Here is a 144,179-nt window from a genome sequence, read left to right as displayed (position 1 = left end):
TGTCCTGCCTCCATTTATGCCGAGACATGGAACTGGCCCGGCTGACGTCCCACATTCATTCTCCACTAACAGGCGCCAATCCACTTTTGTTAACTTTCAAAAATGAACTTTATTTTTTCCTTTCATACTATGTATTAAATTAAAATTGGTTAGTGCCTAGATATGATGCTAAAACGATTTCCCTTTGGCAGTCGTAGATATTCTGATACAGACACTCAAACATAGACCAAAGATTCTGTCAGGTGACAGATACGTTACCTCTAGTATGCAACTTTGGGGTCAAGTTTTTACGTAATTACATTTTTCCTGCAACTTTGAATGTATTCATTTTAAAGCTTGAGTATCAAAGTACTTAGGAAAAGACACGTGCATTAATTGAATGTTGTTTTCAACCTTTAGTGTCACAAAATATTTTAGTTTCTTATTTCCTGATATTGCTCCAAATACATTTCCATCCACATGCATATGAGCTATTTTTAAGTGGTAAGGGTAGACTTGTTATTTGTTATTCTAGAGAAAGCTGATTTCTATATTCTCAAACTTTACACGGCGTTATTATAAAAGTATGCTGCCATTGACGCAAGAATTATGTTTCTTGATAGAGTTGCAGAAATTAATGTATCTGTCAAATTTTCAAAACAAGATAAAAACAATCTGCATTTTGAAGAAAACAAAGTTTTATTTTCCACGATGCGTCAAGAAATGGTCTCAGTTAAAATAGCAGTCAACGGTTCTTCACTTAACATAGCAGGCAATGTTTTCAGACAAATTGAGGACTTGAGGATATTTTCGCTGAAGAAATTCAGCTTCCAGTGTAATATATATGTTACTAGTTTGGTTCTTTATTGAAACACTAAATGGTGTTGTCAAGTAACTGAACAAATAATAGTTTTTATTATTACAAACCATTCATTATGTGTCTCATTGTACTCAGGAAATGTGCAGTAACGTATCTGTTCCAGGACAAATGTGCAGTAACGTATCTGTTCCAGGACAAATGTGCAGTAACGTATCTGTTCCAGGACAAATGTGCAGTAACGTATCTGTTCCAGGACAAATGTGCAGTAACGTATCTGTTCCAGGACAAATGTGCAGTAACGTATCTGTTCCAGGACAAATGTGCAGTAACGTATCTGTTCCAGGACAAATGTGCAGTAACGTATCTGTTCCAGGACAAATGTGCAGTAACGTATCTGTTCCAGGACAAATGTGCAGTAACGTATCTGTTCCAGGACAAATGTGCAGTAACGTATCTGTTCCAGGACAAATGTGCAGTAACGTATCTGTTCCAGGAGCTAGCATAACAAGTTTATAATTAACAATTTAAATTTAAATTTAAAAAGCATTATTTGTTCAGTTTAGTGTTTCAATGGTTGATTTGCTATTAAAGAACCAAACTAGTAACATATATATTACACTGGAAGCTGAATTTCTTCAGCGAACATATCCTCAAGTCCTCAGTTTGTAGCTTCATGTTTGTTACTTTGCACGTGGAAAGTACTATGCGAAGATATCCTGAACTTTCACTGGATGGATAACCTGTAGGACCTTCTGGAGCGACCTACTGGATCAGGTTCCACTAAACAGAGAATGTCCTCAACTGGAACCAAAATCTCACCAGGTTCACAGGGCCATTGGAATTGTTTCGGGCCTTTTGTGACCAAAATCTCATCAGGTTCACCAGGCCATTTGAATTGTTTCGGGGCTTTTGTTGTCGGACTGACAATGAAGGAATCAAACGCTTCTAAATCCACTTCATCCACTCCCAGAACTTGTCCAACGCACCACTAGTCATCATACACTGCAGTAATGAATGACTTTACATCTGGGACCTGTTCTTGGATTTAAAAATCTGTGAGCAGCCAGTGATTCTCATTTACAGATCCTTTTTCACCAAAGCTCCAGTCATGAGAACCTCATTTTGGTTTTGTGCGTTACCATTGCAGATGACATGTTTTGTCTAACAATCACAAAGCTGCGCAAGGAATATATTGATAAATCATTTGGATGTTGCTTTAAACATGCTTGTATGTTAATTACCTCAAAGATATACCATTCTCTTTTTATACTGACGCTCAGAAAAAAATGAGCTTAATAAACAGATACGTTACTTTGTAAATCAGATACGTTAGTAGCAGAATGATAAGAAAACATAGTTTTTCATCATTTCTATTTAATCTGCGAACCCTATGCTAAACTACAAGTCAAAGAGCACCCAGTAAGCCAGAAAAAGAACTGTGATGACCATGATGTGTTGTTAATTACCTATGTTCATCAGAGTGCCCCAACAAACTATCTTGGTAAGCTTTAACAATCTTCTTCCTGTGTACTTTTTTTAGCTGGTAACGTGTCAAATGACAGAACTCACACCGACTGTGCAAATAACGCACGATTTAAATGTAATTTCTGCGGGAAATTTGAAATTTGTACATATACAGATAACGAGTAACGCATCTGTTGGTGACGTGTTTGTTAGGCAAAAGCGTTTCTGGGTTTAGAATTAGGTGTAAACTGTAATCAGCAATTTCCAGGCTGTATGAACTAAGTAAGGTGAGGGTGTTGCATGTGTGTACGTTATACAGCAGTGAAGAAGTTACGTTTCGAGGAATTCTAGATTCCCTGGTAACGCATCTGTTCAAATTCTCGCGTACCTGTCAAAATCAAACTGAAAACACAGCATACAACTGAAATTATTGTCTTAAACCTAATATCAAAAACCTAGTCCAAAACATCCCGAGTGTCAAGTTTTAAGTTTTGCTTACTATACAATAACATGTGTTCAAAAGGGGCGTTGAAATGAGTCAAGTCTTATTGCTGTGATTACTGCTTGTATAAATCATGATTTGTTAGTTTTATAATAATAATAATGTTAAAATTTGTATAGCGCCTGAATCCAAGGTTTGCTCTTGGTCGAATGCTCTGTGGAAAAGAACTGTTTTTAGTTCTTTTTTGAATGGAATGATGTCTGACAAGTTTTTTCAAGTTTTCAGGTAGTTGGTTCCATAACAGAGGACCTGCTTTGGCGAAAGCTCTATCGCCATAACTCGCTCTGCGGGTAGAGGGCACTACTGCTTGTTTTAAAGAGGCTGATCTCAGGGTTCGCGATGGCTGATACCATGACACTAGTTCAGTCAGGTATTCTGGAGCTTGGTTGTGAAGGGCCTTGTGCACAAACACCAACACCTTGAAGACAATTCTTTGTCTGATTGGCAGCCAATGCAGTGTACGTAATGTTGGCGTGATGTGTTCATATTTGCCTGCACCAGTGATGAGTCTTGCTGCTGCATTTTGTACTCTGGTGAGTTTGTTGAGAGTTTGCTGCGATATGCCAAACATCAGGGAGTTGCAATAGTCCAATCGTGAGATAACCAGTGCTTGGACTAATGACTGGATAGCTGATCTGTCAATGAAGTGCTTGATTTGGCTGATGTTTCTCAGATGGAAAAAGGCGGATTTACAGACAGTGTCTGCATGCCGATCCATACTCAGGGAGGAGTCAAAGATAACTCCGAGGTTTCGAGCTTGATCACTTGGTGATATTGTGCTGTCTCCTATCTTTAAGGTTGGGAAATCCATTTTCCCTGATAGAGACCTTGGCCTCAGGATCAAAAGTTCTGTCTTGTCATTGTTCAACTTCAGATAGTTGGTAGACATCCAACATCTTATGTCGTCGATAGCTTTACTCGTTAATGCAAATGTCGACTCAGCAGATGTTTGTAGAGGCTTGAAGCCTAGGTACAACTGTGTGTCGTCTGCATAAAGGTGAAACGATAGGTTATGCCGTCTTGCAATGTTATGGAGGCATAAGGTTAAACATGAACGCGCAACAATGTGACAACCCAAATTTTCTAACATGTAGAACTTGTATAGCTAACTAAACACGTAAAGCTGAGGTGAAACAATAACAGCTTACAGTTACTTACTTTGTGTGGTATTGTCAAAACGAGAAAGATCCAAAGCAACAGATCCCGCCTGATGATATGTGTGGGGAATGAAAGCCTGCAACACGGGTGTGAATATCTTGGTACTGAAAGACACTGAAGTGCGTGTCAATACCGACAAGCTGTGACCTGATACATAAATAGCTAACGATCTGGCGAGGTGGGCACTGATATTGTTTATTTATTGCACAACATTGTAATACCTGGAAACAAGTTAAGCACCCCTAAATACGTTGGCTGCTATCAGAACTATGTTCCAGTTCAGCTCGTGTATGACGATACGTATTATAATAATGTGCATTTAAGAAACTGTTGCAAGTGTAATTATTGAAAGTGTCTCCCAAACATAGCATGTCCAGAAGCCAACCCACGAATGTTACTTGACTCATCTAGACGTGTCACGTTTAAGACTATTGGACTTATCTAGACGTGTCACGTTCAAGACTACTGGACTTATCCAAATAGCTAACGATCTGGCGAGGTTTGATTTAAACATATTTATTCAAGAGAATGGATTGGGTACAAGTTATGCCAACTTAGTGAAACCCTCTCCTATTTACAGTGCTTACATGCAAAAGTGAAACAAACTATATGTACAGGGATAGAAAGATATATACAAAATGATATATACAATACAATGAATACATGAATTATTTAGATCATACACATTATATCCAATCACTGAACCTTTTGGAATTTGATATATATTTTTGAACTTCTTTAAAAATGTGAATATTGTCACTATACGGAAGATCTGCACTGCCATTTAATAGTACGTCTAGGTTTGTTGGTGCTTTAATGTTACAAATTCTGCTACTATTTTGAAACATTTCCTGTCTGATAACAGAATACAAAGAACATTCCATAAAATAATGTTGAAATTTTTTTACAGGTAAATTTACAATTACATTCGGGGTTCTCTATGAGACCGATCCGATATAGATCACCATTTAATCTACTATTTGAATATCTTAGCTGGGTATGAATTACATTGAGTTTTCTATTACCAAATGAGAAATATCCTGGTGCTTTTGACTTACGCGAGCTTATATGCGATTTAAAACTTTTAAGGGAAACTGATTCTCTAACATATAAAAGGAGATTATTCCAAAGTTGTGCAGATGATGGGAAAAATGATTGACTGTAGAGATTTGTGCGGGAATAGTACAGGGAAAGATCACGAATGTTGCTAAGATTATAATTTGTCCTAGATTCAACAGTTTGCGGCATAAGATCACAAAGGTAGGATGGAGCATTTTTGTTGTATATATTATAGAATAAAGACAGTTTACGACATCTTCTTTCTTTTAACATTTGCCAACCTGTTTCATATATCAGAGTATCTCTGTAACGGGGATGGCTCTTTCACAATGACACAACTCCGTTGAGGCTGCAAGTTCCTTTTTATTACTGTAGTTTGTATATAATAATACAAGTATGAAACAATGTATATGAATATATAACATTCCATCAAAATACCTATTTTATCACATTCATTCATTTCATTGCACATTGTTCAGATAATTAACATTCACAGCACTACCACTGAACATATGAAAAGAACTCAAAATAAATTGACATCACAAAATCAATGGTTCAGTTTCATATTAAGATCCTTAGGAATTATGGAACACATTTGGCATCTTCAAACAATGAAACATCAGCATGTCTTACCATCTATGGGACAACTTGATTCAAACTGGCCACATGTTGTGAGGCCCCAACAAAACACCAAGGACCTAAAATATGTATGTTTTAATTAGCATGGAAATGCTAATTCTCACCAGTAAAGTAAACGTACAATCTGTTTGGACTCAAACATTAATCTGAATCATTTGTAAGTGAAATTATTGACACCAACAATTTCTAACCATAGGTCAAAATATACCTCCACCAAATGCATAAATTCAGTTACAATAAATACTGAATTAACCTTTCAACAATTAAACATATTTTTATAGTTTATTCCTTTTATATAAAACCAAATGTAACTAACCTGTAATTCACCAAAGTCACAATCCTCCATCCATGACTTTCAAACCACCTTGCCAGGTTGGGAGAAAGACAGCAAGTGAACAAACTTAACACTTTCCAAATGCAACGCAATTCAACATCCAATCAAGATGCTGCACATCTTCAGCCAATGAAAACCAAGGACAAGACAGCAGACCTGACCTCCTTAAGACTTGGCTAATTTGCATAGGAACTACTTTCAACCCATGACCCAGTGGTGACTATAAATAAATCATGGACTTGTGAAAATGTAAACCTTTTCACTGACAATTGTATTATTGTTTCAGGTGTTATTAATTGATTCCAAACAGGAACATAAGACAAGACATATTAAAATAGATTGCTTTTCCAGAACATTTTACTATTTGTATATTTTGTACTTGTTACACACTTGTATTTATTACACACTTGTTTTGTACTTGTTACACACTTCCTCCCCAGGGGAAAATGACGTCCTCGTCATTTCCATCAATCTTTTATTACAGACAAGATTGTTTGTTTGACCTCAGAAGGAACAGTTTGAAAGAAATCAGATTGTGCTAAATCACACAGAACAATTGCTTTTTCAAGCCATTGTTGCGTTGAAACACTTTGCGAAATAAACTGACCTGATGTTAACCAATCTGGTTGACGTCGTATTCTACCAGAACGACGAGGCAACTGCTCTGCCTGAACCTCCTGAGCAGAGGAATCATCTGTCATTGTGGACTCGGTTGTTGCTGATTCAGCATCACTGGTTCTAATATCTATGATATCCTCTAAAGTAGGTGATACAACACACGGTGGGTCCATTGTTACCACAACCTCATCATCAGAACCAACCTCATCTACCTCATCGACAACTCCATCAATTACATCCTCAACAGAAACCTCATGAACCTCTTCAGGAGCATGCTGTGGCAATGAAGTTCGTGTTCTTGGCTTTGGAACTGGTGCAACCTTTTCCTCTGAGCACGGAAGAAACCCTATAGGTAGCAGATGATTCCTGTGAAGACACCTTTGCCTACCAACTCCATCCTCCCGTTGCACCCGAAATACTGGAATTCCAACATTAGGTTGATCAAGCACCACATACACCTGTTGTTCCCACTTATCAGAGATCTTATGTTTACCCTCAAAGGCAAGAGCATGGACCAAAACCCTGTCTCCAACATGAAGAGTGGCTAAACGAGCTTTCTCGTCATAATTTCGCTTTTGACGCTCCTGAGCTTTCTTTGTTGAACTAGACGCTAACTCATAAGATTCCTTCAAACGACCTCTCAAAGTTTCAACATACTTTGACAACGAACACTGTTTATCACCAGTTTCTAACCCGAACGCTAAATCTATTGGCAAACGAGGATGGTGACCAAACATTAGAAAGTGTGGAGAATAACCTGTGGTTTCATGACGTGTGCAGTTGTATGCATGAACGAGTGGATTGACATGAGATTTCCAATCAGACTTTTGAGACGGTTGCAAGGTACCCAGCATATCCAACAAAGTGCGATTGAAACGTTCAGTGAGACCATTACCCATGGGGTGATACGGTGTGGTGTGGGATTTGTTCATACCTGTGAGATAACACAATTCCCGAATGATCTTGCTCTCAAAATTCGCTCCTTGGTCGCTATGGATACGGGCTTTAATTCCATAATGCACAATGAACTGATTAAAAAGAGCTTCAGCTGTTGTTTTTGCTGTCATATTTCGCGTCGGCACGGCCTGTGCATACTTCGTGAAATGGTCCGTAATGACCAAAATATGCTGAAAACCACCTTTTGATGATTCAAGATTCAAGATTCAAGAAAATCCAAACAAACCAACTCCAATGGCTGTGTTGTCTGTATACTAACCAGCGATGTTTTAGAACCAGTAGGAGTTTTTCGACGCAAACACCTGGGACAACCACCAATCCAATCCTGCACATCCCTTGCCATGCCTGGCCAGTAAAACCTGTCCTGTAAAAGAGATAAAGTGCGATTTCTACCAAGATGCCCCATGTCATTATGCAAATACTCCAAAGACTTCTCACGATACAAAGCTGGAAGAACAAGTTGGTTGATTGGTTTTCCATCTTTCTCACATTTCCTATACAACACTCCGTCAATCAAATGAAGGTGATCAAAAGTCTTACAGAAAGCAATCTCCTCAAAAGAACCAACAAACTTCTGTACCTTTGGTTTAGAACCAGACCGAACCTGTTTGATAACCCATTGGAGAACCCTATCCTCAGACTGTGCTTTCCGCCAGTCCCGCTTGGTCATATCACTTAAACTGGAACCAGAAACATCACACAATGTGTCAATGACAACATTTGAAGAGCTTAGACACTCGACATACGGCCGAGCATCCACAATCCCACTAATTGCCTGTACAGCTTCTGTCGAAATCCGTTCTGTGTGAACTTGTCCCAACTCTTCCACCTGTCCTGGAACCCTCGATAGCGCATCCGCATCCCCATTGGCCTTGCCAGGGCGATACCTAATGCTGAAATCATAAACTGCAAGTGTTGCAAGCCATCTATGACCAGTCGCATCAAGTTTAGCACTTGTTAAAACATAGATTAACGGGTTGTTATCTGTGAAAACCACAAAGTTGTTCCCATAAAGGTAATCACGAAACTTTTCACTTATTGACCATTTGAGACACAAAAACTCCAACTTATGAGCAGAATAATGTTGTTCTGATTTCTTGAGACCACGACTAGCGTAACTAATGACCCGTTTCTCTCCATCCTGAAACTGATAAAGAACAGCACCGAGACCTTTTGTAATAGCATCAATATGCAATTCAAACGGCAAAGAAAAATCACAGAAACCAAGGATTGGAGGCGATGTTAACCTGTGCTTCAATTCTTGAAATGCCTGCTCTTGTGCCGTGTCCCATTTCCATACCGTATTAGCAGAATTCTTTCGTCTCTTCTTTGGAATGGGATTTGGAAGAACATCACACAATGGTCTGGAAATCTGAGAGAAATTGCGAACAAACCGACGGTAGTAACCTGCGAAACCAAGGAAACGTCTTACCTCCTCAGGCGATGATGGTGTCGGCCAATTCCGAAAAGCCTCAACTTTCCCAGGATCAGGTTCTACTCCTCTCTCAGACACAATATGACCAACATAAGAGACTTTCCGTTTGAAAAAATGGCATTTCTTGGGAGCTAATTTCAAGTTGCTATCCTCGATTCTCTGGAAAACTTTACCCAGCCTGTCAAGATGCTCATCTAATGTCTTGGAAAACACAACAATGTCATCAATATACACCAGGCAAATACTCCCGATAACACTTAACACCCTGATCATCATCCTCAACAACATCACCCTGAACAGTAACAGTGCCTGTATTTTGTTGTGAAGAATAACTTCGACCCTGAGACCAACGACCTCGTGACCCAGAACTTAACCAAACCTGAAGAGGTTTTCAATTCTTCGAAGAGAGTCGTCCTTGGGGTACATATTATGCATTTTCCACGCTGAAAATGTCCTGTGACAGTTGTATCAATGTTTTTTGAATAAAAAGATTGTACAATACATAAACTTTTTTATTTATTATACGGCCCCCACCTCGCGGAGTTACCTCCCGTTGCGCATGCGCACCAACTGGGTAATCACCTAGGCCCGTATCATCATTCCTTCTGCTGAATAAATCAGTGAACAGAATTGCGGGGAGGCGGGAGGCCCTACCCCAAGGACGACTCTCTTCGAAGAATTGAAAACCTCTTCAGGTTTGGTTAATTCTTCTTCATAGAGGTCGTCCTTGGGGTACATACTATGCATAAACACAGATTCCCAAAGACCGGAGGCCAGGGAGGAGGGAATTCTGTCCAAGCACACACAATTAGCTATCGTTAATTGAATAATGTAACAGACGCCATAACACTCACCTGTCACATGTCCCAGTTTTCGCTTCCGCGAGAGGCATTATGGGAGGGGAACTGACAGGGAGGATTTGTACTCGAAGACGACCTCAAAGGTTTGCATAGTAATTCGCACATGGTGCGAAATGTAAACAAAGCCCCACCCACCTTGTGTCGATTAGTGAGCACCGTAGGGGGGGAATGTCAAAACGCTCACAATCGACCTAAATACTCCGTAGAGGATCGAAATGAGGTTATTTAGCTCCCATTAGCGGATATGTCAATAAAACTCAGTATTGAACAACAGCGTCAACAAAACCAAGTAACCAAGACTCACTCGGTCAGGGTGGCAGGACACTGTCCACTGGTGAGAACAGAACGGCCAAAGCTCGCACGATTACGGGAAAGTGTACCAAGCTGATAATGCCGAATAAACGTGCTAGGCCGGCTCCAAATAGCGGCAGAGCAGATCTCTTCAATGGGGAGTGTCGATGCAAAAGCTTTTGATGCGGTTACTGCCCTGACCGAGTGAGCCTTCAACCCCTCAGGGGGAGGCTTGCCCTTAGCCTGATAAGCAGCACAAATACACGAAACTAGCCAGCGAGACAAAGTCTGCTTGCTCGCCGGCACACCAGCCTTCCCGCCACCGTAACATCAGAACAGCTGGGTACCCGTCACAGTTCCCTGCGTTCGTTTAATATAGACTTTGAGGGTCTTACGGACATCAACGGGTGAGTGCTCATTGCAGAGGTCCCGATGTGGAAGGCTGGGTAAGAGTGGGAAGTTCAATAGGAGCTGTTACATGGAAAGCGTGATCGACCCGGCGGTGTGCATTATCCGGGAGGCGAATACTGACACGATCAGTGTGAAACACAGTCAGCGCCGGGTCGGACGACATAGCTTGTAAATCGCCGACCCTACGCCCAGATGTTACCGCCACCAGATAAACAGCCTTCCAAGTTAACAACTGAATGGAAATAGCCGATAGGTGTGAGAAAGTGGGACCGGACAGCCAATCGAGCACAATTGACAAATCCCAAGGTGGGCTGGTTCACCTGACAGCAGGTCGAACCCGATCCGCGCCAGCGAGAAAGCGCTGTACGAGAGGGTGCTGCCCCAGAAGAGCACCATCGACAGGGGTGTGAAAAGTGGAAATAGCGGTGGAGTAGCCACGAATGGTTGAAGCCGCCAGGCCTTCTTCCAAATGGGCTTGCAAAAACTCCAATACTCGGACTAAATCCGCAGAAAGGGATCTGCAATCCCCTATCTGAACACCAGCGCGCATAAGCGGGACCACCTATCCTCATACTGAGCGTTTGTCGAATCCATACTCGAAGCCAGAATTGTGTCTGCAACTGCTGCAGGAATTCCGCGTGCCTCGAGGCTAGACCTGACAGAGGCCAAGCCACCCACTGAATCCCCAGGAGATAAACAGGGTGTACCTGACAATCGCACTGGTCGCACCAGAGGAGAAAGTCCCATGTCTCCCAGAGGAGCGCTCGGGACACCGTGCCGCCTTGCTTCAGGATGTACGACATGGCCGTCTGGTTGTCCAACTGAAAACGAACCACCTGGCCCTGGACATGCTCTCGGAAGCGTTCGAAAACCAACCGCACAGCTCTCAGTTCCAACACGTTGATGTGAAGGTGGGCTCCGGCTTCGGACCAGAGTCCGGACACCAACAGACTGCCCAGAACACACCCCCCCAGCCCGTGAAGGACGCATCGGTCTGAACTGTAAGAGCTGGCGTCGGGATTTCCAAGGGGATCCCCCTGGTGAGATTCCCGACATTGGTCCACCACTGAAGGTGAGGTATCAACCACCCGGGGACTGAGACTCCGCTCCAGGTCCTCCGAGTGAGCCCACAGGCTCGCTAAAGCTTGCTGTATAGGGCGCATCCTCAACCGCGCCCGCCACACTACAGAGATCATCGCCGCCATATGGCCCAGTAGACGGAGCCAAGTCCGTGCTGGTGCCTGGGGCTGGGAGAGGAACGAAGACACCATCTCCCGTACTCTATGGACCCGGTCGGGCGACAAGGAAACGAGATCCTTGTGTGTTTGGAACCTCGCCCCGAGAAAAACCTAGTCCTGGGCGGGTACCAGGTCGGATTTCTTGAGGTTGATGATCCACCCCAGTCAAACTAGAATGTCTATCACTGTGTGAGTAGCATCTAGGCTCGCTGGCTGTGTTAGTGCGCCGAGCAACCAGTCGTCTAGGTAAGGGTAACAACGCCTTCCTTGCGAGCGAGCGAGGGTAGCCGGGACTAACATGAGCTTGTTGAACACCCTTGGGGCAGTGGATATGCCGAAGGGGAGCACCGTGAATTGGTAACACATCCCGTCGTAAGAGAACCGAAGGTACTGCTTGAACGATGGATGTATGGGCACATGCAGATACGCATCCTTGAGGTCGATTGACGTGAGCCAATCGCCGGGCTGAACAGAGGAGATCACCGAGCGCAGTGTCTCCATCTTGAAGGATGGTACTTCTAGCATGCGATTCAACCCCTTGAGGTTGAGAATGGGACGGAACCCGCCGTCTTTCTTCGAGACGAGGAAGTACGTGGAGTAAAATCCCGCCTGTTCCTCTCCCGGTGATATGCGTTCGATTGCGGACTTGTCCAGCAAAGCCTGGACTTCGTCGCGCAATATGTCCGCCCTTGCCTGACATGACGGCACCGGAGTGCGGCGTATGCCGGTGAAGTCGGGCGGACCTCACTTCCACAGTGGTAAATGGCCTACACTGATGGTGGACAGCACCCATGTGTTGTTTGTAGCCTTCTCCCACTCCGACAGGAATAGAGAGAGGCGGCCTCCCACTGGGATGTGGGGTAAGAAGCCGCGTGTGTGGTCCCGAGTAGCGGAGCTGACTGGGAGTGACACACGGCTGGGTCTACAGCCTGATGGGTTAACGGGAGGTCGGGGCAGACCTCCGCCAGCGCCAAAAGGCTGGGAGCTAGTCGAAGAGGACTGCTCTTTGCCCTTACCCTTGGCAGACCGGTTCCTCCGCCTACCCCTGCCAAACGGCCGAAGCCAGCCAGCGGACTCGGGTATAGGCTGCACCCCGGCGGAGGAAGGTGGAACGGGAGCGCGGGGGCGAGAAGCCCGCGGGTGCTCCAACAAGGCCTTAGAGTCCTTGAAGGAGGTAGCTGCAGCGGCAGCCTCCCGTATGACCTGCTGGGCCCCAGGAAACAGCGTCGCTCCCAGACGGTAGGGAAGGGCCAGCAAGGTCTGCTGTGTAGCTGCCGAGTACCGAGACGTCGACAGCCACAGCTTGCACATCCCCATGACTGCGCACATCACCGTCGACGCAGCGGACAGCAAGGAGTCGCGCGCGAGGTGTGCCTGGACTTCGGATAACTGACGGAGTAGCACGACAAGCGGAGATACATCTCCAGCATGCCACTCCGCCTCCAGGGCCGACCTCTGGATCGAGGAGAGGTAGGCCTCATGGACCACGACCCACACCTGCTGCATAGCGTTCCGGTAGACCTCCTCGTAGGTCCGGTACGCATGCCGCAGGGGGGCGCCCGCGAGCGCAAACGGTGGTGTTAAACGACCTTGCCGAGCAGCCAGAGCTGCTCCAGAGGAAGCCGAGCCTCCCCCCAAGGCGACCGAAGTAAACACGCACTCATCCACCATTGGAACCGCGAACAGGGAATCCTCCCCCAGCTGGTACCTCCGGACAAGCTCAGGCAAGTCGAAACGGAGGCGAGACCCAGACAGAAGGGGATCGACCACGTCCTGGACCAACGACGGTAGAATACGGAGCAGCGTCTGCGTAGGCTGCCTACGGGCAAACGCCTCGCCTGGCAGGCGGAACTCAGACGAGTCCGAGCGGCTGGCAGGCACCGCGGCCTGGGGTAGGTACTCGGCAATGCGTTGCCGGACCTCCCGCAGAGCCGACGAAAAACGGAAGGCACCCTCCTGCTCCTCAACCTCCCCAGTATCCATGGACTCGGCGCCCGAGCCCGAGTCCGAGGCTGGGTCTCCTTGCGAAGAGGACCCGAACCCTGACCCGGTGGGCGGACTAGCACCAGGCACAGAAGAGGGAGGAGCAGACAGAGCGCCCGGCGTCAGCGCCTGTCATCACGCAGGGACCCCGGTCCCGAGACGCTGGAGGCAGACCAGGCAGAACTGGTGCCTCCGCTCTCATGGGGCGGGACGGCGCCGGGATCGGAACCGCCAGTCCCGCTTGGTCATATCACTTAAACTGGAACCAGAAACATCACACAATGTGTCAATGACAACATTTGAAGAGCTTAGACACTCGACATACGGCCGAGCATCCACAATCCCACTAATTGCCTGTACAGCTTCTGTCGAAATCCGTTCTGTGTGAACTTGTCCCAACTCTTCCACCTGTCCTGGAACCCTCGATAGCGCATCCGCATCCCCATTGGCCTTGCCAGGGCGATACCTAATGCTGAAATCATAAACTGCAAGTGTTGCAAGCCATCTATGACCAGTCGCATCAAGTTTAGCACTTGTTAAAACATAGATTAACGGGTTAACCAAAAAGTTGTTCCCATAAAGGTAATCACGAAACTTTTCACTTATTGACCATTTGAGACACAAAAACTCCAACTTATGAGCAGAATAATGTTGTTCTGATTTCTTGAGACCACGACTAGCGTAACTAATGACCCGTTTCTCTCCATCCTGAAACTGATAAAGAACAGCACCGAGACCTTTTGTAATAGCATCAATATGCAATTCAAACGGCAAAGAAAAATCACAGAAACCAAGGATTGGAGGCGATGTTAACCTGTGCTTCAATTCTTGAAATGCCTGCTCTTGTGCCGTGTCCCATTTCCATACCGTATTAGCAGAATTCTTTCGTCTCTTCTTTGGAATGGGATTTGGAAGAACATCACACAATGGTCTGGAAATCTGAGAGAAATTGCGAACAAACCGACGGTAGTAACCTGCGAAACCAAGGAAACGTCTTACCTCCTCAGGCGATGATGGTGTCGGCCAATTCCGAAAAGCCTCAACTTTCCCAGGATCAGGTTCTACTCTCTCTCAGACACAATATGACCAACATAAGAGACTTTCCGTTTGAAAAATGGCATTTCTTGGGAGCTAATTTCAAGTTGCTATCCTCGATTCTCTGGAAAACTTTACCCAGCCTGTCAAGATGCTCATCTAATGTCTTGGAAAACACAACAATGTCATCAATATACACCAGGCAAATACTCCGATAACACTTAACACCCTGATCATCATCCTCAACAACATCACCCTGAACAGTAACAGTGCCTGTATTTTTGTTGTGAAGAATAACTTCGACCCTAGGACCAACGACCTCGTGACCCAGAACTTAACCAAACCTGAAGAGGTTTTCAATTCTTCGAAGAGAGTCGTCCTTGGGGTACATATTATGCATTTTCCACGCTGAAAATGTCCTGTGATAGTTGTATCAATGTTTTTTGAATAAAAAGATTGTACAATACATAAACTTTTTTATTTATTATACGGCCCCCACCTCGCGGAGTTACCTCCCGTTGCGCATGCGCACCAACTGGGTAATCACCTAGGCCCGTATCATCATTCCTTCTGCTGAATAAATCAGTGAACAGAATTGCGGGGAGGCGGGAGGCCCTACCCAAGGACGACTCTGAAGAAGGGTGAAAACCTCTTCAGGTTTGGTTAATTCTTCTTCATAGAGGTCGTCCTTGGGGGTACATACTATGCATAAACACAGATTCCCAAAGACCCGGAGGCCAGGGAGGAGGAATTCTGTCCAAGCACACACAATTAGCTATCGTTAATTGAATAATGTAACAGGCGCCATAACACTCACCTGTCACATGTCCCAGTTTTCGCTTCCGCGAGAGGCATTATGGGAGGGAACTGACAGGGAGGATTTGTACTCGAAGAGCGACCTCAAAGGTTTGCATAGTAATTCGCACATGGTGCGAAATGTAAACAAAGCCCCACCCACCTTGTGTCGATTAGTGAGCACCGTAGGGGGGAATGTCAAAACGCTCACAATCGACCTAAATACTCCGTAGAGGATCGAAATGAGGTTATTTAGCTCCCATTAGCGGATATGTCAATAAAACTCAGTATTGAACAACAGCGTCAACAAAACCAAGTAACCAAGACTCACTTTCGGTCAGGGTGGCAGGACACTGTCCACTGGTGAGAACAGAACGGCCAAAGCTCGCACGATTACGGGAAAGTGTACCAAGCTGATAATGCCGAATAAACGTGCTAGGCCGGCTCCAAATAGCGGCAGAGCAGATCTCTTCAATGGGGAGTGTCGATGCAAAAGCTTTTGATGCGGTTACTGCCCTGACCGAGTGAGCCTTCAACCCCTCAGGGGGAGGCTTGCCCTTAGCCTGATAAGCAGCACAAATACACGAAACTAGCCAGCGAGACAAAGTCTGCTTGCTCGCCGGCACACCAGCCTTCCCGCCACCGTAACATCAGAACAGCTGGGTACCCGTACGGATTCCCTGCGTTCGTTTAATATAGACTTTGAGGGTCTTACGGACATCCAACGGGTGAGTGCTCGTTGCAGAGGTCCCCGATGTGGAAGGCTGGGTAAGAGTGGGAAGTTCAATAGGAGCTGTTACATGGAAAGCGTGATCGACCTTCGGGCGGTACGTATCCGGGAGGCGAATACTGACACGATCAGTGTGAAACACAGTCAGCGCCGGGTCGGACGACATAGCTTGTAAATCGCCGACCCTACGCCCAGATGTTACCGCCACCAGATAAACAGCCTTCCAAGTTAACAACTGAATGGAAATAGCCGATAGGTGTGAGAAAGTGGGACCGGACAGCCAATCGAGCACAATTGACAAATCCCAAGGTGGGCTGGTTCACCTGACAGCAGGTCGAACCCGATCCGCGCCAGCGAGAAAGCGCTGTACGAGAGGGTGCTGCCCCAGAAGAGCACCATCGACAGGGGTGTGAAAAGTGGAAATAGCGGTGGAGTAGCCACGAATGGTTGAAGCCGCCAGGCCTTCTTCCAAATGGGCTTGCAAAAACTCCAATACTCGGACTAAATCCGCAGAAAAGGGATCTGCAATCCCCCTATCTGAACACCAGCGCGCATAGCGGGACCACCTATCCTCATACTGAACGTTTGTCGAATCCCGCCTCGAAGCCAGAATTGTGTCTGCAACTGCTGCAGGAATTCCGCGTGCCTCGAGGCTAGACCTGACAGAGGCCAAGCCACCCACTGAATCCCCAGGAGATAAACAGGGTGTACCTGACAATCGCACTGGTCGCACCAGAGGAGAAAGTCCCATGTCTCCCAGAGGAGCGCTCGGGACACCGTGCCGCCTTGCTTCAGGATGTACGACATGGCCGTCTGGTTGTCCAACTGAAGACGAACCACCTGGCCCTGGACATGCTCTCGGAAGCGTTCGAAAACCAACCGCACAGCTCTCAGTTCCAACACGTTGATGTGAAGGTGGGCTTCGGCTTCGGACCAGAGTCCGGACACCGACAGACTGCCCAGAACACACCCCCAGCTCGTGAGGGACGCATCGGTCTGAACTGTAAGAGCTGGCGTCGGGATTTCCAAGGGGATCCCCCTGGTGAGATTCCCGACATTGGTCCACCACTGAAGGTGAGGTATCAACCACCCGGGGACTGAGACTCCGCTCCAGGTCCTCCGAGTAAGCCCACAGGCTCGCTAAAGCTTGCTGTATAGGGCGCATCCTCAACCGCGCCCGCCACATTACAGAGATCGTCGCCGCCATATGGCCCAGTAGACGGAGCCAAGTCCGTGCTGGTGCCTGGGGCTGGGAGAGGAATGAAGACACCATCTCCCGTACTCTATGGAACTGACAGGGAGGATTTGTACTCGAAGACGACCTCAAAGGTTTGCATAGTAATTCGCACATGGTGCGAAATGTAAACAAAGCCCCACCCACCTTGTGTCGATTAGTGAGCACCGTAGGGGGGAATGTCAAAACGCTCACAATCGACCTAAATACTCCGTAGAGGATCGAAATGAGGTTATTTAGCTCCCATTAGCGGATATGTCAATAAAACTCAGTATTGAACAACAGCGTCAACAAAACCAAGTAACCAAGACTCACTCGGTCAGGGTGGCAGGACACTGTCCACTGGTGAGAACAGAACGGCCAAAGCTCGCACGATTACGGGAAAGTGTACCAAGCTGATAATGCCGAATAAACGTGCTAGGCCGGCTCCAAATAGCGGCAGAGCAGATCTCTTCAATGGGGAGTGTCGATGCAAAAGCTTTTGATGCGGTTACTGCCCTGACCGAGTGAGCCTTCAACCCCTCAGGGGGAGGCTTGCCCTTAGCCTGATAAGCAGCACAAATACACGAAACTAGCCAGCGAGACAAAGTCTGCTTGCTCGCCGGCACACCAGCCTTCCCGCCACCGTAACATCAGAACAGCTGGGTACCCGTACGGATTCCCTGCGTTCGTTTAATATAGACTTTGAGGGTCTTACGGACATCCAACGGGTGAGTGCTCGTTGCAGAGGTCCCCAATGTGGAAGGCTGGGTAAGAGTGGGAAGTTCAATAGGAGCTGTTACATGGAAAGCGTGATCGACCTTCGGGCGGTACGTATCCGGGAGGCGAATACTGACACGATCAGTGTGAAACACAGTCAGCCACAACCGCGCCCGCCACATACAGTAAATCGCCGACGCCATATGGCCCAGTAGGCGGAGCCAAGTCCGTGCTGGTGCCTGGGGCTTCCAGAGAGGAACGAAACACCAATCCCGTACTCTATGGACCCGGTCGGGCGACAAGGAAATGAGATCCTTGTGTGTTTGGAACCTCGCCCCGAGAAAAACCTAGTCCTGGGCGGGTACCAGGTCGGATTTCTTGAGGTTGATGATCCACCCCAGTCGAACTAGAATGTCTATCACTGTGTGAGTAGCATCTATGCTCGCTGGATGTGTTAGTGCGCCGAGCAACCAGTCGTCTAGGTAAGGGTAACAAGCGCCTTCCCTTGCGAAATAGCGCGGGACTAACACGAGCTTGGTGAACACCCTTGGGGCAGTGGATATGCGAAGGGGAGCACCGTGAATTGGTAACACATCCCGTCGTAAGAGAACCGAAGGTACTGCTTGAACGATGGATGTATGGGCACATGCAGATACGCATCCTTGAGGTCGATTGACGTGAGCCAATCGCCGGGCTGAACAGAGGAGATCACCGAGCGCAGTGTCTCCATCTTGAAGGATGGTACTTCTAGCATGCGATTCAACCCCTTGAGGTTGAGAATGGGACGGAACCCGCCGTCTTTCTTCGGGACGAGGGAGTACGTGGAAGTACGTGGAGTAAAATCCTGCCACCCACTGAATCCCCGGGAGATAAACAGGGAGTACCTGACAATCGCACTGGTCGCACCAGAGGAGAAAGTCCCATGTCTCCCAGAGGAGCGCTCGGGACACCGTGCCGCCTTGCTTCAGGATGTACGACATGGCCGTCTGGTTGTCCAACTGAAGACGAACCACCTGGCCCTGGACATGCTCTCGGAAGCGCTCGAAAACCAACCGCACAGCTCTCAGTTCCAACACGTTGATGTGAAGGTGGGCTTCGGCTTCGGACCAGAGTCCGGACACCGACAGACTGCCCAGAACACCACCCCAGCTCGTGAGGGATGCATCGGTCTGAACTGTAAGAGCTGGCGTCAGGATTTCCAAGGGGATCCCCCTGGTGAGATTCCCGACATTGGTCCACCACTGAAGGTGAGGTATCAACCACCCGGGGACTGAGACTCCGCTCCAGGTCCTCCGAGTGAGCCCACAGGCTCGCTAAAGCTTGCTGAATAGGGCGCATCCTCAACCGCGCCCGCCACACTACAGAGATCGTCGCCGCCATATGGCCCAGTAGACGGAGCCAAGTCCGTGCTGGTGCCTGGGGCTGGGAGAGGAACGAAGACACCATCTCCTGTACTCTATGGACCCGGTCGGGCGACAAGGAAACGAGATCCTTGTGTGTTTGGAACCTCGCCCCGAGAAAAACCTAGTCCTGGGCGGGTACCAGGTCGGATTTCTTGAGGTTGATGATCCACCCCAGTCGAACTAGAATGTCTATCACTGTGTGAGTAGCATCTAGGCTCGCTGGCTGTGTTAGTGCGCCGAGCAACCAGTCGTCTAGGTAAGGGTAACAATGCCTTCCTTGCGAGCGAGCGAGGGTAGCCGGGACTAACATGAGCTTGGTGAACACCCTTGGGGCAGTGGATATGCCGAAGGGGAGCACCGTGAATTGGTAACACATCCCGTCGTAAGGGAACCGAAGGTACTGCTTGAACGATGGATGTATGGGCACATGCAGATACGCATCCTTGAGGTCGATTGACGTGAGCCAATCGCCGGGCTGAACAGAGGAGATCACCGAGCGCAGTGTCTCCATCTTGAAGGATGGTACTTCTAGCATGCGATTCAACCCCTTGAGGTTGAGAATGGGACGGAACCCGCCGTCTTTCTTCGGGACGAGGAAGTACGTGGAGTAAAATCCCGCCTGTTCCTCTCCCGGTGATATGCGCTCGATTGCGGACTTGTCCAGCAAAGCCTGGACTTCGTCGCGCAATATGTCCGCCCTTGCCTGACATGACGGCACCGGAGTGCGGCGTATGCCGGTGAAGTCGGGCGGACCTCACTTCCACAGTGGTAAATGGCCTACACTGATGGTGGAAAGCACCCAAGTGTTGTTTGTAGCCTTCTCCCACTCCGACAGGAATAGAGAGAGGCGGCCTCCCACTGGGATGTGGGGTAAGGCGCGTGTGTGGTCCCGAGTAGTGGAGCTGACTGGGAGTGACACACGGCTGGGTCTACAGCCTGATGGGTTAACGGGAGGTCGGGGCAGACCTCCCGCGCCCGCGAAAAGGCTGGGAGCTAGTCGAAGAGGACTGCTCTTTGCCCTTACCCTTGGCAGACCGGTTCCTCCGCCTACCCCTGCCAAGCGGCCGAAGCCAGCCAGCGGACTCGGGTATAGGCTGCACCCCGGCGGAGGAAGGTGGAACGGGAGCGCGGGGGCGAGAAGCCCGCGGGTGCTCCAACAAGGCCTTAGAGTCCTTGAAGGAGGTAGCTGCAGCGGCAGCCTCCCGTATGACCTGCTGGGCCCCAGGAAACAGCGTCGCTCCCAGACGGTAGGGAAGGGCCAGCAAGGTCTGCTGTGTAGCTGCCGAGTACCGAGACGTCGACAGCCACAGCTTGCACATCCCCATGACTGCGCACATCACCGTCGACGCAGCGGACAGCAAGGAGTCGCGCGCGAGGTGTGCCTGGACTTCGGATAACTGACGGAGTAGCACGACAAGCGGAGATACATCTCCAGCATGCCACTCCGCCTCCAGGGCCGACCTCTGGATCGAGGAGAGGTAGGCCTCATGGACCACGACCCACACCTGCTGCATAGCGTTCCGGTAGACCTCCTCGTAGGTCCGGTACGCATGCCGCAGGGGGGCGCCCGCGAGCGCAAACGGTGGTGTTAAACGACCTTGCCGAGCAGCCAGAGCTGCTCCAGAGGAAGCCGAGCCTCCCCCCAAGGCGACCGAAGTAAACACGCACTCATCCACCATTGGAACCGCGAACAGGGAATCCTCCCCCAGCTGGTACCTCCGGACAAGCTCAGGCAAGTCGAAACGGAGGCGAGACCCAGACAGAAGGGGATCGACCACGTCCTGGACCAACGACGGTAGAATACGGAGCAGCGTCTGCGTAGGCTGCCTACGGGCAAACGCCTCGCCTGGCAGGCGGAACTCAGACGAGTCCGAGCGGCTGGCAGGCACCGCGGCCTGGGGTAGGTACTCGGCAATGCGTTGCCGGACCTCCCGCAGAGCCGACGAAAAACGGAAGGCACCCTCCTGCTCCTCAACCTCCCCAGTATCCATGGACTCGGCGCCCGAGCCCGAGTCCGAGGCTGGGTCTCCTTGCGAAGAGGACCCGAACCCTGACCCGGTGGGCGGACTAGCACCAGGCACAGAAGAGGGAGGAGCAGACAGAGCAGCCCGCGTCAGCGCCCCGCGTCAGCGCCTGTCATCACGCAGGGACCCCGGTCCCGAGACGCTGGAGGCAGACCAGGCAGAACTGGTGCCTCCGCTCTCATGGGGCGGGACGGCGCCGGGATCGGAACCCCAGGAATCATCAACGGTCCCTGCGCCAACTCCGAGAGGGGGACTGGGAGCGAAGCCTCCACCTCCAGGGCAGCCGAGGTGTCCGGACCCGAAGCCAGAGGCAACGGATCTACAGACGCCTCAAGGCCGAGGGATCGAGCCGGCTCGGCGATCCCACCCCCAGACTCTCCGCCCCCTGCCCAGAGTGGGCGAGGAACTCCTGCCGGAGCCCTCCAACCGACTCATGGACAAGGGACCTCACCGAGCCCACGTGCTGCTGAAACAACTGAGTTATTAACGACATATCAAAACCGCTACTAGGAGCGGGAGAAGGCGACTGGCTACGCGACTTTTTGCCCTTACTGCGAGGCTTTTTCACTTTGGACGGGGGGACCTATAAAAGAGAAAATCCGCCGCCCTTCTCTTCTGGGCCCGGGGGGAAAAGCCCATGCAAATCTCACAGGTTTCTGAGATATGATCCGTTTTCTCTAAACACACGATGCATTTATCGTGGCGGTCGGCCCTGGGGATGCTTTGCCCACAGACCGAACAGGAGGAAAACGCCCGAAAGCAAACACGCAAGCATGTAGCTAACAGCGGACCAGCAGCTAAGATACACGTAGAAAACATTGAAAAATGCGTGAAGGCTACCACGGGATGCAATAGTTGGTTCAATACGCAATATTACAACCACGTGGCACGCTAAACTTCCCGCCATGGCAGAGCAACATGTGCGTAAACCACGGGAAAGTGAGCGTAAAATAATTAATACAAAGTCACAATTATGAAACAACCGACCGCGAAGCTTTACTGTTCCTTTCAAGGACAAATAAAGACCATACATACAGGTGGTGTCTCAGACATAGCTCTTTTGAGTTCTCTTGGAGAGTACAGCGCTGCTCTACACATTAACACGTCTATACACGTGAGTGACAGCAGAAGGAATGATGATACGGGCCTAGGTGATTACCCAGTTGGTGCGCATGCGCAACGGGAGGTAACTCCACGAGGTGGGGGCCGTATAATAAATAAAAAAGTTTATGTATTGTACAATCTTTTTATTCAAAAAACATTGATACAACTGTCACAGGACATTTTCAGCGTGGAAAATGCATAATATGTACCCCAAAGACGACCTCTATGAAGAAGAATGGGTTTACCTGAAGTGGAAACATAATCACGCAGTGATTTAACCTCAGCAGCAAGTTGTTTTACAACACCAACAAGTTCGGAAGTGTCTGAAGATGTAGCAGCTTTAGCAGTTTGCTTTACTTTAGGAATGTCAGTGTTAACCATCATGGAGCAAAGTGCTTCGTCGATACGTCGCATCTCGGCTCTCAAATCATCAAAAGATTTAACTGAATCAAACTTATGACCAGAAGCATCTTTAAGAGGTTGCAACATACCTTCCCAAAATACAGAGCATAGTGCTTCTTGACTCTTATGCAATGCACCAGCCACGATGGCTCGAGCATACAGCTCTTCCACACGACAACCCCATTCCTGAACAGACTCTCCCTCCCTCTGTTTTGCACTATAAAAGGCACCAACCAAAGAGGTTTTCTCTTGTACAGTCCCATATATACTGTGAACCTTTGACAAAAGCTCATCCACACTGGAATCAGTACTCATACAAAGCATGATGTTACTCGCTTTCCCTTTTAGCGACCGAATGATAGCATTCTTAAGTACAGAAGGAGAATACTCCTTGTCATGTAATAACCGATCAACTTCATACCGCCAAACAGCATATGACACCTCACCCTTGCCTGTCTCACCCATAAATGTCGAGATCTTAGGAGGCTGGTTAACAGTGAGAGAAGGGGCTACTGATGCTGATGGAGCAGGAGACTCTCCCTGAGCTGCCAGATAATCTGTCATCCAACGTTTAAAAACATCAAGATTATCAGCCTTAGTCTTAACACCCATCTCCTCTATGGTTTTTACTAGAATTTTCACATCTTCCTCTTCCATTGAGGCCATGTTTCTAGACCACACACCAGACCCTAGCCAAAATATTGCAGCAAGGAAGACCAGAATACTAAACCCCATGAAGTTACCCAAAAACTTAAACAATACCTAAGTCTAATTTTTACTTTAAGTGATAACCTACATCTTGAGTGTCAACCTTGTCTACATACTAGAAGTACTAACAAGTGGCAGTGTCTAGAAAAATGTATGGTGCAAATCAGTCAATCATGTCAAAGAAGTGTCTTAGTCTGGATTTTTGTCTAAAATGAGTGACAGGTTTCACATGACAACTAAAATATAACAAAATCAAGGCAAAAACACATCAATACATACAGCCTCAAAATGCAATCACAATTTCAAGAAATCACATACAGCATATCACTAATACATGAATAAAATTTGGTACAAGGCTACATGCCTGAAACAGTCAGGAGCAATAAATAGCACTTTCAATGGTATGTGGCACACACCTATTTGGCTTATTCATGCCATCCGGAAATTAGGTTATTTTCTTGAATTGATGTTTTGTGTTTGTAGAATGATTGCGTACTTCAGGTGTATAGATTGACAACAACGTTCTGGTGCTAGGATACCATATAAAATCATGCTTGTAATGTCTCGGTTTGTTTGATATCGATATTTGATATTGACCGAGCCACATAATTATCTCAGTAAAAGGTACGCTAAGGTAATTTAATGTTGTTTTTTTTATTCAGCACACAATAGTTAAAATTACCTTTAGCCAAGTCCGCATTCTGGATTCAAGAACAATATTTGTCCCATTTCAGTGACTTGATCGATTTCTCTGTATCTCTGGTAACACGCTTTTATAGATTATCCATACCGCCACAGTGAGCACATTCACCATCAAGAAGTGTCATTGATAGTAGTCTCCTCCAAACAGACAGTGCTGTCACACAAGTCGGGTTTAGTGTATCATTATAACAAACAAACAGGGCTGTCACACAAGTCGGGTTTAGTGTATCATTATAACAAGCGAACAGTGCTGTCACACAAGTCGGGTTTAGTGTATCATTATAACAAACAAACAAGTCGGGTTTAGTGTATCATTATAACAAGCGAACAGTGCTGTCACACAAGTCGGGTTTAGTGTATCATTATAACAAACAAACAGTGCTGTCACACGAGTCGGGTTTAGTGTATCATTATAACAAACAAACAGGGCTGTCACACAAGTCGGGTTTAGTGTATCATTATAACAAGCAAACAGTGCTGTCACACAAGTCGGGTTTAGTGTATCATTATAACAAACGAACAGTGCTGTCACACAAGTCGGGTTTAGTGTATCATTATAACAAACAAACAGTGCTGTCACACAAGTCGGGTTTAGTGTATCATTATAACAAACAAACAGTGCTGTCACACAAGTCGGGTTTAGTGTATCATTATAACAAACAAACAGTGCTGTCACACAAGTCGGGTTTAGTGTATCATTATAACAAACAAACAGTGCTGTCACACAAGTCGGGTTTAGTGTATCATTATAACAAACAAACAGTGCTGTCACACAAGTCGGGTTTAGTGTATCATTATAACAAACAAACAGGGCTGTCACACAAGTCAGTGTATCATTATTATAACAAACAAACAGGGTTTAGTGTATCATTATAACAAACAAACAGTGCTGTCACACAAGTCGGGTTTAGTGTATCATTATAACAAACAAACAGTGGCTATCACACAAGTCGGGTTTAGTGTATCATTATAACAAACAAACAGTGCTGTCACACAAGTCGGGTTTAGTGTATCATTATAACAAACAAACAGTGCTGTCACACAAGTCGGGTTTAGTAACAAACAAACGCTGTCACACAAGTCGGGTTTAGTGTATCATTATAACAAACAAACAGGGCTGTCACACAAGTCGGGTTTAGTGTATCATTATAACAAACAAACAGTGCTGTCACACAAGTCGGGTTTAGTGTATCATTATAACAAACAAACAGTGCTGTCACACAAGTCGGGTTTAGTGTATCATTATAACAAACAAACAGTGCTGTCACACAAGTCGGGTTTAGTGTATCATTATAACAAACAAACAGTGCTGTCACACAAGTCGGGTTTAGTGTATCATTATAACAAACAAACAGTGCTGTCACACAAGTCGGGTTTAGTGTATCATTATAACAAGCAAACAGTGCTGTCACACAAGTCGGGTTTAGTGTATCATTATAACAAACAAACAGTGCTGTCACACAAGTCGGGTTTAGTGTATCATTATAACAAACAAACAGTGCTGTCACACAAGTCGGGTTTAGTGTATCATTATAACAAACAGTGCTGTCACACAAGTCGGGTTTAGTGTATCATTATAACAAACAAAAGTGTCGGGTTTAGTGTATCATTATAACAAACAAACAGTGCAAACAAGTCGGGTTTAGTGTATCATTATAACAAAGCAAACAGTGCTGTCACACAAGTCGGGTTTAGTGTATCATTATAACAAACAAACAGTGCTGTCACAACAAGTCGGGTTTAACAAGCAAACAGTGTATCATTATAACAAACAAACAGGGCTGTCACACAAGTCGGGTTTAGTGTATCATTATAACAAGCAAACAGGGCTGTCACACAAGTCGGGTTTAGTGTATCATTATAACAAGCAAACAGTGCTGTCACACAAGTCGGGTTTAGTGTATCATTATAACAAGCAAACAGTGCTATCACACACAAGTCGGGTTTAGTGTATCATTATAACAAGCAAACAGTGCTGTCACACAAGTCGGGTTTAGTGTATCATTATAACAAGCAAACAGTGCTATCACACAAGTCGGGTTTAGTGTATCATTATAACAAGCAAACAGTGCTATCACACAAGTCGGGTTTAGTGTATCATTATAACAAGCAAACAGTGCTATCACACAAGTCGGGTTTAGTGTATCATTATAACAAGCAAACAGTGCTGTCACACGAGTCGGGTTTAGTGTATCATTATAACAAGCAAACACATCAATTACCTGATATTTATCTTCTCATAGCGGTTCTGTGTCATCCCTCACACTCTCAATCTGCAACAGCTGTACCAACCTTGTCAGTGATCTCATTCTATTTGCACAATAGATGGAAGTATTTGAGATTCTCTCAGACTGATTGTATTCAAGCTTTAATTGATTGACGACAGAAGTTCCTCTCGTCTGACATTCATGATCCAGTCATTCGGGTTCTCTCGCTTAAAAACCCTGTCCTTTGTTAAAGTTAACGTTAGGTGAGGTGAGGTGAGGTGAGGTGAGGTGAGGTGAGGTGAGGTGAGGTGAGGTGAAATTGGGTTTAACGTCGTACTTGAGAATATTTCGCTCATATGACGACGTGCATGCGTGTGTATGTGTATGTGCGGCTGCTTGTACTAGCCCAGACTTAAGCTGGTTTTATAGTGCTAGCCCACCGAGATACCATGCCGCAGTGAAGCATGAATACCCCACTCAGACACATTATACTGACTCCGAGCCGACCAGTCCTTGTTGTACCCATAATGCCGAGCGCCAGGCAGGGACCAACAAGTACCATATTTTAACGTCTTTTGGTATGACGCGGTCGGGGATCGAACCCGCGACCTTCCGCTCTCCGGGTGGACGCTTACAGTTAACGTTAAGATGTTTTCCCATATGTTACCACATCTCCACTAACTCTTCAATGGCCGGTTTAACATTGATTCAAGAAATCAACTGACGATGTTACTCGATATTTCAGACATTTCAGCTTCACTTAACTGCCTTTAACACATCGTCACATATTTACACCGCCATCATTCACAACATTGATTTTACTTGAATCTAACCTGTCTTGTAAAATGCAAGATACTCTGGAGTGAACAACGGTATCAGTAACAGGCGAAAAGCCATCGACTACAACTTTTTAGTTGTCAAATTGACAACATTTTTTTACAGTGCGATTCATGCCGCTGGGTTGCCTTGTCAAGGTTTCAGTATTACGGACCGCATTATAAGGCTTTTCAAAATATTGTCCTTGTGGCGTAAACATGTTTACCCCCCTCGTTCATATACTATATACGGATAGGGAACAGCAGCAGTGGCAATTCAAGGTGTACTATACATATTCTAGCATATACGTGTGCTCCAATCCTGCTCTCAGAACTATCATTTAATTTTTTAAAATAATTTAGGATGTACGATTGTACTTTCGTCCCATTAATGTATCCAATTGAGAACTGGTGCTTAATTCATGGAACAAGCACTGACTCCGTACATTATCAAATGCACCATGTTATCAGCACTGAATCAAACCCATCAGAGTTTTGGGTAAAGAGTAGATATAAGAGGAATAAATATTCCTCTCAGTTTATCAACAAGTCCGGTATCTGATTCTTGACAGTGTTCTTTATAATATCTAATGCAGGGGGCGGATACAGCTTTTTGAGAAAGGGGAGGGTTTGCACACTCTTGAGAAGGGTGTGTGTGTGTGTGTGTGTGTGTGTGTGCGTGTGCGCGCACACTTCATTTTAACAGCCATTTGATAAACTTTCAGGACAAAAGGGTGTGTGTGCGCACGCCTGCACACGCACACACACACACCTCTGGATCCGCCTATGTAATGTTTTGCTTACATTAATTCTGGTTTGTATTACAAATTGTCCACAGTGACAAAGTCATGGTATTACAAGTAAACTCCGAAGCTGCAACCATCCACTGATGACACTGTATTCAACATCACTGAGGATTTCACCATGGGTGATACCTGTCATACCAGACAGAATTAGTCTGCTGCCCACATCATTTTTTCAATAAGCCCTAAATGAAGCAAGGCTAGATTTGCTAAGGTCCAGTGTCTGATATCATCAGTGATATGATGATTTGATGACAGTAACTCACATGACGGTAAATATTCACTTACTGGTCATTTTTGTCATAAATTGATAATCACGCTGTAGATACATGTGTACATTTAAATACTGTACTCAGTATATTTCTCTACTGCTTCAATATATTATTTCAGGCTTCAATGTTCACCAGGACTCACCCGCCTCCTGTTCCACCACGGGGAAAGGGAGGAAGGCGCCCTACAAGGCTTTGTACAGTGTGCTGGGGATAAGTATTATTATTTACATTATCGAGTAAATTTCTAATAAAATGTAAATAGTGTCATACAGAGTTAGCAGATAAAGAGAACCCATCCCTTACCTCGAGAGAGATCGAGATCTGAATACCCTACTTTCTCAAATAAGGGTGGGGTCTAAATTTAGCAAGCACAGTGTGAGGCAAGAAAATAGTGAGGTTAGGCCTTGTCTTGTGTATAAAGCCTTGCAAGCAGTCAACAATCTTCAATGGGCAAGTCTAGTATCTGTCTTTGAATCACTGTGTTGACAAACGCTCTTTATGAATTGTTTTTAGCAAATGTTAGTATTTCATTGTCTAATTCTTGGTCAGGCTGCATGGAGCCTAACATATTCAATCTCTCATGACACCAATATAAACCTCCATTTTGTCTGTCCCTACACTGATGCAGTTTTAACACTCAGGGTATGTATAGAAAAATTTGTTACATCTTCAAGTATGAAACAGTAGTAACCAGGGCGATAGAGTGTGTAACGTTTTTTATTCAAATAAACATTCATTATAAATCAACAAATTGTATTCAAACATCAACACATCAGTAAAATACGTAGAGTAACAAAATAATTAAAATTCATGCGTTTACACTCATAGAATAAAGGTAAAAAATATAGGTGGAAGTTCAAAACCCTTCAGGAACATGGGCACATCTGTATAAACTTTCTTCAATGACAGTACTCTTCTTCAGAACATGAATTAAGCCTTATTATTAATTTTATTTCTTGTTTTACAGATCCACCGGTCGTATTTTTTCAAGAATAAGAAAAAAATAACTAAATTTTCCCTGCTCAAAAAATACAATCCTAATGCTTTTATTGGCCAAAAATGTAAATAATTGTCCCTTATACACCTAAAAAATTGCAAAAGTAAAATACTTTTAGCATTTAAAAGGAATATTTGATTTTTTTTTCTGCATTCCCTCCTGCCGTTAGGTTTTCTGAGGAAAAAAATCCATAAAACAAGAAATAAAATTGGTCTGGCCTAAAATAGAATAGTAAAAGGAGCGATTTCAGAAAATAGAAAGCATATGACAGCCTGACACAAAAGCTGCTGCATATGAATGGCCACTGTGTGTCCTACACAGAGATCTGGATCCTGGGTCCAGAGATCATATGCAGTACAATCCTGAGAAGTTTAACAGCAAGTATCTCAATATTATAATTTGATGTGATGTTCACACAATATAGAACTTTTCCACTGAATGAGAGTTTTGACGTTCATAAGCAAATGAACGCATTTATTTTTTTTACAAACTCCTGGACTCATACAGCTTAGCCCTCACTCTATGAAGGGTCATTTTGCAATATGAATGAGTGCGTGAGTTCAGTTTTTCGACGCTTTTAGCAATATTCCAGCAATATCACGGTGGGGAACACCAGAAATGGGCTTCACACATTGTGCCCATGTGGGGAATTGGACCCGTGCGTGACAAGCAGACAGTATAACCACTAGGCTACCCCACAGCCCCTTTCTCAATATATGAGCAATGTTAAGATTATCACAAAACTGGAGCCAACTTATATCAGTTACAAGACACAATGAAACCATTCTAAGGCACATGTACATATTACAACTGGGGAGGTGTTGAGAGAAATACATATATACTACTGGTTGCCTGCGTACGTTTCAGATCACCTTGACAGAAAGCAGAAAAATGATGGACACTCTACCTCGTCTTTGTTCATCTCTGGCATAATTCAGAGATGATCAATATCAGCATTTATTATGCAAGCATATTTTTCCGGCTACCTGATTGGTCTAGAGGCCGAGCGAAAGCGAGGTCAGATAACATAGGAAGGTCACGAGTTTTTGAGATATTTGCTTACATGTCACAGTGAGATATTTGCTTACATGCCACAAATCATCAGGCAATTCAAAGGCATCTTCAGCAAGAATATTAATAAATTAAAGTGACAAAACTAAAAATGAGGAATGTAAGAGATTTGGACTGATTGTGTTGGCTTATCAGCAGGGTATGAAACTCCCAAAAATTTCAGCCAGACCACAGGGCTGGTTTGATGTAAAACTTGCCAGCCCTGACAAAAAGTTACCTGCTCACAAAATATCTTCATATACATGTCTAAATTTTAACCCTAACATTGGGCAGGTGAATTTAAGAATCTGGCAGTCCGTGTTGAAAATAACCCATCCGGGCAGTCAGGCAGGCAGGTATTTCGAACGCTGTTATCAGCACTAGTTTGTGTCAAATACAGCATTCAGGAACTTGAGCAATGTCCTAACTGGCATCCTAACGGTAACCTGCTGCTGAACCTGACATGAATAGCTCCAGAAGCTTGACAGTGCTCATATACAATGTCATATACTTATATAGGTTTGATTATGACATATCTATATCATCTTGTGGACTGAAAATACATATTTCTTTGTGCGCATTGAAAAATGACTTTGCGTCATTCATGAGTGGACCATCTGTAATGTCTATGATAATATATCAATTCTGTTGATCAATGTCTTTATACATCAAAACCTATCAGAATACCAAAGTCATAAATTGATGACATATTAATGACATCACTGATCTTAATGAATTTCATCTGAAATTCTATTTCTTTTGTTTATATTTTTTGTTGTTACATAATTATCTATTATATGTTAAATATAATCTCATAACAGAAAGAAATCATGTATGATTGTGTACCACACCTTTTTCATGCAATGTACTAACTTTACACATCTACAAAAAAGACAGAACTGATCACTTGTTCACAGAGCCTTGACTTGAAAAGAGCTGGATGTTCCTGAGAATGCTGTTATTGTTCCAAGGATGCTCTTGTGATCTCCAAAATGTCTGATGCGGTATGTTCCTGGCTCCTGATTGGCTGGAATATCCCAAGTTATCTCAGCCTCACTTTCACCCAGGATGTAACTTGTGTGATGCCAGTAAAACCTGAAGTCAGAGATACATCATGTTGTTACAGTGTCTCTAGCACAGATCAACACACCATTGGGATACCATTGTGAAATAATTGTACCACTATTGTAATAGCAGACAAGATCTGATTTTAAGCTGTGTACTGACACCAAGTGGTACAATCGAGACCCTGTGTAGAGCTGACACCAGGTGGTAGTCTAGACCCCGTGTAGCGGTGTGTTGACACCAGGTGATAGAGCCTAGATCCTGTGTAGTGCTGTGTGCTGACACCAGGTGGTACAGTCTAGACCCTGTGTAGTGCTGTGTTGACACGAGGTGGTACAGCCTAGACCCTGTGTAGTGTTGTGTGCTGACACTAGGTGGTACAGTCTAGATCCTGTGTAGTGCTGTATGCTGACACCACGTGGTAGTCTAGACCCTGTGTAGTGTTGTGTGCTGACACTAGGTGGTACAGTCTAGACCCTGTGTAGTGCTGTATGCTGACACCACGTGGTAGTCTAGACCCTGTGTAGTGTTGTGTGCTGACACTAGGTGGTACAGTCTAGATCCTGTGTAGTGCTGTATGCTGACACCACCCCCGCGTGGTAGTCTAGACCCTGTGTAGTGCTGTGTGCTGACACTAGGTGGTACAGTCTAGACCCTGTGTAGTGCTGTGTGCTGACACCACGTGGTAGTCTAGACCCTGTGTAGTGTTGTGTGCTGACACTAGGTGGTACAGTCTAGATCCTGTGTAGTGCTGTATGCTGACACCACGCGTGGTAGTCTAGACCCTGTGTAGTGGTGTGTGCTGACACTAGGTGGTACAGTCTAGACCCTGTGTAGTGCTGTGTGCTGACACCACGTGGTAGTCTAGACCCTGTGTAGTGTTGTGTGCTGACACTAGGTGGTACAGTCTAGATCCTGTGTAGTGCTGTATGCTGACACCACGTGGTAGTCTAGACCCTGTGTAGTGGTGTGTGCTGACACTAGGTGGTACAGTCTAGACCCTGTGTAGTGCTGTGTGCTGACACCACGTGGTAGTCTAGACCCTGTGTAGTGCTGTATGCTGACACCACGTGGTAGTCTAGACCCTGTGTAGTGGTGTGTGCTGACACCAGGTGGTACAGTCTAGACCCTGTGTAGTGCTGTGTGCTGACACTAGGTGGTACAGTCTAGACCCTGTGTAGTGTTGTGTGCTGACACCACGTGGTAGTCTAAACCCTGTGTAGTGCTGTGTGCTGACACCAGGTGGTACAGTCCAGACCCTGTGTAGTGCTGTATGCTGACACCACGTGGTAGTCTAGACCCTGTGTAGTGGTGTGTGCTGACACTAGGTGGTACAGTCTAGACCCTGTGTAGTGCTGTGTGCTGACACCACGTGGTAGTCTAGACCCTGTGTAGTGCTGTATGCTGACACCACGTGGTAGTCTAGACCCTGTGTAGTGCTGTGTGCTGACACCAGGTGGTACAGTCTAGACCCTGTGTAGTGCTGTGTGCTGACACTAGGTGGTACAGTCTAGACCCTGTGTAGTGTTGTGTGCTGACACCACGTGGTAGTCTAAACCCTGTGTAGTGCTGTGTGCTGACACCAGGTGGTACAGTCCAGACCCTGTGTAGTGCTGTGTGCTGACACGAGGTGGTACAGTCTAGACCCTGTGTAGTGTTGTGTGCTGACACCACGTGGTAGTCTAAACCCTGTGTAGTGCTGTGTGCTGACACCAGGTGGTACAGTCCAGACCCTGTGTAGTGTTGTGTGCTGACACAACGTGGTAGTCCAGACTCTGTGTAGTGCTGTATGCTGACACCACGTGGTAGTCTAAACCCTGTGTAGTGCTGTGTGCTGACACCAGGTGGTACAGTCCAGACCCTGTGTAGTGTTGTGTGCTGACACCACGTGGTAGTCTAAACCCTGTGTAGTGCTGTGTGCTGACACCAGGTGGTACAGTCTAGACCCTGTGTAGTGTTGTGTGCTGACACCACGTGGTAGTCTAAACCCTGTGTAGTGCTGTGTGCTGACACCAGGTGGTACAGTCCAGACCCTGTGTAGTGTTGTGTGCTGACACCAGGTGGTACAGTCCAGACCCTGTGTAGTGCTGTGTGCTGACACCAGGTGGTACAGTCCAGACCCTGTGTAGTGTTGTGTGCTGACACAACGTGGTAGTCCAGACTCTGTGTAGTGCTGTGTGCTGACACCACATGGTAGTCTAGATCCTGTGTAGTGTTGTGTGCTGACACCAGGTGGTACAGTCTAGACCCTGTGTAGTGTTGTGTGCTGACACCAGGTGGTAGTCTAGATCCTGTGTAGTGTTGTGTGCTGACACCACGTGGTACAGTCTAGACCCTGTGTAGTGTTGTGTGCTGACACCACATGGTAGTCTAGATCCTGTGTAGTGTTGTGTGCTGACACCAGGTGGTACAGTCTAGACCCTGTGTAGTGTTGTGTGCTGACACCACGTGGTACAGTCTAGACCCTGTGTAGTGTTGTGTGCTGACACCACATGGTAGTCTAGATCCTGTGTAGTGCTGTGTGCTGACACCAGGTGGTACAGTCCAGACCCTGTGTAGTGGTGTGTGCTGACACCACATGGTAGTCTAGATCCTGTGTAGTGCTGTATGCTGACACCACGTGGTACAGTCTAGACCCTGTGTAGTGTTGTGTGCTGACACCACATGGTAGTCTAGATCCTGTGTAGTGTTGTGTGCTGACACCACGTGGTAGTCTAGACCCTGTGTAGTAGTGTGTGCTGACACCACGTGGTACAGTCAGACCCTGTGTAGTGCTGTGTGCTGACACCACGTGGTAGTCTAGACCCTGTGTAGTGCTGTGTGCTGACACCACATAGTAGTCCAGACCCTGTGTAGTGTTGTGTGCTGACACCACATGGTAGTCTAGACCCTGTGTAGTAGTGTGTGCTGACACCACGTGGTACAGTCTAGACCCTGTGTAGTGCTGTATGCTGACACCACATGGTAGTCTAGACCCTGTGTAGTGCTGTGTTGACACCACGTGGTAGTCTAGACCCTGTGTAGTGCTGTGTGCTGACACCACGTGGTAGTCCAGACCCTGTGTAGTGGTGTGTGCTGACACCACATGGTAGTCTAGACCCTGTGTAGTGCTGTGTTGACACCAGGTGGTAGTCTAGACCCTGTGTAGTGCTGTGTTGACACCAGGTGGTAGTCTAGACCCTGTGTAGTGCTGTGTTGACACCAGGTGGTACAGTCTAGATCCTGTGGTGTCATGAACAGTTTGACCATCTGTAAAGTGAACTACGCTCTAAGCTCTTGAGACAGGTATAGACACTGTAATACCATGTGTGAAACTGGGATACTGTCTGTAGGTTTGTGGTAGAGAAAGACTATACTTCATAGTCCAAGGCACACTGTCAGTGCTGAGTGTCAAACTTAGATATTGTATTTATTATTGAATGCGTTTTAGGTAATTGTTAACTTGTAGTGGCAGAAAAAGTGAGTTTGAACTCAGTTTGCCAAGTTGCTGGAGTCTATTTCCACTTTAACAAGAACACTGATTTGCATCTGGGACCGTTCATAATTTATGACTTTGGGTGTGATGCATTCCCTTCCCACAGAGGTTACTTGTCATATCTTCCTACGAACCTCTGTTCTAATACGGCCCTTTCATGGTGCGAGTGTTCAGAATTCGTGATTGGTTGCAATCAGATTTAGTTGTGCAATCAGCGACGTTGTTTCAAAAGTGATCATTCGCAAGGACTCGGTAATTTCCGTATGCTTCGGAAAAACTGGAACCTCTTCCCCTGCGCGATACGCAAACGTTACTTCTAGACAGAACTCAGTCATGTAATGGCAAATCAATGGCTTCACCATCGCCCTTGTTGACAACTGACAAGCTTGCCATTAAATGTTTTGTGTGTCACATCAACACAAGTCCCCGGCAGAGAAGAGGGATATTTGAGGCCCCATTTTTACTTGCATCGATATAACACGTGTTCTGATTGGATAGAAAGAAGGAAGGTAATTCGTGCTGCGATTTTTTGCCGCTAAGGGATTTTACGAGAACCGGGAAATATGCCCGTATTAGAACAGAGGTTCGTAGGAAGATATGACAAGTAACCTCTGTGGGAAGAGAATGGGGGTGATGATGATTTTAAAAAAAATAAAATAAAAATAAAAATTATGTACAAAGTAAGTGACACCCCCCCCCTGCATGTCATGCACAAAATCAATGATAAGCCCCCTAGTACATGTGTACAAAATTGATGACCCCAGAACAAAATGGGTGACATCCCTACCCCTCTTAAAATCATCAAACATTGGGTGAAAAAGCTGAATGACTGGTATCAATATCACCAGGGCTGGCAACAGCCTGGTCTCATGTACCTGGTGTGTCGGCTGGAGTCGGTGAAAACAACGTCCCACTCTGTCACTGACAGCTGTTTCTCCACTGTCAGGAAAGTCTCATCTCTCTGAATACCAAACACATTGTTACACTCTCAACCTGGTGGAATCTTTTGTTTTAAGAGTACAATTGTTGTATAGATTATTATTTAGATGAGATATCAGCGTAGTATTTCCCTCTGTAGGTCAGTTATCTTAAACTTACGTTTATACTTGTCACTTTCAACACAATTGACACACTCCTTGTATTTTTTTGTTTGTAGTATTTGGGGATTATGAAATTTTCAACAAGTATGAATTAAGTAGAGGTGAAATAGAAAGTGTGAAATAAGTGCAAATTTTGAGAAAAAAATATATATTATTTTTATATAAATTCAAAATTCAATCACTGATAAGAAAAAGGTGACAATGTTTTACCTTCAAAGCATTTCTTGGATCACCACTAATGAAGGATACTTTCACTGTTGTGTTCTGTCAAAGAAATACATGTATTCAGTGCAGGTTGTACAAGCAAAAAATCTTCCACAAAACAATATTAGTAAAATCTAATAAAGTTGACTTTAAGATTTAACTATTACTATCATGTATTAATTCTATGAACTTACTACAAATTAATTCCAAAAGGCAAGGCCTAACTGTTTATGTTTTTCTACCAAACCCATAATTCATTGTCGTGATGATTTGCATTTTGAGTATGTGAGACTACTCTTAATTCAACATATTGTTGTAACTGATATGAAAGCTTCCTTGTCATTGGTTTGTTGTCTATCAACAGCCAATCAGATTGTGTATTTATTGATTCCAGTGCCAAAACAATAATGGCAGTAAACACTTTGAGGACTTTTAGAACCTTAAAAACCTAAAAAAAGACAATTCAGGCGGTCTGTAAATAATCGAATCTGGACCAGACAATCCAGTGATCAACAGCATGAGCATCGATCTGCGTAATTGGGAACCGATGACATGTGTCAACCAAGTCAACGAGCCTGACCACCCAATCCCGTTAGTCACCTCTTACGACAAGCATGGGTTACTGAAGATCAATATTCTAACCCGGACCTTCACGGGTCTCCAGACATGTTACAGTGTACAACACACATACCTGGTAACTCTGTAACATTGTGCTTTAGACAAAGAGAACACTGACAATGCAGACAGAGAAATAGCTTCTGCATCTTCCCAACATATGGACATGTGCTAGACAACGATTCCATGCATTACTGCTTTTACAAAATCCTAGACTCAGGGATGGTAACAGGAAAATCTATTTTCAGCGGAAAACTTAATATTGTGTCAGATTGTTCAATGACACAATTTATAACCAATTTAGAAATAAAATCAATGGAAATTGAAAATTGTCATACCTACAGACTGTTTGCCTTGAGTACTAAAACAAATTCCTTTTCTTTCCAACCTACATCTAGACATTTAAAAAATATTGCACATAAACCAAATTAGTTTGGCCTTGTGGACTTCAGGTGTAAACGCATGTTAGTCAAGTGATAGACAGTTGATGCCAGGTGACATAGTGAGTGAGAACACGCCGGCAGGTTCACCCACCTGACTGCACTCCGGCTGCACATCAACAACCACATCCCCATACGTCTTGCCAATCGGGGCAGCGTCAAAGATGACTGGCGGCAGGAATGACAGTTGCCGGTCGAGCAGATTTGGAGGGTCTGGGCCAGGTGGGGAGGGTGTGCCCTGAATAGAAGATTCACGCTATGAGTGAAACATTCATCATGATAAACACTACACTCTGACACTGTTTTGAGGCATTTGCTAACATACATTGCCATGTTGAGTGTTCCAGGTAGAGGCAGTGTATCCATGAATATACACAGTTTAAGTGCCTGCCACATTGTACTGCTGTAAATCAGTGAACACTGGCTGCATATAATACATACTATATAAGTGTACCCATTGTCTTCTTAGTTCATGATAATAGTAATTCATGATTATACATCAACTGTACCCATTCCATGTTCATGATACTATACTCTCCCCTTCTAATTGTAGTTCTTAGTCCTAGTTTATCAGGACTACACGACTCCAACTCTTCCTCCTAATCTTTGTTCGCTCGTCACACCGAGGACCCAGGTTCAATTCCCCACATGGGAACAATGTGTGAAGCCCGATTCTGGTGTCCCCAGCCATGATATTGCTGGAATATTGCTAAAAGCGGCGTAAAACCAAACTCATTTGCTCACCAGTTCATAGTTTTTCATGTTTATACATCAAGTCTACCCACCTAATATCATGGTTTATCATACAATTTATTCATGATCATACGAGAAGTATACCCTTCTCATCACAGTTTATATCAGTTATTCATGATTATACATTACCTACTTCAAGTGAACACCCGAGAAACCATCATTAAAGTGGCAGCTGTTTGATGCAGATACTTACTTCCAGTAACACAAACTGGCCCATGTCTCTTCACACTTGACCGCCTCCGTGGTGTAGTGGTTAGACGCTAAACCCAATTTCACCTCACCTCACCTCTCTAGACTTGCCAGGCAGGGATGGTAACACAAACAACTCTCAATATGCAACAACTAGACATCTTGTGTTGAAAACAGAAACTCACTTTGGCCATATCTTGTGCTAGTCCTACAAAGCTCTGTATGTATGCCTGTAGAGTGTTGGGTCCGTATGTAGTGGATGCTCCCTCGTAGCGTTGGATCTGCAGCACAGGATGTCAACAGAGTCACACTCACTGGTAGAAACATGTCCCTTTACTCTGATTAAGCAACAGTTGTCCTGACACAAGTAGCTCAGCACCTCAACATTTGCAGAAACCAATGGAGTCACTGCTTCCATCACCTCTTTCTTTCATTACCCAACAATCAGCCTGCCCTAATTGTTGAAACCCCTGGATACCATGATCCCCATCCACAAAGCATTCGTATCGCTACGACATTCGTACACCTATGGTAAACTACAGACTGATGACAGGTCGTAACATTACGAATGCTTTGTGGATTTGGACCCAGAGTTTTTCCAGACTCAATTTCTAACGTAAATATTGTTCTAACAAACAAAAAAGATCAAAGGACAAAAATAACGTTTAGGTTAGGTTTATCGGTGACATTTCAGAAGGACCATTGGTAATTTGATGAAAAACAGACATCAGTAATTATTGATATGCTATTTTTTAATTCAGTCCTCTGAGTAATTATCTGATTTTTACATTTCAAAACCAACCAACCCTGTGAATCGTGAATTTTGTAATATGGAAATATGTACAATGTACCCAATTTTGAAAGGTCTTTTTCAGAACTTGTTCTTTGTCTCAGATGATAGATGATAGCATCAAGAACAGGAAATTTCCCACAGAATTACAAACTGTGAATTGTATTTGTGTGCGGGATATATTTTGAATTTTATTCGACTTGAAAGTGAGGGTTGAAGAGGAGAGACATATATGTTCCTCTTGCATAAAGGGGATTGACTGCTCACGGTTTCATTCTGTTGTTTCAGTGCACACTCTAACGTAGCAACGCATGCCCTTTGTCATCAATAGTGGTTCTACTGCCTGATAGAATTCATTGCCTGTACATGTATGGTAATACAAGTTACCTCCCCTGATAGAATACATTGCCTGTACATGTATGGTAATACAAGTTACCTCCCCTGATAGAATACATTGCCTGTACATGTATGGTAATACAAGTTACCTCCCTTAAAATGAAATTTTTAGAGTAAAATTAATATTTTATACTTATCCTGACTCATGCTTATTGCTTGTCTTCTTCTTCTTGCGAACATAGTGGAACCGTGTATCTCCCAATTGAAGTTCCTTCAATTAAAAATCACTAATTAGTACTCACCACGAGGTTACCTCCTCCCTTCCACAAGATTGCGGGGAGCGAGAGCCACCTGAACCCATGTGCCTCACTCTCTCCTTTTGTTTTTGAGCCCGACACTTTATTTTTCGAAGAAATCCAAAGTGTTAAGTGAAGGGGGAGGGCGGGAGGAGCTTACCTCATGAGTCAGGATAAGTATAAAATATTAATTTTACTCTAAAAATTTCATATTTTTCCTTATCCTGACTCATGCTTATTGCTGTAGAATCCATTGACGGAAAAGGAGGTGGGAATATATATACTTTGGATTTTAATAATTAGTGATTTGAACTGTGATGATTGTAATAACCCTATGGGAACTTCATAAAGGCACTGAACTGATGAATTCCTGCTGCTTAACTTATCAGCTGCCATATAAAGGTTATTACAATTTAGTGAATATGATAAAAGTATATACAACATTAATGTAAGCTGAAGCTATTAATGTGATAGTATAAACTTCTGTGAGTTTATAGTGGATACTTTTATAAATGAACCAAAGTATTAAGCTTAAGATATGCATATATTTAAGCTATAATAGTATAGTACTGTGCTTAAGATATAATTATAACTTAAGCTGTATAATAGTAACCAACTCCTTAGAGTTTGTTAGCTAATACATTTATGCATATGACCATATGACTGAGCTTAAGGATTGATGAAACTTAAGCTGAACATATATATAATAGCAAAACTCCTAGGAGTTGTAAGCTTATATATAGTATGATATAAAAACCATAGTACTGAGCTTAAGATAATAAATTAAACTTAAGCAAAATATATAGATAGCATGTAGCTATTAGTACTGTTATCAGATAAGTATAAAATCTGTAAGATAGACTTATCTTCTCCGTGGAACTGTCAACTGTTGGCGAGGACCATGGGACCCGAAATGGTGGATACCTGAGGCGTCCTCGGTGGTGATATCTCTCAGATAGTGGTTGGCAAACACCATATCGGATCTCCAGAAACATCCCTCCATTATGGTATTCAACGAGCAATTCCCATGTAGAGCGAGAGTTGAGGCTAAGCTCTAATTTAAGTGAGGATTAGAAGCTCTTGGAGGGTCAGGAGTCCTGCAGCCTTGTAGGCACGTAGTATGACAGTTCTGATCCAGATAGAGATAGTAGTACGTGAGACTTCCGTCTGCGTAGCTGTAGATATAGGGATAAATAATCTCTTGAATTTCCCTCTGCTCTGTTTGGATCGTTGGAGATATATTTTCAGTGCTCTCACTGGGCATAGTGATAGATCCATCGTATCATGCGGTCCAAGTATGGATGAGAGAGCTGGGACGTGGAATAATCTGTCTGGTTGACCTGGCAGTTGGTTTTTAGCTATAAAATCCCAGCGAAGTCCCAGATGAGCGATGTTATGAATATCATCAAAGCGTGTTCTCTCGTAATCCAATGCGTGAATCTCTGACATCCTGGCGGCCGTAGCTAGTGCTAACAGGAATAAGGTTTTGTGGGTCAGTGATTCAAACGATGTAGATAGCAATGGTTCATAAGCCTCACTAGTGAGGTGTTGGAGCACTATATTTAGATCCCAGGCTGGGCGTGAAACTTCCGTTTCTGATCCTCCAATCGGAGCAGCTCGTAACAAAGCGAGTAACTCTGGTGTTTTTGTTAACTTGACGCCCGTTCTCATAGTTATGACAGAACTTATAGCTGCAAGATAAGTGGACAAGGTTGAGCCTTTTAGATTCTTAGTTTGCCGTAGATAACATAAGAAATCTGCCACTTGAGGATGTGTAGCATATCTGGCTGTAAATCCTTTCTTAGCAGCGTAATTGACAAAACTGTGCCATTTGTCATCATTATAAATTTACGAGTTGAGTTACGTAGTGCAAAGCGTGACCGCTTTAGCCGCTCTGGCAGAATAACCTCTCTTATTCAGACATGCCTTGATACAATCCATGCGTGAAGTTGGAATGCTTCTGGTGTTTCGTGCACTTGTTTGGTGTCGCGGATGTATCAATAGATTGGGCGTTGTGGGAGCTGAAGAATTGGTTTTCCCATTACTTGAATGAGATCTGGAAACCAAGTTCTTGCTGGCCAGTAGAGTAGCGACCAAAATCAGATGGAGGCTCTGCGTTTGACTGATTTTCTGTAAGACTTGTGGGATCAGCAGCTGGAGGCGGGAAAGCGTCTGCAGCGTTGAGTCTCTCCACGATATGCTTAGTGCGTCCGTTGCCCATGCTAGTGGGTCTGGCACTGGCGACACGAATGTTGTCAGTTGCTTGTTGAATCAGTGGCGAATAGGTCTATCAGTGGAGATCCTATTTCCATGATTATTTGATTGAATATCTCTGTGTGGAGCATCCATTCTGTCGCGGACGGTTGGTGTGGCGAGAGAGAGGCGTCTGCTAATACATTCTTTGCTCCTGGAATGTGGCAAGCTCTGGCGTGTATGTTTAGATTGTCGATTAAATCGAACAGTCTGAAACATCGAGTCAGTAGGTTCTGTGACCTTGTTGAACCTTGTTTGTTCACATAAAGCGCCACTGTTGAATTGTCTGTGTGAACCATCAACTGGCGTTCTGTAGTAGGTTGCTCCAGTGACTTATGGCGTTTATGACTGCTTGCATCTCTAGCAGATTTATGTGACATTTGCTCTCTTGATTGCTCCATAGGCCTGGCTGTCCTGCCAGCAAGGTGGGCTCCCCAACCTTGTAGTGGCCAGCGTCGTACGTAGAGATGTGTTTTCGATTCCGGCTCTACTAAGGAGACGCCTGCGCAAACATTCAATCTCTTGGTCCACCAGAGTAGATGTGGTTTGACATAATCTGGTAGACTGAATGGTAGAGGGTCCTCGAGATGAGCATTGATGAGGACTTGTAACGGGCGTAATTGAAGCCTGCCTCTGACTGTCAAGTCTTGAGCTGATGTGAGTAGTCCCAATAGGCTCTGCCACTGTCGTAGTGGTAACGGAGAGAGTAGGGCTTGAGGAATAAGTTGTTGGATCTTGATCCATCTGTCCTCCGGGACTACAATACGATTCTGAGCTGTTAGAAATCGTATACCTAGAAATTGCAGATCCTGCGTTGGTTCTAGGTCCGACTTGAGTAGATTTACTAACCATCCTAATTGTGTTAGTAGCTTGATTATAAAGTTCAGCTGTAGTCTGAGACGCTGTGGATCTGGATCCACTTGTATACCGTCGTCTAGGTAAAAGCTGCGAAGACCTTGGCGATGTAGGTATGAGACAATAGGCTTGGTCACTCTTGTGAATACCCAAGGGGCCGATGTGATTCGAAGGGAAGAACCTTCCATTGGTAATGTTTCCCGTCTAGGATAAATCTTAGATATTTCCTTGAGTTGGGATGAATCGGAATGTGTAGATATCGTCTTGCAAATCTATGCTGGCCATGTAATCTTTGGGACGAATTAAATGCGAAGTTGCGGTAAGTGTATCATCATGCGCGAAGCGTTGGTGGTTTGCATAGATATTCTCTGTTGAAGATGCTCTCATGTTGTATATGAGGCGAAACTTCTCCTTGGAATTTTTCTTGGCACTAGGAAAACTGGGGAGTAGAAACCTGGTACGATGTTTCGTTGATCCAGAACTTCTAAGGCCTGTTTGTTTAGCAGAGTAAGTACTGTTTCTCTTAACATAGGTAGTTGTGCCGGTTGAACGTTGAACCCTGTGGGGTTGACTGTTAACGGAGGCTTGGCCTTGAGTTGTATTAGATATCCGTGCTGTAGGATGTTGGATACATATGGATCTTGTAGTATTCCCCAGTTTTCCCAGTGTAGCTGAAGGCGTCCACCCACTTGAGACGGTTGTACTGGAACGGCTGGGGGTGGAAGACTCCAGTCGTTCCGAACCTGAATTTCATCGTCTAAATCCACGGGCACCTCTGGATGATCTGCCTCTAGCTGATCCTCCCCTAAATTTGTTGTATGGGCGACGAAAAGAATCCTTGGGATCTTTAGCTGCAGCTAATTTCTTGTCCCGTGCTTTCTGTAGCCCCGAAAACTTAGACTTGCCCGAGTATCTCTGTGTTGACTGTTTAATGACGTTCGCTAAGGTATCCATGGATCTGATCATAAGTACCTCTCTCGAGTCTTTAGATACTTCTTTGGAGACCTTGTCTATGTTGCCACCAAACAGTAAGGGCGATGACCATGGAGCTGTGTATAGAGATTCTGTAAATTGCTTATCCCAAGAGCAGGAGGCTAGTAAGCCTTGCCGACGAGCCATGGTAGTAGTTTCAGTAAGCGCTGACAGGTGCTCTGTAAGAAATTGGTGGTCTCTTTTCTGCATGAGTAGAGCTGAGTAGATCATTCTATCTTCCTCCTCTGTAGAATTCTTGAACTTGGTGATGAGAGTTTCATTAATCGTTCTAGATCTATTCAATCCAAAGAACATTCTCCTGGAGATGGTATCTAATTGAGCGAATTTGCGATCGTCTACTCTGTAACTTCTGGACTTGGCATCGCTGATTAATTTAAAGTTGTCATCAATATCCTGGGCCTTGAAAAAGGGGTCCATATTGTGTCCAGCAAATTTCTTGGCATTGAAGACCGGGAAATGTGTAGATTGGACTTTCGAAGATTTGGAACAGGCTGTATCCAGATTAGCTGGTACGCTGCAATCGGGTCAATAGGAGGTAAGGTGATATTGTCTACATCATCATCCTTCATCAGGTAAGTCTGAGTTGAATTCTCGTTCTTCGATGGGAAGCAAGTTGTAACTCATTCACCATCCAGTATCTAATCTCAGCATCTGAGAAAATGATACCTTCTTCCTCTGATGTAGGGTCACATGTCGGAGTCCTAGATCTGTAGGAAGATCTATGAGAGGACTGTGGTGAAGCGGACTGGCGAGTGGCTAGTGTAAGGAGACCTTGGAGGAGACATCCTCGTGAGCAGCTGGGGACTTAGTGAAGCTCTTCTAAATCTTCTGGGCGAGGTAGATATGGAGCCACTTAGCCAGCGACCTTGGCAGCGAATGTATCGAGTCAGTGTCGAATCGACATATGGCTTGCTTGCATGAGCGACCTCTGTGTTCTACAGGGTGTGGGCTCGTGGCGCTCCTTCTCAGCGATGTCCCTACGCGCAACTGGGAGGCTCTAGCTCCTTAGCGGAGGCTGACCTGGGACTTCCTTTGCGAAGTGATCGCTCACGGGCTGAGTTGCCCTTAGCGGGCGGAGGCGTTTGTGGGCTCTGGGGCCCTCTCAGCGAAGCCAAAGCGGGCTCTGGGGCCCTGTATGACTTATTATGGGTTGGGCTCTGGGGCCCGTGGCTCTGGGGCCTCTGTAAACCGTAACGGTCCTCCATCAGTCTCATGATTTGGTTAACCAGGTCGTCTGGGACGGTCTGCGCTGGCGTTGAGGGTGGCCTCTCTGTGAAAGTGACGGGACCCTCAATCATAAACTCAGGCGTCAGCGTAGGCATCTCTGGTTGCGTGTTGATCTGCGCTGTAGTGACGGTAGCAGATACTGGACGTTTCTTATGACGTACATCTGGAATGATAATCAGAATGTCATCATCATATAAACATAATTCTGAGACAGGTAGAATATCGGAGGCAAAATTATTTGTAGCTTTTCGTAGATTTCCCTTTTGTGAAGCTGTGGACCTGGGGGTTGAAGCGTCACGTTGAGATGATGTGGGCGCTTTCCTAGTCTTAGACTGTGAAGGCGGAATGTCTTGAGATGCAGGTAAGCTTCTTGGACATAGCGGACTGCGTCCACGCTTATCCCGAGGGAAACTCCGGCAGGCCACCAGCCGGTGGCGGGTCGAATCAGTCAACAGTTGACAGGGTATATTAGCTTCCGATCTATTAGCCATGACTGAAGATTGTTTTGCGAGATTTATCTGCCTTCCGTCTCAAAAGCGGAACATAAATATTTATCAAAGGCAGAAATTGGTAAATTAATACATAATTTACAGCGAGAAACAATAGAACATGGAGTAATGCAACTAGGGCATTTTAAATGTGGATCGGTGGCGGAATAGCGTAGTTTACAACCTGTGCAGATTCTCATTAGCGTAAACTGCTGAACAAACACGGCGAACCGTGAATAAAACAGCAGAAACACGACTAATAATCAATGCAAGTTGAATAAGGATACTAGTTACACCTCTATAACTGAATATAAGAGGTACTAAACTAAATATAAATAAAGGATATAGTGTGTTGGGAGACACAGGCTCTCACGTCCAGCTCACTGGGGAAGAAGGAGAGAGTGAGGCACATGGGTTCAGGTGGCCCTCGTTCAGCAGCTTGTGGAAGGGAGGTAACTTCGTGGTGAGTACTAATTAGTGATTTTTTAATTGAAGGGAACTTCAATTGGGAGATACGTGTTCCACTATGTTAGCAAGAAGAAGAAGAAGACAAGCAATAAGCATGAGTCAGGATAAGGAAAAATACCCCATATGTTTCATAGTATCAATATGGTATCATTAACTACAGTAAAGAAACTCAACCAAACCTGAATTCAACCTACTATCTGGATAAACTGACCCTCAAGGAATAATCAAATGGCAAATCTAAATGCAAAAACAATGAAACACTGCAGCTTATTCAGAGAAACAAACATGGCAAAAACTTGACTTATTTTGTAGTGGTGATAACTATGGTTGTATGATGTTAACGAGCATGGTCCTTTTCAAGATTCTATCATACAATCCGCAAGAAATTTCATAAGTACCAATAACCGAGAACAATGTTATCATAGGGTGTAGCCTCCACCAACTGCAATAACCTCCTTGACCACCCTCCCCGTCATCGTCTGTATCAGAAACCGAATATCATGTTGAGCTATTGCATTGCATTCTGGTTCAAGAGCTTGTTCCAATCAAACAAGCTGGAAGATTTTGGCGTATTCTGTGACCCATAATGTCGCAAACAAGCTCTGTGGAACTGGGTCAAGTTTTCAGTCATGTGAGAGGCACCCCCATCCTATCAATGAACCCCAACAAAAAGGTACTTGCTCCAGCATGATAATACTGGCCTATGTCAACATGTCAGTCTGAAGACTTACCTCTGTCACCGCATCTCTTGTCCTACGTCCTGACATTGTACTGAAAGACACAAGCAACACGTCACGTTTGTCAACATCTACCACACAGAGCAAACTTGTATTAATCATGCAAATTGAACAATGGAGATATATTGCTTTGCATTTAGCAGGATACATTGTTCTGCCATGTTACAGCAAAGATACAATATGACTTCTGGCACAGTAGCTGAAGAACACATGGTTGGTAGGTCGGCCAGTCGTTCGGTCGGGCGAGCGAGTTTTATGCCATAGTTTTTAGAAATATTCCAGCAATATCACAGTGGGGGACACCAGGATTGGGCTTCACACATTGTACCCATGTGGGGAAATGACTGTGGTCTTCGGTGTGACGAGCGAATGCTTTAACCACTACAATACCACACCGCTCACCAACACGTAAAGACATGAATTATAAGACATCATCGTGGAAGTATAATCTGCCATATAATTACTCTGACTCAAACGTCACAACCTTGAATAAACAAAATAACATACATTACACATCAGTAACTGAATCACATTTCACAAACCTCAGTCACTTGTTACAAATCTTATCTCCTGTGACAAACATGAATCACCCATCGCTAACTGAATCACCCATCACTAACTGAATCACTTGTCCCTAACTGAATCACTTGTCGCTTACTGAATCACCCATCACTAACTGAATCACTTGTCGCTAACTGAATCACTTGTCGCTAACTGAATCACCCATCACTAACTGAATCACTTGTTGCTAACTCTAACTGAATCACCCATCCCTAACTGAATCACTTGTCGCTTACTGAATCCCCCATCACGAACTGAATCATTTGTCCCTAACTGAATCACTTGTTGCTAACCGAATCACTTGTCGCTAACAGAATCACTTCTCGCTAACTGAGTCACCCATCACGAACTGAATCACTTGATGCTAACTGAATCACTTGTTGCTAACCGAATCACTTCTCGCTAACTGAATCACCCATCACTAACTGAATCACTTGTTGCTAACTGAATCACTTGTTGCTAACTGAATCACCCATCGCTAACTGAATCACCCATCACGAACTGAATCACTTGTCGCTAACTGAATCACTTGTCGCTAACTGAATCACCCATCACTAACTGAATCACCCATCACGAACTGAATCACTTGATGCTAACTGAATCACTTGTCGCTAACAGAATCACTTCTCGCTAACTGAATCACCCATCACGAACTGAATCATTTGATGCTAACTGAATCACTTGTCGCTAACCGAATCACTTGTCGCTAACTGAATCACCCATCACTAACTGAATCACCCATCACTAACTGAAACGAACTGAATCACTTGATGCTAACTGAATCACTTGTCGCTAACCGAATCACTTCTCGCTAACTGAATCACCCATCACTAACTGAATCACTTGTTGCTAACTGAATCACTTGTTGCTAACTCAATCACCCATCGCTAACTGAATCACCCATCACTAACTGAATCACTTGTCGCTAACTGAATCACTTGTCGCTAACTGAATCACCCATCACTAACTGAATCACTTGATGCTAACTGAATCACTTGTCGCTAACCGAATCACTTGTCGCTAACTGAATCACCCATCACTAACTGAATCACTTGATGCTAACTGAATCACTTGTCGCTAACTGAATCACTTGTAGCTAACCGAATCACTTGTCGCTAACTGAATCACCCATCACTAACTGAATCACCCATCACTAACTGAATCACCCATCGCTAACTGAATCACCCATCACTAACTGAATCTCTTGTCGCTAACCAAATCACTTGTCGCTAACTGACTCATCCATCACTAACTGAATCACCCATCGCTAACTGAATCACTTGATGCTAACTGAATCACTTAATTCTAACTGAATCACTTGTCACTAACTGACTCACCCATCACTTACTGAATCACATGTCGCTAACTAAATCACTTGTCGCTAACTGAATCACTTGTCGCTAACTGAATCCTCCATCACTAACTGAATCATATCGCTAACTAACTGAATCACTTAACTGAGTCATCACGAACTGAATCACCCATCACGAACTGAATCACTTGATGCTAACTGAATCACTTGTTGCTAACTGAATCACTTCTCGCTAACTGAATCACCCATCACTAACTGAATCACTTGTTGCTAACTGAATCACTTGTTGCTAACTCAATCACCCATCGCTAACTGAATCACCCATCACTAACTGAATCACTTGTTGCTAACTGAATCATTTCGCTAACTGAATGGCTAATCACTTGTCGCTAACTGAATCACCCATCACTAACTGAATCACTTTGTCCTAACTGAATCACTTGATGCTAACTGAATCACTTGTCGCTAACAGAATCACTTCTCGCTAACTGAATCACCCATCACGAACTGAATCACTTGATGCTAACTGAATCACTTGTCGCTAACCGAATCACTTGTCGCTAACTGAATCACCCATCACTAACTGAATCACCCATCACTAACTGAATCACCTGTAAGCTTCCATCGCTAACTGAATCACCCATCGCTAACTGAATCACCCATCACTAACTGAATCTCTTGTCGCTAACCAAATCACTTGTCGCTAACTGACTCATCCATCACTAACTGAATCACCCATCGCTAACTGAATCACTTGTCGCTAACTGAATCACTTAATGCTAACTGAATCACTTGTCACTAACTGACTCACCCATCACTAACTGAATCACATGTCGCTAACTAAATCACTTGTCGCTAACTGAATCACTTGTCGCTAACTGAATCACTCGTTACTGCTAACTGAATCTGAATCGCGTTGTCGCTAACTGAATCTTGATTGCTAACTGAATCACTTGTCGCTAACTGAATCACTTGATGCTAACTGAATCACCCATCATGCTAACTGAATCACTTGTCGCTAACTGAATCACTTGTCGCTAACTGAATCACGCTAACTAAATCACTAACTGAATCGCTGATGCTAACTGAATCACTTGTTGCTAACTGAATCACTTGTTGCTAACTGAATCTTCCGAATCACTTGTTGCTAACTGAATCACCCATCACTAACTGAATCAGCTAATCACTAACTGAATCACTTGTCACTAACTGAATCACTTGTTGCTAACTGAATCACTAACTGAATCACTAACTGAATCTGAACACCCATCACTAACTGAATCACTTGTTAACCGAATCACTTTAACGCTGCTAACTGAATCACTTGTCGCTAACTGAATCACCCATCACTAACTGAATCACCCATCACTAACTGAATCTATCACTTGTCGCTAACTCAATCACTCACTAACTGAATCACTTGATGCTAACTCAATCACTTGTGAATAACTAACTGAATCACCCATCACTAACTGAATCACTTGTATTGCTAACTGAATCACTTTGTCGCTAACTGAATCACTTGTCGCTAACTGAATCACTTGTCGCTAACTGAATCATTTGTCACTAACTGAATGAATTGATGCTAACTGAATCACTGAATCACCCATCACTAACTGAACTGAATCACCTGAATCACTAACTGAATCACCCATCACTAACTGAATCACTTATGCTAACTGAATCACTGTGGCTAACTGAATCACTCTGAGATCCCATCACTAACTGAATCACCCATCGCTAACTGAATCGCTAACTGAATGTAAGCTAACTGAATCACCCATGCTAACTGTCGTTAACTGAATCACTTGTCGCTAACTGAATCACTTTGCTAACTGAATCACTAACTGAATCACTTGATGCTAACTGAATCACTTGTCTAACTGAATCATGCTAACTAACTGAATCACTTGTCGCTAACTGAATCACTTGTCACTAACTGAATAACTGAATCACTTGTCACTAACTGAATCACTTGATGCTAACTGAATCACTTTGTTGCTAACTGAATCACTTGATGCTAACTGAATACATTCACTTGTCACTAACTGAATCACTTGTCGCTAACTGAATCACCCTTGACTAACTGAATCACTTGTCAATCACTAACTGAATCACTTGTTGCTAACTGCTAACTGAATCACTTGAACTAACACTTGTCGCTAACTAACACATTACCCATGAACTGAATCACTTGTTGCTAACTGAATCACTTTGCTAACTGCATCACTAACTGAATCTAACTGAATCACTTGTTGCTAACTGAATCACTTGTTGCTAACTGGATCATGCTAACTGAAACTGAATCACTTGTCGCTAACTGAATCACTTGTAAAGCTAACTGAATCACTTGTTGCTAACTGAATCACTTGTTGCCCGCTAACTAACTGAATCACTTGATCGCTAACTGAATCACTTTGATGCTAACTGAATCACTTGTTGCTAACTGAATCACATGCTTGAATATCGCTAACTGAATCACCCATCACTAACTGAATCACTTGATGCTAACTGAATCACTTGTTGCTAACTGAATCACTTGTTGCTAACTGAATCACCCATTGCTAACTGAATCACTTGATGCTAACTGAATCACTTGATGCTAACGCTTGCTAACTGAATCACTTTGTCGCTAACTGAATCACTTGTCACTAACTGAATCACTTGTTGCTAACTGAATCACTTGTCGCTAACTGAATCACTTGTCGCTAACTGAATGCTAACTGAATTGATGCTAACTGAATCACTTGATGCTAACTGAATCACTAACCAATCACTAACTGAATCACTGAATCACTTGATGCTAACTGAATCACTTGATGCTAACTAACTGAATGAATATGTTGCTAACTGAATCACTTTGCTAACTGAATCACTTGATGCTAACTGAATCACTAACTGATCAGTTGTCGCTAACTGAATCACTTGACACTAACTGAATCACTTGTCGCTAACTGAATCACTTGATGCTAACTGAATATACCCATCACTAACTGAATCACTTGTCGCTAACTGAATCACTTGTTGCTAACTGAATCACTTGTTGCTAACTGGATCAGTTGTCGCTAACTGAATCACTTGTCGCTTACACATTCACTTGTCGCTAACTGAATCACATGTTGCTAACTGAATCACTTGTCGCTAACTGAATCACATGTTGCTAACTGAATCATCACTTGTTGTCGCTTAACTGAATCACACTTGCGCTAACTGCTAACTGAATCACTTGATGCTAACTGAATATACTAACTGAATCACACTAACTGAATCATGCTAACTGAATCACATGCTAACTGAATCTAACTGAATCACTTGTCGCTAACTGAATCACTTGTTGCTAACTGAATCACTTGTTGCTAACTGGATCAGTTGTCGCTAACTGAATCACTTGACACTAACTGAATCACTTGTCGCTAACTGAATCACTTGATGCTAACTGAAACTGAAACTGAATCACCTAACATCACTAACTGAATCACTTGTCGCTAACTGAATCACTTGTTGCTAACTGAATCACTTGTTGCTAACTGCTAACTGAATCACTTGATCGCCGGAAGCTAACTGAATCACTTGATGCTAACTGAATATACCCATCACTAACTGAATCACTTGATGCTAACTGAATCAATTTGACTAACTAACTGAATAACTGAATAACTTGTTGCTAACTGAATCCATCGCTAACTAATCACCTAACTGAATCACTTGTCGCTAACTGAATCACTTGATGCTAACTGAATCACTTGATGCTAACTGAATATACCCATCACTAACTGAATCACTTGTCGCTAACTGAATCACTTGTTGCTAACTGAATCACTTGTTGCTAACTGGATCAGTTGTCGCTAACTGAATCACTTGACACTAACTGAATCACTTGTCGCTAACTGAATCACTTGATGCTAACTGAATATACCCATCACTAACTGAATCACTTGTCGCTAACTGAATCACTTGTTGCTAACTGAATCACTTGTTGCTAACTGGATGAGTTGTCGCTAACTGAATCAACCATCACTAACTGAATCACTTGACACCAACTGAATCACTTGTGTCGTTACCTGAATCACCTGTCACTGAGTGAAACACATGACCCAAACTTTATCAGGTGTCACATACCTGAATTCTGCTGGTACGCCAATGATCACAAGCTGGCCAATTTGGAGCATCTGAATGTCAACAATCGCTGGTTGCCATGGATATGGTCGATTGATCTGTTGTAGCATTTGACACATAAAAAGACATATGTCACATAAAATATTATGTTATATATAATATAAACTATATATTTGCAAGTCATCAACTGATGATACTGATAAGACCACTACAATAACTGTAACATTTCATACCTGTTGTTTACTTCAAATACATGGCGGAATTTCTTAATTATTGTACCAGTTGACAGAAAACATATTTGGACAAACGTTATATTTGCACCAATGGCAGCATAGTTTTGGGGAAGAAAAGATAACTGTTGAACTGTTCCTGGCATTAAGCCACTGCGGGAGCTCACCTCGCCTGTATCGAACAGGATTGGTTTCGGGGCATGGCAGGAAACTTGTTCAGGAGAAGGAGTTTTGATGAAACCTCGTACCCAGTTCCAGAAGGGGTTAGATGATGTTGAACCTGCAAAGATATTAAAACAGATGAACTGGTATTTAAGCATGTTCCTATTTACATTTTACAGAGCCAATATTTGAGCTACCTCTGTCTCGGATGTAGCAGTGACTGAGGAACATACATACAGCATCATTCTTGTGAACAGCATCAAGGAATGTAACAATCTTAATAAATACTGATTTGTAGTAATTTCTAAAACGCAAATACACGGATATATAAATCTAAAACAAAATGAAAGTACACTACAAAGAATAAACAAACTGTATATATGTGTCTTTGGAACTAATTGTGCCTACAAGAATACATTTCATCATCATCATCATCATCATCTTTTTCTTCTTCTTTGAAGGTTAACAGGAGCATGTATCCATCTTCAAACTCAGCAAATGTCGTTTCTCCATAAGCCAGGGAAGAAGTTGTTTCAGAAATGTTGCTTCATTCATGGAGACAGATAACATCCTATTCAATGTCTTATCTTCCATGTCTATTTATTGAAATATATTGTGCTCTAAGCATTTGGAAAGGTTCATTTAAAATGTTCATCCAGTTAATGTTTATGATAATGTTTACTTTAGCAAAAGAAAATATATTACTGACATTGTAGAAAAATATTATCATGAGGTATTTTTCAAATAAATATCAAATTTTTAAGAGTGTGATTCAGGTAGGCACCAGGAACATTTTTGCCAGTGGCAGGCTTATACAAAGAGTGATGAAGCATGCAGACAACAAACTCTTTGAAACTAACAGCCCATCTGCATCTCTTTAGCTTGATTATGCAAGTGATGCTCACCCTGTTTAAAGTCAAACATTCCAGGTCCATCGGTGGTTCCGGCTGCAAAACTGTACCCCATGGCTGGCTTGCAGGTCTTCACCTGGAGCAGCAGAGGTGAATAATGTCACAGATGTGAGTGTGTGAGTTGGCTTTATTGCCACTTTTAACAATATTCCATCAATATCATGACGGGGGGACACCAGAAATGGATTTCACACTTTGTACCCATGTGGAGAATCGAACCCGGGTCTTCGTCGCGACGAGCAAACATTTTAACCACTCGTCTATCTACCACCCCTCACATCTGGGATGAGACGGATAATGTCGGGTGATGCTCTATGACAGATACATATGTTTCTCAGATGAACACTTTCTTAACCTTTAACATTGTTTCTCAATCCTGAATTAATGTCACTCATAATTTATTATTTATAGTAACAGTGAGTGAGTTTAGTTTTATGTCGGAGTCAGCAATATTACAACTATATGGCGGTAAATAATTGAGTCTGGACCAGACAATCCAGTGATCAACAGCATGAGCATCGATCTACGCCATAGGGATATGATGACAAGTGTCTACCAAGTCAGCGAGCCTGATCACCCAAACCTGTTACTCGCCATTTACGATGAGCATGGGTTGCTGAAGATCAACAAGATGCAAAATATTGCATCCTATATGCAATGAAAGTAAATCACCAAAAATCACAAACTTCTTGGAAATCAAGTAATTCATGCCACAGGTAAACAGCTGGAGCCTGTCATCTTGAATTATCTTTGAACCATAACTTTTAAAATTTGGAAGACTTGACCCAGATAGTACCTGATATCAACTTGTGATACTCACAGTTGTACCATTGACTTCCACAGCTACATCTGTCATATCAACATATGAGTGACGGAAGTCTACTGGGCCCGACAGCCTGGTGGTGGCAGTGTGGTACAGCTCCTGGTCAAACACATCATCTATGTCACTTACCACTCATAGTCAGGTCATTAACACACTATTTCCTTTAGAAATCTACTTTTATAGAAAAAGATTCAACACAATTTTTAAGTTAGACAGAACATCAATAGCAAAACATAATACTATTGGATGAATCATCCATTTCTTGCTCTGTTTCATCTTGAATAGGACTGTAACATCTACATGTTTTGCAATACACTTATAGAATGACCAGAAATTATTGAGAATTTTAGGAATATGTTTAATTGGATTTCTAGCATAAACAACCTTGACCAGCTATCAAGTGCTTGGTTTCATTCAAGAGAGACAAATCCGTTAATCCTTTTTCATTAGTTTGTGAAGAGTTATCCCCATTTGTTTACTTGCTAGTAGACGACAGTTTCAGTGATCCTCAGTATGGATGATTTAGAGAAGAGAAGTTGATTTTAGAGTATTATAACAAGGACATCAGATCAGCTAAAGTGATTTCAAGTAGAACAGGCATCCCTTTGTCCACTGTTTATCGTGATTTGAAAAATATTGCAAATGGATATGGCATTGAGCACCAGGGAGGCACAGGTAAGCCCAGAAAATTGACTGTCGGTGACAGGAGGCGGCTTGGTATTCTTGTTTCTAAAAAACAAACAAAGGAGTTTAGAAAACTTAAGGCTGGATATGACTGATAGAGGAACTGTGGCAGTCTGTAAGGAGACAATTAGAACTGAGCTGCATGCAATGGGTGGGCAGAAAAGTCGAGGAATTCCATCACCGATCATTAAACCTGAACAAAAGGAGCGAAGGTTGAACTGGTGCTTACAGCATAGAAATGTTAACTGGGGCGATGTGATTTTCTCAGATGAAAGTTCTGTGTGGCTATTACACTGAAATTCTGGACCAAACAAGCTGAAAAACCTTTGTATCAGCGCCCAAAGTACAGTCCAAAAATTTATACAAACCTGTAGAGGTTATGAATTCTTTGAAGAAAGTCCTCCTTGGGGTACATATAAGCATTAAAATGTCCATTTTAAATCCTACGACAGTTGTAACTATATTTTTAATAAAATATTTACAAAACAAAAAACTCGTTTTGTCTTGTGAGACCACCCCTACAGGGCCCCACCGGACCAACACAGCCAAGAGCAGGTAACTCTCGCCGTCTACCTCGTACCTCACTTTTCATGCTGAATGTGTCAGACAGAATGAGGGGAGGCGGGTGGCCGTACCCCAAGGAGGACTTTCTTCAAAGAATTCATAACCTCTACAGGTTTGTATAATTCTTTTTCAGAAGAAGTCCTCCTTGGGGTACATATAAGCATATGACAGACTCCCAAAGATATTTGAGACGGGAGTGGCATTCTGTCTGGCAACAACTAAACCCGTGGTGGAGTGAAATCTACAACCGATATGGAAACAGAAAACACCGAGCCACCTGACCGCTGATGTCAATCAGATGGGGGCGTGAACTAGAGAGGCCAAGCTTATATGTCAATTGGCTCAAATCAATTATGACATAAAACCCTGCCCCCAACCATTTCAATGGAAGGAATGTATGGGGACATGCCGAACAACTCCCAACCCTAATATAGCCCCAGCCAGACAAGGGTGGCGAGAAGTATAAGGGTAGGGAAAGCGTAAAAAATTTAAACGCTAGAAAGCCAATAACCCAGGAGTCGAGCTAATAAGTACTGCAAACTAATGCTCGAATGCACCCCTCCTGTTTGGAAGAGGGCTTGCGGGGACCTCGATAAAACCCAGAGAAATTATTAGCCTCGCTAAAAACTTTCTGAGGAAATCGAACGAGTACAAACGCCATGCATTGTACGAGTGAAAAACACCCCCACCAAACACTCTCGGCGTGAGGAGGGTACGTGGAAAGTAATATTGCACTGAGAGTGGTAGGTATCCGGGAGGCGAATACGGACATGATCAGTATAAAATACTGTCAGTGTCGGGTCAGTGGGAATCGCATGGATGTACCCGACCCTTCTACCAGAGTTCACCAAGTAAAGTCGTCTTCCTTCCTCGTCAACAAGTGAAGTGAGAGAGACGATATACTTGAAAAATTAGGGCCAGACAGCCAATTGAGAATAAGTGGCAATTTTAAGGTGGGCTGAGTCGCCGCCGCGGCGGTCGAACCCTGGTCATGCCAGCTACGACGCGATGTACGAGAGGATGCTGCCTAGGCAGAGCACCATCGAACGAGGTGTGAAACGTGGAAATAGCCATGGAGTACCCGGCAATGGTGGAGGTCATAAGGCTCTCAACCAAAACGAGGTTATAGTAACTCCAATATCCGAACTAAATCCGCAGAATAGGGATTAAGAAATCCCCCCTATCTGCACACCCGCACGCCCCACCAATCAACACACTGAACGGGTGTCGAATCCCGCCTCGAAGCCAGAATTGTGTCTGCAACGATTCCAGGAATTCCATGTGTTATACCTGACAGAGGCCAAGCCACCCAGTGAATCCGAGGATTCGGGTGTGGCGCCCCGTTCAGAGTGAGAATGTCTGGCCGAAGAGGTAATTCGAATCCCGGCGTGCGGAATCGAACACCAACCTGACTGCTGTCAATTCCAGCACATTGATGTGCAGGTTGTGACTTCGTCGTCAAGAGGCTGCAGGTCACCCAGAACATCGCCCTAACCCGGTAGGGATGTATCTGGCTGGACTGAGAGCGACGGTGTCTCCAGGGGTGGGGACCCTCAGCGAGACGCCTGACGTCTGTCCATCTGACTGCGTGAGGTTGACAATTCCGCCCAGTTTCGTAAGAGTGACCAACACTGATCGTGAGGTCCCCAGACTCAAAGTGATTCTGAAACCACGATGAGCCAGTCGCCTAGGTACGGGTGACAACACCGGCACTGCGATCTGGCTATCTGAGCTGTAATAAACCTCAATTTGGTGAACACCCTTGGCACCGTAATGTAGCCTAAGGAGAGCACACGAAACTGGTAGCACGTCCCGTCAAACAAGAAACCGAAGGTAAATCTTGAAATCAGGGTGCAATGGAACAAGGAGGTACGCGACCTCGAGGTTGATTGGCGTGCGCCAATCCCCTGTCTCGGCAGATGAGATCACCCGGCCTTGTGTGTCTCCATCTTGAAGGACAGTACCTCTATTAACTTGTTCAGCTCTCAGATGAGAATGGGTCTGAACATTCCGTTCGTAATGGCAACGATGAAATAAATGGAGTCAAACCCCACATTTTCCTGACCATTGGAAACCACCACACTGGTTGCCTAGCCCAGCAGAGACTGGACTGGAGTATTGTCGCCGTCTCCCGGGAAGCCGACACTGGAGTGTGTCGCTCCGACCGGTGTTTGCGGCAGAATATAGTAAACCCCAGCAGTCGGCAACTTAACGTTTGCCGATGCCTGGGCACCTGAGGAATTAACGAGAAGCTCAACAGACTTCCGTATTCCTCGAAACGGTCCCGGGCGTATAGGCCCATAACCGCACTCATCATTTGGCTGGCACAGCTACAATGCAGTCCCTAGCCAGATGAGAGTTCACCCCCGTCAGATGCCGCCCAGAGTCGCCGACGAAAAAATACCGCCGGCGCTCTCTCCTCTTTCCACCAGCTCCCTCAGCAGAGCTGAGAGATGCGCCGAGTGGAGCATACAGCGTTGAGCTGTGAAGGGGAAAGAACGGCAGACTTACGGGAGAGTGTGAGGCCTTGTCCCGGATGCCTTGCCGGAAGCAGGCTTCCCTCCGGGAGGCGAACTCCAACGGTTCGAGTATTCGACGTGGACAACACCTGAGGCAACACAGCCGCGATTCTATCTCGCACTTGCCTCAGGGACGAACCTACTCAGTGGTAAGTTCAAAGTAGCGAAATGAGCCGAAGCTCAAATCGACTTGTCCACTGTACGAGCCTGAACCCCGATTCCGAGGCACATGTGAGAAGCCTGATAAATCAAGGTTTCACAAGCACTCAGACAGACCTCGGAGCGTCGAGGTGACCGTCACACCCGGCACACTCGATGGCATCTTGGTCAAGACGGCGATAGACATCAGGCCGAGACCTGAACTACCAGAGCCGGGAATCTGCGCCCTACCAGTGCTGAAGCCTGGGTCGGTGCTACCCACGGGGTTCAGAGAATCCGCGGAGCCGAAGCTCAGCGGTTCTAGACCGAACCCCGATCCCGAGACACGTAGGAGTAGCCTGATAAATCAGGTTTCCCCAAGTACTCTCCAAAAGCGCACTGAGCATATAGTCAAACATAGCCTATAGCGCTATATAATTACCCATACATACACATATATGTATATACATACACATATGTGTGTATATATATATATACAGATATAATACATAGATAAATAAAAACAGAATGCCTTTTTCTCCAACATGTTTCGTTCTCTACTCTTCAGGGAGATTGTAGCGGTTACAGTATGATGTCATTACATTGTCATTGTGACGTCATGATAGGGACAACATTCTAGAGCGACAAGGTCACAGTTCGAACCCCGATCCCAAAACACATGGGAGTAGCCTGACAATGCAGGGCTCCCCTGGTGTACCTGGGTAGACCTCGGCGTCAAGGTGATCGGCAGCTCGTCACACTCAACGGCCCCTTGGCCAGGGCATCGATAGACATCAGGCCGAGACCTGAGCTAACAGCGCCGGGGATCTGCTCCGTACCGGGGCCGAAGCCCAGGTTGGTGCTAGTCCGATCTGCAGTCCCGAGACACAAGGGAGTAGCCTGGCAATGCAGGTTTCCCCTGGTGGACCTAGGAGTGCCGAGGTGATCGGCAGCTCAGTGGAACCCAGACCGGGGCGCCGAGAGGAACCTGCCGATACAGGTTTCCCGGGCAACCCGACTGACCACTTGGCGCCGAGGTGTCCCCGAGCTGGTCGGCGCCTAGGCGACCGCCAGTCTGGGCACCAGGCGAAGACAGGTTGAAACCTGCATCGCCGGCGCCAGGCGCCTGTGACGAACCTGAGCCCGAAGCTAGGTCGCCACAAGGTGCTGAAGGCACACCATCACCTGAGCCGAAGCCAGGATCAAGCTGCCTGGGAGGAGGCGCGCTCTCGCTCGGACATCACGCTATCAATCATCGACTTGACATTATGTTGAAGAATATGTTGCTGCAATAGTGAAGCAATTGAGTCAATATTTAAGTCAGCAACATTGTTTGCGGGGGAACGATAAAGGGATTTCCTTAGAAACCTTTCATCAAATATTATCCCCCGCCTGAAGCAGATTAGTGAAAAACATAAAATCTGCGTGTCGGAAAGAATGCGCGTGAGGCGCAGAAACCCAGACAAAAAACACAACCTCAGCCTATGAGCCACGTTGTGTGTAAACGTATGAAATATGTATCATAACACAACATAATGTAACAGGAATATTGACGCAAGGGCGTTTATTATGAGCATCCTTGATCGTCGTGAGCGTCCTCGGCTAAACACCGGAGGCACACTTTATGACCATCCTGTGGCGGTAGTGTGCACGACACAACGCACAGGGCTTAAACTGCAACAAACAGAACCACGCCAGTGTTACTAGCAGGAACTGTGAAGCAGCAAACACATAAACACAAGTAAATAGCAAGAAAAACACGCACGGGCGATATTTAAATGCTACAAGCTACAGCCATTTAAATACTAAACATACAATGCAAAGCAGAAAAAAGGCTAGCCAAACCTGCGTGTACATACTAGTACATACTAGTGATAGAGTAAAGTTGAGTGATACGAAACGAACACTATCAAAATTACTCAACAACAACTTACAACAAATTCGCTGAAAAGAAAGAGAATGTAGGCAAGCCTATCCATATAATATGCAAACATAATATATGAACTCCCTACTACAAGCTACCAAGAACATATAGCAAGGAAACCACGATCGCGCGGTCCGCCATTTTGCCTGCTACATGGCTGGAAAACAGAGAACCCACGGCAAAGTTACAACAAAAGATGAATGAAAATATCAACATATGACGTCCATCTAACGCCCGTGCGTAGAGAAAGGAACCATACATACAGATTGAGCTCTTTTACACTCATCGTATCGGTAGGAAAGCAAACTCGAAACGAACACCACGCACGTCTATTCAACATAACGACAGCATGAAAAGTGAGGTACGAGGTAGACGGCGAGAGTTACCTGCTCTTGGCTTTGTTGGTCCGGTGGGGCCCTGTAGGGGTGGTCTCACAAGACAAAACGAGTTTTTTGTTTTGTAAATATTTTATTAAAAATATAGTTACAACTGTCGTAGGATTTAAAATGGACATTTTAATGCTTATATGTACCCCAAGGAGGACTTCTTCTGAAAAAGAATTAACGTGTGGGGTGGCATATCTGTGTTAGGGGCAACGCCCCTCTGGGTATTTGAAGGGAATATGAACAGTGAGCGGTACACAGATATTCTCGGGGAACATTTACTTCCATCTGCTCATGTGTTCTATGGAAAAATTTTGATTTTCCAGCAGGACAACGACCCAAAGCATCGTTCAAAGCATTCACAGGACTGGTTTCGGACCTAAAAAAATATGACATTATTAGATTGGCCAAGCCATAGCCCTGACCTAAATCCAATAGAAAATGTTTGGGGACTTATGAAGGAAAGTGTCAAGAAGAAAATTCTGACAAATATTGCTGAAATGAAAGAAGAGGTGGTCCGATATTGGGACAGCATGGACCAAGACTTTCTAACTTCTTTGATCAGTAGTATGCCCCGCTGCATTAAAGCCTGCATTGCTGCCCATGGTGACTTGACAAAATACTAACTGTTCACCTGTCTTTGAATCTGGATATATGTTCTGCTAATATCCACATTTAATACGTGAGTAATGAGTGAAAAAAATATAAAAAATTACAATCTTTAAATTCTCAATAATTTCTGGTTGTACTGTACATAATTTCTACCTGTATCTACCTGTTTCGCACTACACTAACAAACACTTCTACCTGTATAGCAATTCACTTACAGCACATCTACCTGTATAGCAATACACTTACATGACTGCTACCTGTATAGCAATACACCTACATCACTTCTACCTGTATAGCAATACACCTACATCACATCTACCTGCATAGCAATACACTTACATCACTTCTACCTGTATAGCAATACACCTACATCACATCTACCTGTATAGCAATACACCTACATCACTTCTACCTGTATAGCAATACACCTACATCACTTCTACCTGTATAGCAATACACCTACATCACTTCTACCTGTATAGCAATACACCTACATCACTTCTACCTGTATAGCAATACACCTACATCACTTCTACCCGCATAGCAATACACTTACACCATTTCTACCTGTATAGCAATACACCTACATCACATCCTACCTGTATAGCAATACACCTACATCACTTCTACCTGTATAGCAATACACCTACATCACTTCTACCTGTATAGCAATACACCTACATCACTTCTACCTGTATAGCAATACACCTACATCACATCTACCTGTATAGCAATACACCTACATCACTTCTACCTGTATAGCAATACACCTACATCACATCTACCTGTATAGCAATACACCTACATCACTTCTACCTGTATAGCAATACAATACACTTGTATAGCAATACATCACATTTCTACCTGTATAGCAATACACCTACATCACTTCTACCTGTATAGCAATACACTTACATCACTTCTACCTGTATAGCAATACACCTACATCACTTCTACCTGTATAGCAATACACCTACATCACATCTACCTGTATAGCAATACACCTACATCACATCTACCTGTATAGCAATACACCTACATCACTTCTACCTGTATAGCAATGTATAGCACACCTTACATCACTTCTACCTGTATAGCAATACACCTACATCACTTCTACCTGTATAGCAATACACCTACATCACATCTACCTGTATAGCAATACACCTACATCACTTCTACCCAGCAATACACCTACATACCTGTATAGCAATACACCTACATCACTTCTACCTGTATAGCAATACACCTACATCACTTCTACCTGTATAGCAATACACCTACATCACTTCTACCAGTATAGCAATACACCTACACTTCTACATCACTTCTACCTGTATAGCAATACACTTACATCACTTCTACCTGTATAGCAATACACTTTACACTTACATCACTTCTACCTGTATAGCAATACACCTACATCACATCTACCTGTATAGCAATACACCTACATCACATCTACCTGTATAGCAATACACCTACATCACATCTACCTGTATAGCAATACACCTACACCACATCTACCTGTATAGCAATACACTTACATCACATCTACCTGTATAGCAATACACTTACATCACTTCTACCTGTATAGCAATACACCTACATCACATCTACCTGTATAGAAATACACCTACATCACTTCTACCTGTATAGCAATTCACTTACATCACATCTACCTGTATAGCAATACACCTACATCACATCTACCTGTATAGCAATTCACTTACATCACTTCTAACTGTATAGCAATACACTTACAACACATCTGGGTATTATACCTCTGTCTGAACAGTGTTTGCAACATTGACATTAAACCATTCCCCCTCATGTACACAATCATATCACATTCCTGAAACTGTCAGGAACCCACCATGGCCTTGTTGTACTGATTCTCCCCGATGATCTTGGTGCTCTCGAACATATCCCGGCCAGGGCCCGCAGCAACACACAGCTCGTTCTGAAGGGGGAGATAATGAGAATGATAACTGAATTGACACTATCCAGGAATATCCATATTTGATGGCTTGTAAATGGCAGTTACTGGTTCAGCCTGGATTTACACTGCTTTGGGCAATATGTCAGCAATATCACTAGGGTAAATGGACATCACCAATTGTACCCATTTTGGAATTTGGAATAGGAGTCTTTGGCATAACAAGTTTAACCACAAGACTATACTAGCGTCCTACAAATGACTGACTTTACAAGTAATTGCTGAATAGGTGAGATGAACGGGGGGTTTATACGTTGAACTTGAGAATATTTTGCTTATATGACGACGTGCATGTTTGTACTAGCTCAGACTTACGCTGGTTTTATAGTGCTAGCTCACAGAGATACCATGCCGCAGTTAAGCATGAATACCCCACTCAGACACATTATACAGTCTCTGAGCCGATCAGTCCTTGTTGTACCCATTAATGCCGAGCGCCAGGCTGGGACCAACAAGTACTATATTCTATCGTCTTTTGGTATGACGTTTGGATTGAACCCACGACCTTCCGCTCTCTGCCACGGAGGCAGTAATTGCTGAAGAAGTATGTGTACCTTGCCATGGCAGGTGCTTGTCAGTATATCACATGGAAGACCACTGTCCATACAGTGGGGGCCTTTAGTGTTAGGGGACACATCTCCTTCATTGCTCTGAGCAAACGCAGCGACAAACGCTCCCTGGAATAAAAAAATATTTTGGAAAAGGCTCAAAATAGAATTGAAACAAAGTGTATCTCTTTTATCATTCTCATAAAAATGATTTCATGTATCATTTCTTAACAGAGAGACATCAGAAAGTTATTGGATGCTGTGTTAAAGGGCCATAACTCTGTCCTGACCTTCCCTGGTAGTGCCCCTTGGTTCATTATTTCCTCTGCCAGCTGAGCGGCGTAGCCTTTGTTGTCCCCACTGATCAGGCCATTCGTGTTGTTCATACTTGTACCGTGCACAGCAAACCAGCTAAACAGAACCAATATTTCAAGGCAAACAAACAACTATCATATTCATAGGTCTCCAACTATTATCCTTGAATTGCGTGAATGGACACTGGAGTTAGATTTGAAGGTGAGATTGAGTAACAGACCTGATCATTCCAATGTCCTTGCCATCAGCATCCAGCATCTTCAGGACAGTCATGTTCTTGTCAACATTGTAGTTGTACCTGCAGTGGTGGGGTGGAAAGCAGTTTAATCCACACACACACACCTCATTTCTAACTTCTGTGTAAGGACCTGTGAAGATGTGGGTTAGAATTGGTCTTCAGTAACCCATGCTTGCCGTAAGAGGCGACTAACATGATTGGGTGGTCAGACTCGCTGACTTGGTTGACACATGTCATCGTATCCCAATTGTGTCGATCGATGCTCATGCTGTTGGTCACTGGTTTGTCTGATCCAGACTCCATTATTTACAGATCGCCGCCATAAAGCTGGAATATTGCTGAGTCGACGGAAAACTAAACTTACTCATTCACTCTGTGCAATGTTGTCTTGGGATACCAGATATCACCTGTCATGGTACTAGCTGACTGACTGGCTTGTAGCAATGTCTGACCCTGTACATGGCAGTTAATGTCAACAGACTTCTTGTACTGAATTGTACATGGTAGTTAATTCAAAAAGAGTGATTGCATATTTGACAAAAGGCAAATGCCTGGAGTCTGCACCGAGAGAGTATTTGTCTCACCTCTTTCTTTCTGCTTCTGGGTTGTTGGCATACGCAGAGGGGCTGCGGTTGATGTTGGACTCCAGTAGTTCCCCGCTGTTGATGAAGATGTTGCCGGGACGAACTGTGTTGTGGGCCATGTGAATACTCTGCAACATTAAGTCATGCATGCTGCACCTATCGGTGGTATGATGACATGTAATCAACCAGGTCACCGAGTCAACCCATGCTGCATCTATCTGGGGTATGATGACATGTAATCAACCAGGTCACTGAGTCAACCCATGCTGCATCTATCTGGGGTATGATGACATGTAATCAACCAGGTCACTGAGTCAACCCATGCTGCATCTATCTGGGGTATGATGACATGTAATCAACCAGGTCACCGAGTCAACCCATGCTGCATCTATCTGGGGTATGATGACATGCAATCAACCAGGCCACCGAGTCAACCCATGCTGCATCTATCTGGGGTATGATGACATGTAATCAACCAGGTCACCGAGTCAACCCATGCTGCATCTATCTGGGGTATGATGACATGTAATCAACCAGGTCACTGAGTCAACCCATGCTGCACCTATCTGGGGTATGATGACATGTAATCAACCAGGTCACCGAGTCAACCCATGCTGCACCTATCTGGGGTATGATGACATGTAATCAACTAGGTCACCGAGTCAACCCATGCTGCACCTATCTGGGGTATGATGACATGTAATCAACTAGGTCACCGAGTCAACCCATGCTGCACCTATCTGGGGTATGATGACATGTAATCAACTAGGTCACCGAGTCAACCCATGCTGCATCTATCTGGGGTATGATGACATGTAATCAACCAGGTCACCGAGTCAACCCATGCTGCACCTATCTGGGGTATGATGACACGTAATCAACTAGGTCACTGAGTCAACCCATGCTGCACCTATCTGGGGTATGATGACACGTAATCAACCAGGTCACCGAGTCAACCCATGCTGCATCTATCTGGGGTATGATGACACGTAATCAACCAGGTCACTGAGTCAACCCATGCTGCACCTATCTGGGGTATGATGACATGTAATCAACTAGGTCACTGAGTCAACCCATGCTGCACCTATCTGGGGTATGATGACATGTAATCAACTAGGTCACCGAGTCAACCCATGCCGCATCTATCTGGGGTATGATGACATGTAATCAACCAGGTCACTGAGTCAACCCATGCTGCATCTATCTGGGGTATGATGACATGTAATCAACTAGGTCACTGAGTCAACCCATGCTGCATCTATCTGGGGTATGATGACATGTAATCAACCAGGTCACTGAGTCAACCCATGCTGCACCTATCTGGGGTATGATGACATGTAATCAACTAGGTCACCGAGTCAACCCATGCCGCATCTATCTGGGGTATGATGACATGTAATCAACTAGGTCACCGAGTCAACCCATGCTGCACCTATCTGGGGTATGATGACATGTAATCAACCAGGTCACTGAGTCAACCCATGCTGCATCTATCTGGGGTATGATGACATGTAATCAACCAGGTCACTGAGTCAACCCATGCTGCATCTATCTGGGGTATGATGACATGTAATCAACCAGGTCACTGAGTCAACCCATGCTGCATCTATCTGGGGTATGATGACATGTAATCAACCAGGTCACCGAGTCAACCCATGCTGCATCTATCAGGGGTATGATGACATGTAATCAACCAGGACCCGGTTGTATCAAACTTTAATGAAGCATTAACGTGCCATTAAACGTTCATTTACTAATGTATCATTAAATTCTGTTGTACTAATGTTTTAATGATGCTCTGTTGTCATTAGTGCGTCATTAACTTAATGAAGGTCCTGGGGTATCATTAGAGCGTCATTAAACTTCCTGGAAAAGTTAACATTGCGCCTAATTTCGTTTGCGCCGCACTGGATCCACCTACAGCTATAAAATTACACAGAAATGTAGAGTATTAAATGTCGTATCTCATGGTATAAATTCAGTTTGAAAAGTAGACACTGCTGAATGTTACTCCTAATTTTGCTATCGCTAAAAACAGTAAATTTCTCTGCTTTTTATCCTGCACTGATAAAAGTACTGTGCTACTATATTTTCAATTTGGCATCTTTACGGAAAGTGTTCAGCTTAACAAAATTCTACCTGATACCTGAATGACATAGGTATGTATTAAATTAGTTTGTGTGCTTTATGTATAACGCTATACACTCAATCTTAAAAGTGACTCGCAATATGTGTTGAAAATGGATTTTCCCCTATGACGTCAAATGGCTACATAAAGGTCACACGCTTATAAAGATAAGGGGCCTCACACCGTATGCTTAATACTAAGTCATTGTAACTCAGATCACTTGGCGAGAATTTGCTGTGAATAAGGACACAATATTTTCGTGATGTTTTGTTCACGGAATTATCGAAAACAATGATACTCAAAATATTTGTGACAAACGCACCTGGCCAATGATTATACGCCATTGTTTTGTCTATAACAAAACATAAACAAATTCAATGAACAAAACATATCCTTTAATAACGGTGCATATATATACATTTCATGAAATAAATATATAATTTTTATTTATTACGTCAGTTTTACTTAGGTTTAAAATACTAAATGTTGATAATGAAATTAGTTTCATGAAACCATATGTGAACGATATGCAAAGTATACATTAATAATACAAGTGTAATCCGCAGGAACGTGTGATTGTGTTTACTCTTATTCAACCGACCTTCACCTCAAAGAAATTGCCACATATGTCCAACAATGTTGATGTATGACATCACTACCGATGACCGATTTCTCATGAAATGGCGGCTTCGTGGATATGGGTGCCAACGATTTTGGCGAGGGAACCTTTGTCCATAAATGTATGATGTAAGTAATCGGAAACATTCTGACTATCTGCGTATGGTTGTTTGTTTTATTGTTTTCATTGAAAAAGTCAGAAATGCCGATAATTGCCTATGCGTTTCTCCATTATTTTATGCCTCGCATGCATGGCCACGCTGCACAGAACTTTAGTATGAATATATCAAATTTCAGTATTGTATCTGTTTTAAGTTTTCTAGTTCTTGCTAACGATACTCTTTCCGTGCATATTCTAAAAATATTGAGCTCATGCATGCTACTTAATAGACTAACTGATGTCTAAAAATTGCGTAAAATGCTGCACAGTATAAAATCTGATTTTTGCTTTGTTTATATTTCTAGCAAGCTGTGTAATGAGCACAACGCCCCGCTTTCACACCCAATATGTTTCGCTTTTTCTTAGACACTTGGTTTTAGTGACAAAGACCATTTGGAATTTGATTCTAAAATGTATGAGGAATTCAGCGATGCATTTGTCACAACTGAATATGAAATATACATGATGTAATAGGCGCCCTATGACTGGCCTTAGCGAAACTTGATTTTGTAAACACTATCCAATATGATGGAAAGCTCACTTCGCTGCGTCAGGTGTTCGTGGTATTTTCCAAAACATCCCAACCGATTCTAGGTTTATCGGCGACGCTTCAGAATTATTTAGACGTGTTTCTTCACAGCAGTCGAAATGTTTGTTTTTGTTGCGAGGTTTAGCCCTAAAGATGCCATTTTGACAGACGACTGAGAGTAACACTTACATGTTTACAGCACGGAATTGTGGGAAAAGATTAGGGGAATCCCCGGATTTAATGACAATATTTACATTAGGACGTCATTAGATAATGATACGCTAATAAGTGTTTGATACAACCGTTTTTAATGATGCCATTAACTAATGATGCATTAAGGATTTAATGTATCATTAGGGTTTAATGTTGACATTAGTTAATGAAGCAATGATACAACCGGATCCAGGTCACATAGTCAACGAAGGGGAACAGGAAACCACAGGAAAGGTAGCCAGTGTTTTGAGATTGTGGGTCAGGAAAGGTCTCCAGTGCTACATAGTATTACATGTATGAGAACTGGAGACACATGGAATCAGAAACCATATAATACATTTATTATATGGTCTCTGATGAAATACAGGGATTGAACAAACACATCTACCACATTTTTCATCTAGTCTGCTCAGTACAACAAATGTTCAGTATAACCAGGAACTGTTGTTCCATCTAGCAGGATAACAAGCAAAAAACATGTTTTCTTCCATTCAATTATTTCAAGTAAGAAGAAACAATGGTGAAATATTTGTAATATAAAAATGTAAATAACTTATAAAATTGGTAGAGCTGATGTTCTGCAGCTGTCTAGATGTTCTAACTGACTGAGTATTCTTCTGTAGCAGGTATTCCACTGGATCACTGAAAACTGCATGTATAAAGGATCTACACACTTGAACATTCATAACCTCAGTTAAAGAGAAATACTTACATCAACAATGCCATCTACCAGAGCTGTGAAGGACTGGTTGACAAATCCAAGGGAGGTAATCTCAAACAGCAGGTACTGGTGGAAGCCTCCTGGTCCAGAATGTGTGTGTGTGCCGCTGATGCACAGGTTCCTCTCTGTGTACAAGCTCCCATACTCACTGCTAAGCCTCTTTACTACCTGTGTACCAGCAGATGTTATACATTACAGAAATGTATATGCCATACAAACAGATACATAGCATGGATGCAGAATAATAATGTATTCTTTTGGATGAAAATGACACTTTACATTTATCTTGACTCATATTATTTGCTTCTCTCCCCTTTCAGCCCGAGATACCATGGAAACCTGTTTCTATGTTCCCCAAGAACAGCAAAAACATCTCTCTCGAACACACCTCTTCCCGCGCATACGCACCAGCAATCCCGTGAAACTGAAAGTGCGGTGACTCGTCATTCTCTCCATTTTTGAAGCCGAAAATGTTGCTTTTATGCCAAAATAGTGGAGAGTTGGGATGGTTGGGAGGGAATTGCATCTATGAGTCAGGATAACTATAAAATATCATTTTATCCAAAAACAACCTCCATATTTTTCCTTATCCCGACTCATATTATTTGCTTGCATCCGTTGGAAAGGTGGTGGGCCAGACACCTAATTCTGATTCATAAATACTGTTCATTTGAACCCCTGGGAACTCTTCAATCCTCTTGATGTAGATGAACGGTGTACTACCTTCTTTTTATTCAAAAAGAAGTACATCATAAGATTTCGTGGATTTTAAGACGCGGATGGAATCTAGTTCCTGCTTGTCTTGGGACGATCCATATGTTAAGAATAGATCATATCACTCATGCTCTGATTTACGTAGAAAACCAGGGGGCATGGACTCTCAGTTGTTGGTTATAGGACAGTGTATATCCGCGACATCTTGTGTGGTGAAGTCCCTGAGATAATGGTTAGCGAAAACAGTATCTGACTTCCAGCAGTTGCCGTGTAGCGCTGGGGTGGATGCTATTGCTCTGATTTCGTGTGGGTTGGAGACCCTTGCTGGATCCAGTCCTGCTGCATTGTAGGCTCTCAGAATCACTGCTCCCATCCAGAACAAGATAGTCATTCTAGAGACTTCTGTTGAAATATTGGGCGATATAGGGAATAAACTACCTTCTTCTTAAGGAAGTTCTCTTCAGATAAACCCTCAAAGCTCTAACAGGACACAAAGATAAATCAATTCTGTGTATCTTCTGCCCCAAGTACCGATGATAGAGCAGGGATGTGAAACTGTGTCAGGCTGTCCTGGACGTTGGTTCTTTGCTATAAAGTCACATCTGAGACCAAGATGGTCTGCAGCGTGTTCGCATGTGTCAAATCTTGTTTGACCTAAGCTGATGGCATGAATCTCTGACATTCTAGCTGTGGTAGGTAACTTTTTGTCCAGTAAGGAATCTGATCCTCTGGTAGACTTGCAATTAATGCAATTCCTGTGTTAACAACTGTAAGGAATCTGATTCCCAGATATTGTAGATCTTCCCATTCTTGTGAAGGTAAGTCACTATGCATGGGCTTTTGTCACACGTGAAAACAACCATTGGGCTGTAGATATTCCAAAGGGAAGAAATTTCCATTGGTAGTGCTGGCCTTGATAAAAGAATCGTAGGAACATCTGGATCTCTGATGAATGGGTATGTGTAGATATGCATCTTGAAGATCTATGCTTGCACGTTAATCACTTGCTTTTATTAAGCGCCTCAGATTTGGTAGATGGAGCATCTTGAATTTTTTTGGTTTTTGAAGATACTCCTTGTTGAACTTTTTCATGTTGTGTATCAATTGGCACTTCTCCTTTGAATTCCTTTTGGGTATAAAAAAAAAATGGTGAGTAAAAACCCGGAGTCAAATCTTCTGGTTGAATGATCTCTACTGCATCCTCGATGAGATGTGAATCTACTGCTTCTGACAACTTTGGTAGCAGATTCTCTGAATATTGTAGCCTTGAAGGGTTTACAGTTAAAGGAGGTACTTCCTGTAATTTTATCTTGTAGCCTTCTTTTAGAAAATCTGATACGGTTTTGTAAGATGTCCCAATTCTGCCAATACGTTATCAGCCTTCGAACTACAGTATGGGAACGACTTGGAATTAAATTGCACCAATTGTTCACAACCTGACCTTCAGCGACGAAAACGGTAATCTCTGAAAGTCCTGCCTCTGCTGGACTGTCTCCTTGAATTTTTTTGTGGCTCACAAAATGAGAAGGTCTTACTCCCTTTTGATGACGTGAACCTCCTGTCCTTTGCCTTTTGGATGCCTGAGAAACGACTCTTAAATGGAGTCTTTTGCATCAACTGTTAGAACACCAAGTTCAATGTATGAAACCATCATAGATGGTGGGTGCCCCCAGGGTTGATATAATAAGGGCTTCATGTAGAGGTCCAACCATTGACAAGAGGATAATAATTCTTGGCGTCGTAGTAATGTGAGACCTGCTGAGGTGGAACTCATATGATCTGATCTGTCCTCTTGGTTCCTCTTCCATTTTTTTGTCCATACTTTTGAGTTGTACAGCAAATAAGTACATGTAATTTGCAAAATCGTTGTCCCCTAAGGGGGCTCAGAAACTACATTTAGAACTTAAATTGCAGTTGTAATTGAAGCATGAGGAGCAGGTATGGTGTGTGTCATGGTAGGAGACTCTAAATTTACAGATAGAGCATGTTTTCTTGTGACCCACATGCTTTCACAAAGATCATATTGGTTAATTAATTACAAATTTTGAAAAATAATTCATGGTTATGATGTCTTAAGGGTATATGAAGGAAATCCAACCATTACTTTTGATGGATGACTTATCATAAATGAGGATTAGTTTGGATTTAGACAACATTCCATCCTGTTTTGGGCTAAAATGGACAGTGACGAGTCACCACACATTCACAGGGACGCTGGTGTGCATCTGCGAGAGGAGGTGCGTTGGGGTGAAATGTTTTTACTGTTCTTAGGGAACATAGAAACAGCGGTTTCCATGGTTATCTCGGGCTGAAAGGGGAAAGAAGCAAATAATATGAATCCGGATTAGGAAACATTATACAATAATATTCATTGTATCAATTTCTTGAAAAGAAATATAAGGCTGTTGTAATTAAACTAATAATTAAATCCTGCAGTCCAATATTGTACACCATGTCATTGGTTCACAGGAACCCTCATATTTCTAGTAAGGACCCTTGAAATTATTAGGTGAGGGTTCCGTTGAACCCTTATTCTGTAGGACAAGGTAAAACTGCATGAATATAGTCATAACAGCTTTCATTATCTGAGGTCTCTCATCAGATGAAAATTCCTGATACTAAATTACAAGTTGTCCCAGTTATAGAAGATCAGGTTTGTGAGGCAGTGGCAGCCATGCTAAGTGGAATTTATCATATCCTCCACAATACATTTGAATCTCCAACCAACATATGTATGTGATCATAACCAGAGATATTCTTAATTTCAAAATGGAATTTGGATATCAGAAACCAATTCTAAAACCATTTTCAGTGTTGATTCTACTTTGCACTGCAGATGAATTTGGATGTAATATTTTGTGTAGATCATGGAATATCCAATGGTATGATGGGAATTCTGTGCTATGACATATGAATATGATATGAACATTTCCAATTCAAGTTCTTTCAGTGTCAATGAATATTTTCTATCATCCATATCCTTATGTAACCAACCTGCTGATGCAGAAATGATAATTCAATTTCGTAAAATACTATTATCATCTAATGGAGATTGTTATCGGTGCAATAAAGCAATCTGATAAACCTGGTATCCAAATCTGATAACTATGCAAATTACGTCAATCCATACACGCCATGTGAATCCTAAAACATTTAACATTTCATTGATGACGTCGTCACGAGTTTACATTGTTAGTAAACAAACATGGCTGCCCCCATTCTCAAAATTGGTGATTCTGTAAGAATTGATGACTGAGGTTCTGGAGTCGTTACTGCAGTAATTGACTTTGGAAAACATGAAATGGAGTACTTCATTCACATTGAAGGTACGGATTATGAGGTACCACTGAAAGGCAATCGTCTAAGAAAAGTACCAACCAAGGATTTTGATCTATCGATCACAATTGCAGACGACGAATCGATTCCGTCAGGTATCAGAAACTGATATTGATGAGGTGATTACCCGCAATGAAAATAAAAACACTGCCAGGAAAACCTTGCCCGGTTTTGTTGTTCCTTTTAGACAGAAAGATCTCATTTTAAGCATGAGTTTTGTTTGCACTGTTAGTCACAACCATATGCCGCCGTCATGATTGACCTCCACCTTGGTGTACTGCTAAGTATTCTTACGCGAATGCTTGATTCTCTTCATATAAATTCATGTACGATTTGTTTCTTTTTTTAGAGTAATTTTAAGAATGACATTATATGATAAAGAGATTATTAACCTCGTGTTTGTGTTTCGCAGATAATACAATTTTTATTCCTAATATATCGCCAAAGGTTGGAAACACAAGATAATACAATTTTATTCCTAATATATGATATTAATGATATGGAAACACAAGAGGTTAATAATAATCTCTATAGATCAGAAAATGAGATATTTGGTCATTTTGGATAAGTTGATTCTATCTTCTACCAGACATGCTAAACCCTGCCTATAGAAATTATTTGAGAAATCCATAAATGAGTGAGTGAGTTAAGATGTAAAGTCACATTGGCAATATTTCAGCCATATCGTGACTAAAACAAGTTTTAAATTCACCATAAATACATGTAAATTATAAAAACCTGTCAACAAAGGACAGTAAAACCAACTAGATTATCACAGTATCAAGAATTAAAACTGGCATCTCTCTCTAAAATTGGATTTCATATAAGGACAATACAATATAAAAATGGGCTATATATCTCCAACAACTGAAGATTGATCACCATACCTGGAACCATGGGGACTTACAGTGCCTTTGCTACCTGCATGGATCCTAGTTGGATTTACACCATCCCTTCAGGTGTTAACGATTGCAGACAACTCTAGCCATAAGTTAGAATAACATATATCCTACGATTAAATAATGTGGTAGGTTTAAATTTAGCTTGAATGTTTTGGGACTTACGTATCCTCTCAGGAGGACAATATTTTTACAGTACTTTAACCCCCTTTGAGGATACAGCCACTAACAATCTCAGTTACTAATCCAAACTACCAATCATAAAAGTACATCTATTTACAAAACATATTAATCAAAATTTGTCAATCAATTCTATCTCTTTTAAATATTGAATGATAAAATGGTAATTAACATTATAAAAAAGTTCCTTCAATGTTTTGACATTGAAATATTTATCCCTTGTGACGGAAAAATCAATGAGGCATCGATAAGAGGACATGCAGAAATCTTACACTCAGAAGGAACCCAGATATATATATAGGTCACAAAGTACATTTAAGGCAGTAGCCTTATAAGCTGAAACCTGTCCTTGACAACCAGAAATCAGGAGTGAGTTTTCCTGTTTCTATGAACTCCTCCTTCCAGTGTTGTTTAACTGAATTGGGAATTGGTTTGATCTGTTCCCATACCTGGGACTTATCTAGGTGTTCTTGGAGTACAATGTTTGTCCCAAAACTTCCGAACTTAGTGATAAATTAATTGAACAAATATTTCCATTATAAAAACCTGACACATGGAACACTGAACTGATGAGGAAAAAGAAGACTTACAGGAACTTACAGGCGTAGTTTTGAAATGAACATAATGAACATTAAAGGAAATTAATAAATTAAAAAAATATCAAAATACTATTTGAACAAGGATCAGTCAAACACATTGAGGACTTTATCTATGACTAGCAATTGAAGATAATATAGATTAACAACTAATTTTCCGTTAATTCTAAACTTATTCTTAATTTGACAAATAAACAAAAAATTACATTACAGAAAATCATTTTATCATTATATAACTTATACTTGATTTCACAAAATTCAGTCTTTTTGACAGTATTATCAATTGCTTCTTACATTCAATCTCAGCCAGAAGAATCTGTGATGATATACTTAAGATTAAAAACAAAAGTCTATAATGTCAACTTCTGAAGTCTGAAGAACAGATTAATTTAATGGTTTACACCAAGATCTTACACAAAGATATACACAGGCTTAAGGATTTCATATTGGTAACATGTTATATCTTCCGTTGGCTGAGTTACAAAACGTTTGACCAAAATGTCAATGTAGCTGAAGAAAATACACTAAACTTTCAACCAAATAGTTACTACTGCTACTAAAGAATGAAAAACAAACTCATAGGTTACATTATCATGGGAGGAGAACTCTGAAACTATATCGCAAGATAAGTGACTGTTTCTGGTAGGGCGCCCTAAATTTAATTGACAATCAGAACAACCATTGATAAGAAGAATTATTAATGATTATCTATATGAAAATCGTGTCATCAATGACATCTTACATAAACTATTGTGATGAAATACAGTAAAAAATATACAGAGCAATGGCTATATTGATGACTACCTACATATTACCTCTGTTTCTGCCATTTACTTATGCATTAACATGCCATCACTACACACATGAAATATGTTGATATCTTCCAGGCTTTCTTTGCACATTTGTTCCAAGTTTCTTCTGTGATATTTATCTATAATTTATTGATATTTGGTGAACAGTTATTGACCTCAATGATCTATATAGATAGATGCCATAGTTTCTGGTTAGAATAAACATGTTCACACAGATCAGGGGTGGAAATAACCCATTGCCCGACGCCCGAGTCCAGTGTTTTTTTCTGTCAGGCAAGCAAATTTGTATATCACACTGTACCGGTGTCCAGTTGATATTCCAATGTTAATTATGTTGTTTATTTACAAAATCAACAAGAAAACGGCCGGTATAGTGGAAAAATTATCAGGGCAAGTGATTTTACGTGTGCCACTGTACTGGAGTACACTAGCAATTTTAAAGTTATTTCCACCCCTGCAGATATTAACCATTTCTTACAACAATAGGTGATAAAATTATGCATCTCATATCATGTCATTGTTTAACAGAATCATCATAAACAAATTGTCAAAAGTTTGACTTTTATCTAATTTCAGGGCGTTATGTTGGACAGTCCTGTAAAGCAGCTAATCATGATACACAAACACAGTACACTGATAATCTTGGCTGGAATCCAGACAGCCTACCAAAGATCAAGATAAAATTGAATTTATTGACATAATTTGTCATGGTTTACATGCATAAATTTACTTTTGAAAGGCAACTTGAAAAGATAAACCAGCATGACAAACAAGTGCGACTCTACCCTCACTCAAAGTCAGGTTCCTGGCAGTGACAATACTACAACATAGTTGGGTATCTAGGAGAGGGAGACATATATTATCTGTGGGGGCTAGACCCAGACAAACAGATAACATTGTTTTCAGGGTCTCCACTGATAACAAGACAGGAAATATCACTACAGAATATATCACAAACAGAGCCAGAGTAGAGTGTGGATTAGTACAGAGTGTAATTCTGTCAATCGCAAAGTTCAGCTAAACTAAGCGAGTTTTCACTGTGAGGAGCAGAGTGAGCAAGTTTGGTTTAATGCTTATCTTTACAATATTTCAGTTATATCATTGTGTTTCAGCCTAATGTGGAAGAAAATTCTCTAACAATGTTGGTGTCAGGCTTCCACCACTTCGGTGAAACCTGTGATCACAGATATAGTGATAACAAACCTAGACAAGAGTCATCAGAAGATGACATATCCCCCTGGCCCCTACATATTTGAAAGAACAAATCATCTGACAGTTACTTAAAGGAGAATACGAACGAAAACAAAACTTTTGATATATTGTAAAGGATATTCTAAAAGTCACATTCCATGATTAAAATTGAACAAAAAGTTTGTAAAATAGCAATAAAAACACAAAAAAGTACTCGTATTTCCGCCTATTACGGAAACACCCGACAGTTAATGAGCAGAGGGGGTATCACATGACTTGACCTCATAAGTGCCTGTTGCTGATGGCTTCCTCTTTGATTTTACCTCACAACTTAACAGTGTCCGTGGATGCTGAAGCAGTAAAAGATGTTCCTGATGTCATTTCTGAAATGGATGTTAGACCGTATCAATACGATCCGATTTTACATCTTGCAAGACAACCTTCCACTGAAGATGAAGAAGAAGAATCAAGCGAAACGGTGGCACCGCTTGAGGTCAAAATAAATTTAAAAATAGACCATATCATTTAACAAGATTACTATTTGTCAGCAAAATGTCATACAGTTCCAGCCAGCAAACTCACCCCTATAAATATATGACCAGTCACTAAGATTTATTTTAAAAAACATGTGATTACATTTCATTTATTGTCAAATGGGTGACTGTAGGGTGTCTGGGATTTAAAAACAAAATAATTATGCTTCAGACGCGGGAAAATAAAATTATCTGCTTCAAAAAGTACACTGGAATTATTTTGTTGAAAAAAATTAGGATCCTAGTTCTCATTAATAATTATAACGTATCAAGTCTCGATACAAGATCCCAGCCTGGTCGAGCAGAGATAATATTCGCGACGCAGATAAGTTATTCCCCGAAAACTGGTGAATTATAAAATACTAGTCAGGACCACGTATGTTTCCCCATTGTTTGGTTATGGAAATAGTTATGGTACTCGGTCAAAGCCTTAGAATGACATCCTGTCAGCCAATGAGAATACAGAACAACTTTCACGGCACACACTACTGACAAATAGTGTGATGACGACGTGCGTAATTGGACAAAATGGAAAACAATGAAAGCAACAAGTACTTCATGATTTGCCGTTGTATTCGCAATGTTCTGTGTTGACTGCATCATTTAGGGCTCCAATCCGAAAAGAAGGTTATAGCGAAATATTTTCAGGCTCAGGTGAAATCTCTTACTGATTTTGATAATATATACCAGTCGAACCAGTCGAACTGCCCAAAATGCCCCAGCAAATTTGGTCATTCATTCTAATTTGTTCAAATTTATTTATAATGATTGAATATATGCTGTAAATGCATAGTTTTTATTATGATATTATGTTCTTCATATAAAAGTTATTAGGAAGTAATATTTCTGGTAAATGTTTCATTAGTAAACTCATAACTATGTATATACTTTTATATGAAGAACATAATATCAAAGTTGACAAAACTATGCATTTATGGCCTATATTTATTCATTTTAAATAAATTGGGGCATTTTGACTACCCCACTGGGGCAATTTGACCAAATTTGCTGGGTCATTTTGTAGCGGGGGCAATTCGACTGGCAATCGGACTTGATTTAATTTATGTTCAAAATACCACTGACAGTAAGTTGTTACAGGGAATGATGGAGTATAAATGAATCTCGTGGGTACTTTTTCCTTCTTCAGCCTAGCTAGGGGATTTCCATACCCCATGCATGCATGTCTCTTTCATATGCGTCAGACTCGGAATGATTGGCGCATTTCTCCTGCCAAAATCTGTCATTTCACTTGGAAAACGGAAGAAATGGTGGTTCTTTCCCATGTTCGATGATTCTGTGCATCCCCAGGCAACGCAATACACCATTATACCATTTAAAAAAAGACAGAAACAACACGATTTGTACTACAGTAGCGCTTGGTATTTGGCAATATGGCGGACTCCAGGCACATTTGTCGTCACGAGTGGAAAGGTCAGGTGGGTTCCAGCGAAATATGCATAATGGCCGAAGCTGAGATTTACAGAAACTGTTTTCGCGATTAAAACATAATTATACATAATTTTTAATTGAAATTTTGGGAATATGATTCTGATGACTTTATCTTTCACCCAGCAAATTATTGCATTCACTCGTATTCTCCTTTAAAGTCCAGCGTGATTTTATTTTTTAGACTAAGTCCATATCGTTTCCATGGAAACCGAGAAAAATAAAAATGACAAAAATCTGCAAATAGCAAAAGGCACCACTTCAACATCTGTCTCATATATCTGCCAACTTGTGCTTAAAGATATTGAGCGATTTTCAATTTGTGCTCCGGATGGACGAGGCGTCGACTATATCCCCCCGCATTACATGCCAGGGGATAAAAACAATTAGGGTGAAACCACTTTTCGAAACCACATTCATAATTTAATGGGCAACCTGTGTCCCAACGGTTTGTTGATTGGTTTGTTGTTTAATGCCACTCTCTGCAATACTCAAGCTATATGGCAGTGGTCTGTAAATTATCGAGTCTGGACCAGACAATCCAGTGGTCAACAGCATAAGCAGTGATCTACGCAATTGGGATACAATGACATGTGTCAACGAATTCAGCAAGCCTGAACACTCGACCCTGTTAGTCACCTCATACGACAAGCATGGGTTACTGAAGTAAATTCTAACCCGGATCTGTGGCCCACAAGAAGGAGCTGTATTTTGTCTCCAGTATGACAGTCTAACTGCTTGGATAAAACCTCTTTGAAAATGAGCTATTTTATGCTGAATGGCAACAATAATGATAAGCACTTATGAAAAAGCTATGGCAAATGTCTTTATTCACATTTTAACAATAAAATTTAAAAAGAGAAAAGAGCTCCACTTCACTGACTGAAACTGGAACTATTTTAACATAAATTTTGTGACTTTCTCGAATTTCCCTGGTAAAGATGAAGCATATCACCAGGCAATTCACATTTCTGTTTAAAAAGCTGGAGTCAGACTATCATATAGCATTTTATGGAACTGTTCACTTAGTGTGTAAATGAAGACATCATCCCCCATTTGACAAAAACTAACCAATAGAATGACAAACATGTCAAATGCTATTGAACAGGGTACAGGCTAAAACGGAACCACAGCAAAACGGCACCTGGCGAAAACGGCACCATTTGGACATAACGGAACCTCGACTTGGCGAAAACGGCTTCAAATCTTATGGCGAAAACGGCACAAACTAAAATCTTATGGGGAAAACTAGTTTGTTATAAGATAATCGGATTGCAGATAATAAATACATCTACTATTATGTCGGAACTATCAAAATTTAAGAACAAGGATGTATTTTTATATTCAAGGATACGATGTGAAAACTACTTTATAACGGTAACGGGCGCATTGAATAACTCAACTATTAGTGATATTCTGAACTCATTACAACAGTTCATTTCTAAAAGTAACCGCTTACAGTAATTATCAAATCTCATTATATATTCAATGTAAGGCAAGTTTTATATATTTGATTTTTCTGCGGCTGCTCATTTCGTTGCTAGGCATATCCAACACTATACCGAACATATTTATTATTCAATCATTTATCTGTTATTTTGTCACAGTATTTTTCTTTTGTTGTCAAATTATTTCAATTATGTATCCAGCTATTGGAACAATGTAATGGAGTTGCATCTATATAAGCCACTAGGCTTGTTAAGCCTATCCAGGTTTCTTTGTGAAATAAAAATGTGCTTAAACCAAATATATCTACTGTGCCGACAGTGATTGGAAGTGGGCATCCCATAGCTGACAATCGGATTGCAGAATGTTTAGATAGTAAATACATCTACTGTGCCGACAGTGATTGGAAAGGGCATCCCAATTTAGCGTGAAAACATCGCAACCTTTGATGTTTTAAGTACATTTACTCAACTGAAATCGCCCAGTGTCAAACTCAGTGTCAAAATGAAATTGTTTTTAAAACACACAAATGTACCCATTGTTTACCGTCGCCGAAATACCTTAGTTGTGCGTGCGACGTTAAATAAAGCAAATAACAACAACCCATTGTTTGTTAGTTTTTTGGTTTTATGGAGATTTTTTTTCTTTTTTGGGTATACATAACATAATAATTTTTCTGAATATACATAACATATATTATGCAAGCTTAATGATGTTTCATTTTTCATATTTTACCATTTTTATTAGACATTTCCTGAAATTGTGTCACTGCCGTTACGAAATTTGTAACATCATTTTGAAAAGAAAAAATCCAAAGATAATATTTATTTCATGTACATATATATTAAAATATCTAGTTTTACAATATAACATGGAGTTTTGAAATAGTATATTTATTGCTTATGAAAAAGACAAAAAAATTCAAATGCCACATCTGTGACATCAGCCACTGGAGTTGTGACACATGAACATTGAGTAAAATTGGGTGGTGTAAAGTTAATATAAAAATATAGTTTCCCTACTTTTGTTACTGTAAAGTGTAAAAAAATATTGTGATAAGTTGGTTACCATAATTTTTTTGGTTTGATTTTGACTTAAGTTTGTCGGATACAAACATCTGACATAAATATGCACGGATTTTGAGAATGACTCATATGTTGATATAATCTTGCTGATGTTATAATGAAATGAAATAAAACATGAGTCAACGTCATACTTTGTTTTATATATGGTGTCGTTTGAGCCCAGAAATCAGTACCCGTTTTGGCCAATATGGTGCCGTTTTCGCCACACAAATTTGGTGCCGTTCTGCTGTGGTGCCGTTTTAGCTATAACCCATTGAACAACACTGCCAATTTCACAGACTTTACTGTCTTACCTCCAGTTTGACATCTTCAGATACCATGCAAGAATCAGTGCTCACAAATACAGTCCGAGTCTTGTTGCCACTGTCAGCAAACACAAACGCTCGACTATACTGGCGCAGATGAATGCCATTGCTTGTTTGTGAAGGATTCGCATAACCCATCTGTACAGATTAAAATAATAAGAGTTCAAGCGTTACATTCATTGTTGTTAAATAATTATGGCCAAGAAAACATATTACTGAACTAACAATATTAGTTCAGTAATATGTTTGATGAAGTAATTCTGGCATGACAGTTGTTAAATGTTACTGTTGAAATAAATACACCCTCACACAGTTACATAAAAGTCGTATACCCCAGATAAGGTAACAATTCTTAGCATTTAAAATGTAAATTACTCTTTAATAGAACATTCCCATATTCCAAAGACCTTTTTAGCTTCTGTACCTGTATTTTCTGAACAAGACGTTTATTACTGATTGAATGCAAGCATCGCGTATACATACACTGTGAGAAACTTCATGATTTTAGGGAAGTAAAAAATGTTGCAATCTTGGGAAAGAGAGTAATACCATGTTCACTTCAGCCGCTGGCCCGGTGATGTCACCGATTCCCGTCCCGATAAGGTAATTAGTGACGTCATTTCGAACAGAACTTGAAGAAACAACACCCAAGACACTACAGCATATAGAGAGCACACAAATACACCTCTTCATTGAATCAGTCGCCATTTTGAACTGGTGGGACATGTGATTCATGTCACGTGATAAATTTGGTTGCGTGTACTAACTGCAGAGGGGACGACAGAGCTGTTTATTAATAACAACAGTAAAATAAGATTAACATCGCCGACACGTTTCATGCTGATATTGTAAATAAAGGCACCATGTCCATATGCGTTCGTTGCCGCCTTAATACATGTAGACAACAAACTTTTAGTCAAATGAAAGGTCAGTTAAGATCGCCATAAGAATAATGGTTCTGTCCATTTGATACAATGCAAATTTGCCCATGTGGAGATGCTACTTTCCAAACACTAGTTATGATGTCAACCTTCCACGAGCTTCTGACGGGGGTGACACAGCTGTGGCATGCTTGGTGATCCTGTTGCAGCCAATGCCAGAAACATTTTACTGTTGATGTCACGTGTTCCATATGTATTCTGTCTCTAACTGCTATCTTCAAATCGTTATCATGGCGTTATCATAATATCTAATTATGTTTACCTTTGTTGGTACGTGTCGTGCTTGAAGCCTTTCCCGGGGAATTTACCGCTATGTGAGACCAGAGGTCTTATAAGCTATATATGTTAATTCTTACTGTAAGATAAAATTCAGGGTACTTGTCTTACCTTAACAAACACTAGTTGTTTGTTAAAGATATATATAAATGCTGAGGAAAGTCAATTTTGCTTTGATTTTTTTTAAAAAAGCAATGATTCCGATTATGACTCCGAAAAGTTATACGGTAATAAATTCACCAATACGTTTAATCAACATCATATTCCTATCATTTTTCAATCTCGTCTTAAAACAACAACAACAATATAAAGAATTTCTGTTATCAACAAACAAGATGTATTTTAAACTGCAAGTAACGTTTGTTAACGATTAATTAATTAATTAATAAAAATCAGTGCTTTTTGCATGTAGAAGTAACTTGATATTTACACTGAACATATATTGACGTCATACCCAGTACTATCTCTACACTCAACAGCTGTTGCTTCATGCCCTACAAATACACCTGTAGCTTTGCAATAACTGCGTAGTCTCACAATTTGTTCACAAGTTGTGTTCTGGCTCATTGGACACCTTAACAGGTGCAGGTGTCATATATTGTGTGAGTCATTAACGACCTCTGCTGTCACCGATTAGGTAACCTTAATGAATTTAGCTACAAGGTTAAGTATCTGCATATAATATATAACGCCCGTATTACTGATATTTACAACAGCGATGATTATAAGAGATTTAATTGTAATAATATTGATGATAACGACGACTGTGATATAAGTCCCTGATTTACTGTGTCAACAGTATGTTTTATTGATTTTTAATTGTCCTAACTTACACTGAAACGCCAGAAGCATTTCTACGCTTTTAAGATCTAGGAAGTCGTTCTGAATATATTATGTGTGGATATTTATGGAAACTCCCTCGGTCCCTTGAAAGTGAAGGTGTGTTTGGCAGTATGTTTTTAAATAATATATAACTACGGTGTAGCTATTTATAACAATAGTTTTAACGATGTATAAAATAACAGTATCTGCACTTTTATACATTTTTAGTTTGTAATGTATCAAAGAAATGACATTGTTCTACTCGCCGATATTTGCTGTCACCCCTATCACAGAAATAGACTGGCCCAAGAAATTCCGACAAGGGGAGAACCCTGCTTGCTCGAAATTTGATATGGCTGTTCTAACCTCATACACGCTTGTGGGGGTTATATCCGGAGTGTGTACCATTCTAGAGGCACGTAGGCAGCTCCTCCGCAACGTGTACCAAGGTCTTGGGACGCTGGCACCCACAGAAAACCATTCTTAAGACAAACCAGGTCTGCGATCAGCTGATTTTTGTAAGAGGAGCGCAATATTTTACAAACACTTCCTTCAATCTTCCAAAAGTTTCACTGGTGTGGAACTCGAACCTTAAAGATTCAGATTATCCCAAGATGCAGGGCTCGTTCTCGGAGATTGTTCTGGGTTTTCTGCTGATTGCTTGCGTGGCAAATGTTGGAAGATGTGAACTCTTTACTTCCATGGCGCATCTACAAACTGCACTTTACGCAGAAAGAGACATTGCTGTCACCCTGAAAAACTATGTGGAGAATGAAGAGGAACGACTACGACAAATTAAAAGGTATGTTTATATTATGATATCAATATAGGTGTTATTTCTGCCACTTTGACACGTGTTTGTTTACACATTTTGCATGTGTTTTGTTTACACATCTTTACTGGTAGTCTTACATTGTTCAAGATGTAGACAAAAAAACGAAGCAGACGTGTTTCCAAACTTGACAGCTTGATCATGTTGATGCTCAGCTGTCCAGTTCGACTACCAAGTTTAATTAGTACAAATACCGTGAGCCCACTGTCATGACCTTTCAATGTGTGTGCTCTGTACACAGAGTCTGTGTAATGAAGTTAAACTGTGCGATGAAGTAAAACAGTTACCTATTTCATCATGTCTTACAATATAGACTGAAGGATGATTTGAATTGAGGTTTTTACTTAACACCACAGGCTGAATTACCCTCAGTCACTGTCTGTTGGATAACTTAGTCTGTTAATGGTATATCATCAGGACACCTTCCCACAGCCACAGGTCCAGTGGTTGCTACTCCCATGCCTTGACCATCAGCATAATTTAGGGAAAGAGTTCCTTCCGTTCCCCCAACCATAATCCTAACTCTAAACCTAACCCGAGGCACCTTTAGAATACAGCACCACAACTTCTTGTGAGGACGATCTCTGCCATAGGTCACGTGTCATTAAGACAAGCAACCAGTTTGTGAGAACCCGTCGGACGCGAACCCGCGACCTTCGGATTGTTAGCTTGACAGCTAACCGACTGAGCTACGTCCACACTGTTGCACAATGTGCAAATTTATCGAGTCATTCCTTTGACGTCACGGAAATGAACGGAAAGAGTCGAATAGGTCACGGACAATTACGAAGGTTATGGGTAGACCTGGTGTCTCGTGATTTTAATCTACGGACACCTGCCAAATGGATCCGATGCCATTTGGCACACTCGTCCCATTCCGTAATCTACAAGATAGCGTGTGGCGTGGAATGAGCGATATGCCTCAAACTGAAAAGGGTTGTTGATGTCAGAAGCGTCACCGCGTAGATTTCACGGTGCATGCATGAATGATGCGCTTTTATATAAATCGGTGATTTTGTGACAGAAAAGTGATGTAGGGAACACTGTAAGGATAATGTGGATCGCACTAAGGAACGAGGGAGACATGAGCATGTGTAGTGACGGCACGAGGGTGAGTTAGCCTTCGAATCATATACTGAACAAATGTTGCGTGTGAAATAGGCTTCAGTGCAAATTCCAGGCCAATTTCCATTAGCCCAAAATTTCTACATTAAACCATTTCATAGTGTACTTTTGACGTTTTTGGTTTCCCGGTTTTGTGTGAAAAAAAGTATTAAAATGCAAAAGGAAAAACAACAAATGGTATTTACGTATTACACCGGACATGTACCTATTATATTGGATTAGGTCCCTAACCCTAAACCCTCAGCCCTAACCCTAATCCCTTGAAATTATCCTAATAAATAGAATGCATTGACCGAACACGCAGTATTAAAATGCAAAAGGAAAAACAACAAATGGTACTCACATATTACACCGGACATGTACCTAGCCCTAACCCTAACCCCTTGAATTAAGCCAAATAAATAGAATGCATTGACCGAACTGGCACAAACATGACTGACGTGTCCAGTGTAATGCATTATTACCGCTTCGAAAAATAAAATACTAAAAAAAAACTTTCTATAATGGTGCAAATTACTGAATGACAAAAATTTATATGTAAATTTAAAAAAAGCAAAATACAATAATACACAAAACATAACACCTCAGCACCCCGTAATACAAGTAAATATGAGTGTATTAGTGAAAAAAGAAAAATATTTCAAACTGGTGCTTGCAAAACATTGCCCATCCGCTGGTATACAACTACTGGAAACTCTCAACATCGTTGGGCTTATGCAATGACATAGCTCGTAAAGATGAAACACCAGTGAGCGGAGCTTATACGCACTCGCTGAGCCAGACAGCCTCGCATGCAGGTAGTCTGTCTCACAGCCAGACAGCCGTGCAGTGTTGCCATGCAAGTCTAGATTCATAGGGCATTGTTCCCTAGAGAACGTGCTTTCGAACAAAATCACATTACATTACGTAAAAAGGTATAATGACATATTTTTAAAGTTTGTGGTGCTGTATTCTAAAGGTAGGCCCCTAACCCTAACTGAAAGTTTGGACTTTTAGTCATTTTTGTGAGTTCTCTAGTCTAGGTAAATGTTACATGACATGATTTTCTACTTATTTGTGTAAACGGGAATTGATACAGGATAAAAGATTTCATGGACTAAATACTAGTTAATGAAATAGAAATGTCACTGGTTAAAGAGTGTGTAGTTATAATTTCAGTATCATTGGTTTTATGTCAAAACAGTCTCTTGTCAGAACAGCCCCAAACCTCAAACGTCAAGGTGGCCACAAAAATGTCAAAATGGCCTGAAATCCATTTTCAAAACCGCTATCAAAAAAGGCATAACCTTTGAGGATAAAAAGTTAAAGTAGTCATGCTAATGAAAAATGAATATACAGTGTGTGCAGAATGTGCATGGAGAATGTGTTAGAAGTTTCTCTTCCAATGTTGTCTCTGCCAGTAGATTACCTTGCTCTCTTAACTAGCCTCAACAAACCACTTCGATCTCTGTACCAATCTGTGTAGCCATCGGTGGTGAAAACATTATGAACTTTCATCCTAATGAGGTAACGTTTCATTGTTTTTACTTATCTATTTGTGATAAGATGTATAAATTATTGTTGCATTATTCCTTGTTAGATGTACAACATATACACAGTAGTCGAGTTGGTTATCTGTATCAGTTTGTTGATGTTTTGACTTCACCTTTTGGGGTTGCTCTGACATAGGGCCGTTTTGACCTACTCCTGTGTCATGGATATAAACCTGCTGTGTTTTCAGTTTAGAGGTTTCAAATCTAACTCTCTTTCAATTCAAACTTGTCCATTAAATGCCAGAACTCACAGAATGTTTCCCACACAACCATTCCTGCAGTTGGTACTTGTCCTGCAATATTTTCACTTACCCTCTGAATTCATATAAAAATTTAGGCTCCTAGTTATTACTGCCATTTTCTGTTATTAACCTTTGAGGATATTTATGACAGGCAGTACAATATAACGGGTAGGTACTTCCGTCTACATTCATCCCTGCCCATTAATGCAACCACACTAACATTAGATCTTGTACTGATTATTTCCAATTTTTAGAATCATGTTTTTAAATAAAAAAAAGGCGACCTGCTTGGTAATCAATTACATGCTTTTTCTCATCAATGTCCCATCCCTGACAGTTGAGTGTCTGTAATGAGCTGCTAACAACAGAAATTATAAATACAATTCCTCGATATTAAAAGATGTGAATATACAGAAATATCATCTTGCATATTTTGTAAAAAAATATTAGAAATGAATTGATACAATTGAAATATGTACTTGCCTGGTAATGTTTGTTCACTTACAGTCCGTTTAAGTTCATTTGAGGGGCAGTGGAGTAGCCTAGGGGTTAAACTTAAAAGCGTTGGCTCGTCACGCCGAAGACCCGGGTTCGAATCCCCACATGGGTACAGTGTGTGAAGCCCATTTCTGGTGTTCCCCGCCGTGATGTTGCTGGAATATTGCTAAAAGCGGCGTAAAAGCAAACTCAGTCAGTCAGTTTAGTTCATTTGAGACCGATGAATTGCTCATAGCTCAAAATCTAATAAATTCAACAAAACCTGTAATCAACAAGCGTCTGTAGTGAAATTTCAATTTCATACGGGCAACTCGCACACCTGGCTGTTCTCAGAAAGTGGTCCCCCCTCGTAAAAGATAGCTGTAAGTGACAACAAAATATTGATCGTTTGTTAAACGGTTTTATTCGGACGTCAAAAAATTATGAGACAAATCATCATAGTTGGTCTGTCGATTTTATGTGACAGTGCAAAATCTGGTTTTGTTGCAATTATTAGATTTTGTGTTGGTGAGTAATTCATCAGTCTCAAATGAAATCAAACGGACTATAGTTATTTTCTGAACCTGGTCACTTATGAATGTTTCAAGCCCTGAATGTACGATAGGGCTGCCAAATGACATGTATTGTATGCAGAACTTCATATTTTGAACTGTATGTCCATGACAGGCAAATTTTTATAGTATAAAAAATGATCATGTTCATTGATATTTTTATTTCAGTAATGTATTAAAGCCAATTTTATGAACTGGAATACTTTTGTAAATTTACTGTAGTCTTAGAGAAGAATATTGTCATCTGGGAAGAACTCTCTAAACCCCAACCATGCCAGTTCTACAGGCAAGAAGTACATGTATATGCATGGGGACAAGTAAGTAAGCAGCTGTTATAGATACAGTTCCTTTGATGTGTCAAGGAAGTTGTCTTACATAATGCTACATAATCACCTCTCAAGTGTGCCCTATGTACAGTCAGGCATCTTGTGAACTTTTCCAGTTTAATGTGAATGACAATGTAAGCAGTAGCAAGCGGTGGTAGGTGTAAGACAAAGATGATATCACTCCCTGGCCAAATTCATCCTTGCTGAACGTCTGTGGAGAAAGGCATTTCCAGTCAACATTTAGAAGAGGCTTTGATCAACACTTCCTGTGACTGTAATGACATATCTGTTTATTACTGTTGTAGAATGTTTCCCGTGAGAATGTTTTACAGTTACTTAATGTTGTGATTGGGTATAGAAAATGAATATTTAATGAATGAACCATGGATGTCCAGAAGTGAATATTTTTAGATTTTAATGTCACGTTTCAGATTGGTTTATGTGTAACATAATCCATTATCAACTGATTATATCATCAGATGGGTAACAGTATCCATTACATGATCAAATGGTTTATGTATATCTCTCAACAAATCTTAGGATAGCAAGGAGTTGGTAAATGGTAAGTAGGTGTGAACAAAAAAGATTTATACATACAACTTAAATAGATTGAAAAACAGTTGATTTTTTCCTGTTGCCATAGTTACGCTGTCAATGAACAATACACAAAATATGCAAGAATTATGTCACCCATTCCATCTTTTGAATGGTTCATGAATAGCAACAGTGAAATATCTGTACTGCATATCAACTTTACACTGACCTACTTTGGTGTGTTAGTCTGACTTACTGAATCAGGGGAATGACATGTGGCTAATGTGGGGAGGATTTCCGTTGATATCAACAAGCCTGGCACCTGCTATATTCAAAATACATACACTTGGAGATCTTCAAGTGAGTTGCCAATTGCCATGCTGGTTGTAGGATCTTATATTAAACAAGAGTTAGGCACTCCAATTATACAACAAAAATAATTTCAAACACATGACAACAAAAATATTCTTTCAAAAGAGAAACATTTTCATTGTGACTGCGAGTCACCAATCATGACAGAGTGACTGCATGGTTACCTGGCTTCAACTTGATGAAGGCTGCACTGTGTTTGATCCCGGTCCTCAGCATGATGATGATCACTCTGGTTCTGCAGGTGGGTGTACATGAACTTGCTAGACAAATGGCCTGAACACTACTAGCTTTGGATCATGTTCATTGTGGGGTGATGATTGACCATAAAGCTTTTGTTATTACCTATTTCCAAATTAAAACAATAACTTAACCCAGAGAAATGTAACATAAAAGAATTCAGTGTGAAACCAACAAGCTCGAAGAAATGCTATACAGTCAACAATTGTATATAAGATTAACTAGGTTTATGAATGTATTATGTTTATGTTAACAATGTTATGAGCCTCAACTGAATTTTAAGAGAAACAATGTAATGTCATTACAACATTGTTTCACAAGAAATAACACTGCCATATAACAGTATGGGCATTTATCTGGGCCTATGTTTTTGTGAGAGGGAGATTTTCACTAACTCTTATGGTCCTATTATGAATAATAATGGGTGTGTCAGGGTGCTTCTTTCTCTAATACTGGAACTGCCATGTCAGAAACCCAAGTACGCAGTACTGTGAACATTGGCAGTATGAAAATAGATTTTTACAGTAGTGCAGTATCACCTGAAATGTAACGTACTGGCCACATGTGATATAGTGTCAATGATTCAAACAGCTGGACATTTATGGGATTATTGGTTGCCATGGTGTCATCATCAAACATGCATCTTAATGCATAACAAAATAGGATGCTTTCAACACAAATCACTCTGATCAAATGCTCCACATGAGGCAGCTAACAATCATCATTGAGACTGTGTATTTTGTAAACAATGTCATCTCTCACCTGTATTTGCCACTTTCCTGAACTTGATCGGTGTCAAAGTGGAGCTTTTTTCAATGGTATCTCTCAGTTCGACTGTAACACTTTCCTGAACTTGATCGGTGTCAAAGTGGTGCTGTTTTCAATGGTATCTCTCAGTTCGATTGTAACATAAGGATTAAGCCAATCATCATGTTCAGTTTCTACAAATGGCCATTGACATTGTACATTGTGAAGCTGAGCTGTCTCCCATTGGTAAATGTTGACAGGAAAGGATTACAATTGAATAAACAACTGGTTATAGATGTTTGAGATGCATGATAGTACAGCATCTCGGCTCTCTGATCCATCTGACACTTGAAGTATAATCATGTTGGACCTCCTGCTAGTCAGCACAGTGGTACACTGTATGCAATCTATGCTGGAACATAACCCATGACTGTACTTGTGTGCTAGGACTTTACCCATGACAGTACTTGTGTGCTAGGACTTTACCCAGGACAGTACTTGTGTGCTAGGACTTTACCCATGACAGTACTTGTGTGCTAGGACTTTACCCATGACCACTTGTGTGATAGGTCTTTACCCATGACAGTACTTGTGTGCTAGGACTTTACACATGACAGTACTTGTGTGCTAGGACTTTACCCATGACAGTACTTGTGTGCTAGGACTTTACCCATGACAGTATTTGTGTGCTAGGACTTTACCCATGACAGTACATGACGGTGTTGTTGTGTGCTAGGACTTTACCCATGACAGTACTTGTGTGCTAGGTCTTTACCCATGACAGTACTTGTGTGCTAGGTCTTTACCCTTGTATGCTAGGACTTTACCCATGACAGTATTTTGTGCTGCTTTACCCATGGTACTTTGTGTGTGCTAGGTCTTTACCCATGACAGTACTTGTGTGCTAGGACTTTACCCATGACAGTATTTGTGTGCTAGGTCTTTACCCATGACAGTACTTGTGTGCTAGGTCTTTACCCATGACAGTGTGCTAGGTCTTTACCCATGACAGTACTTATGTGCTAGGTCTTTACCCATGACAGTGTTTGTGTGCTAGGTCTTTACCCATGACAGTACTTGTGTGCTTGGTATTTGCCCATGACAGTACTTGTGTGCTAGGTCTTTACCCATGACAGTACTTGTGTGCTAGGACTTTACCCGTGACAGTACTTGTGTGATAGGACTTTACCCATGACAGAACTTATTTAAGGATTTATGGTACCCTGTTACTTCATGTTACTGACAGATGTAACATGTTAATCATAATGTCAGAACCCTTTCTTGACTACAGTTATGATTTCAACTTTTGCATTGTTATTTTGGAGTAAAACATGAAGTGATGCCTATTAAATGTGTAACACATGCACTATCAGCTGGACATTTTTGTACAACAGAGATTGTTGATAGCACCAGTTAATTGTCTCCAACATGTTCATAGATGTACGTTATTACACTGTCATACATTGTACTCACAAATGCTGCTCAATACTAGAAATATTCACCCATTATCAGAACAATAACAGAATAGCTGCTACTATTATTAGTTACTTCTCTTTTGTAAATTTATTATTGTAGAAAATAAATCATCATGTGTGCGAACTGCCAACTCGATAGTATATCTTCCTTCGAGGCAAGTGGAATCAAAACATAGCCATTATTGTTTCACAAAACAAACCTGCTTGTTTGCTGGGAATAACAAATGGAAAATTGTACAGGCAGTATATGATTGTAATGGGTAGTTGTGGAATTATATGTGTGGTTTTGCCTTATGGTTCAGCAACTCCTCACTCAAAATTACAGTCTAGAAGTAGAACATATATGTGTGTCCATTGGTCCTATGACAGACACAGCTTAATGGATTTACTTCGTAAGGTTTTAAGGATTTACAAAGTGGAGTGACTTCTATCCAACTTGCAAGGACTGCCTAGATGCCTGAGACTAGTCTTCATGAAGTAAGGTTTGCCTGAAACTGGAGTGACTTCTATCCAACTTGCAAGGACTGCCTAGATGCCTGAGACTAGTCTTCTGACTTCTATCCAACTTGCAAGGACTTCTATCCTGAGACTAGTCTTGTGACTTCTATCCAACTTGCAAGGACTGCCTAGATGCCTGAGACTAGTCTTGTGACTTCTATCCAACTTGCTAGAACTGCCTAGATGCCTGAGACTAGTCTTGTGACTTCTATCCAACTTGCTAGAACTGCCTATAGATGCCAGAGACTAGTCTTCAATTACTGTACAGTAATAGTCTTCAGTTCACAACAGGACCGCCTCCGTGGTGTGTAGTGGTTAGAGTGTCCGCCGAGGACTATCCCCATCTGGCTGGCGGTTCAGTATATTCAGTTAATACATCACATGGTAAGAGTTAAGTTAAGTAGCATCAATTACTGTACAGTAATATGCTAATTACTATTCATCCAAGTAATGCCTTCATCACAACAGGATATAACTTATTCAAAATATTACCCAAAGGGTAAGAATACTGACAATGTGTTGTATGGTCTTGTATATTCAGGAATGTGTATACAAATGTTCAAACAAACTGGATAAATACATTTTTCTTGCATACAAAGGCTGTCTTGTTTGCGTGTCAATTATCTCTTATTCTCACAAATTAGTTGTGTAACTACTTCCAAACTGCAGCAGTTTATCTCCTGAGTGGGCAAGTGATGAATGTTAAGCTTGTGTGAAATTGACACCCCCTTCTTAATAATAGCCCACAGGAAGTGATTAATACAATAACATTGTCCAAGCAGCACACAGTCCATCAATACCGCGGGATAGTTAGCTGCATGTTGTAAGCATTAATTTCCTCTTAATTTGCCCGAAGTGTTCTCCAGTGATGGGAAGTGTTATCCGATGTCAACTGATATAATTGATTATTGATTAGTTATAGTTTAAGCAATGGGTTATTTAGGTGTTGACAAGACAATGAATATACTTTATGTCTGGATTAATATGTTTCCATGACCCCAATCATGTCTTCGTGATAGAGTGTCAGGGAAGCCAGCCATGTCTGTGGCCGTGTGTTCAGATTCGGTGGGAACAGTTCAGTGAGAACAGTTTGGGAATGGCATAATCAGAATGTTATCGATAATTTTGCATGTGCATAAAACTCCTGATAGTTTCTCAACAACAAATCCTAATTTATAGTACTCAAGAGCAGATTCAGGATTCTTATAAATGGGATGGGGTGTCCACAAAGGCCATTTATAACTGCAGTAGGGTTAAACATATGTTATATTTGGGATTACACTTTCGTAGTAAAGTACAAATTCTAGTACTTTTTGAGTTGAGTCCCATCTGGGATTCGAACCCACACCCTCATCTACAGCACACGAAGTCAGCCACCTCAACCCGCTCAGCCAGTAGAGGTGTGAAGAAGGAATAGAAAGATCACCCAAAAGCCTATCCTCCCAAATGACAAAGACTATATCTAGACCATTTTTCATTTTACTTAAAACAACCAAATCAGCATGTTATGATGACAATTACAATCAAATTTCATCAGATGTTAAAAAAGTGAGTGGCCACACCTAGTCCCCCATTCCTCTGACTGCTACTTGTACGTCTGTGATGAAGATGTCCGCAATCAACCTGAAGTCAAATCTGAATTCCTACAAGTCTCCATATTCCAATGCTGCTGTCCAACCAACCTTCACTTAAAGGTCACATGCAACGTAAAACACAACTTTGCAGATTCTGATACCTTTCGGTATGGACTTACCGAAACAAATCATCAAAAATGCAAATTCAACTTATAAAGTTGAAAAATAACGCGATGAAAAAACTCGCACGAAATCAGAGTTCAAACGATTCACTAATTTTCTCCCAACTTTTCGGGGGAAAACTGGTTTCAACAGCTGGGCTGCGTTCATAGTACGTGCGCAGTGAAATAGGTTCACGCAACTTGATTTATGGCCCGAGTTCGGTCTCTGTCACATTATGTAATTACTCGCAGTTACAGGCAGGTGTGATACTTGAACACATGACATGTTATGATGTCTGTTGATTGCAAAATGTTATACACAAAAAATGAGCATGTATTTACAAAACCCAACATCTCTATATATACACACACAATGAGCCGTGGGGGCATCTGCAAATGTACCAGCCGTTACACTTGAGTGCACACCCACCCGCTCTGACTGGGTTCGGTATCCCGGCTGCTTCGTTTCTTGGGAAGTAAACCCAAGTACACAATATTGCACTTTTGATTTGCGATTGTACGCTTATAATTTTGTTTATATGTTTTTTCATAACCAGCAATGTATATTATATATCATGAATAAGTGATAATTGTGTTTTAATTATGTTTGATTTTTTGGTTGCATGTGACCTTTAAGCTTTTCCTCAGATACTGATTTGACATGCAGTTGAATGTTCTCAAAATATACTTTGAAACCAACTACTTTCTTACTTGTTCCAAAGGGATATGAGCTTGAGTATATGCTTGTGCACAGACATTTAAAACATTCCAAGTAAAGTCCAGGGAGATTAGACTTATAGCAGACATTTAAACCTGGTTTGTTCTGTGAAACAGGGTACCGGTAGTCCTTTATATGAAGGTGAGGGCTGATTAATCTTCTTGCTTGTAACTGATGTGGTGACCTGACATTCTGGAACTAAGGAAAAGAAACTTGTCACATCTCATTAATGTATAGAGTGTCCTATTGAACTCAAGACAATGTAACATCAATCAAGCTTTTGTGTTCTGGTTTGAGTTGTGTGGGTGTTCTTCTTGGCTTTCAATAGAAACGAGTTAATGAAAAATGGTGCACTTTATTTCATTTGGCTGGGAATTGTTATAAGCTTCAATTTATCCGGCTTGTATTCCATGACCATAGTTAAGGCAAGAAATGTAAGCAATTGATATATATGTCTATTTAGATGACAAGTTCAAGCTTTTACTAGCTTAAACATAGTATGGTGTTTGGAGTGAGTGAGTATAGTTTTATGCTGCTTTTAGCAATATTCCAGCAATATCACAGCTGGGGATACCAGAAATGGTCTTCATACATTGTACCCTTGTGGGGAAATTGAACCTGGGTCTTCGGGGTAACAAGTGAACACTTTAACCACTAGGCTACCTGACTGCCCCCATGATGTTTGGACAGCTACTTTGTCATGATATGTCTGAGTGTATATCACCTGGTAGATGACTCTGCTGTGAAACTGTTTTGAATAGTTAGTAATGGCGTAAAGGCCTAATCATTCACCCTTTCCAGAGAGTAGTTATTATTGTAGATTTGTCTGCACTTACTCAAGTGACAACTAACAATTTCCCAGACAGTCCTGCTTGGGGCAAAACATGATGCAGCCATCGTAAAAGTTGTCACCAAGTGCATTGAGAGTTTCTCGGGGGCATTTGGATGAAAGCTGGCAGTTATATGGTAATAAACCCATCAAAGCCAATAGCCAAAGGCACTTTTATTGGCTCATTTTAATATGCTCTTAGCTTGCAGTTATGAATCACTTTAATAGGCTCTCAATTAATCTCATCCAGATTTTTAAGTAATGTTTGATAATTAAAACTTTGATATTTGATGGATGTTTGCAAGGATCCAATGCCAAGGATCCTTGTCTTCTAGTCCTAGCTGATTGATCAGACCAATAGTTCATAGATACCACCCAAATCCCACACCACCTAACACCACAAAACACCAATCCCAGACCAATCCCTCAGCACTTTTGGGGATCAGAGTGTCCGCTGGTTTATCTCCATACGGAGGACTGTGCTCCACAGTCAGGTGACCATTTCTTTGTATGTATCCACAGCAGGAGTCGAGCATCCTATCACTTGTCATAGAACTTGGAGGATTTAAGTTTGACATTATTTAAAACTTTGACAACTGGATGAAATATTGAGATACATATGAACTCTGTCTTGCAGATTAGCGGAGGACCTCGAGACTCACAGTGCCAAGGCGCTGGAGAAGCCTGACTACTATCTGGCCAACCCAGTCAATGCCTTCCTCTTTGTCAAGCGATTCACTCTAGACTGGTCAAAGACTGTCGACCACCTTCTGAAGAATGATTCCTCAGAGAGTAAGTTACTGTCATTTAAACATCCATGCTTGAAACCTTCCAGGCAAACAGACTCACAGTATGTAGTGGCCTAAATTGAAAATTGATTTGCAAAGAAGAGCAAAGATTTGAAGGAAAGTTGTGAACAACAGCCAAGTTTTATTTAAGAGTTTCACAGAAGTATAAGTTAGGCCAGACCAATTTTATTTCTTGTTTTACGGATCCGCCGGTCGTATTTTTTCAAGAATAAGAAAAAATAAATTTCCCTGCTCAAAAAATAAAATCCTAATGTTTTTATAGGCCAAAAATATATACTTACAAGAAACTTAGATTTTTTTTTTTGCACCATATACAATTCATAAATTGCCAAAAGTAAAATACTGTTAGCATTTAAAAGGAATATTACTATGACTGGGGATATTTTATTTTGCATTCCCTCCTGCTGTTAGGTTTTCTGAGGAAACAAATCTGTAAAACAAGAAATAAAATTGGTCTGGCGTTATGTTTTTTTGGTTATTTAGTAAACACAGCCAGTACCTATTACTTAATTAAAAACCTCCTTTCTGTTGGTGATGTCAGCCATGCGTAGGTATGTGGACTACTACCGCCAAGACCTGCCCACATACGAGGACCTGCAGGGCTCAGCTGCTGCCCTGATGAGGCTACAGGACACATACAAGCTGGATACATCCAAAATAGCTCAGGGCGACCTGGGCGGTGTGCAGTCAACACAGCTCACAGGTAGGTGCCAACACATCACACATACACTCAGAAGATCAATTAATTAGCCCCAGTTGTTGTGATATATATCTATATATCTATATGTGGTCAATTGCTTTCATGGTGGTAAATTGGTTTCATACAGTGGATTTTAGAAATACAATGTATTGTTGTCTTTAAGCGGCATTTAGAAGTTGTACAAAGATGTCTAAGATATTTTTATGGATTAAACTTCTTTTTTATTTCCCTCACAACATTTAGTTCATCTGATGAAGGGACCTGTAATCGTGAGGGAAATAAAAAGAAGTTTAATCCATAAAAATATCTTGGCTACAATGTATTTTTGTTATTAGAACCTATATCGTGTGTGAAGTTTAAAAAGTTGATTTTCACTCCTTTCCATGAGTTACGAATATTTTCTCATATAGTTTTGCATGCAGAGGCTGTATCATGTTCATAAATTGTGATGTTCTTCCTTAGCAACTTTCAAGCACTCTCTTCATTTGTGAAACTGTGCTTGACTTTTAGCCTGTTGAAACAAGATGGCAGCTTTGGAATAGATGAATCTCCTCCATTTTACTAGAAAATGACAGCATGTCCTGAATGCCCGACATTATGACACATACTAACATAGCATGGATTAGGAATTAAACCTTGCCATGTATCAATGGCACCTCACTAACAGCACGTCTGCCTTTGCATCCATTTCCTTGCAGCAATCGACTGCTTCGAGCTAGGGAAGCTAACCTATAACTCCGAAGATTTCTATCATACATCCTTATGGATGGAGCATGCATTGGAAAAACTGGCTACCCAAGAAAACAAACAAAATGAAAGTGATCTGCGGGCTGAGATGCTTGACTACATGGCCTTTTCTGAATACAGGGTACGTTTATAGATAAAAGATTGGTTCAGTGAGTAACTGCAGGGGAAACAGAGTAGCAATGTCGCGATAGACCAGGTCATTCTAACCTGTAATGTTTCTTGTGTGGGAGGAAGTGTGTGTGGGCATGATTTGAAGAATACCCAGAGCTACTGCTTGCTGGGTGATGTGTTAGCATGGTGTAGGCTGGAACATATGTCTCCAAATATGGAGTCATTTCTTGTTTGGTTCCTGGTCAGTCTTGGACTCTGACCACAGGGATATGAACTGGAAGCAGTTTGTGGAAGGGTTCTATAAAGTTGGTACTGTTTTTGGAAGGTTTCCCAGTTTGCTGCACTCTCTGACCCTGCATGTGTGATTACATCTGTCAGTTGCCCTTGTGCATGTCGGCATGACCTCCAGGCTCTCATCACATCTCTTGATTTAGTGTCATAGCAACTCAAGCTGTCACCAACCTAAAACCAACATCCTGAGATGGAAAAATCCTTCTACTAATGCAAGATTCTCCATAATGGCCTGCCCAGTAATGCACAGGTCTAGAGTTGCAGTGCCTAATGATATGGTCACAATGTTACCTGTATTCAAGTTTCCCAGCAATAATTCCAGGTTGTTGGTGCAATGGATTTAGATGTTGGTATTTTGTTAACTTTTGTCCATTTGAGGGAACTTGTAAGTAGTGGATTCAGAGACGGGGCACACTTTTGTTGATCCCAACTCAAGTCCCAGAGTGAGACAGGATTTGTTGAGCCCAACTTAATTATTCAACATCCTTGAACATAACTCCCCTCAATGTTTTAAGTAGGGAACATGGTGGTTTTTAACCCAACTCATCATCTCTCACTGTCCCAGAAGGAGACACATTGATGTCAAACATAACCCACCATCCCCTCACTGTCCCAGAAGGAGACACATTGATGTCAAACATAACCCACCATCCTGTCATTGCCTCAGAAAGAGGCACATTGATGTCAAACCCAACTCACCATCCCCTCAACATCCTTGTAGGGGTCATGGTGATGTGCAACCCAGCTGATCATTCTCTCAACATCCTTGTAGGGATCATGGTGATGTGCAACCCAGCTGATCATTCTCTCAACATCCTTGTAGGGATCATGGTGATGTGCAACCCAGCTGATCATTCTCTCAGTGGTAATAGCGGTCTCGCAGTGGTGTTGAGCCCTCCTTCAATTTTCTATGTTGGGGACAAAGATGTTAATAACTCATCATTAACACAGCATGCATGAGATCTGAGACAAATATCATGAGAGTTCTTTCAGCATGTTGAATGAATTCCTGCCCTAATCTTGTATGCGACTGCCTCTTCAAGTCTTGGTACCACCTCTCACTGGTGCTGCTTCACATTGCATCTAGCCGTGTAACAGACCAACATGTACATCTTGCCCCTCTGCTAACAAGACATGTTTATGGAAACTGGATGAATTTTGATTCCATCTGTTTTGACCCCACCCTCAGCTGCTGAGTGTTTTGAGTTGGGAAGATTTGCATACATCGCCGAGGACTTTTACCATACAGCCCTGTGGATGTGGCAGGCACTGAAAATTGAGTCAGATGAAGTGAATAAAACAATGGAGCGGACAGAGATTCTAGATTACCTGGGTTATGCACTGGCAATGGTAAGACTCAAGTTGGAAGGGCTCTTGTGCATAGGTGGAGAGTGCAAGATGGAGATATGGCTTTGTGGAGTACAAGATGAAGTCAGATGTGTCTGGGTGGTGTGCAAGCTGGAGTCAGATGTGTCTGGGTGGTGTGCAAGGTGGAGTCAAATGTGTCTAGGTGGTGTGCGAGGTGGAGTCAGATGTGTCTGGGTGGTGTGCGAGGTGGAGTCAGATATGCCTGGGTGGTGTGCAAGCTGGAGTCAGATGTGTCTGGAGGGTGTGCAACGTGGAGTCAAATGTGTCTAGGTGGTGTGCGAGGTGGAGTCAGATGTGTCTAGGTGGTGTGCAAAGTGGAGTCAGATATGCCTGGGTGGTGTGCAAGCTGGAGTCAGATGTGTCTGGGTTGTGTGCAAGGTGGAGTCAAATGTGTCTAGGTGGTGTCCGAGGTGGAGTCAGATGTGTCTGGGGCGAGTCAGATGTGTCTGGATGGGAGTGCACGATAGAGTCAGATATGACTTTGTGGAGTGTAAGATTGAATCAGATATGCCTGGGTGGTGTGTCGGGTGGAGTCAGATATGCCTGGGTGGTGTGCAAGATGGAGTCAGATATGCCTGGGTGGTGTGCAAGATGGAGTCTGATATGCCTGGGTGGTGTGTCAGGTGGAGTCAGATATGCCTGGGTGGTATGCAAGATGGAGTCTGATATGCCTGGGTGGTGTGTCAGGTGGAGTCAGATATGCCTGGGTGGTATGCAAGATGGAGTCAGATATGCCTGGGTGGTGTGTTGGGTGGAGTCAGATATGGCTTTGTGGTGTACAAAGTAGAGTCAGATGTTTCTGGGTGGAGATAGGCTTGTGGGAAAGCTATACTCCTTCTCCAAGATCCTGTGGTTTGTAGATATCTGTCAACAGCATACTCTTAGTTTTATACATGTAGAGTAGAGTAGGCAGAAATGTGGCCGGAATAGGTAATGACAAATGAATGATAGGCACCAGACTGAATATACCATTTTGTTCTAATTATCTTGAATTTGATATAAGTGAATATCATGTGTTAAGTGAATTTCATGTTTGATGAATACCAGAACAAACTCCTACAATTCTGAATCCACTTGGATCCCTGACATGTAGTGCTGTCCACCTGTTTGTGTTGCCAGGTGACCATGTTGAGTGCAGTGTTTACTGTTAGTCCGTGTTATTGTTCATACAACTTTACTTCCTGGCTTGGTAATATTTATAGTAGCATAGATGGTACCAGTGTAGAGATATCGAGAGGTCCCTAGGTCACAGATAAGGTACACCTGTAGATTACACAAACTATAATTTGTTCTTCACATTGAATGCCATATTTCACAAACATATTTCAATTGCTTTGTTGTTAATCACATTCCTGCAATTCAAGGAAGTCTTTAAATGGATATTTTCAGAAAGGAAATATCAGGACAGCACTGGTATTTACAGAGGAACTGCTGACACTAGGTAAGCATGAAAACTTGTATTGAAAACTTGTGGTGGTGTGTGTTCCTGTACATACAGCTCAGGTCACAAATCTGGTGAAGAAAAGTTGGGTGCAGAGAGTCCTTGGATGGGTGATCGTGTGTCACAGCTTGACTGAGAGTTTCTAGCACTTCAGTTCTGCCCCACAACGAAGCATGTGATACATATGGTCTCACCTTAGGCAAGTGAGTTTGTACACAATTGCCTCTGTTCACCCACCAAATGGGTACGCAGTGAACTAATTAGTGAGACTATTAACCTTCTAGCACCTAACAGGCAGCTTGGGTTATCCAGGGTAATAATGATCAGATTGTGCGCGCTTTGAGCAGGATATCTAGCCTGGAAAAGGTGCATTATAAATATTCTTATCATCATTATATTGCCTTAACAGTGTTTAACCTGTTTTAGGTCCATACAGTCTCGCACTTGTCTCACCTAAATGTAACGTGTTTCAGATGTAATGAAAGGATGTGTTTATGGAGCAACCATGGTAATACACTACTGCCACCTGTATCACAACAGCCCAGGGTGCCGTTGTACAAAACAACCTTATCGCTAAGGCTACCTTAAGCCTATGTTATGGTATGGGAGTTACGGTCACCTTAGCGCTAAGACCGCTTTGTACAACGGCACCCTGGACAACACAAACTGAAAGTTATTGTAATCAGTACATCCACATTGTAGGGATACAGTCACCCACATTCTAACTGATCACTCGTCATAACCAGATCCCCATTGGGTTAGCCTGTGATAGTAATAGGACACTGAGTGCATATTCTGTACTTGAAGTCTGTACATGGAGATTCACATATAGGTGCAGGCCATGATAGGAATTTGTTCAGATATTAGCTTGAAGTGCTCTACTTTACTCTGCTGTGGATCAGCTTAAGTGTGAATTGCAGTTTGGTCCAAACTTCAGAATGCTTTCTCCACATATAGTTACTGTTGAGTCAAACTTTGATGTGTTGGATGTACAGTTGTTTCAAACAAAAGGTTTGGTTGCTGCATATTCCTTCTTCAAGCATCTGTTGTCATTGTGTTGAGCCTCAGGTAACTTAGCCGAAGTTTCTACTTCCCCTTCAACCTCGACCCAACTTTTGTTGGACTGTATTTGTTCGACAAAATAAAGATCACTTGCACTACATATTGTTCATCTGACTGTTGACTAGAACCGAACCACGAGAGTGCAAGCAACAACAAGCGGTACTATGAGAAGATGCTCAAGGACAAGGAGGCTACTGAGCAAGCTCGAGGAGATGACGGAATCACCATGGATATGGATCCTGTTGAACACAATTACCGCAGGTCACATGAGTTCCAGAATTATGAGGCATTGTGTCGAGGGGAGTCAATAATGGTAAGATATGGAACAAGAGAAGAGCCACTTTACGTCTGATTCTTAAGACCAGTTGATTAATTAATTTTTAGCGGACTTGTTAATAGTGTGAGGGAAGTTGCTCTGAGACTACTAAATAGAGACAGAGTTCCCTTCAGAGAAGCATTAACACAATGATCGGAAATGAATGTTTATGAACTCTTGCTATTTTGGAGTTGACATTGAAAACTTCAACCCATTTCTGTATAAGCGGTGTAGTAACAGTCCCTCAGTTGCCATGTCTCACTTACCTGCATGACAACGTCCATGACTTGACAGCAACCATGACATGACAGCTTCCAGACGTTAGGGGTGGAGATTACTGACAATGTCGTCAGTACTGTCTCAGTTGTCATGTCTGACTCACCTGCATGACAGCATCCATGACTTGAGAGTGTCCAGACATTAGGGTTGGAGATTATTCAGCTTGCTCTAAGTTATTTCACTTCTAAAAGGCCATTGATTATGCTGTATTAACTAGGGACTGTTCCTAATTTATGGCTAGTGGAGTGGAGGTGGTGATGGGGTGATGATGTTTATGGAGAAGCATGTACAATGTGAATGACCCCCACTACAAAAAAAAGTAAGTGACCCCCCTGTGCATGTCATGTACAAAATCAATGACAAGCCCCTAGTACATGTGTACCAAACTGATGGCACCCCCTACCTCCCAGATCTAAATGAGTGAACGCCCTTAAAATCATCATCACCCTTACCTCCACCTCTCCTAGCCATAAATTATGAATGGTTCCCCAGAAGGCCATATATTATACATGTAAATATTCAAGTAGACCATATATAGCACTATGTAATCAAGTTGCATGTTCTTCCTAGACAAATCACTGCACATATTTCTAGAGACTGGAAATTTACACTGTGGTAAGAGAAAGATGTATTTATTTTTCTTCAAATTAATCCATGTGGGAGGTAATATTTTTTAAGTGTTTTCTTGATCGCAGTACCATGTATACCGGTAGCTGTTAACTCTCCATGTCGTAATGTGTTCCTTAACAAATACAATATCTTTGAAATAGGGTGGTAGGGTAGCCTCGGGGTTAAAGCATTCACTCGTCACGCCAAAACCTGAGTTCGATTCCCCGCATGGGTACAATGTGTGAAGCCCATTTCTGGCGTCCCCCCACCGTGATATTGCTGGAATATTGCTAAAAATGGCATAAAACTATATCACTCACTCTTTGAAATAATTCAATACCAAAGCAGTTGTTTGTATACTCATTAGATATTCTTTACAAAACAATGTGGGTAATGGCTACTTCCTTTCGCTTGGTGTAGGGTTTTCCTTGGAGACAGTTTCTGTTTCTGTATACCAGTTTCTTTTTCTTGAGTTGTTGTATTTGTAGTTTTGATTTTGTGAAGCTGAAATCCACTGGGTCCTACTGGACTTGTATTAAATGCAACCATGCCATACATATTTGTTGCCTGGTAAATGTAGCTGTGATATTTACTTGTAATTGTACACTCTGTGCAGGAGTGTAAATTTAAGCCCTCAAGTCTCTGTGCTAATCATGTCATCAGTTAAATACATGTTGACAAAGCCATCACTGTGGGTTGTTATTACATTAACGTGAATTAGTAAATATTTGCTGATATTTGCTACAGATTACAGGCTGAATATCATTCTCTGTGCAGGTCTAGATAGCTCACTTGATGTATCTCTAAACAGTGGATACCATCTTCATAATTCATGTAAATTCTGACTTGCCTGATAGTGGAAGACATTGTGAGAGTTGGTGTACTATAATTGCTTACAACGTAAACTTTATCTAGTCTAGACGTTCATGGAATACCTTGGCTCTTAAGAAGAGAATATTAAATTCTCATTGTTTGATTTCTAATCAAAGGTTTTGTAAGATGTTTTTTTAAATGACAATATTACAGCAATCTGTGTAATTATAGATAATAAGATACAAAAGAACATTGATGTATATACTAGTATAAAGGCTGATAAATGATACATGACTGTCATTTTGCCTATGTATACAGCGGTCATTATGCACAGCTGATAATCAGTGTGCTAAAAGTAATACTCGCACTGATTAGCTACCTTCACAAACAACTCTTTATACAATGAGATCTGAATTAAAGGTTACTGTTTGCTTTTGATATGTAAAATGTCACAAACACTGTATAAGGTCAGACCCAATTATTAACTTGTTTTGCAGAACATACAGGTCAAAGAAATATAACAATACTTACGTTGCTGATTTTAAACACAAGATTGTTGTTTTTGTATTTCAAGAAAGATAAGCTACACTAAGTTGAATTCACTGCAGAATTTCATGTGACAACTATTGGTTAATACTCTCTCAAGTTTTCCCTTAAGCAGTTGGACTAATTCACCCACTCTTTTGCACCTGTATCTAGATGTTTCAAGAACAATTTCCCTGAAAACAATAATTAAGTTTGTAAGTGATCTACTCATATGAACTGTAAGAAACTAATTGAGGTTGAAAAAAACTTGGCATCTAAAACACTTACATAAATTGCTATCTCGCTATAGGTAGACTGAGAAAGAATGGCATCAGTACCTTGAGGCTGAGAGACTGGTGTTCCTTGTGTATATTGTAGAAGGCAGGAAATTGACAATGACAGGGCTGAAATATAACCCTTGTAGTGGCTGCAGATAAAGACATTCATTAGAATAAGGTGGTGTGTGTATCACCTGCTGGGCATCCCCTCACCCCACTTCCTGTCAGTCTCAACTTGGACTACCGTACCTTATGCGTCTTGCTTATGTCTTCCAATCAGTGGGTAGGATCAAGACTGTCACGTTAACACTATCATTGCACCTGACTTCAACAAAGAAAGGGCTTTGTAAGAAGGTTTCCTTTTAATTTAGATCCGATTTGCCTTTGGGGAAAATCGTTTTGGAGGATTGAAACATGATCAGTCGAAAAAGGAAAGTAGTAATTTATTAAATTGATTGCCTGAAGAAACATACCTGTAGTGTATTATAGATACAAAATCTGATTGCTATGAATTTCCTTTGTTGAAAAAGAAAAGCTGAAATTGGCAATTATTATTGTGCTTTGAGAGAAAATGTAAGGGGTTAATACAGTAGACATTCATCATCTGTTTGCTCAGTCAGAATTGTAAGGTACAGTATAGTCATCCATCTCTAATCATCAAGTAGAGGAATCCATATAAAACCCCAGTTTATGTGAGATGTGCTTTGTGGTGGCATGCTTGTTTATCAAGCTACTGATTCCCTGCTTGTCCTGTGATCCCTGTAATGTTAGATTGCCAATGTCATTCTTGTAGAAATCAAACAGACATTGTAGGTATTTTAACAGTATCATTCCATATCGTAACATGTTATAAGTTGGTCTGAGAGGGCTTAACTACAACACTCGCTGTGAACACACACTTCCATTGAACAGTGTTTTTCGTTCCATTGTGTCTAGGTTTGGTCACTGGGGGGTGATGCTTATATACTTTTTCTGTTCACAGGAGATAAAAAATTTACACAAGTTAGCTTGTCGGTATCGCACACGGAACAGTCCTCTACTAATTCTGATGCCAGCTAAAGAAGAGGACGTTTTTCTGGATCCATGGATTGTCGTCTACCATGATGTCATGAGGGACTCAGAAATAAATGCAATTAAAAGTATAGCAACACCGAAGGTATTGATTGATATTTTGCCATTTAAATACAAAATGCCAATTTCAGGGAAGTCCAAGTTTGATGAACGGGTCATTTTGCATATGGGTCATTTTCAAAATTGGTAGGATTTTCAATTCTTTATTACAGTAAATTCAAACTCCTCAAAATTTATTTAATTTTTATTCAAATCAAACCTCAAACACTTAATTATTCAAAAATACAAACATGCAGACTGAAATGTACTAATTGACCTTTTAATTGATACATATGTAATTAAAAGGGTGGGGGACTGTCCTGACCGTTACCACTTCTTAGTCAGAATATGGATTTTGAAATATAATTCATAAAAATCTTTTAAAGATGGCAGACACAGCTTTTACACAGACTTAATCAAACTTGAAGGTAAAAACTATCATCATGAATCTTGAAAGTGTTATTTTGTATCTTTCATTTATTTACCACAAAATTATAGCATTTTTCTAAAACATTATTATGTATATAGCTTTCAACAGGTAAAATTGTCTAAAATAAACATCAGCTACTAAGCCCAGAACATCTTTTGATGACACCAGCATAAAGAGGAGTGTTTCATGTATTATCATGAATTAATTAGAGCAGTCAATTAACACCAGTAACGGTTAGGACAATAGTGGTAACGGTTTGGACAGGAATGGTAACGGGCTGGACATAAGCCTTAAACAGTTTAATTCAACATAGAAACAGGTAACATGAAAGGAAAAAATGATATCATTTACTTGAACTGCTAACCCTATTTTGGACAGACAGTGAAATGTGTATTAGAGATTGTAACTCGTAACTAATATGACATGTTTTCTTCCATGCTATGGTAACGGTTTGGACATTTGTCATATCAATATAAAACTTTTGAATGAATTTAGGCTTTTGAGTAAAAACAAACTGTAGCTTCTAAAGAATAGAAAAACATACCTGTCTAGACTGAAAATCACTTATAGTCTAAAGAAGAGTGCAATTGGAGAACGAAATTGAATGAATAGTAACGGTTGTGACATTATTGGTAACAGTCAGGACATCAGTGTAACAAACAAATGTTATCCCTCTAAAATGTTGCAAAAGATTCAATTCTGAAAGGTACTGCAACAACTATGATACTGTACACATGGTCATGCTACACAGGCCACTGCATAGATGTCATTTTGCTGTTGATATTATGGTGCAATATTAGTCTCCACGAAATATACTTCTTTCATTCACTTGGATACCTTTAGCTTTTGTTGATAGTGAGATGGTAACACATATTTATCAAATACAAAGGCCAACATATTAGCACCTATCAATATTCTAAGTAAATGGTAGTCTTACATATCTCACAAAGTCAAAACAGACTACATCAAAACAATCTTTAAAGGTTGGAATACAATTAAGTTGTTTACCATTACTACATTTTGTCCTAACCGTTACCTTTAATTCATAAAGACTATACATCTTATAGAAAATAGAAATTTAACGTGATAAATTTGTTTTGGTTTTTATTATCAAAAGCAGATAGATAAGTAAATAGAAATTTATTATCACACCATAGAACATATTCTTCAAAATTGAAATTTATTAAAGAAATGTCCCGACCGTTACTATTATTTGTCCAAACCGTTACTAGAGACTGTGTTTTTTATGCTACTACATCAAATCTCCTTTGAACAGTACAAGTCCATGCTTAAACTATCTTAACTCTTAAAGAAATTATAAATTTGTTATACTTCAAATATTAATGAATAACTTTTGAAATGCAAATCATTTTGTCCTGACCGTTACAAGGACTGTCCAAACCGTTACTTTGCAGAATGGTAGCGGTTTGGACAGTAACGATCAAGACAATTTGTAAGTAAATCTTAAATAAAAAAATGAATGATCCCTAGAAGATTTCAAAGGACATGCCTTTCACCTCTTCCATTTCTGGGCACCATATCCATTGAAATTTAAAAAAAAAGAGATACATATTTGACACAAAATACACTGGTAACGGTCTGGACAGTTAAGGTTGACACATAACATTTATACTTATTTGACAGTGTCAGTTTTCTTCAAAATGTATTGAATCTCTTTATTTCATCTGCTGTCACATCCACAGGGGCTAGCTCAAACAGACACAGGAAGTAGTATTACAATCCAGCTCCAGGGAGATATTATTGCAGGAATTTCATACACTGGTAACGGTCAGGACACAGAATCACAGGACAAGCATGTTACAATTTGTAGAAAAAAACTTTTTTAAGTTAAAAATAATTGAAATGCAATCCTTGATCAATCCTAATTGGCATAATATGAATTAATTTGTTTATTTGCATTTACATTTACATTATTTGTGAACATTGATATTAGGACCGTCACCTCCGGACGGAGCAAATCTGCCAATTTTGACCCCAAAATGTGGTTAAGTATTAATTTCAAAATGACAAGACTAATGATATACCACATTTACTGACTAGTAAACATCTAAATATGTTTTCTTGAACAAAATAATCCTTTTATACTCACAGATTTTTTTTTTATTCGGGAACGGACAGAAAATCCTACCAATTTTGAAAATGACCCATATATCTTCAGATAAACCAGAATTTAGAAGAAATTTGGGCAGGGTAGATTGAAGCAAGACTTTTTAGTATTAAGTCAACAACAAACATGTTTTGTTTGGGTTGTTAAAGATGCTGTTGTTGTGAGTATGTCTGTCACAAGGTGCGCTGCATAGCTGATGTGGTCACTGAGGTGGAAGTGTTGGGACAATTCAACCAGTGTCCTCACACCCTGTCACATCATGAAGTTTGTACATAGACAGTATTATAAGTCTAATCTTGTAATATGGTGCTCTCATTCAACCCAGGACCATCATTAACAGGCTTTCACTTTTGAATTCCATTTGGAGTGAATACCACAAATAGTTCATCCACTTACAGTGTGAAATGTGTGAATATTTAAGTCAACGATGCCTATGACCCATGAAGATCCAGGTTAGAATTGATCTTCAGTAACCCATGCTTGTCGTAAGAGGCGAATAGGGATCGGGTGGTCAGGCTCGCTGACTTGGTTGACACATGTCATCGTGTCCCATATAGCTGTAATATTGCTGAGTGCAGCATTAAAACAACAACCAAACCAAAGCAATGATACCTACATCATGAATGTTTTGTTTTTCAGTTAAACAGGGCTACAGTACAGAACGCTAAAACAGGAGAACTTGAAGTGGCAACCTATAGGATAAGTAAAAGGTTTGTATGCTCTATATTCTACTGTTATTTAACTGTTATTTGAATGAGGCACCTTGAAGGAATAGTTCCCCATTGAGAATGTCCATACTCATGCTTACAACAATGCTTTCGTTTGTTTTGTGTTGATGATTACCTCCCCTGGGTATGCTGGTGGAAGTGTGTCAATCTGGTCAAAATCAAGGAATAAATGTTTGCCAAATTAAAATCCCCCGCAACGCGTTTTGCGTTTTTTTTATTAAAAAATGGACTCCGTCCATGCATGTGTCTGTGCATGCGTGCGTCCGTGCACATTTGTCTTTTCCGGAGCAGAACTTTAAAACCGTTCACTATTTCTTCACCAAACTTGGCACATGGATAGATCTGGTGGTGTACTGGTGCCTTTTGGTAGTTTTGGTATTCTGAATTAAATATTTTTGGCATTTCCATGGCAACAAGTTTAACTTGGGCTGAAATTGGTGGTAGTGCTCTTTTCCTGGAGCAGAACTCTAAAACTGTTCAATGTTTCTTCACCAAACTTAGCACATACATACATCTGGTGGTGTACTGGTGCCTTTTGGTAGTTTGGGAATTCTGAATAAAATATTTTTGACTTAGCCTGAAATTGGTGGTAGGGCTCTTTTCTGGAGCAGAACTCTAAAACCGTTCACTATTTCTTCACCAAACTTGGCACATAGATAGATCTGGTGGTGTACTGGTGCCTTTTGGTAGTTTTGGAATTCTGAATAAAATATTTTTGGCTTTTCCGTGGCAACAAGTTTGACTTAGCCTGAAATTGGTGGTAGTGCTCTTTTCCGGAGCAGAACTCTAAAACCGTTCACTATTTCTTCACCAAACTTGACACATAGATTGGTCTGGTGATGTACTGGTTCCATTTTGGTAGTTTTGGAATTCTGAATAAAATATTTTATTTTTAAGTTTGACTTAGATTGAAATTGGTGGTAGTGCTCTTTTCCGGAGCAGAACTCTAAAACCGTTCACTATTTCTTCACCAAACTTGGCACATAGATAGATCTGGTGGTGTACTGGTGCCGTTTGGTAGTTTTGGAATTCTGAATAGAATATTTTTGGCTTTTCCGTGGCAACAAGTTTGACTTAGCCTGAAATTGGTGGTAGTGCTCTTTTCCGGAGCAGAACTCTAAAACCGTTCACTATTTCTTCACCAAACTTGACACATAGATTGGTCTGGTGATGTACTGGTTCCATTTTGGTAGTTTTGGAATTCTGAATAAAATAATTTATTTTTAAGTTTGACTTTGATTGAAATTGGTGGTTGTGCTCTTTTCCGTAGCAGAACTCTAAAACCGTTCACTATTTCTTCACCAAACTTGGCACATAGATTGGTCTGGTGGTGTACTGGTGCCGTTTGGTAGTTTTGGATTTCTGAATTAAATATTTTTGGCGTTTCCATGGAAACAAGTTTGACTTAGACTGAAATCGGTGGTAGTGCTCTTTTACGGAGCAGAACTCTAAAACCATTCACTATTTCTTCACCAAACTTGGCACATAGATTGGTCTGGTGGTGTACTAGTGCCTTTTGGTAGTTTTGGTATTCTGAATTAAATATTTTTGGCGTTTCCATGGCAACAAGTTTGACTTACACTGAAATTGGTGGTAGTGCTCTTTTCCGGAGCAGAACTCTAAAACCGTTCAATGTTTCTTCACCAAACTTGGCACATAGATTGGTCTGGTGGTGTACTGGTGCCTTTTGTTTTGTTTTTATTTCTATAGTGCTCCTTTCTGGAGCAGAACTTTTAAAACCTTTCAATACTCTCCTTCCACTTTTCTATATACACACGAAAACATTTGACATAATCATAACTCGTAGACATATTCATGAAGAGTATTTTGCCATTGCGGGGGATATTGATGACTTTGTTTTCTTGTCAAAATATTTCACCAGGTCATAATAAAAAACCTTCATCCTGTGGAAAACTAGCAGCAAACATTGCTATATAGATCCTTGGAGAATGGTTTAAATGGTTTAGTATGCCAGAAACAAGATTTCATCAAAGCTAATAGTTCCAGGGGTGAGCTATTGATGAGATTCATGGGGTATCTTATATAAAGTTCTTCCTATTTTGTTTTCATTTCATTTGTATATTGGAAATGTGACATAATATTAATACTGATACTTTTTTATCAGAACGTATACTTAGACTATAGTGTTCATTTGCGAAATACTGGCACACTACATTATTTAGTTGATCAAATAAAAAGCACTAAGTATTTTAAGATTGCATTTGGCTTTGAGTGCTATTTATAATGTATGCCTCTTCATAAGTTCAGACTTGCACTAGCAGAATTTGGTTGCTAGTATATTAGGGATGTCACGATACATAAGTTTCACGATTCGATACGTATCTCGATGCCTATTTTTGTGGCATTATTGAGTAAATTTAGTTACATTTTGAACATTAATATTTCATGTTTCATAATTGTCCCTGAAAAGATCAACATTTTGATTCTCAGAGATTAAAAATTTCTAATTTCCCATCTTTGTGCATGAAAAAACTCTCATAAGATAAAAAAACATGATACAATTGCAAAATGTAAATGATACATAAACATATTTAAAGTGATACTTTCAAAACTAAATATCGATACAGTTGTGAATGTATCAATAATTGTATCCTCTTAGAAAAAGTATCGATGCATCGATGATGTATCATGGCATCCCTAGAAGATATGATTTTGATCATAAGAAGTGTGAAGTGTGTTGTCCTGTCCCCTCTTCATAACCTCTCTTCAATGTCAGATGTGAACACCATCAAACATTGGCCAGTTTTTGTCATTCCCAGTAGATTGTTTTGTGTATATGATAACCGTTTTAACCCACAATATAACTGTGCCAATGTATACATGCAGTAGTGGACCATGATTGTGAATATTTGTGGATGACATAATTCTTCTCAAATAAAGACTACTTATAAAACTGCTTCAGTAGCTGGTGGGGTTTGGCAGAGTACAATCCACATTTGCTCTCACATATTCCAATTATTTGCTCTTGCTTCTTACTTACAGCCCTTCCAATCATGTCTGCACTCCACCAACTGGCTGAATCATTGTTTAGAACATCTGGTGTCTCTGTTCTACTGCTTGTGTCAAAGTAACCATTGTGGTATTATCTGTTTCAGTGCATGGTTGAAGCAGGATGAAAACCCAGTAGTGGCCCAAATCAATGCTAGGATGCAGGCCATTACAGGCTTGAGTATGGAGACTGCTGAGGAATTACAGGTAACAATGGCTTGGCGTTGCTTGCGTGCACGGTCACCTGTGCAGTACCTGATGACGTACATGCACACAGGTAGATCACACCAAAGAGAAATATTTTTTCCCTCATGAATAAATCAAAATGTTTAAAAATATTGAGTTGGAATATTTTCCATTTTCAATACCCACTTGTTTCGAAATCTATTTATTATACACAGAATGGGAAAACAGTGTGATCCATGAGAATACATTATATTGTTTTACAGAGACTGCACCATATACTTCTACAAATGAGGTTGCCGTTGATAGCTTACATATTATGAGCTATTTCTGTACACATGGACTTTTTCCAAAAGGTATTTGTTTTTGAAGAAAAGTACCAATAGCCAGTTCTCCCTTACTGAAAGTGTTTTTCCTGTTCCAGGTTGCCAACTATGGATTAGGAGGACACTATGAACCACACTTTGATTTTGCAAGGGTACGTCTTTATCATTGTGCATATATATGTTCTGGACACTTGATATAACAGATAAACTGGTTTATTAACTGGACAAGAACCGGACAGACATGGGGGGGGATGTCAGGGGGTCAAGTTAAAAACATATGAAATGTTGTGGTACAATGCAGTTGTGGGAAGCAGTTCCTTGATACGTTAACACACATTTGTAAATCACTATGGAACTTAATTTTCAGCTTACCTGACTTAACATGCTTTAAAGAACAAATAAACTTTGTTTTTTTTACTCTTTTAACTACTACATATGAAAGATTTGTGGTCAGTCTTATGCGAAACACCAAATTCTTTCTTTAAAAACTTGTGGTTAATTAGTACCGAGCGATTAAAAGTTGCCAAAATGTCGCCTGCTTCACTCTCACCCGCCAACGAAACCACAGACAGGTTACGTAACTCTGTCGCCAGAGCACTGCAGTGACGTCATATGAGGAAGGATTTTCAGTTAGTTGTATAGAAAGTGTGTAGCAAGCTCGTCATTTTGATGATTTCTCGACATCAACGAAGACATGCCAAATCGTTATGTTGTCGTCAATTGCTCCTAGAGGTCGGGCGATGGTGTCGCCATGCACAAATTTCCACAGGACCCCGCAGTTCGTGCAAAATGGGTTATGTTTGTGAGTGCGAAGCGAGCGTTGTGGAAGCCTGAAACGATATCTTACTTGTGTTCAGATCGCTTCACAGAAGTTAAAGAATCAAAACTACTTACTGGTCGTAGTAAAATATGTATATGATTGACGACCATAAAGATTTTCCATGACACAACTTGTAACATAACGATTTCTGCCTCAGAAGCAAGGTTGTGATCGAAGTAACAATAATACTGTAAGTACATGTAGTATTATATTGACACTCACCTTGCTTCCATGAGAGAATTTGTTATGTTATACGCTATGTCATGCAACATCCTATTGGCCATCAATCAAATACATATTTTACTACCAGTAGAAAGTAGTTTTGATTTTGTAACTCGGTGAAAACAAACCTAAATAGCATTTATACTCACACTGGCAGATGTTCGCGACAGGGCGCCGCCATTTTTGAAAATCGTGAAGTCACGGGCTAAAGTCTGTTAGACTTAATGAGATTATGGTTTGTTTTCATCAAGTTAGAAAATCAAAACTACTTTCTACTCGTAGTTAAATATGTATTTGAATCATAACCAAAAGCATTTTGCATGACACAACTTATAACATAACGATTTCTTCCACGGAATCGGGGTGGGGGTCGAAGTGACAATACTGCGCGATAAATTTCTTGCTACATTCATGTGGTTAACGTGCACTCACCAGTATGTAGATACTAGTCAATGTACGTCTTTATATTTGGTCTTATAATCCTAATTAGTTTATTATTATACTTGCATGCATTTTGAAACTAAATAAAAAGCAGACGATCTGCTGATACTTATAGTGCATTTATAACAGGACTTTAATATCTAGACATTTAATAGTTTGCCAATGTGAATCATAATTCGCACACACGCCCTAGTGTATGTCTCATTACACTTCACGGCGAAAACAACTATTCTGTTGAATGCTACGACAAATGAATACAAACAAAATGCAAATATTAAAATTAAAACAGATTAAATTTATAAGAACAATGTCAGGCTATTACCTTGTTCGAGGAATGTATCCATCAATATCCACAAAAACGAGTGATATGCCATTCATCTGCAGCTGTTCCAAGTAATGTGTCTTTTAACAGTCTAGCATACGAAAAAGTGATATATCGTTTCAGGTATGTCACATTGGTGTATAGTCTCATTGGTCACCCAAGATAGCACACCTGGCAACTGATTGCATAATGTCCGCCATTCTTTAAAAACGGTAATTTAGTTAGCCAATAATGAGCAATCAATCACTGTATTGGCGGTTAATCCTTTGAAGGAAGGACGTTGTTTTTACGCAGCCACAGACACGACAGAGTGTATTCAGTATAGATTAGTAAATCTACATACATAAACACTACCTTTTGACAAATCCGCTGTGTAAGATAAAAGTAATTAATCAATCAGCGTGTTATCGGTTAATCCTTTGATCGATGTTTATAATGTTGAATATTTACTCCAGACACAAGAAATGCGAAATGGGAACCTTTGTCGGGTAATCTAAGTGTGTTACCACTAATTATACCTGTTATAAATTCATTAACTGACCATCAAGTGAATGATGACAAATAACATGTGTAGGTTTATACCACCTAACACGGGTTACAACAAGGGAGTATTAATTGCTGTATTGCATGTGAAAACTTATGGGCCGACACTGTTTTGAGAATACAAACAGAACTTCATTGTTGCAGAAGAAATACATATAAACATTTGCTGTGTGCTAAAACTGTATGTACCTATTTACCTAAGTAAAATTTCAGATTCCTCTAGCAATGGCAAAATAGGGTTGTTTAGTTTACCGATTCAAATAAATCAAATGTCAATTTTTAATATCATACGTAATAGACGTCATAGTTTTACATGACATGATTAAATATCGAGGTAAAAAAACACAGAAATGGGATCAATTTGGACCAGTCATTATACAAATAAGGCCTAACGAAACCAAGCGATTTTGACAGAATCGTCTATGAAAACAAGTTGTAACTCGGAAACTAGGCAAAGCAGGAGACCAAATTATATGACAGTAGATTGTGAGAACATATAGCTTTCATTTTCCACAACAGTTGTCACTATTTCAGGTTTATACAAACCTGTAAACAAGATAATTTACCCACTGAAAATGTAGATGAATTCTGCATCGGCCCTCATATCTATTCCTCATATGACGTCACAGAGACGCCCCGCACTGATTGGTTGAAATTTCGTTCGCGGGTGAGAATTGTGCACTGTTGTCAAAAAGGTCTATTTAAGTTGATTAAAGATCGAAGTGAGTAGTTTTAATGACGGGGTTTCATTTATAGCGATGCCAGTTAGTGATTTATGTATTTGTACCCCCCTAGAGTATATGTGATCTTTAACTATGTGAGCTTGTCGTGGTCAGTTTCTGTGTTGTGTTGTCCATCGTGTGTCATAAGCATCTCCAGAAACTACTGGACAATGGCATTGTTGATATGATATCTGTAGATGCATCGAGATGCATTTAGTTATGTACATATTGTTTCAAATTTTGAACCTGTCTCTGCTGGTCAGCAGTTGCTTCAGATTAGAGTTACATTCCTTTAGTTTGAGCAAATGGCTGCTTTTGAAATCATGAATACTTTTGGCCAGTCAGTGTGATACCAACCCATACAATTATGGACCCATCCCAAATCAATTATTCTTTCAAACTTCCATAAAACTCTTATTAGAACATCCAACTTGATTCCTTTGGTCATGGAAGTCAAGCATCAACCTGGATTTGTCTGAACATTAGCCACATGTTGATTATCCCATTTGCTGACATTCCCTGCTCAACTGATCTCATATTCAAATGATGTCAGTATGTCATTCATGGAGATGATTTTGCATGGTTTTGTCTTGTATTCTAACAGGCAATTGGTCCCTTACCTTAGAGGCAGTTTGTGGCTGATTTCTTAATGCCATCGTTTAGACTAATGTGTCCTTGGCGACCCGTGAAGATTCGGGTTAGAATTGGTCTTCAGTAACCCATACTTGTTGTAAAAGGCGACTAAGGGGATGGGGTGGTCAGACTCGCTGACATGGTTGACACGTCATCGTATCCCAGTTGTGTCGATCAATGCTTATGCTGTTGATCACTGAATTGTCTGGTTCAGACTTGATTATTTACAGACCGCCGCCATATAGCTGGAATATTGCTGAGTGCGGCCTTAAACAACAAACAAACAAATTGTCCTGGGCATGAATTGTTGCCCTTGGGCATCCAGAGTGACCATCAACATAATGTGTTTGGTAGTTTGACTCAGGTAGGTAAGCTGGAGACAAGGACACTGAAGCAGGGACAAGATGGAGTAGAAATTATTATTTGATTTGTATCCATATCTGAAATGTACATGATTGTTTGATTACGTCAGAAAGAAGAAAAGGATGCATTCAAGTCACTTGGTACTGGGAACAGGATAGCAACATTCCTGTTTTATGTAAGTAGTTGACAATCCACCCTGAAATGTCGGAATTGCTTCAGTTGGTTATTACCCCTACAGTTTTATAATCTCAGCCAGATGAGGCTTGCCCTGATGTTGATGTCTCCATGGTAGCGGGATGAAAGTTTTGTATGTCAGCTGCAAACAATCTTACCAGTATTGATAAAGAAAATCTATGGTAATTGACATGATCTGTCCGTGTGGTAACATGACACAATATGTCTGTATGGTATCATGACATGATCTGTCCGTGTGGTAACATGACGCAATATGTCTGTATGGTATCATGACATGATCTGTCCGTGTGGTAACATGACCCAATATGTCTGTATGGTATCATGACATGATCTGTCTGTGTGGTAACATGACTCAGTATGTCTGTATGGTATCATGACATGATCTGTCCGTGTGGTAACATGACACAATATGCCTGTATGGTATCATGACATGATCTGTCCGTGTGGTAACATGACTCAGTATGTCTGTATGGTATCATGACATGATCTGTCTGTGTGGTAACATGACACAATATGTCTGTATGGTATCATGACATGATATCTCTGTGTGGTAACATGACGCAATATGTCTGTATGGTATCATGACATGATCTGTCTGTGTGGTAACATGACCCAATATGTCTGTATGGTATCATGACATGATCTGTCCCGTGTGGTAACATGACACAATATGCCTGTATGGTATCATGACATGATCTGTCCGTGTGGTAACATGACTCAGTATGTCTGTATGGTATCATGACATGATCTGTCTGTGTGGTAACATGACACAATATGTCTGTATGGTATCATGACATGATCTCTCTGTGTGGTAACATGACGCAATATGTCTGTATGGTATCATGACATGATCTGTCTGTGTGGTAACATGACCCAATATGTCTGTATGGTATCATGACATGATCTGCCCGTGTGGTAACATGACACAATATGCCTGTATGGTATCATGACATGATCTGTCCGCGGTGGTAACATGACTCAGTATGTCTGTATGGTATCATGACATGATCTGTCTGTGTGGTAACATGACACAATATGTCTGTATGGTATCATGACATGATCTCTCTGTGTGGTAACATGACGCAATATGTCTGTATGGTATCATGACATGATCTGTCTGTGTGGTAACATGACCCAATATGTCTGTATGGTATCATGACATGATCTCTCTGTGTGGTAACATGACTCAGTATGTCTGTATGGTATCATGACATGATCTGTCTGTGTGGTAACATGACACAATATGTCTGTATGGTATCATGACATGATCTCTCTGTGTGGTAACATGACACAATATGTCTGTATGGTATCATGACATGATCTGTCTGTGTGGTAACATGACCCAATATGTCTGTATGGTATCATGACATGTAACATCTGTCTGTATGGTATCATGACATGATGTGGTAACATGACACAATATGCCTGTATGGTATCATGACATGATCTGTCCGTGTGGTAACATGACTCAGTATGTCTGTATGGTATCATGACATGATCTGTCTGTGTGGTAACATGACACAATATGTCTGTATGGTATCATGACATGATCTCTGTGTGGTAACATGGCCTTAATATGTCTGTATGGTATCATGACATGATCTGTCTGTGTGGTAACATGACCCAATATGTCTGTATGGTATCATGACATGATCTCTCTGTGTGGTAACATGACTCAGTATGTCTGTATGGTATCATGACATGATCTGTCTGTGTGGTAACATGACACAATATGTCTGTATGGTATCATGACATGATCTCTCTGTGTGGTAACATGACCCAATATGCCTGTATGGTGTCATGACATGATCTGTCTGTGTGGTAACATGACCCAATATGTCTGTATGGTATCATGACATGATCTGTCCGTGTGGTAACATGACACAATATGTCTGTATGGTATCATGACATGATCTGTCTGTGTGGTAACATGACACAATATGTCTGTATGGTATCATGACATGATCTGTCTGTGTGGTAACATGACTCAATATGTCTGTATGGTATCATGACATGATCTATCCGTGTGGTAACATGACACAATATGCCTGTATGGTATCATGACATGATCCGTCGATATGTCAAATTTTTCCTTATCCTGACTCATGATCTTTGCTTATCTCCATTTCCCTTTCGAATGGTAGTGGAACACTTGAATCCCTTGAAGTTCCCGAAGCGGACGTACAATACTCACCCACGAGTTACCTCCCTTCCTCTTTCCCGCGCAAACGTACCATGTGACGTGCCCAGACTTGTCACTCTCTCCCTTTTCGCCCATACGGATGGTTGGGCGAGCACTGAGTCCCGTATACGGCAATCTATTATTTATATTTAGGCCTATTCTTCTAAATTAAGCTGTGTATGGTTTTGGTTATAATTACGATGTAATATTTGTACAAATTTGTTGGAATTTATTGACTTTGAGTCATGTTTTCATCGTGTTGTAACTTTGTTTACAATTCATGAAATCTTGTTGTGTGTGTAAACACAGGTTGTCGCTGGCTGATCCTCACCCCCAATGTCCATCATGTACAGATCCATGTTCATCCACCTTGCGTTGTAGCTACTGTGTTGATTTAACTGAATTACAATTTAATCAATATCTGTCTTATGTTTATAGACGTGCCATGGATCGGGTGAAAAAGACATCTCTAGTCACATGTGATAAATCTGGAGATCAGGCCAAAAACCGTATGTTGCTTGCTGCTGATGTTCATAATAGTGATATGTTGCCTAGTACATTACAGAACCAGTCTGCGGCAAAGGGGGCTAAGAAAAGGTCGTCATCCTCGCAACCTACGCCGTCCCAGTCTAAGAAGAAGACAGCGTCCTCTTCTACTACGCAGAGAAGATCTGCGAGTACTAGACCTGAGGGCAAAACTACACGTTCTACCGCTGTGAAGCAGAGATCTTTCAATGATGAGATTGTACCGCCGCATGAGAAAGACGTGTTTGACGACCCCCCTATACTTCTACCTGAGGTATCGATGACATCTATGACGCAGTCGATATCTACTACGACTAGATCATCACCTATGAATGTCACAGCAGGCCAGCTGTCCAACATAAGACCTCTTACTTCGAGGACAGAAGTTGAGGCAAGGAAAACAGGATCGCAGCCGGCACAACTAATGCAGAACTTTTCGACCTGGGGGAGTTCATGACGCAGTTCACCAACAAGATGATGGCTATGATGGAGCAGAGACTTCAGCAGGAATCAAGGAAGAACCTACAGTCTGCTGAGAGCGTGCGCAAACCCACTGGGCTGCACGAATCTCCACCAATCAGAGCTACACCGGCAGTTGACGTTGGCGAACGTACTCCTCCGCGAAGGGCTCCAGACTCTGTCATACTACGAGACAGCCCAGATGAGACGCAGTCCACGTTCGCGAACCTCTAAGAAGCCTGCCCCGACGTCTAGCCGATCCAGATCCAGATCACCACGCAGTCGTTCGTGAAGGCATAGCTCATCACACGGAGGTTCGCGAAGAGATTCCAGAGAAAGACGTTCGCGAAGGGAACGTTCCTATGACAGACGTTCGCACAGGGAGGAATCTTCAGCTGCAGGTTCGCGAACCCTAGATGAAGGTTCGCGAAGGGATACAGGCTCACACAGAGATACGTCAACAAGACACAGCTCTCTGAACCAAGACACTACGGACCCCCGTCTTCTCGGACTCTGAAGTTACGGCTTGGATTGCCAGCAGATTGAACCTGGTGTCTCCATCTAAAGATAGGAACGAAAGTTACACCTACATGATGAAGGATGATGACTTCGACTCCGTCACAATCCCACCGATCGAGCCTATATCCAGCGTACCAGACACTCTTCGCTCAGCCTTCGCGAAGGCATCTAAGTTCCAGACGCAGCAACTACCATCTTTTAATAAGAAGAGATTCCCCCTACATAAAATGGAACCATTTGTGAAGGCGCCGGAGTGGGACGACAACATCAAGTTGGTCAACGATGCCAGGACTAAGGTGTATAAGGTGGATGATAAGAAGTTATCACAAGTAGATACAGCTTCTAGAAGATCTTTCTTCGGACTAGCAAGATCTAGGGCCATCAACGAAGCGTTGATACAGAAATTCCAGAATTCCACCACGGAAGAGGATAAAATGATCTACTCGGCCCTCGTCACTCAAAAGAAGGATCAGTTCTTCCTATCGGACCACCTCACATCAATTTCGGCGGCAATCACCTTAATACGCAGACAGGGTATACTGGCGTCCTGCTCCTGGAATGACAGATTTACGCAGCCTTTACTACGAGCTCCGTGGGAGGCGCCTACCATCTTTGGAGGTCTATTGGATGATGCAGCTAAACAAGCTACACAAGACTCCAGAGAGGTCATGATGATCAAGACCATAGACACCTTGGCCAGCGTCATCCGCCATACTTCCCAGAGATACAACAACAAGTCTAAATACGCTGGGATACAGAGAGCTAAAGACAGGAAGTACTCCAGCTCCAGAGGCGGGAAGGACTCTTTTCTTCGCCCTTCAGGCAACTACAGAGGAAACTCAGGAAGAGGCCGCGGCCCCAGAGCTTCCAGAAGTACCAGACGCTGAAGCCACAGTTCGGAACGACTGGAGTCTTCCACCCCCAGCCGTTCCTGTAAAACTATCGACAGTGGGTGGACGTCTACAAGGGTACTGGAAAAATTGGGGGATTCTAGGAGACGACTACGCCTCTCAGGTACTAAGAGAAGGGTACAAAGTACAACTGAAAGATGCCCCTCCGTTAACCCTCAGCCCGATGGTCTTCAAGTACGGAGAGGAGCAGGCAGACAAATTACAAGAAGCCATCAATGCACTTCTCTCGAAAGATGCAGTAGAGATAATAGACCAGAATCATCTCACCCCAGGCTTCTACTCCCCAATTTTTCTAGTACCAAAGAAGAACTCCTTAGAGAAGTTCAGACTGATTTACAACATGCGCAAATTCAACAGAGACTATCTACTGAAACCAGAGAGGTTCAGCATGATCCACCTACCTCAACTGAAACAACTCGTCCGTCCAGCAGATTACATGGCCAGCATAGACTTACAGGATGCGTACCTGCACATCCCGATACATCAAGAATCAAGGAAATATCTACGATTCCTGTTCAAAGGGCAACACTACCAATGGAGCGTGCTACCGTTTGGAATATCTTCGGCCCCGTGGCTATTCACACGAATAACCAAGCCTATAGTCGCATACCTTCATCAACGAGGTCTACGCAATGCCTTCTACCTGGACGACGGGATTCAGGTCCACCAAGATGCAAGTCTACTCAGACTACAGCTGAACTTCACGATCAAGTTGCTCACTCAACTGGGATGGTTGGTGAACCTAAGGAAGTCAGAATTGGAACCAAAACAAGATCTACAATTCCTGGGGATAAGATTCATCACTGCAGAGAATCGAATCGTCATCCCAGAGGATCGATGGGTCAAGATACAAGCCATGATTCCGCCAGCAGTCACCTCTCCGTTAACACTACGATCATGGCAAGTTCTACTCGGTCTACTAACCTCGGCGCAAGACTTGACGCACATAGGAAGGTTACAGCTAAGACCGCTACAACGGTTCCTCATAAAGCCTCAGAACAGTGTCGACCCTATCCTGCTGCCCGAAAACCTCAAGAGGTATCTACTATGGTGGACACACAGGTCGAATGTCTGCGAAGGAGTCTATTTACAAGAGCCGGTCTTCAAGACACACCTCTACGCGGATGCCTCGTTGCAGGGATGGGGGGCACATCTCAACGATCAAGTAGCGTCGGGAAAGTGGTCTCATACAGAACAAAAGCTCCACATCAATCTACTAGAGATGAAAGCAGTGATCAACGCAGTACAACTATGGGCGAGCTTACTGAACAACAAGATGTTGATGATCCACACAGACAACTCCACAGTGGCGTTCTCTATAAACCGGCAAGGATCCACAAGATCACCAAGCCTACTGCAGCTCACATTCCAGTTGTTCCAGATCACGCAAAAAGCAGACATCTGGATAAAAGCGTGTCACATACCCGGAGCCAAGAACGTACTAGCAGGCGCTCTCTCAAGACCACTACGCCCGTCGCCAACAGAATGGATGCTCCATCCAGAAGCGTTTCGCGGAACGTAAGGGAAATAGCATTCCCCTCCATAGACCTGTTCGCCACGAGGTTCAACAAACAACTGCAGACGTTCGTCTCACCAGTTCCAGATCCTCAAGCCTGGGCAACAGATGCACTGAGCATGTCGTGGGAAGGACTAAACAGCTACACTTTTCCACCCCCGATACTACTGCCCAAAGTACTGGTCAAGATCAAACAGACACAGACGCTACAACTGACTTTGGTCGCGCCTTACTGGCCAGCGAGAGCATGGTTCCCAGATCTACTAGAAACCCTAGGAAGCCCAGTAATCAAGCTTCCAGATTGGCCGAACCTACTGATACATCCGCACACCAAGCAAGTCCACAGAAACCCAGCAGTGTTCCAGCTACACGTGTGGACTGTATCAAAATGTGTTTGAAGAAAAGAGGATACTCCGCCAGAGCAGCCAAGGCAGTAACTCTAGTGTTACGCAGATCGACTCGCAACCTATATGACGATAAATGGCTGAAGTTTGAAACTAACGCAAGGCGGAAAGGCTTCACAGCCATAACAGCTACGCATCCTAAAGTGGCGGAATATATCTATGTCATCTGAGACAGACCAGACATCTAAAAGGTTCAACTCTATCGACTTACCTCGCTGCCCTCAGTACAGTGATTACCATGAAAACAGGCATCAAGTTGACGAAAGTACCAGAATTACTTGCTCTGCTGAAATCATTCAAGTTGGAAGACCAACAAAAGAAATTCAGAGCCCCAGCCTGGGACCTGAATGTAATTCTGCATCATCTTACCAGTGATGTCTACGAACCACTAGACCAGATCACGATCGAGCTGCTAACACAGAAGACGCTGTTCCTGCTAGCGTTAGCCACTGCAGCTCGCATATCGGAGATACATGTGCTGGACTACGGTCGAACGACGTTTGACAGAGGGCAGAATAATACAGTTCATCTAGGACTTAGATGGGACTTTATTGCCAAGAATCAACTACCTGGTCAACCAGATAGACAATTCCATGTACCAGCGCTGTCTACAGTGTCCTATCCTTGTGCCCAGTCAGAGCCTTGAAGATATATCTTCAAAAGACTAAGATGAGGAGAAGAAAATTCAAGCGCCTATTCATCCCATTATCAACGGAGACATCAACTGAAGTCTCAAAAACGACCATATCGTTCTGGACGAGAGCCGTCATATTGAGAGCCTACAAAGCAGCAGGACTAGAACCTCCTAGAGCTTCCAACCCACACGAAGTGAGAGCACTGGCGTCAACACTAGCTCTACATGGAAATTGCTCTATACCGACAATAATGGAGGGCTGCTTCTGGAAGTCGGACACGGTGTTTGCCAACCACTACCTCCGAGACATAGCCACTGAAGACGTCTCAGGCATTCACCAATTTGGGCCTCTCGTTGTAGCACAGCAACTAACGGTTCCTCAAAGGCGCTGAGTTGAAATCTCACCCTTTATCACGTTGACTTAAAGATGACTTTTACTAGGAAGTATTAGTTTGAAAGTCCATGCGCACAGTCTAGGACAGACTAGCATGAGTGATTAAGATCCTGTGCGGGTAGGGACCTTACCTGCACATAAAGGGATCGCAACTCATTTATGATAAAAACCTTATCATAATCCATGGGTTGTTATAAGATATCTAGTACAGAAGAACTAGTTAATCTATAACCACACGAATCAACATGATTCAACTTGTCTGAGATTGAAGTAAGACAAGGAGTGGTCCCCCCAAGTTACTACGCAAGTTGGAAGAATAGGACCACGGAAATGCCGTTTGCAGTTCCGATTGGGGGGATACAGGACGTATCTAAGGACAGCTGTTGAATCCAGTGGCTTGACCCACCACCTATAACGGCAGATTTTATAAGCAAAGATCATGAGTCAGGATAAGGAAAAATATGTAATTTTTTAAGTAAAATTGATATTTTATACTTATCCTGACTCATGACGAACAAGCCCTCCCAACCTCCCCGTTGGAGACACTTGGGATTTCACAGCAGATCCCAGTGCATGGGCGAAATTATAAGGAGAGAGTGACAAGTCTGGGCACGCCACAAATGCTTTATGCGGAAAGAGGAAGGGAGGTAACTCGTGGGTGAGTCTGGGCACGTCGGGGAACTTGAAGGGATTCAAGTGTTCCACTACCATTCGAAAGGGAAAGGGAGATAAGAAGGGAGTCAGGATAAGTATAAAATATCAATTTTACTTAAAAAATTACATTATTGTAGCAAGAAACAAGATCGGTCCATGTTAAAATGATATGTATGGTAACATGCCACTCAATCTGTATGTTAATGTTGATGGTAACATGACATGAGATGTCTGTATGTTCATCTTTCTGGTATGTCCATAGCAATATAACATGGTCTGTCTATATGGTACCATCCAACAAGATCTGTTCATGACAATATTGACATGGTCTTTCTATATGGTACCATCCAACAAGATCTGGTCATGACGATGACATGTCTTGATGTGGTTAAGTTAGTAACATGCAGTGTGTATCATATAGTTTTATGAAGAGAGGTCAATCTGTATGATTACATTACATGGTCTTTGGGGGCCACTGTCTTCCCATACATTGGTGTGAAACTGTTTCCCAAAAAGGTGAGACTTTGTATTAGTGGCAACAGTTTCTATGTATCATGGTCGGGAGGCTTCGTCTAGCCCAGGACTCGACATGCCTGCAAGTAGTGCACAACACCAGCATGCATGGTGCATATATTTTTTATCATTATTTGCTATTTTACTATGTACTGGTAAGTCCTAACATTTAAATTAACAGAGTCAGTGGTGAATTATTTCATACATGGCTCGCACATGTGGACTTTTATGCGAACGAGAAAATGCACTTTTGAAGCTAAAAATTCCAAGTTTAGTTTCCTGTCATTATGTTGTGAAGATACTGCCAGCTGCAGTTGGTAACCACAATTTCAAAGTGCTATTGAAATGCAAATAAAGAACATGAGGCTATGTCGTTTAATTCAATGCTGTGATTTTCAGTATTAAATCACACAAATATGGTAAAAAAAAATTCATTTGGTAGTCATGTTTTTATGCCCCCGCCATATATGGCAGGGGCATATAGGGTTACCCTCGGTGTCCGTCCGTCCGTACGAAACAGGGAATGTATTCTATCCACTTCTCCACCATAACCGCTCTGTGGAATTCAATGAACTTATACATGGGCTTTCTTGGGACTCTAATGGTGTGCATCTCATATTTTGTTTTTTTATTTTATTGTTTTTTTTTGTAAGTTTAGAGACATTTGAACTTAGGTACATTTTGCTGAATTTCTCTATGATGATAGTGTAATAGGGGATAAAGTCTATCCACTTCTCCACAAAAACTGCTCAACAGAATTGAATGAACTTCTACATGTCTTTTGTAGGGACTCTAAAGGTGTGCATTTCATAATTTTTTATGGAATTTCTTACTTTTGTCACTTTTACAGATGTTTGAACTTAGTTGAATTTTGTTCTATTCAGCCAGTGTTCGTTCCATCCAACAGGGGGTGTAAGTTATCCACATCTCCTCAAAAACTACTTTATGGAATTCTTTTAGATTACACATGTGCTTTATAGGGACTCTAAAGGCGTGCATCTCATATTTTGATTTTGTATTTTATTCATTTTTCCAATTTTAATGCCGTTTGAACTTGAATAAATTTTGTTGAATTTCTCTCTGAATATAGTGTTATAGGGGATGAAGCCTATCAATTTCTCCACAAAAACTGCTCAACAGAATTGATTAAGCTTATACATGTGTTTCATTGAGACTCGAAAGGTGTGCGGGTCATAGTGGCATAGATGTTTATTGTTTTGTGAATTTTGTTCAATTATTGATCTTTATATGTCTTATGAATGTCAGCGGGGGCATCCGTGTCCCTGGACACAATTTTTTTCTTGTTTTCTTTTGTGAGTTAGTTGTATTTTTTTCTGAGAGTTGTAGTGTTTGTGTACATCATCAGTATACCTGACACTTCCATATATGCATGAGTATACTGCTTTAAGAATGTGGTGTCACAGACTTGTTGCCTCCCCAGTCCACACATGGCTCCTGTTCCAATAGTCTGCTAACAGTAGGGTGCGTTTGCTCAACCTGCCACAGCTGTTTTCTGTTATGAAAAACTATATCCTTGAGGCCTGTACAGATGTAATCATGTTGAAATAATCTTTTTTTCTCAGAACTCTTTGTACTACAACTAAGTCAGATACTGAGTGTGTTTAAACCTCTTGTTGCAAACTTTGTGTTTTCATTTCCTCAGGGTACTGCAGCGTTTTGGTACAACCTGTATAAGAATGGAGAAGGTATTTACAACACCCGCCATGCTGCCTGCCCTGTGTTAGTGGGGACAAAGTGGGTGTCCAACAAGTGGATTCATGAGAGGGGGCAGGAATTCCGTCGACCTTGTGGTTTATATAAAGAAGAATAACATACCTGGCTCTCAAGCAGAATTGAAGAAAATTTGAAAGAATGAATGAATCTCAGAATGTATATTTGCAACCTCGGTTGAATGTCAAAGTTTATGTCTGTGAATTGATATGTCTATGTTCCTGCCATGAAATACAAGGTGATGTTTTGATGCTGAAATATCCTGGACAAATGCCAGATTTCTGTCAATATGTTAGGTTTTAATCACCCTTTTGTATTGTTGATGAATTGTGACAAATAGCTGGTATTTATCCTTATGTTGTCATTTTGATGTCATTTTTATACATTTCTCAAACCTCCTACTTCTCTATTGACCATATTTGGCATATCACAATATAGACATACATACACAATGCAGTGTAATGTAGGAGATCTGTGCATAGATTGTCAATTACCAAGAGAAACATTTACATGTTCACAGATGTGTTTCAATGAAAGTTGTCATAGAAAAGTTATATGCCAAATATGGTAATGCGTACAAAATTTGTTTTGGGGACTTCTGATGACTAATGAAATTACCAACCAGATGTGAGCCACACGTTGTTTTGCTTCTCATCAGTTTCTAACAGTGGTGACCTCAGAGGACGAGACCAGGTTTTGTATTTGAAATTGTATATTTTTGTACACACAAAAAGAACCAGACCCATTAACCTTGGTTCTGTAACAGAGAACAAACTTAAAGAGATGAATCAAACTATATCTTACAGAATGGTAAAATGTACATATTGAAGTATAACACTGCAAGTTGTGCTCCGAAAGTATGGGTCTGAATTCTATGTATGATCATGTATTGTCATACATATGTGTGTTCCGACATTTGTATTGCTTGAATAACGTTGTGTTACTTGTATGTTTAAAAACTATACATATATTTTCTCTTGCAAATCTATACAGATAACTGTATGTAAGAATGAAGTCTTAAAATTCATTGACTGTATGTCAGATGATGGTTTCTGCGAGCAACACTTGGAGACAGTTTCTCATAACTGTTTGTTGATGTGGAGCTAACCTGCTTAAGAAACTGAAGAACTCATTCCGTTTTTGCTTTTTTACAATGAAGAAGATCAAAACATTTTATACAAATTTACAACTTTGTGGAACTTTCGGATAAACAAAGAGATTTTATGATCAAATGCAATGGTTTGTGACTCGTTAAGTTTCCGAGATGTTACCATTTTATATTTTACGTATATATTGTATACCGGTACCATATTTAAAAATATACTCGTTTATTTATTGAAAAACATGAAATCCATAATTTTAAGTTAAAAACAGATCCATTTGATATGATCAGAAATGGACAGAGCCTTTCTTTGATTATTGATGATAGTTCTGGCATTAAATGTCCAAGTTTCTAACAAGGAAGTGGTCCCACGTTGTACATAATGTATTGTTGCACACTAGCCAGGATGTACAGGGGGCCAGCTGAAGTGGCAAGACTTTGCTCAAGTCCTGCTTCAGACAGTTGGCCATTTTGAAAGGACACCTTCTATTTGCTGTGGCTAACTGTCATGCATCATTTGATTAGGTATAGGAAATATTGAAGGTAATATGGATCATGACTATAATTTGATGGTGTTGTACAAGTAATGGAGAGATTCCACAATTTCACCAAGGAGAAACAGTCTGTAACTGTTGGCGTTGGTTACGGTGTGTTGGTGATACTGGCATGTGTTGGGTGCTGTTGTACAAAACAACCTTAGCGCTAAGACTACATTAAGTCTATGTTAAGGTATGGGAGTTACGGTCACCTTAGCGTTAAGATCGCTTTGTACAATGGCACCCTGGTCACTACAGAAAGATGACATGTCTTACTGCAAAGTGTGTAGATGTCAGTGGTTCAACACCTGTGCCAGTAAGACTGATGGAAGCAAGGAACTGTGTTCATTCCTCACTCAGTCTAAGAAGGCCAGGATGCTCACTCAAACTGTAGAACAGAAAACGTAACATATTTTTGAGAGATGGTAATCAGTCCATACAATTTTGAAAGTATTCATGCTCCCTTTACATTTTTGAAGATCAGAATGGTTGTTAAATGTTGCTTTGATATGTAGCAAGTATGCACCTTGTAGCTCTAATACTTAGGGACCGTTCATAATTTATGGCTTGAGGGGGTGATGATGATTGTTTTTATGGAGAAGCATGTACAATGTGAATGACCCCCCTTAAAATTTATGTACAAAATAAGTGACCCCCTGCATGTCATGTACAAAATCAATGCCCCCTTTCCCTTCTCATATTTTCTAAGCATAATTTTAAACATATTTTTATGTACAAATTGCTGACCCCCTAGTACGTGTGTACAAAATTGATATATTACACGCACACACACGCACACACACAGGTCCCCAGATCAAAATGGGTGACCCCCCTTAAAATCATCATCAAAACGCATGCACGCACGCACACACACACCAGCCATAAATTATGAATGGTCCCTTATAGAATAAGTGCATGATTCAGTTAAACTGCATCGGTTAAAATATACTTACCTCATACCCAGTTGTAATAATTTGTTTAAGTCAATAGCTGTATGAACAAATTTGTGCTAGCTCTATCTCAGCAATACCTTTGCTGTGGCATTTTGTCTTCCAAGGTGTTTCAAGTTTTCTCAGTAAGGAAACACAGAGCTTTGTTTTACAATGTCCCACTTTGTCATGATTTTAGCCTTCAGTTGGGTATTCCCAGATATGTCAATTTATGGCTGAAATAATACTGATGCAATGTTGAATTTAACTCACTCATTCCTAGCTACAGTAGGTCCACAGTAGGAATCAGTCGGGCACATGTTGGGATGATTGGTTATGTGGTGTGTTGTGTCATTGTGTCGTGGGTCATGTATGGAGTCAGCTGGTCTAGTTGTCCCTCCACAGTATTTACCTGCTATTTCAAAATATTTCAAAAGTCATGCTGACTTAGGCATATAACAATAACAACTTTCATTCCTTTACTGCTCCTTCATGTGCAACTGTTTGTATTGTCTTTGCTTCAGCTTAGTGGCAGAGGTACCTGGATTTGCTTCTTGTTGGTTCAGATCCAAGACTGACACTGTGAAGTATCGCTATGTTTGTGTACTTTATCACATATTTGTCTCTTACCTTTGTCCATTGGGGCTTCCTCTTGATTATATACCATGATTTAAACACAGTCACTTACCTGGACATCTCACCTTCTCTCTCCTATGGCATGTTCCAGAAGAAAACACATCTTTAATACAAATGTTTGTTAAACAACCCTGTGCTTCTATTATGGCAAGGGTTATACAGCTCTGGGCTGTGCTCAAGGTAATATGAAAGTACAATCACTTTGACACAAATAAGAGTTAATCGATTTGAGGCTACTGAGCAGCTACTAACCAGCAGATATATATTATACACTGACATGTTGTTCATATAGAAGGTAACATTTCTCAATGAAACCATGTGGCTCCCTTATCATTTCTCTTTTGCATATGTTTAGACTGTCCTAACAGAAATCATTCTGAATAATAGTCTGGAATAGCCTTCTTGTACTGTAATCTACATACTGTTACATTACATTCCTAGGTGCATGCACCAGGTTAGTCTGTCAGATGCTATTATTTTCTACTTGTTGCATATAGAACTTCAGTGCATTCAGATATCATTGGACAGCTTGTCTTTTCTGTATGGCACAGGAACTGTTTTGTCTTTGTAGAGTTCCCGTATATTGTACACCTGACTTTGCAGATGTCTTTTATAGAATTAATATGCAATGTCTGAAATAAAAGAGGACTATATGATGTTAAAAAGTATATTATCTAAATGCAATAAATTGATGACTATTATAAAAGTGTTTGTGTGTACATATGTATATATATTGGCCGTATGTCCCAGGGAAATAGTTTTGACGTATTTGATATGTCACTTAAGGGCCAGGTGATATCCTAATTTAGGTTCTTCATTATGTCAGCTGGAGGCAACATAATCTAGTAGAAGATGATGTAGCAACTAAGTTTAGGGCACATTAGTTCAATTTAGTGATCAAGTCCTTAAAAAGAGTGAGTGAGTTGGGTTTTACAATACGTTTAGCAATATCCCAGCAACATCACATTGGGATACCAGAAGTGGCCTTCACACTTTGTACCCATGTGGGAAATCGAACCCAGGACTTGGGCATGACGAGCGAACACTTTAACCACAAGGTTACCAGAAAACCACGGACCCCTTACGAAGATATAGCAAGACTTGGCACCACTTGAAATAACTAGCCATCACTCATTGTGAGACATCATAGTGGGAAACAAACTCAAGCTCACTCTTGTCTAAAGTTCCAGATACTTGTCTGTGTCTTCAGTGAATTTGACAGGCATAGTTGTACATTGTGGTACCAACACTGCATTCTAAACATAGATCTATACATACCATTGTTACAAAATGTCCACACTATTTTTTCGAAAAATATTACCTGATGCGATAGAGTGAATCGGTTTCGAATTCAACTGTTTAGTAGCAGTAGTAGTAGTAGTATAGCGCTAATTCCACAACACATAGCCATGCATAATAAAACTATATACAGGATGGGCATGTGTCTTGGAGCGTGCTTTGAAAGACGCTAGGGTTGCCGATGACTTCATATCAATAGGAAGGGAATTCCATAGAGATGCAGCAGCAAACGGGAAAGATCTTGCACCAAATGATTTCAAATTGTAACTTGGCACCACAGGCCCCCACTGCGGGTCAGAAAATCGATAAACTAGGCCCCGGTTTAGTATCAACACCCCCTACTATATAATACATAAAGGTTCATCACAGAAATACGGTGACATGATCGAAAACCGGACAATTACGCACATGTCAATGAATATATCGTATCTTAAAGGTCTCACAAGTATCAAAAGCTTTTGTCCATATCTCCGATGTATGTAAGAGGTATATACATGGGCTTTCCGTGGGGATGAATTTGATGGTTTTTATTAAATCGCCAAAGACCGAGTTGCTGTGCCGGAAGTATACAAAACTAGCTCAGCGCTTGACTTCACTACCTCCGGCGATCTGATTGGCTAACACATTACACTGAATGAATGTGTTTCTTTAAAAAATATTTGTACTCGTTTTTAAAATTATTCTTACCAAGATAAAACATCAGATAGTGACATCTTGGATGATAGACGTTTGAGTTTCCCTCTCATTTTCGCACGTGCATTTGTTGTCATTTTATTAACCAATTTGATTGCGCTGACGACCTAGTTTTGTACACTTCCGGCACAGCAACTCGGTCTTTGGCGATTTAATAAAAAACATCAAATGCGTCCCCACAGAAAGCGCATGTATATGCCTCCTACAAAAGCTTTTGATACTTGTGAGACCTTTAAAATACGATATATTCATTGACATGTGCGTAATTGTCCGGTTTTCGATCATGTCACCGTATTTCTGTGATGAACCTTTATGTATTATATAGTAGGGGGTGTTGATACTAAACCGGGGCCTAGTTTATCGATTTTCTGACCCGCAGTGGGGGCCTGTGCTTGGAACAGTTAGCAGAATGTGTTGAGAAGAGCGTAGAGTTCTTATTGGAGCATACTGGTATAAAAGATCGTGAAGATACGAAGGTCCTGTGTTGTAAAAAGATTGATAGGTCAGGCAGAGTATCTTGAAATCGATCCTTTCACGTATGTAAGTACTCAGTCTCAAGTAGGGGCATTCGTCCTTACAACATCCTCCTCCTGGCATCAGATATGTTGCAGACTGCATGATCCCCTTGATAAAATGAAACCGACGAAAACATGTCAATAAGTATGAAAAAACTCTGATAACACGTCTGTTGTACGATTGACGCTCTGCCATGTGATGATAACGGATGTTCGCGCGAAGGTCAGCGTATCCCACCTTATCAGTACCACCAGTCATAAACGGATTGTAACTGCATAATTTATATCACTGATGTGTCAACTTGAAGTGTTGCCCACATGTCTTGAATGCTGTCGCCCAGAAAGTTAAATATAATATTTTATAAATTACCTTAGCGTACCTTTTTACTGAGATAATTATGTGGCTCGGTCAATAGTAAATCTCGATATAAAACAAACCGAGACATTGCAAACATGATTTTTATATGGTATCCTAGCACTAGAACGTTGTTGTCAATCAGTACACCTGAAGTACGCAATCATTCTACAAACATACAACATCAATTCAAGACAATAACCTAAATTGCGGATGGCATGGAAAACCAAATAGCTGTAAACTATGTTTACTGAATCTCCGTGATGACACCAGGGATACAGAAATGGGTATCTTGGAGGATACACTTATGCACAACTCGGTATCTCTCATTATTCACCTATCTTTTGTGTAATCATTCCCTTCCCACAGAGGCTACTCAAGTCATATCTTCCAACTAACCTTTGTTCTAATACAGCCTTTTCATGGTGCGAGTGTTCAGGATTCGTGATTGGTTGCAATCAGATTTAGTTGTGCAATCAGCGACGTTGTTTCAAAATTGATCATTCGCAAAGCCTCGGAAATTTCTGTATGCTTTGGGAAAACTAGAACCTCTTCCCCTGCGAAATGCGCAAATGTTTCTTCTAGACAGAACTCAGTCATGTAATGGCGGATCAATGGCGTCTCCATCGCCCTCGTTGACAACGGACAAGCTAGCGATCAAATGTCTTGTGTGTCACACCAACATGAGTCATTGACAGAGGAGGGATATTTGTGGCCCCACTTTCTATTGCAAGTTTCTGACTTTCAGTTAAACATGAAATACCGAATTTATCCTTCGCATATTGATCAACCAACCCCTTGGCGGCCGCCATATTAGATCTAAGTCCATGTAACACGTGGGAGATATAATTCGTGTTGCGATTTTTTGCCGCCAGGAGATTTTACGAGACCGGGAAATATGGCCGTATTAGAACAGAGGTTACGTTGGAAGATATGACTTGAGTAACATCTGTGGAAAGGGAATGTTGTGTAATCTGGGATGCACCAACACAGAGTACTGACATCTAGAGGGCTCTGATGCACTCGGAGTTGTTTCATTTTCTATTACTTACATCAATCGAACAACTGTTACGTATCCATATAAGTCCAATAGTCTTAAACGAAACACGTCTAGATATGTCCAATCGTCTTTCGAGAACGTGACACGTCTAGATAAACCCAATAGTCTTGAACGTGACACGTCTAGATAAGTCCAATCGTCTTAAACGTATCACGTCTAGATGAGTCTCATAGTCTTGAACGTAACACGTCTAGATAAGTCCAGTAGTCTTGAACGTGATACGTCTAGATAAGTCCAATCGTCTTGAACATAACACGTCTAGATAAGTCTAATAGTCTTGAACGTGATACGTCTAGATAAGTCCAATAGTCTTGGACGAGATACGTCTAGATAAGTCCAGTCGTCTTGAACGTGGCACGTCTAGATAAGTCCAATGGTCTTGAACGTGACACGTCTAGATAAGTTCAATAGTCTTGAACGTAACACGTCTAGATAAGTCCAATGGTCTTGGACGTGACACGTCTAGATAAGTCTAATAGTCTTGAATGTGACACGTCTAGATAAGTCTAATAGTCTCGAACGTGACACGTCTAGATAAGTCTAATAGTCTTGAACGTGACACGTCTAGATAAGTCCAATAGTCTTGAACGTAACACGTCTAGATAAGTCTTATAGTCTCGAACGTGACACGTCTAGATAAGTCCAATAGTCTTGAACGTGACACGTCTAGATAAGTCCAATAGTCTTGAACGTAACACGTCTAGATGAGTCTAATAGTCTTGAACGTAACACGTCTAGATAAGTCCAGTAGTCTTGAACGTAACACGTCTAGATAAGTCCAATAGTCTTGAACGTAACACGTCTAGATCAGTCTAATAGTCTTGAACGTAGCACGTCTAGATAAGTCCAATCGTCATTCGAGAACGTGACACGTCTAGATAATCCCAATCGTCTTGAACGTGACACGTCTAGATAAACCCAATCGTCTAGAACGAGACACGTCTACATAAGTCTAATAGTCTTGAACGTGATACGTCTAGATAAGTCCAATCGTCTTTGGAGAACGTGACACGTCTAGATAAACCCAATCGTCTTGAACGTGACACGTCTAGATAAACCCAATCGTCTTGAACGTGACACGTCTGGATAAGTCTGATAGTCTTGAACGTGACCCGTCTAGATAAGTCTAATAGTCTTGAACGTAACACGTCTAGATGAGTCTAATAGTCTTGAACATAACACGTCTAGATAAGTCTAATAGTCTTGAACGTGATACGTCTAGATAAGTCCAATAGTCTTGGACGAGATACGTCTAGATAAGTCCAGTCGCCTTGAACGTGGCACGTCTAGATAAGTCCAATAGTCTTGAACGTGACACGTCTAGATAAGTCTAATAGTCTTGAACGTGACACGTCTAGATAAGTCTAATAGTCTCGAACGTGACACGTCTAGATAAGTCCGGAAGTCTTGAACGTAACACGTCTAGATAAGTCCAATAGTCTTGAACGTAACACGTCTTGATAAGTCTAATAGTCTTGAACGTAGCACGTCTAGATAAGTCCAATCGTCTTTCGAGAACGTGACACGTCTAGATAAACCCAATCGTCTTGAACGTGACACGTCTAGATTAACCCAATCGTCTTGAACGTCACACGTCTACATAAGTCTAATAGTCTTGAACGTGATACGTCTAGATAAGTCCAATCGTCTTTCGAGAACGTGACACGTCAAGTTAACCCAATCGTCTTGAACGTGACACGTCTAGATAAACCCAATCGTCTTGAACGTGACACGTTTAGATAATTCCAATCGTTTTGAACGTGATACGTCTAGATCAGTCTAATAGTCTTGAAGGTGACACGTCTAGATAAGTCCACTCGTCTTGAACGTGACACGTCTAGATAAGTCTAATAGTCTTGAACGTGACACGTCTAGATAAGTCCAATCGTCTTTCGAGAACGTAACACGTCTAGATAAACCCAATCGCCTTGAAGGTGACACGTCTAGATAAGTCCACTCGTCTTGAACGTGACACGTCTAGATAAACCCTATCGTCTTGAACGTGACACGTCTAGATAAACCCAAACGCCTTGAACGTGACACGTCTAGATAAGTCCAATCGTCTTGAACGTATCACGTCTAGATAAACCCAATCGTCTTGAACGTGACACGTCTGGATAAGTCTGATAGTCTTGAACGTGACCCGTCTAGATAAGTCTAATAGTCTTGAACGTAACACGTCTAGATGAGTCTAATAGTCTTGAACATAACACGTCTAGATAAGTCTAATAGTCTTGAACGTGATACGTCTAGATAAGTCCAATAGTCTTGGACGAGATACGTCTAGATAAGTCCAGTCGCCTTGAACGTGGCACGTCTAGATAAGTCCAATAGTCTTGAACGTGACACGTCTAGATAAGTCTAATAGACTTGAACGTGACACGTCTAGATAAGTCTAATAGTCTCGAACGTGACACGTCTAGATAAGTCCGGAAGTCTTGAACGTAACACGTCTAGATAAGTCCAATAGTCTTGAACGTAACACGTCTTGATAAGTCTAATAGTCTTGAACGTGACACGTCTAGATAAGTCTAATAGTCATGAACGTAGCACGTCTAGATAAGTCCAATCGTCTTTCGAGAACGTGACACGTCTAGATAAATCCAATCGTCTTGAACGTGACACGTCTAGATTAACCCAATCGTCTTGAACGTCACACGTCTACATAAGTCTAATAGTCTTGAACGTGATACGTCTAGATAAGTCCAATCGTCTTTCGAGAACGTAAGACGAGATACGTCTAGATAAGTCCAGTCGCCTTGAACGTGGCACGTCTAGATAAGTCCAATAGTCTTGAACGTGACACGTCTAGATAAGTCTAATAGACTTGAACGTGACACTTTGAGAGACACGTCAAGTTAACCCAATCGTCTTGATAAACGTGACACGTCTAGATAAACCCAATCGTATTGAACGTGACACGTCTAGATAAGTCTAATAGTCTTGAACGTGACACGTCTAGATAAGTCCAATCGTCTTTCGAGAACGTAACACGTCTAGATAAACCCAATCGTCTTGAACGTGACACGTTTAGATAATTCCAATCGTTTTGAACGTGATACGTCTAGATCAGTCTAATAGTCTTGAAGGTGACACGTCTAGATAAGTCCACTCGTCTTGAACGTGACACGTCTAGATAAGTCTAATAGTCTTGAACGTGACACGTCTAGATAAGTCCAATCGTCTTTCGAGAACGTAACACGTCTAGATAAACCCAATCGCCTTGAAGGTGACACGTCTAGATAAGTCCACTCGTCTTGAACGTGACACGTCTAGATAAACCCTATCGTCTTGAACGTGACACGTCTAGATAAACCCAATCGCCTTGAACGTGACACGTCTAGATAAGTCCAATCGTCTTGAACGTATCACGTCTAGATAAACCCAATCGTCTTGAACGTGACACGTCTAGATAAGTCCACTAGTCTTGAACGTAACACGTCTAGATGAGTCCAATGGTCTTGGACGTGACACGTCTAGATAAGTCTAATAGTCTCGAACGTGACACGTCTAGATAAGTCTAATAGTCTTGAACGTGACACGTCTAGATAAGTCCAATAGTCTTGAACGTAACACGTCTAGATAAGTCTAATAGTCTCGAACGTGACACGTCTAGATAAGTCCAATAGTCTTGAACGTGACACGTCTAGATAAGTCCAATAGTCTTGAACGTAACACGTCTAGATGAGTCTTATAGTCTTGAACGTAACACGTCTAGATAAGTCCAGTAGTCTTGAACGTAACACGTCTAGATAAGTCCAATAGTCTTGAACGTGACACGTCTAGATAAGTCTAATAGTCTTGAACGTAGCACGTCTAGATAAGTCCAATCGTCTTTCGAGAACGTGACACGTCTAGATAAACCCAATCGTCTTGAACGTGACACGTCTAGATAAACCCAATCGTCTAGAACGAGACACGTCTACATAAGTCTAATAGTCTTGAACGTGATACGTCTAGATAAGTCCAATCGTCTTTGGAGAACGTGACACGTCTAGATAAACCCAATCGTCTTGAACGTGACACGTCTAGATAAACCCACTCGTCTTGAACGTGACACGTCTGGATAAGTCTGATAGTCTTGAACGTGACCCGTCTAGATAAGTCTAATAGTCTTGAACGTAACACGTCTAGATGAGTCTAATAGTCTTGAACATAACACGTCTAGATAAGTCTAATAGTCTTGAACGTGATACGTCTAGATAAGTCCAATAGTCTTGGACGAGATACGTCTAGATAAGTCCAGTCGCCTTGAACGTGGCACGTCTAGATAAGTCCAATGGTCTTGAACGTGACACGTCTAGATAAGTTTAATAGTCTTGAACGTGACACGTCTAGATAAGTCTAATAGTCTCGAACGTGACACGTCTAGATAAGTCTAATAGTCTTGAACGTAACACGTCTAGATAAGTCCAATAGTCTTGAACGTAACACGTCTTGATAAGTCTAATAGTCTTGAACGTGACACGTCTAGATAAGTCTAATAGTCTTGAACGTAGCACGTCTAGATAAGTCCAATCGTCTTTCGAGAACGTGACACGTCAAGTTAACCCAATCGTCTTGAACGTGACACGTCTAGATAAACCCAATCGTATTGAACGTGACACGTCTAGATAAGTCTAATAGTCTTGAACGTGACACGTCTAGATAAGTCCAATCGTCTTTCGAGAACGTAACACGTCTAGATAAACCCAATCGTCTTGAACGTGACACGTTTAGATAATTCCAATCGTTTTGAACGTGATACGTCTAGATCAGTCTAATAGTCTTGAAGGTGACACGTCTAGATAAGTCCACTCGTCTTGAACGTGACACGTCTAGATAAGTCTAATAGTCTTGAACGTGACACGTCTAGATAAGTCCAATCGTCTTTCGAGAACGTAACACGTCTAGATAAACCCAATCGCCTTGAAGGTGACACGTCTAGATAAGTCCACTCGTCTTGAACGTGACACGTCTACATAAACCCTATCGTCTTGAACGTGACACGTCTAGATAAACCCAAACGCCTTGAACGTGACACGTCTAGATAAGTCCAATCGTCTTGAACGTATCACGTCTAGATAAACCCAATCGTCTCGAACGTGACACGTCTAGATAAGTCCAGTAGTCTTGAACGTAACACGTCTAGATAAGTCTAATAGTCTTGAACGTGACACGTCTAGATAAGTCTAATTGTCTTGAACGTAGCACGTCTAGATAAGTCCAATCGTCTTTCGAGAACGTGACACGTCTAGATAAACCCAATCGTCTTGAACGTGACACGTCTAGATTAACCCAATCGTCTTGAACGTGACACGTCTACATAAGTCTAATAGTCTTGAACGTGATACGTCTAGATAAGTCCAATCGTCTTTCGAGAACGTGACACGTCAAGTTAACCCAATCGTCTTGAACGTGACACGTCTAGATAAACCCAATCGTCTTGAACGTGACACGTCTAGATAAGTCTAATAGTCTTGAACGTGATACGTCTAGATAAGTCCACTCGTCTTGAAAGTGATACGTCTAGATAAGTCTAATAGTCTTGAAGGTGACACGTGTAGATAAGTCCAATCGTCTTGAACGTGACACGTCTAGATAAGTCTCATAGTCTTGAACGTGACACGTCTAGATAAGTCCAATCGTCTTTCGCGAACGTAACACGTCTAGATAAACCCAATCGTCTTGAACGTGACACGTCTAGATAAGTCCAATCGTCTTGAACGTGACACGTCTAGATAAACCCAACCGTCTTGAACGTGACACGTCTAGATCAACCCAATCGCCTTGAACGTGACACGTGTAGATAAGTCTAATAGTCTTGAACGTAGCACGTCTAGATAAGTCGAATAGTCTTGAACGTGACACGTCTAGATAAATCCAATCGTCTTGAACGTGACACGTCTAGATAAGTCCAATAGTCTTGAAAGTAGCACGTCTAGATAAGTCTAATAGTCTTGAAGGTAACACGTCTAGATAAGTCCAGTAGTCTTGAACGTACTAGTCTAGATAAGTCGAATAGTCTTGGACGTAACACGTCTAGATAAGTCCAATAGTCTTGAACGTGATACGTCTAGATAAGTCCACTCGTCTTGAACGTGGCACGTCTAGATAAGTCCAGTAGTCTTGAACGTGACACGTCTAGTTAAGTCCACTCGTCTTGAAAGTGACACGTCTAGATAAGTCCAATTGTCTTGGACGCGACACGTCTAGATAAGTCCACTCGTCTTGAACGTAACACGTCTAGATAAGTCTAATAGTCTTAAACGTAACACGTCTAGATAAGTCCAGTAGTCTTGAACGTACTAGTCTAGATAAGTCAAATAGTCTTGAACGTAACACGTCTAGATAAGTCCAATAGTCTTGAACGAAACACGTCTAGATAAGTCCAATCGTCTTTCGAGAACGTGACACGTCTAGCTAAACCCAATCGTCTTGAACGTGACACGTCTAAAAAAGTCCAATCGTCTTGAACGTGATACGTCTAGACAAGTCCAGTGGTCTTGGACGAGATACGTCTAGATAAGTCCACTCGTCTTGAACGTGGCACGTCTAGATAAGTCCAGTAGTCTTGAACGTGACACGTCTAGATATGTCCACTCGTCCTGGAAGTGACACGTCTAGATAAGTCCAATTGCCTTGGACGCGACACGTCTAGATAAGTCCACTCGTCTTGAAAGTGACACGTCTAGATAAGTCCAATAGTCTTGAACGTGATACGTCTAGATAAAGTTCAATCGTCTTGAACATAACACGTCTAGATAAGTCTAATAGTCTTGAACGTGATACGTCTAGATAAGTCCACTCGTCTTGAAAGTGACACGTCTAGATAAGTCCAATTGTCTTGGACGCGACACGTCTAGATAAGTCCACTCGTCTTGAAAGTGACACGTCAAGATAAGTTCAATAGTCTTGAACGTGATACGTCTAGATAAAGTCCAATCGTCTTGAACATAACACGTCTAGATAAGTCCAATTGTCTTGGACGCGACACGTCTAGATAAGTCCTCGTCTTGAACGTGGCACGTCTAGATAAGTCCAGTAGTCTTGGACGTGACACGTCTAGATAAGTCCAGTAGTCTTGAGCGTGATACGTCTAGATAAGTCCAATCGTCTTGAACGTAACACGTCTAGATAAGTTTGATAGTCTTTCGAGAACGTGACACGTCTAGATAAGTCTAATAGTCTTGAACGTGACATGTCTAGATAAGTCTAATAGTCTTTAACGTGACACGTCTAGATAAGTCCAATAGTCTTGGATGTGACACGTCTAGATAAGTCCAATCGTCTTGAACGTAACACGTCTAGATAAGTCCAGTAGTCTTGAACGTGACACGTCTAGATAAGTCCAGTAGTCTTGAACGTGACACGTATAGATAAGTCTAATAGTCTTGAACGTGAAACGTCTAGGTAAGTCCACTCGTCTTGAAAGTGACACGTCTAGATAAGTCCAATGGTCTTAGACGTGACACGTCTAGATAAGTCCAATCGTCTTGAAAGTGACACGTCTAGATAAGTCCAATTGTCTTGAACGTGACACGTCTAGATACGTCCAATAGATTAGACGAATAGATTGGACGAATCTTACCTCGTCTACTCCATTTTGTGATTGGGAATTATCTGTGACAATTAATGAATTTTCCGTTACATCAATTTCGTAATCACAAAGTTTCTGTGACATAAGACCAATTCATGGAAATTGATATTATGCTTTTTTCATTGATAAAACAGCACATGCTTTTTGATGAAAGGTGATAAACACTAATCGGAACACTTTGTGTTATTTTTACATTTCTTTATGGGGTCGATTATTTATCAAAAAGGATTAATTTCGAGACAATTAATGGTTTTACATGATTATCACTAGCTTTCTGAACAACATATATTTACTTGTTACTGTTAGCTATTTCTGTATCAGGTCACAGCTTGTCGGTATTGCCACACTCTTCAGTGTCTTTCAGTACCCAGATATTTACACGCGTGTTGCAGGCTTTCATTCCCCACACATATCATCAGGCGGGATCTGTTGCTTTGGACCATTCTCGTTTTCACAATACCACACAAAGTAAGTAACTATAAGCTGTTATTGTTTCACCTCAGGTTTACGTGTTTAGTTAGCCAACAAGTTCTACCTGTTAGAAAATTTGGGTTGTCGCATTGTTGTGCGTTTATGTTTAACCTTATGCCTCCGCAATACTAACAAATCATGATTTATACAAGCAGTACTCAAACTCTGTCACAGCAATAAGACTTGACTCATTTCAACGCC

At 41.5% G+C, this 144,179-nt stretch overlaps 3 protein-coding genes across 5 annotated transcripts in view; 1 reads left to right on the top strand and 2 right to left on the bottom strand.

Annotated features, from left to right (window-relative positions):
* Positions 1 to 3,999, bottom strand: part of LOC124277932 — a 9,329-nt gene extending 5,330 nt beyond the window's left edge. For both annotated transcript variants that reach the window (XR_006898941.1, XM_046713653.1), the window contains exon 1: positions 3,924 to 3,999. The gene's annotated coding sequence lies outside the window, so the exon portion shown is untranslated. The remainder of the gene's footprint in view (positions 1 to 3,923) is intronic.
* Positions 4,000 to 29,826: 25,827 nt separating this feature from the next.
* LOC124277903 (neutral ceramidase-like) lies at positions 29,827 to 83,260 on the bottom strand. Its single transcript, XM_046713629.1, has 18 exons — positions 83,097 to 83,260; positions 82,536 to 82,685; positions 69,996 to 70,172; positions 65,636 to 65,763; positions 65,034 to 65,111; positions 64,789 to 64,909; positions 64,505 to 64,627; positions 63,828 to 63,914; positions 55,125 to 55,226; positions 54,299 to 54,380; positions 53,399 to 53,511; positions 53,005 to 53,099; positions 47,007 to 47,046; positions 38,755 to 38,865; positions 37,722 to 37,865; positions 36,579 to 36,632; positions 36,144 to 36,229; positions 29,827 to 31,823 (listed from the first exon to the last, which is right to left on the bottom strand). The coding sequence occupies exons 1-18, from the start codon at positions 83,253 to 83,255 to the stop codon at positions 31,640 to 31,642; spliced, it is 2,034 nt and encodes a 677-aa protein (XP_046569585.1). The 5' UTR covers positions 83,256 to 83,260; the 3' UTR covers positions 29,827 to 31,639.
* A 1,623-nt stretch (positions 83,261 to 84,883) lies between these two features.
* LOC124277962 (prolyl 4-hydroxylase subunit alpha-1-like) lies at positions 84,884 to 131,092 on the top strand. Of its 2 annotated transcripts, XM_046713685.1 has the most exons (13): positions 84,884 to 85,388; positions 97,475 to 97,629; positions 98,188 to 98,349; positions 100,685 to 100,845; positions 102,253 to 102,304; positions 103,492 to 103,679; positions 107,169 to 107,342; positions 110,494 to 110,564; positions 113,699 to 113,798; positions 114,199 to 114,252; positions 118,276 to 118,348; positions 126,993 to 127,075; positions 128,736 to 131,092. In XM_046713685.1, the coding sequence occupies exons 1-13, from the start codon at positions 85,201 to 85,203 to the stop codon at positions 128,901 to 128,903; spliced, it is 1,629 nt and encodes a 542-aa protein (XP_046569641.1). In that variant the 5' UTR covers positions 84,884 to 85,200; the 3' UTR covers positions 128,904 to 131,092. The 2 variants fall into 2 exon arrangements, with proteins under 2 accessions (XP_046569641.1, XP_046569640.1); XM_046713684.1 differs by lacking the exons at positions 100,685 to 100,845; positions 126,993 to 127,075; positions 128,736 to 131,092 and adding an exon at positions 99,045 to 99,214 and having other exon boundaries at positions 84,886 to 85,388; positions 118,276 to 118,368.
* Positions 131,093 to 144,179: the final 13,087 nt, after the last annotated feature.

This window comes from Haliotis rubra, unplaced genomic scaffold (assembly GCF_003918875.1).
Source record: "Haliotis rubra isolate DU_JTF1 unplaced genomic scaffold, ASM391887v1 Scf23, whole genome shotgun sequence".
Taxonomy (NCBI): Eukaryota; Metazoa; Mollusca; class Gastropoda; order Lepetellida; family Haliotidae; genus Haliotis; species Haliotis rubra.
This window is presented reverse-complemented; position numbering and strand designations above follow the sequence as displayed.

What these genes read in the sequence shown, in the direction of transcription:
- LOC124277903 (XM_046713629.1), bottom strand. Translation starts at nt 83,255, where the DNA reads ATGGCGACTGATTCAATGAAGAGGTGTATTTGTGTGCTCTCTATATGC. An exon ending in CCAGAAGCAGAAAGAAAGAG is followed by an intron (nt 65,112 to 65,635) that starts GTGAGACAAATA and finishes CCACCACTGCAG; the next exon opens with GTACAACTACAATGTTGACA. An exon ending in AAGGACATTGGAATGATCAG is followed by an intron (nt 64,910 to 65,033) that starts GTCTGTTACTCA and finishes GGTTCTGTTTAG; the next exon opens with CTGGTTTGCTGTGCACGGTA.
- LOC124277962 (XM_046713685.1), top strand. Translation starts at nt 85,201, where the DNA reads ATGCAGGGCTCGTTCTCGGAGATTGTTCTGGGTTTTCTGCTGATTGCT. An exon ending in TGGGTTATGCACTGGCAATG is followed by an intron (nt 100,846 to 102,252) that starts GTAAGACTCAAG and finishes GGATATTTTCAG; the next exon opens with AAAGGAAATATCAGGACAGC. An exon ending in ATTCCTGTTTTATGTAAGTA is followed by an intron (nt 118,349 to 126,992) that starts GTTGACAATCCA and finishes TTTTATGAAGAG; the next exon opens with AGGTCAATCTGTATGATTAC.